Genomic DNA, 125,032 nt, shown 5'->3' with positions numbered 1-125,032 from the left:
GAACATTGGATGTAAATTCTCTGGGGTATAGTTTTATTGTTACTGCAAGCTCTTAAATCTTTGTAATGGTTGATAAGGTAGAACAGCTAAGAAATGATTGAGTAATGAAAGCATCTTTCAAATTAAAATGTTTCATTTTTCAAAAGAGGGGATGTGTCATGAATGCGGAAAGTTAACAGGGAACTTGAGATGAAAATGAAATAACAGAAAAGTAACAAGATTAGCAGGAGTCTAGAGAAATTGTAATGTGAATTGTTAAGCTCAATGCTAACTTTATAATAAGAATTAGGAGGCATGTCTTGATCTCAAATTTATTGTGTTCAGTAATCACTTCTCCAACAACAAAACAGTGCTGCCTGTATCTCCTTTATATATTGGTGCAATCTGTTCAACAATAAGTGCAAACTATTAAAAAATTAAAAACTCCAATTCCAACTTAAGTATTAGGCAGCATGAATTCTTTCCTAACACAAATAGCCATATCAGAAACATAATTTACCAGAGATCAGTGGGCCTGTACAAATTATAACTTCTAAAGGCAAGGAATTTGAGCGGAGTAGACAGCAGAATCTACAAATGGGAATGTCAAAGAGACTGATCGGTGTAACTGCTATCACCCTCATTGGAGAAGGAGGCCAATTCTCCATCCAACAGTCAGACAGGTCAGTTCCATCTGTGACCTGAGCCACGGAGGCCTGCTCCATCCCACAGTTAGAGCCACGGCAGATTGCAGATATTCTCCTCTAAAAGATGCAGATATGTGCCTTCGCTGAAGCAGGAAGAGACAATTCCAGACTTGGTCACCTGAGCGGTATTGTGTGGTAACATTAATTGGATTTGACCGATAGAGTTATTGGGAAATGGGGGAGTTTAGTAAGGTCAGGGTACATGGGTACATTTTGGGAACAAGAGGTAATTTCAGAAAGCATGGCGTGTTTAGTTATTCATATACTTAAGTGTCAGAGTTAATATTAGTCTTTTGTCCTGTGTTGTTTTTCTTTTACTTTAATAAATATTCTTTATTAATTGTTGACACAGTGATTGGTCTGGTTCCCTCACTGGGTTGTACATTGTTCTTCACATATTCCAAAAGATATATGTCACTAAGACCAATGTTTCAAGTTATCTTTCAGTGTTTTGAGCCACACTCGCAGGTAACATCAGCGAGGTTCTGAACAGATATTATAGTGTATTAAAATGAGATTCCTGGCCTTCCGTGGTGGATTTCTCATCATGCTGCCAGTGAGGGGCGTGGAAAATCAGAAATCGCGATCTCAACAGTCGCCATTTGCACTGACAGCTAACGCGAGCTCAAAATCAACCCCGATACATTTTTTTTCAAAAACAGTTCTGTTCCAATGCCTTACTCTGGTAACGAATTAGCAGCATGTTATTATTTTCACCTTGGCTCACAGTTACCTATTAACAGCTTAATTCAGTGACGAGCACCTTGTGGCTTGTTGTTGTCCAGCCGTTTTGTGCAAACATTAATTTTCACTTAATGAAGCAAAGCACCACTGCACAGTAAGATACATGAGAAAAACAACTCTGGCTTCATTCATTCTCTCCCTGACTCCAGTGTAAGTGTAATATTTTTTTTTTAGTTTTTTTTTTAAATTTAGAGTGCCCAATTATTTTTCCAATTAAGGGGCAATTTTGTGTAGCCAATCCACCTACCTTGCACATCTTTGGGTTGTGGGGGTGAAACCCACGCAGACATGGGGAGAATGTGCAAACTCCACACGGACAGTGACCCAGGGCCGGGATTCGAACCCGGGTCCTCAGCGCCGCAGTCCCAGTGCTAACCACTGCGCCACATGCCGCCCGTAAGTGTAATATTTGAAGAGGGGATCAGCTAATGGGCATATTTTGGGGACGGGAGGGATTATTGTTTGAGTTCAAGTTTTGAAATGATGGAAAAGTTGTGTTACAACAAGACAGTTTGCCTGTTTCCCAAAGAATGGAGTTGCAACCAACATTTCATCTGAATTCTTAAATCAAGCCACAGTGTCACAGAAAACATCAAATAAAGTTACACATTTCCACATAGATGTCGATGAAAGATTGTAGAAAAGAATTATCTGCCATGGCTCTAGTGGCGAATTGAAAAGTGCCTTTTGAAGACTCTAAAAGCTTTCTGACTCTCCTTCGCAGATAGAGAAGGTGTTTGGATCTTGGGAGGAAGAGAAAGATTAAAATGGTGCATCGTTCTTTTCAAGACTATGGAAGGTATATTTACCTGCATCAGAACTATTCTATTATTCACTTGCTAGGAATAATTTACACCACTGCGGATGGGTATTATTGAGTAACAGTAAATTTAAATCAAAAAATATTTTTGTGGTTTCCTGTATACAATGCTTTGACACCAATATGCCATTGGTTTATATACCGTATATACTCGCGTATCATGCGATCTCGCGTATCATGCGACCCCTAAATTTTAGACCCCAAAACATGATTTTATGCTATACCTCATGTATCATGCGAGTCACTTTTTTGAGACACCAAATGAGATACCAAATTACGCCGTTAACACCCGCCGTAAACAACCAGCTGTTTTGCGGTTTCTAATCACGGTAATAAGCAGTTAACTAACGCGTAACACATAACGATCGAATACATTCTACCATTAGCCACCATGGAGAAAAGATCTGCCAAGAAATATACAGCCAAATTGAAGCTGCAAGTCGTTGCCGAAGCGGAACACAGCAACAACGTCAAAGCTGCAAAGCTGTTTGGTGTCGGAGAAAGCTGTGTCCGCAACTGGAGAAAACAGAAAGAGGAATTGATGGAAAGTTCTTCCTATAAATGCGCTAATCGCGGGTCGAAATGTCATTGGCCGCAATTAGAAGATAACGTCTCAAAGTGGGTGTCCGAAAATCGGGAAAATGGTTATATTATAACTCGATCTAAAATTAGACTTTATGCTTTACGAGAAGCAAGAAACATGGGCATTCGTGAGTTTACTGCAAGTCCTGGATGGTGTACGCGGTTCATGAAAAGACATGACTTTGTGTTAAGAAGAAAAACAAAAATTGCACAGAGACTCCCAAAAGAATTAGAAGAAAAAGTGACTAGTTTTCAAACATTTGTAATCAAACATCGCAAAGCTAACAGCTATCAGTTATCGTGCATTGGAAACATGGATGAAACACCCGTGAATTTTGATATGCCATCAAACTAAACCGTTAATAAAGTCGGTGAGCGATGTCGCAGGCACTGATTTCTCTGATCCTAAAGCGGGATAAGGACCCCTTGCAGTGTGGATCATACAGGCCTATCTCGCTCCTCAATGTTGACGCTAAGTTGCTGGCGAAGATCCTGGCCACCAGGATAGAGGACTGTGTGCCAGGGGTGATACACGAGGATCAGACAGGATTTGTCAAGGGACGGCAGCTCAACACGAATGTGCGGAGACTGCTAAATGTTATTATGATGCCGGCAGTGGAGGGGGAGGCGGAGATAGTGGTGGCGCTGGATGCGGAGAAAGCGTTTGATAGAGTTGAGTGGAGGTACCTGTGGGAGGTGCTGGAGCGGTTTGGATTCGGGGAGGGATTCATTAAATGGGTGAGGCTGCTCTACGCGGCTCCGATGGCGAGTGTAGTTACAAATGGAAGGAGATCGGAGTACTTTAGGCTCTACCGTGGGACCAGACAGGGGTGCCCCCTGTCCCCCTTGCTCTTTGCACTGGCGATTGAACCTTTGGCTATGGCGTTGAGGGAGTCAGGGAGATGGAGGGGTCTGGTGCGGGGTGGGGAGGAACATCGTGTATCGCTGTATGCGGACGACCTGCTGTTGTATGTGGCGGATCCAGAAGGGGGAATGCCGGGGGTGATGGAGCTGTTAGCGGAATTTGGGGGCTTCTCGGGCTATAAGTTAAATTTAGGCAAGAGTGAGGTATTTGTAGTACACCCGGGTGATCAGGAGGAGGGAATTGGGAGACTCCCATTTAAGAGGGCAGTGAAGAGTTTCAGATACCTGGGGGTGCAGGTGGCCAGGAGTTGGGGGACTGTCCATAAGCTTAATTTTACCAGGCTGGTGGAGCAGATGGAAGAGGAATTTAAAAGGTGGGACATGGTGCCGCTATCGTTGGCGGGTAGAGTGCAGTCCGTCAAAATGACGGTTCTCCCGAGGTTCTTGTTCCTTTTTCAGTGTTTGCCCATCTTTATCCCTAGGGCCTTTTTTAGAAGGGTTACGAGCAGCATCATGAGCTTTGTTTGGGCGCATGGGACCCCGAGGGTGAAGAGGGTCTTCTTGGAGCGGGGTAGAGATGGGGGGGGGGGGGGGGGCTGGCGTTACCCAATCTTTCGGGGTATTATTGGGCAGCCATTGTGTCGATGGTGCGCAAGTGGGTAATGGAGGGGGAGGGGGCAGCATGGAAACGGATGGAGAGGGCGTCCTGTGGAGATACAAGCCTGGGGGCCCTGGTAACTGCGCCGTGGCCGCTCCCTCCTACGAGGTATACCACGAGTCCGGTGGTGGCGGCTACCCTCAAGATTTGGGGGCAGTGGAGGCGACATAGGGGAGGTGGGGGGCTCAATGGAGGCTCCGTTGAGGGGGAACCATAGGTTTGTCCCCGGGAACATTGATGGGGGATTTCAGGGTTGGTACAGAGCGGGCATCAGACAGCTGAGGGACCTGTTTATTGATGGGAGGTTTGCGTGCCTGGGGGAGTTGGAGGAGAAATTTGGGCTCCCCCCGGGGAACATGTTCAGGTATCTGCAGGTAAAGGCATTTGCTAGGCGGCAGGTGGAAGGATTCCCTTCGCTTCCCGCGAGGGGGGTGAGCGACAGGGTGCTTTCGGGGGTCTGGGTCGGAGAGGGGAAGATATCTGATATCTACAAGGTTATGCAGGAGGCGGAGGAGGCGTCAGTAGAGGAGCTGAAAGCTAAGTGGGAGGGGGAACTGGGGGAACAGACCGAAGACGGGACATGGGCTGATGCCCTGGAGAGGGTTAATTCTTCCTCCTCGTGTGCGCGGCTTAGCCTCATCCAATTCAAGGTGCTGCACCGGGCCCACATGACTGGGACAAGGATGAGTAGGTTCTTTGGGGGTGAAGACAGGTGTGTCAGGTGCTCGGGGAGTCCAGCGAACCATGCCCATATGTTCTGGGCATGCCCGGCGCTGGAGGAGTTCTGGAAGGGGGTGGCGAGGACAGTGTCGAGGGTGGTGGGATCCAGGGTCAAGCCAGGATGGGGACTCGCGATTTTTGGGGTTGGGGTGGAGCCGGGAGTGCAGGAGGGGAAAGAGGCCGGTGTGCTGTCCTTTGCGTCCCTAGTAGCCCGGCGAAGGATTTTGCTACAATGGAAGGATGCGAGGCCCCCAAGTGTGGAGACCTGGATCAATGACATGGCGGGTTTCATTAAGCTAGAGAAGGTCAAATTCGCCCTAAGAGGGTCGGTACAAGGGTTCGTTAGGCGGTGGCAACCTTTTCTCGACTTTCTGGCTCAACGATAGGGTACGGGGACAGTAGCAGCAGCAACCCGGGGGGGGGGGGAGAGGGGGGGAAGGGGGGGGGAAAAGGTGGTGGGGGGGGGCGGACGATGACTATGTTTGTTTATTTAATTTAAATTTCTTTTGAAGTTCTTTTGTTGTTCATTGGGGTTGGGGGGGTGGGGGATGGGATACATGCGTCGATACGGTCTGGGGGTGGTACGGTTATTATGGGTTATTTTGTTGAATTTCATTGTTTGTCGTTATGTTTTATATTTTCTGTAAAAAATTCCAATAAAAATTATATTTTAAAAAATAAAGTCGGTGAGAAAAGACACATTTTACGGTTGTACTAACGTGTATGGCAGATGGGACGAAACTTCCTCCAATGGTTATTTTTAAACGGAAATTAATGCCCAAAGTAAAATTTCCAAATGGTATCGTTGTGCATGTCCATGAAAAAGGTTGGATGAACGATAATGGTTGCAAGATTTGGCTGAAGTGAGTTTGGGAATCAAGAGCAGGTTGTTTACGACGCCCAAAAAGTTTACTTGTGTGGGATATGTTTAGGTCACATCGCGTGGAATCTGTTGTGAAAGCTGTTCGCGAATCAAACACCGATATAGCAATCGTTCCAGCTGGCTTGACTAGCGTCGTTCAGCCACTTGACGTATCCATTAATAAGCCATTTAAAGACAATATAAGAAAAATGGAATGACTGGATGATGGAAGGAGAGAAATCATTTACGAAGGGAAGGAATATGAAGGCTCCGGATTTGCCTCTACTGTGTTTGTGGGTAAAAGAAGCATGGCCTGAGATAGATGCAGATTTGATTGTTAAAGCATTAAAAAAATGTGGAATAGCAAATGTTTTGGATGGAAGTGAAGATGATGCTATATTCGAAGATGCAGGAGAAGTGGATGAAAATATTGAAGATCTGGAAGATGATCAGTATGACGACTGCCTCGATGAAGAAGAATTCCAAGCTTTATTTGATGATGACACTGATAGCAATGAAAGTGAATTTGACGGATTTTAGTTAACCTGCAAAAGTTTGTTTTAATAGTTTTTTTATTAAACTTTTATTAAAGTTTTATTAAAGTTTGTTAATTAACCTACATATGTATTCCTGTTTTATATTTCATTATGTCCATAATAATGTCCATTTGACTTTCCGTTAATGGATACGGTCTGCCTAACAGCCTAACAGCCTAACAGCCTAATCTTGACCAGTACTTCACACCCAAAATTTTGTATCTCGCGTATCATGCGACCCCCCCAAATTCACGTCAAAATTTAGGTCTTCAAAGGTTGCATGTTACGCGAGTATATATGGTATATTATATTTGTTCATGGGATGCAAGCATTGCTGGCTAGGCCAGTATTTATTGCCCATTCCTAATTGTCCTTAAAAAGGTGACGGTGAACTGCCTTCTTGAACCACTGCAGTCCATGTTTTGTAAAAACATATTTCACTCACTGCTGTTTGGAAAGTAAATCCAGGATTTTGATCCAGTGACTGTGAAGGAATCGGGAATATATGGGGAAAGCTTCCTCGGCAATTCTTTTAGATACACTCATTCCCCAAATGACATAATTTACACAGAATTTACAGTACAGAAGGGAGGCCATTCGCCCATCGAGTCTGTTCTGGCCCTTGGAAAGAGCACCCTACTTAAGCCCACGCCTCTACCCTATCCCCATAAACCCAGTAACCGGACCTAACCTTTGGACGCTAATTGGGAATTTATCATGGACAATCCATCTAACCTGCACATCTTTGGACTGTGGGAGGAAAGCGGAGCATCCGCAGACACGGGGAGAACGTGCAGACTCCGCACAGACAGTGACCCAAGCCGGGAATCGAACTTGGGACTCTGGAGCTGTGTGGCAGCAGTGCTAACCACTGTGCCACTGTGCGCCCTTAACTCAAATAAAATAACAGAAGGAATGGGTTAAATTGCCTCCGTGTTGATTTCCATGCCTTTAATCGAGACGCAATCTGCATTTTGGTATTATTAGCTTTATAAGGCCATGTCTATGAAGTGTATTACATCAGATATTGACTCATTTGATTTACAATCCATAATTTTAATCAGTAGGCCTAATATTGATCGTTACTCGTGAAGTTCAAAAGGACACAACATCTATCTGAAAGAACTTGCTTTATTGAGTAATTTATCATATCCGCTTGACCTCTCAAATCACTTCATGCTCAATTAATTATTTGCCACTTTGTAGGAAAATGCGACACCCCATTTGCACATAATCCCAGCGACAAAATGAGTTGTCTGTTTTTGATTGTACAGTATGGCCGAAAAGTAACAAACAAAAGCTGGGGGGAGGCGGTGGCGAAGTGGACTAATAATCCAGAGACCCAGGGTAATGCTGTGCTGTCCCAGGATCGAATCCCACCACGGCAGATGGGGAAATTTGAATTCAATAATACTTTGACTTTAAAAGTATAATGATGACCATAAAACCATTGTTGTAAAAACTCATCTGGTTCACTGATGCCCTTTAGGGAAGGAAATCTGCCGTCCTTACCCGGTCTGACCCACATGTGTCTCCACATTAGCTACCAATCAGCTCAAGGACATTTGAGATGGATTCTGATCTTGCCAGCAATGCCCACATCCTATGCAAGAATAACAACAACAAAAATCTGAAACAAAAACACTGAAAGAACTTAAAATGTTGAATTCCGAAATGTCAACTTGTCTGTTTTCCCTACAGGTGCTGCCTGGCCTGCTGAGGGTTTTCATTGGTTCTGTGTTTGGTGGTTTTGGTTGAGGAACTGAGCTCCTCGGAATATAGCCACAGGAAAAGGCCATTCAGCCCCTTCACCTCGAGCCTGTTCTCCAATTCAATTAGGGGAAAGATTGCCAAATTTCTACTACCCTTCATGTGAAGAAGTGTTTTCTTTTTATAAAAATATTTTTTATTGAGATTTTTGGAAAATGTATAACAACAGAACAATAATAATAATAACAATAACAATAATAAACACCCCCCGGCTCCCATAACAACGCATATAATGAACCCCCCCACCCCCCCCAACCCAATAAACAACAAAATAAATTAACAATAAATTAAATTAACATAAACAATGCCCCCCTGAAACCCCCCCCCCCCTCCCCACCGGGTTGCTGCTGCTGCTGACCTAGTTCCCTATCTTTGAGCCAGAAAGTCGAGGAAAGGCTGCCACCGCCTAAAGAACCCTTGTACCGACCCCCTCAGGGCGAATTTGACCTTCTCCAGTTTGATGAATCCCGCCATGTCATTGATCCAGGTCTCCACGCTTGGGGGCCTCGCATCCTTCCATTGCAACAAGATCCTCCGCCGTGCTTCTAGGGACGCAAAGGCCAAAACACCGGCCTCTTTCGCCTCCTGCACTCCCGGCTCCACCCCAACCCCAAATATCGCGAGTCCCCAACCTGGCTTGACCCTGGACCCTACCACCCTCGACACCGTCCTCGCCACCCCCTGCCAGAATTCCCCCAGAGCCGGGCATGCCCAAAACATATGGGCATGGTTCGCTGGGCTCCTCGAACACCTAATGCACCTGTCCTCACCCCCAAGAAACCTGCTCATCCTCGTCCCAGACATATGAGCCCTGTGCAGTACCTTGAACTGGATGAGGCTAAGCCTCGCACATGAAGAGGAGGAGTTCACCCTCTCCAGGGCGTCCGCCCATGTCCCCTCCTCAATCTGCTCCCCCAGCTCCACTTCCCACTTAGCCTTCAGCTCCTCTACCGATGCCTCCTCCACCTCTTGCATCACCTGGTAGATGTCAGACACCTTCCCATCCCCGACCCACACCCCCGAAAACACCCTATCCCTTACCCCCTGCGGGGGCAGCGAAGGGAACCCCTCCACCTGCCGCCTAGCAAATGCCTTGACCTGAAGGTACCTGAACATATTCCCCGGGGGGGAGCTCAAACTTCTCCTCCAGCTCACCCAGGCTCGCAAACCTCCCGTCAATGAACAGGTCTCCCAACTTCCTTATGCCCGCCCTGTGCCACCCCAGTAACCCGCCATCAATGTTCCCTGGGACAAACCGGTGGTTCCCCGCAGCGGGGCCTCCACCGAGCCCCCCACTTCGCCCCTGTGTCGCCTCCACTGCCCCCAAATCTTGAGAGTAGCCGCCACCACCGGGCTCGTAGTGTACCTCGTTGGAGGGAGCGGCAACGGCGCCGTTACCAGTGCCTTCAGGCTCGTGCCTCCACAGGATGCCATCTCCATCCGTTTCCATGCTGCCCCCTCCCCATCCAATACCCACTTGCGTACCATCGAGACATTAGCCGCCCAATAGTACCCAGAGAGGTTGGGCAGCGCCAGCCCCCCTCTATCCCTGCCCCTCTCAAAAACGACCCTCCTCACCCTCGGAGTCCCGTGCGCCCAAACAAATCCCATGATGCTGCTGTTCACCCTCCTAAAAAAAGCCCTCGGAATGAAAATGGGGAGGCACTGAAACAAAAACAAAAACCTCGGGAGCACCGTCATTTTAACGGACTGTATTCTACCCGCCAACGACAGCGGCAACATGTCCCACCTTTTAAACTCTTCCTCCATCTGCTCCACCAACCTAATAAAATTAAGCTTATGCAAAATCCCCCAACTCCTAGCCACCTGAACCCCCAGGTACCTAAAACTCCTCACTGCCCTTTTTAGCGGGAGCCTACCAATCCCCTCCTCCTGATCTCCCGGGTGTACAACAAACAGCTCACTCTTGCCCAGGTTCAATTTATAGCCCGAGAAACTCCCAAACTCAGCAAGAATCTCCATCACCTCCGGCATTCCCCCCACCGGGTCTGCTACAAACAACAGCAAGTTGTCCGCATACAGCGACACTCGGTGCTCCTCCCCACCCTGCACCAGACCCCTCCACCTCCCCGACTCCCTGAGCGCCATGGCCAGAGGCTCAATTGCCAACGCAAAAAGCAAGGGGGAGAGGGGGCACCCCTGCCTCGTCCCACGGTAGAGCCTGAAGTACTCGGACCTCCTCCCATTTGTCGCTACACTTGCCATCGTACAGCAACCTCACCCATTTAATAAACCCCTCCCCAAACCCAAACCTCTCTAACACCTCCCACAAGTACCCCCACTCAACCCTATCAAAGGCCTTCTCTGCATCCAATGCCACCACAATCTCCACCTCTCCTTCTGCCGCCGGCATCATTATCACATTTAGCAGCCTTCGCACGTTAGTGTTCAGCTGCCTCCCCTTCACAAAACCCGTCTGATCTTCATGTATCACCCCCGGCACACAGTCCTCTATTCTAGTGGCCAAGATCTTCGCCAGCAACTTGGCGTCCACATTCAGCAGTGAAATTGGCCTATATGATCCACACTGCAAGGGGTCCTTATCTCGCTTCAGGATCAGGGAAATCAGCACCCGTGACATTGTCGGGGGGCAAAACTCCCCCCTCCCATGCCTCGTTAAAGGTCCGAACCAACAGGGGGCCCAACAGGTCCGCGTATTTTTTATAAAATTCAACCGGGAACCCATCCGGTCCCGGCGCCTTCCCCGACTGCATGTGGCCAATCCCTCTGACCAGCTCCTCCAACTCGATCGGCGCCCCCAGTCCCTCCACCTGCTCCTCCTGCACCCTTGGAAATCGCAGCCTGTTCAAAAAGCTCTCCATTCCCCCCCCCCCCCCCCCACCACCGGCGGCTCCTAAAGACCCCATTGACCTCTGCCCCCTGCCGCACCACATTCCCACCCCTATCCTTCACTCCACCAATCTCCCTAGCCGCGTCCCGCTTGCGAAGCTGATGCGCCAGCATCCTGCTCGCCTTCTCTCCATATTCGTAGACCGCTCCCTGCGCTTTCCTCCACTGTGTCTCCGCCTTTCTGGTGGTCAATAAATCAAACTTGTCCTGCAGGCTATGCCGTTCTCCCGAAGAAGTGTTTTCTAATGTCACCCTTAGATGGCAAAGCTCTCATTTTAAGGTAATGTTCTGTTCTTATTCTGGATTCCCCCCACCTGAGGACACAGTTTCTTCCTATATATCAGCTTAAACACCAACATTTGGTCATTCTTTAATTTTCTATATTCCGAAGAAAGCAAACCCAGTCTACGCAGTATTTCCTCATAATTTGACTATCTCAGCTGCAGTATACGTCTTGTGAGTCTGTGTGGCGCCCCCTTGAGGCACAGTGCCTGGAACTGGGTGTAATACATCGGATTTGTCTAATATGAACATATGAACTAGGAACAGGAGTAGGCCACTCGGCCCCTCGAGCCCCTCGAGCCCGCCCTGCCATCCAATAAGCTCATGGTTGATCTGATTGTGGCCTCAAATCTACAATCCCCTCTACCCCCAATGGCCTTTGACTGCCTTATTAGTCAAGAATATATCTACCTCTGCCTTAAAAATATTCAGTGATCCTTCCTCCACAGCCCTCTGGGGCCGAGTGTTCCAAAGACTGACAGCCCTCAAAGAGAAAAGAATTCTCCTCGCCTGCATCTTAAATGGGAGCCCCCTTATTTTCAAACTGTTTCACTGTGTTCTAGTCTCTCCCACAAGGGGAAACATCCACTTTGTCAAGTCCCCTCATGATCATATGTCCTTCAATAAACGGAGCTCAAAGGTGCTCTGCACAGCTGTAACTTAATTTGAGTGCATTAAGTTATCAAACGTACTTTGTTCTCTTGTTTTTTAAAAAATAAATCTAAATGCCTGGCACTGAGTTTGTTACAGACAGTTAATTAAACTGCAATTTCTATCGATTAGAGTGATGGAATGTCCAAACAGACCTGGCCCCCAGGTCACTGTCCGTGTGGAGTTTGCACATTCTCCCCGTGTCTGCGTGGGTTTCACCCCCACAACCCAAAGATGTGCAGGATAGGTGGAGTGGCCAGGCTAAATTGTCCCTTAATTGGAAAAAAAAAATTGGGTACTCGGAATTTATTTTTAAAAAATGGGCAAGTAGGGGCAGCACGGTGGCACAGTGGGTTAGTCCTGCTGCCTCACGGGGCCGAGGTCGCGGGTTCGATCCTGGCTTTGGGTCACTGTCTGTGTGGAGTTTGCACATTCTCCTCGTGTTTGCGTGGCTTTCGCCCCCACAACCCAAAGATGAGCAGGGTAGGTAGATTGAACATGCTAAATTGCCACTTCATTGGAAAAAAATTAATTGGGTACACTAAAATGTTAAAAATAAATAAATAATAATGGTCAAGTAGGCAACAGGGTGGCACAGTGAGTAGCACTGCTCTGCTGCCTCACAGCACCAGGGACAAAGGTTCGATCCCAGCCTTGGGTCACTGTCTGTGTGGGGTTTGCACTTTCTCCCCGTGTCTGTGCGGGTTTCCTCCGGGTGCTCCGGTTTCTTCCCACAATCCAAAGATGTGCAGGTTAGGTGGACTGGCCATGCGATAATTGCCCCATAGTGTCCAGGGATGTGAAGGTTAAGGTGGGGGTTACGGGGATAGGGCGGGGAGGGAGATAGTGGGTCCAGGTGGTGTGCTCTTTCAGAGTATCGGTGTATAACCATAAGATATAGGAGCATGATTAGGCCACTCGGCTCATCGAGTCTGCTTCGCCATTCAATTATGGCTGATATTTTCTCATCCCCATTCTCTTGCCTTTTCCCCATAACCCCTGATCCCCTTATTAATCAAGAACCTCCATATCTCTGTCTTAAAGACATTCAGTGAATTGGCCTCCACAGCCTTCTGTCCAAAGAGTTCCACAGATTCACCACCCTCTGGCTGAAGAAATTCCTCCTCATCTCTGTTTTAAAGGATTGTCCCTTTAGTCTGAGATGGTGTCCTCTGGTTCTAGTGGAAACATCCTCTCCACGTCCACTCTATCCAGGCCTCGCAGAATCCTGTAAGTTTCAGTAAGATCCCCTCTCATCCTTCTAAACTCCAATGAGTACAGACCCAGAGTCCTGAACCGTTCCTCATACAACAAGTTCTTCATTCCAAGGATCATTCTTGTGAACCTCGTCTGGACCCTTTCCAAGGCCAGCACATTCTTCCTTAGATACGGGGTCCAAAACTGCTCACAATACTCCAAATTGGGTCTGACCAGAGCCTTATACAGCCTCAGAAGTACATCCCTGCCCTTGTATTCTAGCCCTCTCGACATGAATGCTAACATTGCATTTGCCTTCCTGCCGACTGAACCACACATTAACCTTAAGAGAATCTCGAACAATGACTCCTAAGTCCCTTTGTGCTTCTGCTTTCCGAAGCATTCCCCCATTTAGAAAATAGTCTGTGCCTAAGTTCCTCCTTCCAAAGTGCATAACCTCACACTTTTCTACATTGTATTCCATCTGCCCACTTCTTTGCCCACTCTCCTAGCCTTTCCAAGCCCTTCTGCAGTCCCCCTGCTTCCTCAATACTACCTGTCCCTCTACGGATCTTTGTATCATCTGCAAACTTGGCAACAGTGCCTTCAGTTCCTTCTTCCAAATTGTTAACGTATATTGTGAAAGGTTGTGGTCCCAGCACCGACCCGTGGCACACCACTAGTCACTGGTTGCCATCCTGAAAAATACCCCTTTACGGCAGCATGGTGGTGCAGTGGATAGCATTGCTGCCTCACGGTGGTGAGGTCCCAGGTTCGATTCCGGCTCTGGGTCACTGTCCGTGTGGAGTTTGCACATTCTCCACGTGTTTGTGTGGGTTTTGCCCCCACAACCCAAAGATGTGCAGGATAGGTGGGTTGGCCATGCTAAATTGACCCTTAATTGGAAAAAATTAATTGGGCACTCTAAAAAAAATTTTTAATTGCCCCTTTATTCCCACTCTCTGCCTTCTGCCAGTCAGCCAATCCTCTATCCATGCCAGGATCTTACCCTTAACACCATGGGCTCTTAACTTATTTAACAGTCTTCTGTGCGGCGCCTTGTCAAAGGCCTTCTGGAAATCTAAATAAATCCCGTTCACTGGTTCTCCTTTGTCTAACTTCCTTGTTACCTTTTCAAAGAACTCTAACAGATTTGTCAGACATGACCTCCCTTTGACAAAGCCGTGCTGACTCAGTCCTATTTTACCATGCACTTCTAAGTACTCTGCGATCTCATCTTTAATAATGGACTCTAAAATCTTACCAATGACTGAAGCCAGGCTAATCGGCCTATAATTTCCCGACTTATGCCTCCCTCCCTTCTTAAACAGCGGTGTTACATTAGCCACTTTCCAGGCCTCCAGGACCATCCTTGCCTCCAGTGATTCCTGAAAGAGCACCACCAATGCCTCCACAATCTCCTCAGCAATCTCTTTTAGAATGCTGGGATATAATCCATCCGGTCCAGGTGATTAATCCACCTTCAGGCCTTTCAGTTTCCCCAGAACCTTCTCTTTAGTAATGGTCACTGCACTCACCTCTGCCCCCTGGTTCTCCTGGAGCTCGGGCATCCCACTGGTGTCTTCAACCTTGAAGACTGATTCAAAGTAACTATTTAATTCATCTGCCATTTCTTTGTTTCCTATTATTACTTCTCCAGCCTCATTTTGCAGTGTTCCAATGTCTATTTTTGTCTCTCTCTTACCTTCTATATATTGAAAAACTCTTCCTATCTTCTTTTATATTACTCGCTAGCTTCCACTCATATTTTATCTTCTCCCCCCCCCCCCCCCCCCCCCCCTTATTGCTTTTTTAGTTGTCCTCTGCTCGCTTTTAAAGGCTTCCCAATCCTCTGGCAACCCACTAACCACTTTGTATGCTTTTTCTTTTGCTTTTATGCTGTCCTTGAGTTCCCGCGTCAGCCATAGATGCCTTGTCCTCCCCTTAGCATGTTTCCTCCTCCTTGGGATGAATTTCTGTTGTGCCTCCCGAATAACTGCCAAAAATTCCTGCCATTGCTGTTCCACTGTCTTCCCTCCCCTTCCAATCAACTCTGGCAGCTCCTCCCTCATGTCTTTGTAGTTACTCTTATTTAATTGTAATACCGTTACATCTGATTCCAGTTTCCCCCTCTCAAATGAAAGGGTAAATTCTATCATATTGTGGTCACTGCTCCTCAAGGGTTCCTTCACCTTAAGTTCCTTAATCAAGACTGCCTCATTACACATCACCAAATCCAGTTTTCCCAGTCCACCTGAATATTGAAGTCCCCCATGATTATTGTAATGTTGCCATTTTTACATGCCTTTTCTATCTCCTGATTCATTTTCTGCCCCACATCCTGACTACTGCTCGGGGGTGTACATAACTTCCATCTAGGTCATTTTATCTTTGCGATTCCTCAACTCTAGCCACACAGATTCTATATCTTCTGATCCTATATCGCTTCTTGCTATCGATTTAACTTCATTCCTTAATAACAATGCAGCCGTCCCCTCTACCCATCTGCATGTCCTTTCTTTAGGACACATATCCTTGGATATTCAAATCCCAGCCCTGATCCCTTTGAAGCCACCTCTATGTGATGTCCACAACATCATATCTGCCAATTTCAATGTGCGCACCAAGTTCATTTACCTTGTTCTGTACTCTGCGCGCATTTAGGTACAACCCCCTCAGTCCTGAATTGACCACCTCCCTTCTCGTACTTGTCACCATTTTTGCTCTGCCTGAGGATAGAGTCCTGCCACCTTCTAATAATAATAATCTTTATGTTACAAGTAGGCTGACATTAACACTGCAATGCGAAAAGCCATTAGTGGTCTTCTATACTCTGTTGTATTACGTGGTCTGGAAACTTTACTAACCTCCCTTGAGCCCTCGGCTCCGTTAACCAAGTTGAAAGTCCTCATCATTGACCTCTCCTTTAACTTTGATTTTCTAATACTCCATATAACAGAACTCCCCCCCCCCCCCCCCCCCCCCCATTTAGTCTAAAGCTCTATCTACAGCCCTAGTCATACAATGGGCCGAATGGCCTCCTCCTGCACTGTCCGGATCCTATGGATAGAATTACTTTATTTTATAAGAGGAGCACCAACCCTCAATTCCAACTTATGCGAAGTGTTGGTCTAACTCTGGACTCTATACCCAGGGCTCAGAGCTCAGGGTGGAGTGGAGACTGTCACACATATCCCGGTTGCCTGGGTTACTGATTGTTACGCGCTGGAAGGAGCCAATAAGAGCGGCGGCTGCGGCTCAGGCGGTCTCTTTGTTGCGGTTCCACTCACAGGGGCTCGGCACTCGGCTGGTGACCGTCCTTGCCGCGTCGTCTGTTTCTGTCTCTCCTCTCTCCCTTTCTCTCCCTTCTCTCTGTCTGCAAACAGGTAAGAGCCACGCTGCGCTCCTCTCCTCTCTCCCTGGGCTGGGAACCGAGCTGCTTTCCACCTTGTGTGTGTTTTTGTTAAAAAGTTGCATTCTTTTTAATGTCGTTTAGAAGTTCTTACCCCACTCGGGCGAGCCAGCAGCGACTCATTCATAACAGGTGAAGGAGACCGTTCGGCTCCTCCTGTCGGTTCCTGCTCAGTTAATTCACCTTCAACCAACTTCATCTCAAAATGCTATTTTTAAAAATATAAATCTTGGGTTGGTGGGAGGGCCAGTTAACTGCTCAAAACAATTGAATGAATGAATTGTTTTAATAATGATTAGAATAGATACATTTGTGTAAATCAGTGTCAGAAAGTTTCAAATTGAATTATAGCATTGGCCTTTCTGCAGACCTGATTCTGAATGTCTTTTTCCCTGTTGGGTTTACCATGTTATTCAGCAAAGCGCCGGGCATTTTACCTTTTTTAAAAATGTGTTAAAGGATCGACCTCTGGTTTCTTAAAAAGAAATAATCCAAGTATTTTGCAGATCTAAACAGAGCGTTAAATGGTGCAGAAAATATGGAAAGTATTCCATCATTGGTTACCAATCTGACCAGACTAAAAATAGGGAAATCCTATATATATGCTGGTGTGTATTCAGTCATTGGGAAATTGTTCTTGGGTACTGCAAATGGAGCTGTAAATAAGAAACTTACAAACATCTACAGGAAAATGTGATTTTTAATTAGTTGCTGTTTGCATAAGTGCTGTTACACGTTTGGCTATTTTCTCTGGTTATTTTTCTTCAATTTATACGGTAAATCTGGATTGTAGAGTGACCATTACTGAACTTTTAGCCACTTTGAGATTCTTACTGGTACAACTTGCTGTAAATGTTTTGAGTTCTGCAAGTTCCCAGACTTGGCAGCGCCAGTAGATTGCTGAGAGAGTAGCAATGGTCCAAAATGCCTTCCTTCGCTTTAACTAGTAACTAATCTTCCGTCCCCATCCCTGTAACCCAGTTTAATCTGCATGCACGTTGCTGAGTGAGTCTCACTTGGAACGTGGCACCCTGCTGATCTGTAGGGGAAGGTCACATTCAGTATTGATGTACAATCCCACATTCCATTTTTACATTGCATTTTTTTAAAAATTGTTTTTCAATCTGTGAAACTAACCACCCAGGATACTTTAATCTTGGCTTCACTGGGCCCCTCTACTGTAACTCTTAAAGATATTTTTGTCGCCTTGATTATTTACATGCCCTCTTTGCTGGTTCCCATGGAAAACACTCCATAAATGTATTTTATTGCAAAGCTCTGCGGCACACATTCTGCAGTGCACTGAGCTCCACTGGCCCAGAACTCGTGCCTCCAATATCCTGCATTGGTTCCCAGTTCCTCATTGCATTACATTTAAAATCCTTGTCTATAACTATTCTCCCCCCCCGCCCCCTTATTTCAGTCCCGTCCCTGAGAACTCCACTAGTCTTCTAACTTTGGCGACCTGCTTTATCCCACCTCGAGTGACTATATTTTTAACAGCTTTGGCCCAATTCTTAGGAACTGGCTTCTAAAGTTTTCTCCACTCAATCAAGCTTTTGGCTTCTCAACTCCCTGATCTCACCTATCCTGGTGTGCTTTCTCTTTCTATGTCCCGAGTCAAGAATTGCATTGGGATGTGGATATTGTTAATTATCAATGGTCAATATACAACCTTCCACTGCAGATATATAAAACGTTAAACTTCTAACTGGAGCATTTAAAAAAAATTAATAACATTGTGATTGAAAGTGTTTCATGTCCAGTTATCTGTAAAGCAACTAGGCCACCATGTTGCCAAATCTTTAATGGTCACTCTAATTTTCACTCTCCACTCACTGTAGTTAGAGTAATTCTATTATTGAAGATACGTTCACTTCGTTTTAATTGGGTTTTTGAGAGCAGCATTTTAGTGGTTTAAAAATTATGAAACATTTCAGTGAATCATCCAATGGAAATACTTGCCAATTCGTGAAAAAATCTGAATTGTTCAATCCAGCAGTGAGCTGTTTGAAATGTTATAAAGAAATTGGCAACTAGATAGATGTTAGTTATAACTTGATATAAAAGTGGCTAGCACTGTTGCTTCACAGCTCAAGGTCCCAGGTTCGATTCCCGGCTTGGGTCACTGTGCGGAGTCTGCACGTCCTCCCCGTGCCTGCGTGGGTTTCCTCTGGGTGCTCAGGTTTCCTCCCACAGTCCCGAAAGTCGTGCCTGTTAGGTAATTTGAACATTGTGAATTCTCCCTCTGGGTACCCGAACAGGTGCCGGAGTGTGGTGACTAGGGGCTTTTCACAGTAACTTCATTGCAGTGTTAATGTAACCCACTTGTGACAATAAAGGTTATTATTAAGTATCTTCCAGAAATGTTAAAGACTAGAATACAAGCCAAAGAAACAATTTTGTTGCTGCTGAATGTGTTTTATAGAAAGGAATTAAGAATTTTGGGCAGCAGGGTAGCATGGTGGTTAGCATAAATGCTTCACAGCTCCAGGGTCCCAGGTTCGATTCCTGGCTGGGTCACTGTCTGTGTGGAGTCTGCACGTCCTCCCCCTGTGTGCGTGGGTTTCCTCCGGGTGCTCCGGTTTCCTCCCACAGTCCAAAGATGTGCGGGTTAGGTGGATTGGCCATGCTAAATTGCCCGTAGTGTCCTAATAAAAAAAAGTGGGGTTAAGGGGGGGTTGTTGGGTTGCGGGTATAGGGTGGATGCGTGGGTTTGAGTGGGGTGATCATGGCTCGGCACAACATTGAGGGCCGAAGGGCCTGTTCTGTGCTGTACTGTTCTATGTTCTATGTTCTATGATGCTGTTGTTCATTTGTCAATCCATGTGAAGTATAACTTAATAATCATTCTGTTACATTTTTGCCTCTTGCCGAGGTTTTTTTGTCTGGTGATTTGTAGCAAATTAATCACTCAGTCAGTTCAAACATGACATCCTGAAGGTGTGTGCAAGTATAAATCCAGGATATTAGGGATTGTTATTGAAGTTGGTTTGTCTTTATAGTGCTCTGGGATTAATGCCATGTGAACTGTTGAACATTTTTCTTTATTAGGCAAAGGGCCTCTGAATATTGTACTTCAAACTGTGGCACTAACTTTGTATGACGTAACTAGTTCAATCTGCAATTATATTAAGACTGAGGGAAGGAATTGATGGTGATGTTCTTGCCTCACTCAGAAACGGTAGCAAAATGTACTTGAATAATAATCTTTTAGTGTCACAAGTAGGCCTCCATTAACACTGCAATGAAGTTACTGCGACAATCCCCTAGTCGCCACACTCCGGCGCCTGTTCGGGTACACTGAGGGAGAATTCAGAATGTCCAAGTCACGTAACAAGCACGTCTTTCAGGACTTGTGGAGGAAACCAGAGCACCCGGAGGAAACCCACACAGACACAGGGAGAACGCGCAGACTCTGTACAGACAGTGACCCAAGCTGGGAATCGAACCCAGGTCCCTGGCATCGTGAAACAACAGTGCTAACCACAGTGCTACCGTGTCGCTCATGAAGTCAAGGTGGACATAGGCACACTTTTGATCTCAGAATCAAGAGAGTGGGCCGAACAGTGGATTTGAGGCAGAAAATCGGCTCTAATGACTGGGAAAACTCCTGGGACCATTTGATCAATTCCTGCTCCTTCTGTTCTTGTAAAGGAAATTAACTATCTCTGAAAACTGTTCAATTTCAGCCTAGAGGTGGATAGCGGGAGTTGTGAAATTTCCTGGCTTGAAGCGCCCGTGAGTGCCTGCAAAGTTGGGATATTAATTCCGGTGTGGTGCATGATAGCAAAAATCGAGTGCACTGCCCCTGGAAAAGGCTTGGCGGTAGCCACAGGCCCTCCCACATGTCCAGGCAGGCTCGTTAGCAGGACCACCTCAGTGCTCTGGGACTTTGTCCCAATTGTAATAAAAGTACATTACTGCGGGTACTGGAATCTGAAACAAAAACAGAAAATACTGGACAATCTCGGCAGGTCTGACCGCATCTGTGGAGAAAGGAGGGAGCTAACGTTTCGAGTCTAGATAACTGTACTTTGACAAAGAGTCATCCAGACGCAAAGCATTAGCTCCCTTCTCTCTCCACTGATGCTGTCAGACCTGCAGAGATTGTCCAGTACTTTGTGTTTGTTGTATTAAGTGGTTGGTTCGCTCCACTCTCACCCCTATGTGAATCTATGCCTCACCACCCAACCTAAATGCCAACCCAAGGCACTTCCATGCCCATGGATTAGTAATCCAGAAACCCAGACTTGTGCTCTGAGGGCCCGGGTTCGAATCCTACCATGGCAGATGGTGACATTTGAATTCAATAAAAATGTGGACTTAGAGGGCAGCACGGTGGCCTAGTGGGTAGCACAACCGCCTCACAGCGCTGAGGTCCCAGGTTCGATCCCGGCTCTGGGTCACTGTCCGTGTGGAGTTTGCACATTCTCCCCGTGTCTGCGTGGGTTTCGCCCCCACAACCCAAAAATGTGCAGAGTAGGTGGATTGGCCACGCTAAATTTCCCCTTAATAGAAAAAATAATTATCTAAATTTAAAAAAAAAAATGTGGACTTAAAAGATTTTTAATGATGACCGTGGAACCATTGTCAATTGTCGTTTTTTTTCTGGCACTAAAGTCATTTAGGGAAGGAAATCTGCCGTCCTTACCTGGTCTGGCATACGTGTGACTCCAGACCCACAGAAATGTGGTTCATTCATTTTTTTTAACAAACATTTTATTAAGGCATTTATGGTTTATAACAACAAAAGATACAAATGCAAACATAATTCAGTGCGTAACCCCCCCCCCCCCAACCAACAACACACACAATTCCCAAGTCCCTCCATCTCCTCTCGCTGATCCCGCCTAAACTAACTAACTCCCCCCTCATTCCCTAATACCCGCTTTTTTAATTGTATCTGCTAACAGTTTCGTTTTCCCCGAAGAAGTCGATAAACTGCTGCCATCTCCGAACGAACCCTAACATTGACCCTCCCAGGGCGAACTTAATTTTTTCAAGCCTGAGAAACCCCTCCATGTTGCTAACCCATACCTCCCGATTTGGGGGGCTCCCAGTCCCTCCAGGATAATAGGATCCGTCTCCGGGCTACCAAGGAGGCAAAGGCCAAAGCGTCAGCCTCTCTTTTCCCCCTGGACTCTTGGGTCTTCCGACACTCCAAAAATCGCCACCTCTGGACTCGGCACCACTCTCATTTTTATAAATGTGGTTCATTCTTAAATGGCCTAGTAAGCCTCCCAGTTCAAAGGTAACTGGGGATGGGTAATAGATACTGGCCTAGCAACACCAATATCCCATGAATGATTTAAGTTACAGTATATACCCTGTATAGAATGAATTAACCCAAGATTAACAATGGCAGGTGTGGCAAAGCCTTTTTAAAAAAAAAAGGTAATGAATTCACAAGTAAGTGCAAAGGAATGGATTAATGGACTAGAGCAGGGGTGGGCAAACTTTTCCGTGCAAGGGCCACATTCAAAAATTCACAATTCACAAAGGGCCGCATAGTATATTAAGTAAAATAATTACTTCACCCGGTTATGATTCTGGGCGCCTCATATAGAACATAGAACAGTACAGCACAGAACAGGCCCTTCGGCCCTCGACGTTGTGCCGAGCAATGATCACCCTACTCAAGTCAATGTATCCACCCTATACCAGTAAGTAACCCAACAGCCCGCCCCCATTAACCTTAAAAAAAATTAAAAAAAAAAAAAAAAAAAAAATTTTTTAAATAAATTTTTTTTTTTTTTTTTTTTTAATGACTTGGCGGGCCGCAGAAATACCTTTGGCGGGCCGCATGCGGCCCGCGGGCCGTAGTTTGCCCACCCCTGGACTAGAGAATGCAAAGGATGGGACTTCCACAAATTTCTCTGGCCCGGTGAAACCTGCCTGCTTTAAAAAATTGCATTTATGTAGCGCCATTCATGCCTTCAGGGTGTCTCGAAGTACTTTGCAACCAATGAAGCACAACCACTGCTCTAGTGTAGGAAATGTGACATATTAATTATGTACAGGAAGTTCCCACAAACAGGAATGCAATATATATTTTTTTAATTTAGAGTACCCATTTCATTTTTTCCCCAATTAAGGGGCAATTTAGCGTGGTCAATCCACCTACCCTGCACATCTTTGGGTTGTGGGGGCGAAACCCACGCAAACACGGGGAGAATGTGCAAACTCCACACGGACAGTGACCCAGAGCTGGGATCCAACCTGGGTCCTCAGCGTCGTGAGGTAGCAGTGCTAACCACTGCCCCACCATGCTGCCCAGGAATGCAATACTGTACTACCTTTCTTTAATTCTTTCATGGAACCTGGATATCACTGGTGAGAAATCTAGGTTGACACGAGTCATGAATGTTGCTACTGTATATGAATGCAAGTGTTCTTTTTTAAGCAGGGGGGTTTCAGCAAACTCCAGAGGTACACGCTTGTAGAAAGAGGTTGGGGTGAGGGTGTGAGTGAATTAGACTGCTCTTGGTTTCTGAATCGGGTGGGAAAAGGGCCAGGAGAATTTGTGGAAAGTATCATCCTTTTGCTTTCACTCGTCCATTAATCCATTCCTTTGCATTGACTTCCCTTCAAGAAGTGTTCAATTGGGTATAAAGTGCTTTGGGAAATTTGAGGTTGTGAAAGGTACTGTGTAAATGCCGGTCTGTCTATTCCATTTCTCCCATATTCTGCCCTTTGTCACAATCTCTAATATTGAAGCTAATTTGAAAGGGTGCCTCTTTCTGGGTTTTCAAGTGCACAATCTGTTTTGTCATTTAAATAACGATCCAATGAATTTTGTATATAATGCGCATGTTTTGCTTGGTGAGTGTGTTTCAAAAACCTGTAATAAAAAGGTTCAGATTTTGATTCTCCCATAGCCATTGGGAAGCTATTTTGAAAGAGCGAACTGATGCTAATAAAGTCCTAATTTGCTACTTATCTGGCACTATGATGTAGCTCCCCGAGTAAAATGTTCTGCAGTTGTATCTCTACCAAGGGAAAGGCTAATCGATGGCGATGCCAACTATAAGCGGAAAAGTTAGTTGAACGAATTTTGTCTGCAGTGCAATGGCAGCAGGCTGCCTATTTTGTGAGGGTTGTTCAGGTATTGAAAGCCGCTATCGTGAAGCCAAAGTTGAAGCGTGTGCATACTCCTTTTTAAAGCTGCTGATGTATTTGATGATTAAAATGTAATTCGAGAGCAGCAGCTCAAGGTGCTGGCATCGTGTTGGAGAAGGTTTTAGCCAGGGAGGCGCACCCCTATTTAAAATGGATGCTTCAAGTTATGGCAACACTGGTTCGGAAGTACAGGTGATGTTTCGAACCAGGTAGTCCTGACGTCCTATGGTGACGGACCTAATTTGTCCCTGTGGTGCCACTTCATGTTTTAGAATGATCGAATTTACTTTGCACAAGGAGGCTATTCAGCCCATCGAGCCTGTACTGGCCCTTGAAAAGAGCACCCTAGCTAAGCCCACGCTTCCAGCCTATCCCCGTAACCCAGTAACCCCATCTAACCATTGGACACAAAGGAGCAATTTAGCATAGCTAATTCACCTAACCTGCACATCTTTGGACTGTGGATGGAATCTGTAGCACCCGGAGGAAACCCATGCAGACACGGTGAGAAAGTGCAAACTCCACACAGTCATCCAAGGCTGGAATTGAACCCGGGTTGCTGGCGCTGAGTCACTGTCCTGGCACTAACCGCTGTGTCGCCGTGCTGTCCTATGGAGGTGTTGATTAAATGGCAGTATGTTGATTAGAGTCCGATTGATTGCTGGTGTGACACTATTTTTGTTTGTTTATGGGATATGGGCGTTGGTGGCTAGACCTGCATTTATCTAGACATTTCCCCCTGCTCCAGTCTATATTTTACTTCCAGCTCCTTCAACCCTGCAAATCGACCCCATAGAAACAAATCTTTGTGTCTTAATCCCCTCCTCCTCCCATTTTCCGAAAATTTCCATCCCACCTCCCTGGCTCAAATCTGTGGTTCCCCCGAATCGGCATTTCCCTTGGCCCTGCCCCCAACCCGAAGTGTTGGCGAAACTGCCTCCAAATTCTCAATGAAGCTATGATTACCGGACTACCAGATTTTATTAATTGAACTTGAATTCCATCAGCTGCCATTGTGGAATTTGCACCTGTGTCACCAAAGCCTTAACCTTGTCCTATGGATTACTAGTCCATTGACATTGCCTCTAGAGAGGACGCTGCATGATTGATCCCAAAAGTAAGTGTTGTGTGATTTAGCACCCTGTCAGAATTGTACAACAGGAATACCGTTAATATGACAGACCTACACATCCACTGGTGGTTTGTGTTCTTGGATCATCTCTGGAACCTTGTACATGCCTGACCACCTTTTGTTTCAAATAAATTGATCATACTATCTGCAAATTATTTTTTGCATCTGGATGATTCTGAAAGGCTGCTGCTTTATTTATGTGAGGGGGTGGGTTTAAGGAACTTTCTTTTTCTTGCACTGCCATGGTAGCGCTGTCTCCCAATTGTATAACGCCCAATTATATAATTGTTGAACACCACTTCTGGTGGGGCAAGACACACCCAGGGATGTTGAAGGAGGAACCTCGCCATTCACCAAGTTTGTTTAACAACCACACTCTCAAGTCCTCCGTGCCTGCTCCAGGACTCTAGTTCCATACTGTCTAAGATTTTTTTATTTTACTTTTTAAAAAATAAATTTAGAGTGCCCAATTCATTTTTTCCAATTAAGGGGCAATTTAGTGTGTCCAATCCACCTACCCTGCACATCTTTGGGTTGTGGGGGTGAAACCCATGCAAACACGGGGAGAATGTGCAAACTCCTCACGGACAGTGACCCAGAGCCGGGATCGAACCTGGGACCTCGGTGCCGTGAGACAGCAGTGCTAATCACTGCACCACCATGCTGCCCTATACTGTCTAAGATGATGTCTTTCAGATGAGGCCTTAAACTGATGCCCCGTCAGGTGGATATAAAAGATTCCATGGCATTGTTTAATTGTTTACCTGATACCCTGGCCAATATTCATCCCTCATTACCAAAGCAGGTTACCTGCTCATTATCTTGGGACCTTGTGTGTACAAATTGGCCGCCATGATTCTTGGATTAACAACAGTGACTACACTTCAAAAAAAGTACTTAATTGTCTGTGAAGTGCTTTGGTAGTTTTGAACGGTGCTATTTAAATGCAAGTTTTTGTTTTTCCTCTCCACAGAGCCACCGCCATCATGTCCATCTTGAAGATCCATGCCCGTGAGATTTTTGATTCGCGTGGTAACCCCACGGTGGAAGTGGATTTGTATACTGGAAAAGGTTAGCGTTGTCTGGACTCTGACAGTGCACCAACTTCTCCTGATTAACGCTGTCTTGTATTCCAAACATGTTTTAGTGGGCTACCAACAATCTCATATTCTGCTCAACAGAAAGCTGGCATAGATTTGATGGGCCCAATGGCCTCCATAATGACTCCATAGTAGTCCTGCAGGACTATGACGACTGGAAAGCAAGTTACTCTTTCTTGTTGTGTTCACAATCAGTTAATGCTGCGTAAAATGTGCACAATTTGGATGTTTCTTGATGTATTTGTGCCGTCCTTGATCTGTGGTAGTTTCTTCAGCTCGATAATATTGTCCAGTTTAGGGCACCACGCTTTAGGAAAGATATGAAGGCATTAGAGAGGGTGCAGAAAAGATTTGCAAGAATGGGTTCTAGGTACGAGGAATTTGAATTATGTGGATAGATTGGAGAGGCTGGGGCTGTTGTCCTTGGGGGGGGGGGGGGGAAGAAAGATTGAGAGGAGATCTGATGGAGGTGTTTAACATCGTGCGGGGCCTGGACAGAGTAGATGGGGAGAAACTATTTCTCCTGACTGAATGGTGAAGAGCAAAAGAAGTAACAGTGAGGTTAGGATCTGGGAGGCGCTGTCTTGAGGATGGTAGAGGCAGGTTCAGTCAAGGCCTTTGAAGGAGAATTGGGTAACTGTCTGAAGAGCAAGTTTACAGGACCATGACGAAAGAGTGGAGGAGTGGGACCAGGTGAGCTGTTCTTGCACAGAGCGCCAACTTGGACATGGCCACTTTGAAAATACATTGCAAATTAGCTTGGTGACATTTTGATCTTTCAGATTAATGGCTTTAAGATGCAACAGAAACCCTTTGCTATAAAACAAAACTTTCTGGCGCATTTTTAAAAAATAAATTTAGAGTACCCAATTATTTTTTCCAATTAAGGGCCAATTTAGTGTGGCCAATCCACCTACTCTGCACATTTTTGGGTTGTGGGGGCGAAACCCACGCAGACACGGGGAGAATGTGCAAACTCCACACGGACAGTGACCCAGAGCCGGGATCGAACCTGGGACCTCAGCGCCGTGAGGCGGTTGTGCTAACCACTAGGCCACCGTGCTGCCCTTCTGGCCCATTTTAAGCGACTCCATTAGAACAGCCTTCGGTTTACTGACTAAAACGGTGGGTTTGTGCTTGTGTTGGGTAGGTAGATGATTAGCCATTGCCCACCAGGAACTGAAGCCGCCCCAGCCTATTGAAGACAATAGTTTTGTAGCTTGAATGACATCTCTCCACAAATACCATGGGGGGAGGCCAAGGGGGCAGGTTTGCTTTAACCTAAAGCATAGGCTAGCCAACTGACCTAAGCAGACCCCAAGCCTATAATATTACCTCTATTTCTGTTTAAATGTTTTTGTAGTCAAATTAGTGTTAAAAATACACCCCCGAGTCAAAATGCTTTCTTCATTAGTAACTAAAATAACTGAACGCTTATTATAAACTCTGCTTTGTGGTTACTTCAAAAGGGCCTGGAGCTTGGAACTGCTGATAGTAAAACGTACAGTGGGTCTGTCTTTGTATAACCCATAAAAACTTGCATCTTTAGGCATGAGATTGGCCTTTATATAGCCACCCAGTACAAGTTATCAAAGAGAATTGGACAACTATCTGAAGAGCGAATCTACAAGAATTTGACCCTCCTTAACTGGCACTGCCCATGTGCCACTTTTTGCAACACAAGTGTATTTGGATCAGCAATTTAGGTGTGATTGCTTGCTTCGTGATCTGGAAGTTGCATGTTCCAAAGTTGTGCAACAGTTCAATCCATAACAATGATTTAGATTAGTTAACTTCCACCGTGCTGCTCCGGGTGATATGGGTTTTGAACAATTCAGGGTAGGGAAGGAACACAACGTAGCTGGTACGGTATCGCCCGACTGAAGCCACTCCAGTTGCCATTTGATTAGCATTTCCTGTGTTCAGCACTCGTCTGCTCCTCCTCACTGGTTGAAGGGGACGGTGCAGGATGTAACAGAGTCTCTTGCTGACTTAATACATTTCCCTGAGACTGATGTAAACCCCAGAGAATAGAAGCAGTGACATTGCCAGTGTCGAGCTCTGTAACTTGGCTCAAAGATAAATATAGCAGTCTGTTCAGTAATTCGACCTGCTTTATTGTGAGGTCTCGGACCGTATATTAAGACTTGGAGATCTTTTGCACTTGACAGCACTTGATATGCTGTGAGTTCTCGGGACCCAAATTTAGGTACGGGATAAACTGAGCAATGGAGCTCTGTGCGGAATTGAAGTGAATGCTGAATCCCTTCAATCACAACCCTAAGCTGACAAATCCCCATGTCTCGTATTAATCCTTGGGCTTCAAACTGAGTGTTTTCTTGAGATAACGAAGCATTTTGAAAATGTAAAGCTATTTACAGAGGAGAGGCAGCGAGTGATGCAGTGGATCAAAAACGTTGCCCCTTTTTTCCTTTCTGAAGCACGAGTCTGAATCCATTCTTAGCCTGAGCTACATAACAGGAGTATGGACGTTTGAATATATTTAAAAAGGTAGCTTCGAAGCAAATTTTTTAACCCAGTTCAATTTCCAATTGAGCCAAGTATTTCACTCATTGCAACATTGTTTTTCTCAGCTGCCAATACCTGCCCTTAAATTGAGGGGTTTGCTGAGGCAACTAGAGGAGATAGCATTTCCATTGGTGAGTCAGTAACTGGAGATTATAAGAAATGTAATATGATCATCGATGGAACAAAGAGGTTAGGAGGAAACATTTTCATCCCGTTAAGAAATGAAATGCCCTGAAACAATGGTGGAAACAGTATCCATAGTAGCTCTTGAAAGGAGACTGGCTAAATATTTGAATAAGAAAAACAAACCACAGCGAGGTTAAATGCAAACTGCAAGTGGATGGGACTAAATGGCAGCTCAAGCCCGGACAGGCCAAATGGTCTCGTGCATTCAGAACGTTACAGCAGATTAATTTTGGTTGCAGGATTTGAGATGAGTGTGGGGAATAAGGGCTATTTGTACAAGCTGTTATCACCTGCCTTGGGCGCATGACAGTCGAATGCTGAGCAAGCATTGCTTTGTATAGGATTTCAGACGTTGAAATTGAAGGCTGAACTGTTTGATGTTGAGTCCAATTTTCTCGAATTCTAACAACCAGACGCACACACACGCGCACTTACAATTTGGAATAGAAATTGCAACCACTACTTGGGGAAGTCTATAGACATTTTTTTTTCACTGAATTATAGTTTAGAAAACAGGGATTATGCATAATGAATGTTTCATTTTTAACTCCTGTCTCCAGTTGTAACATCAGGATTAAAATCTTTAATTTGAGAGCAGCCATTTCAATTTGTAATTAGCTTCAATTTTCTCCAGGTTGGTCTAGTGCGCACCTTTTGTCTATGCACACACCTTAACCCACATACTTTACAGGGTGTTGCCTATTGCTACAAGGACAAGATGGGCGGCACCAAATCAATTGTCTGTGGCTTGGTGCTTTGAAAATGGAAACGGCTGTCGTAGGATCAGGTTTCCATTTTGAATCTGGATGTGGATATGTTGATTCCTCAGCTGACTCTCTTTCAACCTAGGTGATCTATATAAACCTTTGCTCCAAAATTAGGGAAGGTCCCTGCTGTACTGACATCTTGATGCAACTACCAGCTACTTGTATACCTTTGTTACCTCGAGACCAATGGTTCTCAAAGGCTTTGCCTAATGGACCACCTGGGTGGAGCAAAGGACCTCGTTACAACACCTACATGTCCCAACCATCCCACCAGCCACCAAAAACAAATCTCATCACAATTCATGGGGATTTAAGGCGGTGCAGTGGTTAGCATTGCTGCCTCACGGCGCTGAGGACCCTGGTTTGATACTGTCCGTGTGGAGTTTGCGCATTCTCTCTGTGTCTGTGTGGGTCTCACCCCCACAAACACAAAAAGATGTGAAGGGTAGGTGAATTGGCCACGCTAAATTGCCCCTTAATTTGGGGGGGGGGGGGGGGGGGGGGGGGGGGAGAGAAATGAATTGGGTGCTCTTTTTTAAAAAATAAAAAAAAAATTAATTTATGGAAATTCGACACACTTTGCACTTTTGCTGCTAAATAAATTAATATGTATTCACACATTGATTAAGTAGCATAGGTAAATTATTGGTTTATGTCTGAATCAAAAGTACAGACCTTTTTATATTCTAAACATTAATATTGCAAGTGAACCAAATTCATCGATAACATGTATAATAAAGCTACATTTTGTTGCTCGCGTGAATGACAACAAATAATGCACACAGGTGGAATCTAGTTGTGGGACATCATGCAAATGGTCGTAGCCACCCACATTGACACTAGCACAACAGCGCCTATACTTCGGCAGGTCCACATTGATTCTTACCAATTTTTACAGATGTACCATAGAAAGCATCCCATCTGGCTGTGTCACAGCCGGTATGGCAACTGCTCGGCCCAAGACCTTAAGAAACTACAGAGTCCTGAACACCGCCTAGTCCATAATGCAAACCTGTCTCCCATCCATTGACTCTGATTACACCTCCCGCTGCCTGGGGTAAGCAGGCGGCATAATCAAAGAAGTCTCCCACCCAAAGGACAAAGAAAAGTACAGCACCGGAACAGGCCCTTCGGCCCTCCAAGCCTGTGCCGATCATGCTGCCCGTCTAAACTAAAATCTTCTACATTTTCTGAGTCCGTATCCCTCAATTCCCAACCTATTCATGTCTTTGTCAAGATGCCCCTTAAATGTCACTATTGCCCCTGCTTCCACCACCACCTCTGGCAGTGGGTTCCAGACACCCACTAGCCTCTGTATATAAAAAAAAAACAACTTGCCTCGTACATCTCCTCCAAACCTTAAACCTATGCCCCCTAGTAATTCACCCCTCTACCTTGGAAAAAAGCCTCTGACTATCCACTCTGTCTATGCCCCTCATAATTTTGTAGACCTCTATCAGGTCGCCCCTCAACCTCCGTCGTTCCAGTGAGAACAAATAGAGCTTATTCAACAGCTCCTCCTCCACCCGCCTTATTCTCTCTTCCATCGGGCAGGAGATATAAAAGTCTGAGAACACGCACTAACCAGTTCAAAAACAGCTTCTTCTCGGCTGTTGTCGGACTCCTGAATTACCCTCTTATGGTCTGAACAGGGCTCTCCACACCTTCTACTGAGCAGTACTACACTGCGTATGCTTCACCTGATGCCTGTGGATTTACATTGTGTATTTATCGGATGTCCTATGTTTTTCCCTGTATGGAACGATCTGTCTAGAATATAGGCAGAACAATACTTTTCACTGTACCTCGGTACAGTGATAATAAATCAAATCCAATTCAACTAGGATTCTATCTTTTTCCCTCCTATGGCCTTTACCATTATGTTGTACATTGGTGACTTGTTTTTTGGAACAACTGGTCTATTGTTATGTAAAAGATCAGGAGAGAACTGAAACCTTTGTAGCCTTTCTAGTACTGTCTTTAATCGGAATGCTTTTTGAAAAGGAAGGTATATTTCTTAGCCCCTGGCGTGTGTGCTGTTACTATAAATCACAGCAACAAGCTTTTGTGGGTTTAAATAATGAAGATTATTTTTTCACGCATTCAACTCAAAGTTTAAATGCTATGTCACAAACACACACGATAAAGATATATTAACACAAACCCTGCCCGTCTACCAGTTTTAAATAAAAGAATAATTACTATGTTTGGCTTGTCCTAGACAAAACCTTTGTTGCGGGCATGTTAAAGGCAGCTTTTTCACTCTGAAAGGGTAGCTTTAAGTGGGTTCAATATTGTGATTATTGTGGGATTCCCTTGAGTTGCAAGTTCAGCAGGTCACAAGATAACGTCATTTGAAGTATTCCGGTTGTGTTTGTTCTCATTGGCTTTGAAAAAGGAACAGGTTGGGGAAACTTGATGTAGCGATCTGCAGGTTATATCATGGATCTTGCTGTTACTGCCGCTCTCTATAGATGCTGAACTTGTGCAGACTGACCAGTTTCTCTCGTTCTTGGAATAATAGATTAGTTATCTGCAGCTGGTTTCAGTCACATGATGCAAAGTGTCCGTGTCTTCCATTATCCATTGGTTTAGGCTAGGGTATTCGATTTACTAAATCTTTCCTGCTTTATAAATAACCCCAGATATGGCAACATGGGAATTGATCGATGTTACAGAATGGATATAAATGGAATAAGGGAATGGCCAAAGTAATGTTATCTTTCTATCTTTGTCTATATATACATATATATCTATATAATATATTTATTTCTTTACATTTTATATTTATTTATATTTTATAGCTTTTTTTTTTAAAGGTAAATGCTTTTGTTTATTATTTTATGGTATGAGGGCATCATAATTTCCCTTGAACTGAGTGGCTTTCTTGGCCATTTAAGAGATTTCCTTCCCGAAGGAGTATTAGTGAGCCATGAATGATGGTTGTCATGGTCGCCATTACTGGGGCTAGCCTTTTATTCCAGATTGATTAATTGAATTGAAATTCTACCAGCTGTTGTGGGATTTGAACCCATGTCCCCGGAGCATTGGCTTGGGCCCTGGGTTAGTTCAGTGACATTACCACTGCACAGTCTCCCCACTGATTTTTTTTTTTTTCGGTACATACCATTGAATTTATCTTGAATAGATAATAAGGGAAGGAATCTAAACAGCCCCACGAGAGAAATAAAAGGATGGAGTAAAACTCCTGTTCTGAGGCATAGCTCACTTGATTTGATGCTCGTGGGTTGTAACATTCGCTCGGGATCTAAAGAGTATCTTCTGCAATATAATCACTAAATCTTGTAGCTAGGCATTTGTTTTGTTCCAAATTGGGACCTACCCTTCTGAAACTGCCCAAGTTTCTTGTGCTCGAGTGAAGTCTTTGTTTCTTGGAAATAGTTTTTGCATGTCTTTGAAGATGTTTCATCATCCGTTCCTGCTTCCAGATTCCATGTTTTCTTTGCAGGCGGATTAACTGAAACCTTGGGTGGAATTCTCTGACCCCCCCCCCCGGCGTCAATCCCGCCCCCGCCGCGGCCCGAATTCTCCGCCACCCGGGAATCGGCGCCCCCCCCCCCCCCCCGCAGCGATTCTCCGGCCCACGATGGGCCGAAGTCCCGCTGCTGACGGGCCTCTCCTGCCGGTGGGAATCAATGCACGCTGGTGCGGGTGGGATTGGCGGCGCGGGCGGGGCGCGGGGCGATCTGGCGCCGGGGGTGCACCCACGGTTACCTGGTCCGCGATCAGGGCCCACCGATCGGCGGATGGGCCTGTGCCGTGAGGGCACCATTTTTCTTCCGCCACGGCCTTCACCATGGCGGAGGTGGAAGTGACCCCCTCCCCTGCGCATGCGCCGGTATGACGTCAGCAGCCGCTGACGCACCGGCGCATGCGCGGACTTCTGCCGGCTGGCGAAGGCCTTTCGGCCCTGGTTGGCGGGGCGCCAAAGGATGTTCGCGGCAGCCGGTGGAGTGGGGGCCACTCCGGCGCGGGCCTAGCCCCTAAAGGTGCGGAGAATTCCGCACCTTTGGGGAGGCCCGACACTGGAGTGGTTCTCGCCACTCCACAACGCCGGGACCCCCCGCCCCGCCGGGTAGGGGAGAATCCCGGCCCCTGTCTCTAATTGTTTCTGGAGAATCTTGTTTTTTTTTAATTTATCTGCAACCCATAGCCAAAGCAGAATCTTGTTTTATCAATGGGGCCAGGTTTTTGCCATTTAAAATTCACAATTAATATGCGAAAATGCAAGCCCAAGGTATCCAAATTATTGTCCCTATTTCAAACTCCAGTTCTTCCAGTGATTTAAGGACATAGGTTTCGAGCTCATGACAGTAGCCCCTATCTGAACAGCACTTGAGTTTTGTTTGCACACTCAGAACATAGAAAATCCAGCACAGAACAGGCCCTTCGGCCCACGATGTTGTGCCGAACCTTTTGTCCTAGATTAAGAACAAATTAATCTACACCCCATCATTCTACCATAATCCATGTACCTATCCAATAGCCATTTATAGGTCCCTAATGTTTCCGACTCGACTACTTCACAGGCCGTGCATTCCATGCCCCCACTCCTCTCTGGATAAAGAACTTACCTCTCTCTCTCTCTTTCTCTCTCTCTCTCTTTCTCTCTCTCTCTCTCTCTCTTTCTCTCTCTCTCTCTCTTTCTCTCTCTCTCTCTCTCTCTCTCTATATCTATATCTATATCTATATCTATATCTATATCTATATCTATATCTATATCTATATCTATATCTATATCTATATCTATATCTATATCTATATCTATATATATATATATATAGCCGGGGGGGGGGGGGGGGGGGGGGGGTCTCTAACTGTCTACTCTATCTATTCCTCTGATCATCTTCTAAACCTCTATCAAGCCTCCCCTCATCCTTCTCCATTCTAATGAGAAAAGGCCTAGCACCCTCAACCTTTCGTCGTAAGACCTACTCACCATTCCAGGCAACATCCTGGTAAATCTCCTTTGCACCTTTTCCAAAGCTTCCACATCCTTCCTAAAATGAGGTGACCAGAACTCCAAATGTGGCCTGACCAAGGTTTTGTACAGCTGCATCATCACCTCAAGGCTCTTCAATTCAATCCCTCTGCTAATGAACGCTAGCACGCCATAGGCCTTCTTCACAGCTCTATCCACTTGAGTGGCAACTTTCAAAGATCTATGAACATAGACCCCAAGATTTCTGTGTTGTGGGGGGTGAGACCCATGCAGACACTGGAAGAATGTGCAAACTCCACACAGTGGCCCAGGATCGAACCCGGGTCCTCGGTGCTGTGCTGCAGCAGTGCTAACCACTGCGCCATTGTGCCGCCCTTCATTTTTCTCTCCTTGTTCAATTTTTTTGCAGCTTGAATTAAAAACTACTTGGCATTGCATGTGGTTGAAATGGTTGAGGAGGGGGGGGGGAAAAGAGAGAGGTGTTGTTCCAGGCACTGGAAACTTTTTTTTTAACTAACCCAGCAATTTGTATTTATCTGAATTCCTGATTTTCGTTGCTCGTTTTGCCTGACAGCCTTTTTGTGTAATGCAGTTTGACCTTCCAAAACAAAAGCAACATGGCTGGATGGATCAGTCACAATTTATTAGATTGCGTGATCAATTTTATTCAACTGACTGTTTTTGTTAATGGGCCCAGACAATCTCTGCAACGTACTGACTGCACACTTTGAAATAATCAGGAGGGTGATCATTCATGCTGATGTTGTATTGTACAAGTGTTAATCTGGAGTCTGGGACCGTTCCCTTTTAATTAGGATGATTTTCACGTCTCGCTAGTTTTCCAAAAAGGGTGACCAGTTAAATCCAGGGAACTGTAGTCCCGTTAGCCTCACGTTAGTTATGGAAACGATGCTTGACTGGATCCCAAGAGATGCTCTCTATCATCAGAATAAAGAAGGAGTCAGTGGCGACACTTAAACTTTTAACATGGCTTTTGGGGAAGAAAAGTTTGTGTTTTATTAATTTGCTAGCATTTTTGGGGGGAATAAACTGCTAGATTAGTGTACAAGTATCTGAGTAGACGTCCATTTGAACTTTATACTAGAAGCGTGTGGAAAAGACTCCTCCAAATAGGTTACTCTGCAAGATCAATTCTTGTGCAATCAATGGGTTGTTATTCCAGTGGCTTAAGAATTGGCTACATGTGAAGCAACTTGGAGATGATGGTCACCAGTATTTCGCAGGGGCTATTGTTTGTATTTTCTTTCTTACCATCTTCATAAATGACCTGGATAAAGGCAATTTGGGAGAAGGGTGTCCACCAGCTGTATGTGACTGTTGCAGCAATTTGTCCATGTGTTAACGAAGGAGAGTAAAAATGGGCTATATTCTGGCTTCTGCAATTTAACTAGATCAATGCAGAGTTGCGAATGTACGCCAAGCGTGTTCTCGCCTGACGTGGAACAGATCTGAAAACAGTGGTGAGAGAAGCACACTTTGGTTTTATAGTTCAAAGTTCATGACCCATGCCAAAATATCTCTGTAGAGATGCTCAAAAGTTGAAGGGTTTAGACCAAGAAAGGAGAATCTGTTCCCATTTGACTGGCAAGTCAGTAACCAGCACAGATCTAATTAGGGTAACTTGGGTCTTTTTGGCTAAAGAGCCAGAGGAAATTCTGAGACCTAGCCAGTGAGTTGCGATCTGGATGGCACGCACTGACCTGAAAGGACAAAGTAGATTCAATAGTAACTTTGGAACCCACACCATCTTTTCATTTTTGGTGTTGGAACTAAAATATTCAGATTCACGTGACCATCATTCATGCACGGTGGGTTTCAAAAACTCCCAATTGGGCAAACTTCTTACCCTGGCCATTTAAATCCCCAAATTTGCAAGAATGCAGAGCAGGTCACAGTGAGGGTAAATTAGAGTTGCAGTAGTGAGAACCTCGAATTGAACGCATTTGGAAATTCTGATATTTGGGTGGGGAGGGGTTGTTGGGCTTAGGCTGGTGTGGGTTTGACAGCTGACCTGAAAGATTGAAGAGGCTTGGACATGTTGTAGTTACATGGCAACTCGCTAAATTCTGCTGTTTTTGAGGTGTGTGATTGACATCGGACTCGGTGACATTACAGACCAAATGCCTCCATTCTACACTAGCATGGTACTTGAGATCAGAGCATTGAGCAGAAGCCATTGTCCTAAAAACTGGAATACCCAGAGAGGGTTGCCTTAATCAGTGTGACACCGTTTCATTTTGCAGTTGTGCTGTCCAAATCTAAACTAGAGCTGAACAAAGCTGTCCAGTTCTGCGATGGTACTTCAGTTCCTGTTCCAGCAATGCTTTGCTATATATATGTGACTCTAACCATTGGTCATTTGATTCCGATACAGTATGAATATTTCAATTGTGGAAATGAGCTGCGAAACCTAAGGAGCCTGTTGCTAATTAAAGCCTTCCCACTTTAGGATCCCAGTCGCGCTGCCAATGCATTTGCTGATGCTTGTTGGCACTGGTTGTATTTTTTTCCCTTGAAATTTTAACTTGTTTAAATATTAACACCTTTAATAAGTTACTACCTAATCTATTTTAAAAAGGCAATTTCTTTTGAGCAACAAAATGTGGAACTAGTATTTTTATTTTTTATGGGGGGGGGGATGGGGGGGGGGGGGGGGGGGTAGGGTAGGGTAGGGATGTCTGCAGGAGGAGGAACTCTTCCAGAATCAAGTGGTCTTTGTGCAACTACATTCGAAGGCAAAGCACCTTCAACCAGCAACCTGACATTGGATAGGATGAAGACATTACACCTGATATTTAATTTAACTATCCCGACAATTGCATTTCTTCAGGTTATAAAAATGTTCCCTATCCTGCTGGTTGCATTATGAAATATCCTGGCAGAGCTCTCCGAACTCCGAATTCTGCTTTCTTTCTAAATGCTACTTATTTGAATAAATTTGTCAAAGAAAAGTTTGCGTTAATTTAGCACCATGAATCTCCAAATGATTCTTAAGCATTCAATGGGCAACTTTGTAGTTCTGTGGGCGGCACGTGGTGCACTGGTTAGCACTGGGACTACGGCGCCGAGGACCCGGGTTCAAATCCCAGCCCTGGGTCACTGTCTGTGTGGAGTTTGCCCATTCTCCCCGTGTCTGCCTGGGTTTCACTTCCACAACCCAAAGATGTGCAGGTTAGGTGGATTGGCCACGCTAAATTGCCCCTTAATTTGGGGGGAAAAAATAATTGGGTATTCTAAATTTTTAAAAAAACTTTAAGTGCTATAACTTGTCTTGCAGACAAATAAATTGACATACAACTTTGATCGTGGTATCAATCAAACACAGAGCCTGAACTGCAATGTTTCGGTTTTATCTCCAATTGTGCGCCTGTTTAATGCTCTTTTTTTTTTTCCAACTTGACCACAGGACTGTTCAGGGCAGCTGTACCCAGTGGTGCCTCCACCGGCATTTATGAAGCACTAGAACTTCGAGACGGTGACAAGACGCGATTTTTGGGCAAAGGTATAAGTTTGCTTACTGCACTTTAAGCAAAGTCAGTTATGGTCCTTCAACCAACCGCAGAAAATATTTGGAGCGAAACTAATTGACGACGAATGCCTGAAGTGAATTCCGTCCAAAAAGTGAAATTCCGCGAGCCAGATCTTCGTGCGACAGCAAGTGTAAATTACTGGCTTCCCCGTGATGTAGTTTAAAAATTTGACATGAAAAGCTAGAGTGCTTAAAATCTAACTGAGTACGTGGGTTAGGTTAATGGGGCGTTTAGGCCTTCACGTTTGGGTGGGGGGGAAAAACTGATTTAGTTTCAATGTTGTGATATGAGCAGGACACTGAGATGTGGTTGTTGATTTCTATTCAATATTCCTTTGAAGGCTTGCCATTGGCTTAGTGTCTTCTAGTTGGTGCAATGTTCTCCAAGTGACTTGCTTTGATGTTACTGGTAATGGTGACTAACTAAATTGGCCTTCTGTTCTTTGACATTTTTCACTTGTAGTTGGCAGCTTCTGCTTGCAATTTTAATTGTAGGAGATCGATGCGCCATGTGCAAGCTTGAGGTAAATGTTGATCCAAAGCTTGTGTGTCTAGGATAACGTGGTAGTGCTCTGCACGGTGCGTTTGTGATGTTTGGGCAACCCAGGTTTTAAAAACCGACTTCTGCTCGCAATCCTGTTGGGTGTGAATGGCAGCCAGTTTATCACTGACTAGCTGTGTTCGCCCCTCAGTGTTGCACTGGCATGAGTTTCTTTGCTATTGATGGAGCGTTAATGTTGCAACCAGCAATCGGCCAATGTTGAATTGGCCTGCAAACTCCATTGGAGGCCCCAGTTTGAAGCTGTGAGGCTGTCGTTGTGCGTTGCTTAAACACTTTTTTGAACTTCAGCAATGACAAATTTGATGCCCTTAACATTGCAAAACATGCCAAGGTGTTGCACTCGGACCAGGGATTACTCCAACTCCAGGGAGAAGACCTTTATTAGACATAGAATTTACAGTGCAGAAGGAGGCCATTCGGCCCATCAAGTCTGCACCGGCTCCTGGAAAGAGCACCCTACCCAAGGTTAACACTGCCACCCTATCCCCATAACCCAGTAACCCCACCCAACACTAAGGGCAATTTATCATGGCCAATCCACCTAACCTGCACATCTTTGGACTGTGGGAGGAAACCGGAGGAAACCCACGCACACACGGGGAGGATGTGTAGACTCCGCACAGACAGTGACCCAAGCCGAAATCTAACCTGGGACCCTGGAGCTGTGAAGCGATTGTGCTATCCACAATGCTACCGTGCTGCCTTATGACCGGTGTCAAAAGCTTAAGACAAATAGGTCTGTTTTTAAGTTTCTTAAAGGAGAGGGAGAGTTTTAGAGAGCAAATTCCAGACCTTGGGACCAAAAAACCTAAAAGGCAGAGCCACCAATGATGGTGCAGACACAAAGGTGGTGGAGCCACGAGGCCAGAATTGGGAGAATGTGTAGACTACTTGTAGGGTCGCACAGCTGGAGGAGGTTACAGATGGGGCAGAGGGGGACACGATCTGGTTTTTGTTTTGCCTTCTGCCAGGCGCTGAGGCTAATTGTGGGACTTCTATGTGGTTCCAGCTAACTGCTAACTCCACACAGGCTGACAATCAACCCTGGCACATTCCGAAATTCACTGAGCTGGAAGAACAACAATTCAACCTTCACATTTCCGAGCTGCAAGTAATATCCACTCAGGGTGCCAGTCTTTCCACATGCATTTGAAATGTGATTGGGATTATCTTCACAGACAGGGTCTTGCTGTAACTGACGTATTTAGGCTGACAGATGCAAATACTTGGATGTAAAGTGATTCTGGAAAAACTGACCAGGCTTCCAGAAACTAAATATGTTTTACCTAAGAGCTTATATCTAATTACCTTTGTGTGGTCTGAATCTTCTTGACCGATTTCTAAGCCCTATTATCTAGCACAGAACAATTCTCCATGATCTGGTTTTAGAGGGGTCTCTTGTACTTTTAGGGCAAATGGAAAAGTATGAAATAATGGAACTGAAGGGGCCATATGATGCACATTATTATATATCCTTCTAACTGAACAGAAGTACAAGTAGACTTTGCTTTCTGCACCTATTCACTCTATCTTGAGGACTTTGGATTCCAAACTTAAATGCGGGACACTTGATGGTTCGTGGGTTACAAGGTGCATGAAACCGAAATGAATGTAGTACAGGCTGGCCTGGTCCAATCTTTCCTTCTGAATCAAATATAGGATTAGCACTTTGTGGGGCCCGTCATGTACCTTCACATCTTGCCCCTGCCTCTCTTTTCCCTCCCCACCATGATGTCCCGCTCGACCTTCTTCCCATAGAACGCAAAGGTGCAAGCCAAAAAAATCCCAAACTGATCGCTGCTTTAACGTAATGCGCACACCCCTCCCATTCTCACTAATCATGCTCCCCTCGGGTCCTCAAGGCAGCCTCCTGCCTCACTCACTCGTCTGGTACAGTTTGATACGGCACCTCCCTGTTTCTGGCTGGTTTTTTTTAAGCTTTGTCTTGCGCTTTTGACACCTGTCATAAGGTCTTTTGCCCTCCATCCTGGCTGGGGCGAGTTGACCCTCCCTCACTGCTGACTGTCTGGCTCACTCACCCTGGCCCAGGGCCTCGAGCCTCGCCTCATTGCTCGCTGGCCAGCCTGCCCTTAGCCCTGGGTTGAGATATCTGTTGTCTGTGCCATTTTCCGCCTTTAGCAAAATGGTAGCGTAGTGGTTAGCACAGTTCCTTCACAGCTCCAGGATCCCAGGTTCGATTCCCAGCTTGGGTAACTGTCTGTGCGGAGCCTGCACGTTCTCCCCGTGTGTGCGTGGGTTTTCTCCGGATGCTCCGGTTCCCTCCCACAGTCCAGAGATATGCCGGTTAGGTGGATTGACCATGCTAAATTGCCCTTTAATGTCCAAAAAGGTTGGGTGTGGTTACGGGGACAGGTTAGAGTTGTGGGCCTGGGTAGGGTGCTCTTTCCAAGGGCTGGTGCAGACTCGATGGGCCAAATGGCCTCCTTCTGCACTGTAAATTCTATGAAAAGTAAAATGCAGGATCTTTGCCTCTGCCTCTCCCTCCTCATCGAGTCATTTCCTGTCCCTTGCACGTCCACATCTCAGACCCCGGCCAATTTGTTTTCCTGTTCTGAGGGACTTGGGAACCCATGCTGCATACAAGCTTTTTATGCTCCAGTACTTGAAATAAGACTGTCTTCCTGGTGCTCCCAGATGGCAAACACTTTAGCAACTGCAATACTCAGTTAGTGCCGGTGATTTGCTCAATTCTCTCTGGTCCATCTCTGGCACCACGTCTGCATGCTTCAATTTACAGCCATACCTTTTCAGAACTTTATGGCAAGAGCACATTAACATAAAAACCTGTTTCTGTACTTTGGGAAATGGATATAACAACATGATATAGAGCTGGTTCCTCCTGGTAATGTTGTAACATTAACAAGGCCGCATTAGAACCCCCATGGACGGCCGTGTCATAAATTGGATTTTCATGTCACATTTAGAGACCGAATTTTGCTATCTACACTGGGATGGCTCCTAGATAAGAATTTAGTGACTCCCAAGACTTTAAGCAATGGTACATTGTGAGTTTGCTCTGATCAGTCTGCCGCTCAATATAAATAGACTGAATTTGGCGGTTACCTCGCCAAGTTGGAAGACAAACAAGTTGGTAGACAAACGTTTGTCTACCTCATACGCTGCAGGAAAGGATGTCCCGAAGTGTGGTACATTGGCGAGACCATGCAGACGCTGCGACAACGAATGAACTGACATCGCACGACAATCACCAGGCAGGAATGTTCCCTTCCAGTCGGGGAATACTTCAGCAGTCAAGGGCATTCAGCCTCTGATCTCTGGGTAAGCGTTCTCCAAGGCAGCCTTCAGGACGCGCGACAACGCAGAATTGCCGAGTAGAAACGTATAGCTAAGTTCCGCACACATGAGTGCGGCCTCAACCGGGACCTGGGATTCATGTTGCATTACATCCATCCCCCACCATTTTGCCTGCGCTTGCGAAATCCTACCAACTCTCCTGGCTTGAGACAATTCACACCTCTTTAACCTGGGGTTACCCCTATCTCTGGATCTGTAAAGACTAAAATTACCTGCAAATGCTCGCATTCTAAGCATCGTCTGGCATCTTTGAATTTGTCTATACATGTGTTTCTGGAACATATCTCTTCATTCACCTGAGGATGGAGCAGTGCTCCGAAATACTAGTGTTTGAAACAAACCTGTTGGACTTTAACCTGGTGTTGTAAGTCTTCTTAATGTACAAGAGTAACCTTGCACATTATAGACTGGCACTTTTATATTCTGTTGCCCTTGTATGGTCTAGTCTTATTTTCAGATGTTTCCTCTTCAATTGAAACTTCCTTTTCACTTCTGCCAGGTGTGTCGCGAGCTGTTAAGTACGTTAACATGTTCCTTGGACCTGCCTTATGTAGTCAGGTAACCAGTGCATCTGTAGTGAAGTTAACCAAATGAGCATGTGTTTTGCTAACTAATATTTCAAGCAGGCATCTGTAGATTTGTCTTTTGTTTCCTGATCCAGTTCATCTATTGATCATTATTGAGTAAACTGACAGATTTGAAATCTGCGCCGTAACAATCTTGGCAGATAGTCCACTAATGCCTGTGAAGCATGTGTGTGTGCATGTGTGGTAGAACAATGATTAATTTGCTTGTTTATTCCAGGGGTTACAAAAGCTGTTGATAACATCAATACATTAATTGCACCTGAGCTGATTAAGAAGGTAGGTTTCATTGTTGGCCTTGATTTGTCCTGTTGAATGCTCTTGCCCATGTTGCACATGCCTTGATCAGAGGTGCCTATTTCCACCAGTTGGATTCAGTTTGTCTAATATCTTGTTTACTATCAAAATGGTTCCTGCCCATCGACCGCACGAATACAGTCGGTAGAATGGGTAGCAAGAGCACGGGCATTAAAAATGTCTTGTGCTGACCTCCTTTGGCAATTCCAAGATCGCAATGGGTTAACAATTGTCTGTTGAGTCTTGAAGCATGAGGTGGTAAGTATAGCGTTAGCTGTGGACCTTTTGCTGATGTGCCTCTGGGGAAGGTTCGGGTGGGCAATGTGCGTCGATGGTGCTGGAGTTTAGCCTGTTGCAGACCTATTCAGAGTGGGTGGCTGCTGCCGCCAACATTTACATTAGGCCAAGCATTTACTATTATGGCACCAATTTCAAAGGCAGAGGGATTTGGTATTGCCAGAGGTGTTTACAATTGATCTTTTGGCACCACGCGGTTGCCCTTCAAACTTGTCATTGATGCCGACCCTTAAAAGTAATTGGCGATTCCAAATTGCTTTACCCAGTCCAGCCAAAGCAGAAGTAAACTGGAGTGAATATTTAAGAAATAGGGTTTTGAGATGTGCAGCTTAGAACATAAGAACTAGGAGCAGGAGTAGGCCATCTGGCCCCTCGAGCCTGCTCCGCCATTCAATTAGATCATGGCTGACCTTTTGTGGACTCAGCTCCACTTTCCGGCCCGAACACCATAACCCTTAATCCCTTTATTCTTCAAAAAACTATCTATCTTTACCTTAAAAACATGTAATGAAGGAGCCTCAACTGCTTCACTGGGCAAGGAATTCCATAGATTCACCACCCTTTGGGTGAAGAAGTTCCTCCTAAACTCAGTCCTAAATCTACTTCCCCTTATTTTGAGGCTATGTCCCCTAGTTCTGCTGTCACCTGCCAGTGGAAACAACCTGCCCGCATCTATCCTATCTATTCCCTTCATAATTTTAAATGATCCCCCCTCATCCTTCTAAATTCCAACGAGTACAGTCCCAGTCTACTCAACCTCTCCTCATAATCCAACCCCTTCAGCTCTGGGATTAACCTAGTGAATCTCCTCTGCACACCCTCCAGCGCCAGTACGTCCTTTCTCAAGTAAGGAGACCAAAACTGAACACAATACTCCAGGTGTGGCCGCACTAACACCGTATACAATTGCAACATAACCTCCCTAGTCTTAAACTCCATCCCTCTAGCAATGAAGGACAAAATTCCATTTGCCTTCTTAATCACCTGCTGCAATTGTAAACCAACCTTCTGTGACTCATGCACTAGCACACCCAAGTCTCTCTGAACAGCGGCATGCTTTAATATTTTATAGTTTAAATAATAATCCCGTTTGCTGTTATTCCTACCAAAATGGATAAGCTCACATTTGTCAAAATTGTATTCCATCTGCCAGACCCTAGCCCATTCACTTAACCTATCCAAATCCCTCTGCAGACTTCCAGTATCCTCTGCACTTTTCGCTTTAACACTCATCTTAGTGTCATCTACAAACTTGGACACATTGCCCTTGGTCCCCAACTCCAATTGCGTGTCATCGCATCAGAGAGTAACAATTAGATTGTTTTTAAGATTTACTTAATTGGCTTAAAGGATATTTTTCTACACTTGTATTCAACCCTTATTTGTATACAAAACGATTGAGGTAATGTGGATAATTCAGTGGCAAAAGTTACAGTAAGTTTTATTTTGACTTCTGCATCTCGCAAGTGTGGCAAAATAGGGATAGACAAAGACCAATTTTTGGAAACCTACAATTGCTGGGTACGTGAAGTAAAACAACAAAAGTGCTCAAAATAACACAGCAGGAGGGCAGCACGGTGGTGCAGTGGGTTAGCACTGCGGCCTCACAGCACTGAGGTCCCAAGTTTTTTTTTTAAAATAAAAAATTTAGAGTACCCAATTCCTTTTTTCCAATTAAGGGGGCAATTTAGCGTGAGCAATCCACCTACCCTTCACATCTTTGGGTTGTGGGGGTGAAACCCACGCAAACACTGAGAATGTGCAAACTCCACACGGACAGTGACCCAGAGCCGGGATTGAACCTGGGACCTCGGCGCCGTGCGACTGCAGTGCTACCTCTGCGCCACCGTGCCTGCCCTCTTGAGGTCCCAGGTTCGAATCCCGGCTCTGGGTCACTGTCCGTGTGGAGTTTGCACATTCTCCCCATGTCTGCGTGGGTTTTGCCCCCACAACCCAAAGATGTGCAGGTTGGGTGGATTGGCCATTCCAAATTGCCCCTTAATTGGGGAAAAAATGAATTGTGTACTCTAAATTTAAAAAATAACACCGCAGGTCTGCAGTATAAGAAGGAGAAATAGTTCATGTTTTGAATTTGAAATGGTTTCAGTTTTGAAGAAGCACCTATATACAGTAGTGCGCTCCGGTTGCTAACATCAGATTTTGATTTTAACAGCACCAACTAGATCCAGCCGGACTGTGACTAAAAACCTTCCAGTCCAACACCTTTTTATCCTCGACGCTTGTTTAACATCAGTCTGGAGAAATTGCTCTCGAGTATACAAATATTTCAAGAGCTGCATGAATAATGCACAGAGGCAATCTGCTTTCCTGAACAAATATGGTCAAATGATTTAAAATCCTTTCCTTTTCCCACTAGACATTGTAACTGCTGCAGAAATTGTGAATTTAAAGGCCACTGTGATTTAAAAAAAAAAGCTATTCTCCCGATTACTGTGTGTACATCACTACCACCTCCCTGCCAGCTACCTCCAGGGGGCTGATGTCTCGTGAGTGAGCATGCTTGAAATCAGCTATAGCCCATGTCAGCTAACATGTAGGAACCAACGCCAAGCGCAGCCTGAGAAACAGGAGGAGAGGGCAAATGGAATGTTGGCTTTATTGTCCAGGGAATGGAATGTACAAGTAGGAAAGTTCTTTGGTGAGACCACATCTGGAGAACTGTGTACAGTTTTGGTACAGTTGGGCTCAGTTGACTGGACAGCTGGTTTGTGATGCAACAATGTGGGTTCAATTAGAGGTGGCACAGTGGTTGGCACTGCTGCCTCACCGCTCCAGGGTTTTGCGATGTGCAGCTTAATGGTGCGTCATCGCCCCTGAGAGCACCTGGCTTCAATTCCGGCCTTGGGCGACTGTCTGCATGGGTTTCCTCCCAGGTGCTCCGGTTTCCTCCCACAGTCCAAAGATGTGCAGGTTAGATGGATTGGCCATGCTAAATTGCCCGTTAGTGCCCAAAGGGTGAGGTGAGGCAGGGTTACGGGGATAGGATGGAGGCGTGGCCTTAAGTAGGGTGCTCTTCCAAGGGCTGGTGCAGACTTGATGGACCGAATGTCCTTCTTCTGCACTATAAATTCTATGTATTCCCTCTACTGCCTGAAGTTATTCATGAAGGCTCTGCCTTCTCTACCTTCAGCTGAGGTGTGCTGATCCTCGGGTTAAATCACCACCTCCCCTTCAAAGGGGAAAGCAGCCCCCATGGTCATCTGGGACTTTGCCAACTTTACAGTTTTGGCCTCCTTATTTGTAAATGGATATAATTGTGTTGGAAGCAGTTCAGAGAAGGTTCACTGGACTCAGTCCTGGGATGAGGAATTTGTCTAATGAAGAAAGGTTGGAGTTTAGAAGAATCAGCACTGATCTTACTGAAAAATATTCTATTGTCGTGGAGGCAAGAACAAGGGGCCACTGTTTAAGAACAAGAGGTCTCCCTTTGAAGACCGAGATGAGGAGAAATCTTTCGGAGGGCTGTTTGTCTGTGGAATTCTTCCAAGAAAACACTAGAGGGTGGGTCATTGGCTTTATTCATGGCTGAGGTGGATAGAATTTTAGATAGACCAGGGAGATGCAGGCTATTGGAAATAGTGTATTTTGCCCAAATGGTAGGTGTATACATGTTACTGTTGCTAAATTCTGGATGTTTTTGTAAAGGACCCTTTGCTGTAATCAATTTGAAGTAAATTGAAAGCTTCCAGCTCTCCCTTCAAATGTCGTTTGTTGCTAATTTTATTTTTTGAATTTTTGACTCCGCCTCCTGTTGTACTGTGTTTCTGTCTGCATAACATTTATGCTGCAATTCTAATTGCTATCAAGTTGTTTGAACTTTGATTTGGAAATGATTTTCTCTGGCTGCTCTCTCCAGGTCTATTTGTATTTTTATATTTAACCCCTGACTTGATGGCTCTCTGCCTGTGATGCAGCATGGTTTGCTTTTGCATTTGGTCCCATTACTGGATTAAGTTTCTTCAGCCTGAAGTTGATTGATTGATATTTATTGTCACATGTATCGAAGTACAATGAAAAGTAGTTTTCTGCGGCCAAGGGAACGTACACAGTAGGCAAAAGAATAATCAACAAAGTACTTTGACAAATGGTACATCAACAAATAGTGATTAAAGCTGCCAAGCAAACTGGCTAAACCGGACCCCACATATTAAATCATAAAATGGTACATCACAGAAGGGGACCATTTAGCCAATTGAGTCTCTAGTAAAATGGATTATTCATTCTATTTTTTTACATAAATTTTCGAGCACCCAATAATTTTTTTTCGAATTAAGGAGCAATTTAGCGTGGCCAATTCACCTAACCTGCACATCTTTGGGTTGTGGGGGTGAAACCCACGCAGACATGGGGAGAATGTGCAAACTCCACACGGACAGTGCCCCAGAGCCGGGATCGAACCCAGGTCCTCGGCGCTGTAGTCCCAGTGCTAGCCACTGCGCCACGCATCCGGATTATAAATTCTAACCCCCACATTCTCCAGATACCCCTGAATATTTTTTCTGAGTATTTATTAGATTTCATATTGAACGTGACCATTGAATCTGTTTCCACTATTGAATGGTGCATTCCAAATTTGACCCTCTGTTTTTTTTTTAAAGTTCTCCCTCCTACCTCAACTTCTAGCCTATCTGCTACCATTAGAGGGTCGCACGAGATTTGATGCACAACGTATTGCTGTAATTTTAAAACGGCAAAACTCCCCAGTTGAACGATTAGTTTGATAATCCTTAAAATAATAACGAGGAACATCCAGCCCCCATGAATGTTGTGTCCTGATCTTTGATGTGGTGGTGCCTGAGGTCAGTTTCCTTCCACCAAAGATTCTTTTTCACTTGTTTTTCACTCCGTTAATTATATTATCAGCGGTTGATGTACTTGAAGCTATTTATCCATTGGTACCATAGTCTGCAGTATGCATCAATTCATCTTGAATGTGTGGTTCTAATTTAACGCTCCATGAAGCAAGATTCTAATACAATAATTAGTATTTGCACAAGTGCAAGATTCGGCATTTTGATTCTGTGCTAGTAAATACAGGATAAATGTGTGAGGCAAAGGCAAGGAAGGGATGGCAGATGTATAATTTGCAATGAACAGCTCCTGCCTCTGTTGGTCGTGCAGTTATAATTAAGTCTGAACCTTTTTTTATCATGGAATGATACAGATCCTATGATTTCCAATCCAAGCATGTACTTGCGCTAAAACCATGCTGCCATTCTGAAGCCTTTTCATTTCCCACCAGTGCAAACAGCTACATGTCTTCTGGGAGATATTTGGCAATGCTGGGACAGCTGATTTGAGCAGGGATATGGATACAGTAACTAAATGGGGTTATACCTGTCTTCAACAGGAGGGTGCATAATAAAGTTTGCAGCCACCCTCACCCCCATCCCTCCAGCTGATTGTCAATCTCCTTTCGCCGCCAAGACTGGGAAAGGTTAGAGATGCAAGTGGCCGAAAATAGAGGGGGGGGGGAAAATTGAAGGGAAGGGTGGTGATGGGGTGAAAGGCAGGAGAGAATAAATAAAAGGGATGATGGTGCAAGGCAAAATGAAATGCTACTGAGAGAACTAAAGGAACAAAAGGTGTGTTTAGAGTGTTGCGGCTGGATCCATGCTGACTATAGCTTTCTTTGCTGGAGAGCGTTTATTAACATAGTTCTCAGTCAGACCAGTGTCCCAGCTATCCCCAATCATATGCATTCCAATTCCCATCACCTGTTTAGCAATGTAATTGACATTAAACCATAATGTAATTAATAAGACATTGACAGATAGGAGGTGTAATTGACTGGCAGATTTTTACGGATGGTAGCTTCTTGAGAATAATTGGGACACGGGTTATCTGAAGTTTGCTGAATGCCATTTTGAGTCTGGAGGGTGTAAAAATGCATAATCAAAAGACAAGATGCTGTTCTTCAAGCTTCTGTCGAGTTTCATTTGAAACTATTCAGGAGGCCAAGGGCATAGACTAAAAAAGACTGGAAGCTCAAGGTCCCATTTGTGGGCGATCCAGATGTTCTGCAAAGCGGTTCCCAATCCACATTTGCTCTCAGTGTGGAATAGCACGAACAAGAGGTCAAAATTGAAAGAAGTAGATTCTTCCTTCACTTGGAAGGAGCACTGGGGGCTTTGGGCATTGAGAAGGGGCAGACCCCCTCTGCTTGTATGCAAAAGAGCCGAGTACGGAGTGGGACTGGATGTTGTGGAGGGTTTTGGAATGAGGGTGAAGAGAATATGTTTGGTGGCTTCAGGCTGAGAGATGGAAGAAATGGCAGAAGATGATCCGTTCAACATGGAGGCTGTTTGGGTGTAGAGGAAGCTGTGCGAAGGGGAGGAAAGGGATTAAAAAAGCAAGTGCAGGAAATGAAACCGATATAGCCCAGGGATGTGCTGACCACAGCGGGGGACTCCTTGGTTGAGGGAGAAGGGAAACATATTGAGAGAGCTGGTATAAAAGGAGTCGGCTCGGAACCATGTGGCTGTTTTATGGTATTTTTATTATTGACGAATTCATGATTTTCCTAACCTGAACAATGGAAACATTAGTCCAATAATGAGAATTGTACCAAACAAATGCACTCTGTTTGCCCGATGGGAGAATGAATGGGAGGCAGTGGCATAGTGGTATTGTCATTGGACTAGCAATCCAGAGAACCAGAGTAATGATCTGGTGTCCCAGTCTCAAATCCCGCCACTGCAGATGGCAAAATTTAATTCGATAAAGTCTGATGGCCATGAAACCATTGTCGATTGTCATAAAAACCCATCTGGTTCATTAATGTCTCTTGGGGAAGGAAATCTGCCGTCCTTACCTGGTCTGGCCTATACATGACTCCAGATCCACAGCGATGTGTTTGAGTCTTAACTGCTCCTCGAGGGCAGTTAGGGATGGGCAATAAATGCTGGCGCAGCGTGCAACACCCACATCTCATGAAGGAATGAAAAACAAATTGGGCTGTGTTATGTTCCATTTTAAAAGCTATGGAAAAGGTGCCATGTAGGCTTGCATTATCATCACTGGGGAGGAGGGCTTCCAGTTAATAGAGTCTTAAAGGTGGGGTACTTGGTGAAAATGTTACTGATGGACACCTTACAGGATTTAAATTTGAAGTTAAATAGTGAAGATTTCCACTGTTTAAAATTAGTAACAACAGACACAGATGTATGGAAACCGATTGTGGCATTCCCTTGGGCCACACGTTGTCTTTAAAGCAAAACCTTTTTTTTTTAAAGAGAATTCTAAGTGTTTAAGAGGAAAGGTAGAATGAGGAATGAGCAGGGGACTGGGTTCATTATACAGGGGCGGCACGGCAATGCAGTGGTTAGCACTGCTTCCACACAGTGCTGAGGACCCGGGTTCGATCCTGGCCCCGGGTCATTGCCCGTGTGGAGTTTGCAAATTCTTCCCGCGTCTGCGTGGATCTCACCCCCCACAACCCAAAGATGTGAAGGTGAGGTGGATTGCCCTTACTTTTGGGGAGAGGGGGGGGGGGGGGGGGGGGTTTGCAAATAAAGGGGGGTGGAAATAATTGTGTATTCTAAATTTATTTTTAAAAGTATGGAGGAAAACGGTGTGTATTTGATTGGCTGTACGGTTCGGTGGTAAGCAATGGGAGATGGGGAGAATGAGAAGCGAACTGGCATGGTGCTTTAAGTCAAGGACAGTCAAGAAAATAGTACCAAGGTGACCCGAGGTATTAAACACCACATGTCCAAAGATGAATGAGACTTGCACCCCATTCCAAGCTGTTATTTAAGGATATGTACTCGAGTACTATAGCACATTTTAAGTTGCTAGTTTCAAATAAATCTGAACATCAAGGTCGTCTTTGGCTAAATGTCTTTGTGTTCCACCTGGTTACAATTTTATTTGCTTTTTGAGCGGAATTGACTTGACTTCTCTTTCCCCCTCTGACAGCATGTTAATGTTATTGAGCAAGAAAAGATTGACAAACTGATGTTGGAGATGGACGGCACTGAAAACAAATGTAGGTGTGAGTTTTTCTAAGATGTGTCTGAGTGGAACTATTACGTTGTTGAAAATCTAATTTACTGATGGGATTTTTGTGCTTTCTACTGTCCCAATCGGGGGTTTGCCTTCTGTTCGGGAGACCTGCCAATTGGTTGTGCTTCTGTTTTCAACTGATTGTCAAAGAAATGGGCAGCATGGTAGCAGTGGGTAGCACTATGGCTTCACGGTGCCAGGGTCCCAGGTTCGATTCCCGCTTGGGTTACTGTCTGTGCAGAGTCTACACGTTCTCCCCGTCTCTGTCTGGGTTTCCTCCGGTTGCTCCGGTTTCCTCCCACAGTCCAAAGATGTGCCGATTAGGTGGATTGGCCATGCTAAATTGCCCTTGGGTTAGAAGGGGTTGCTGGGTTACGGGGACAGGCTAGAAGTGTGGGCTTAAGTGGGATGCTCTTTCCAAAAGCCAGTGCAGACTCGATGGGCCGGATGGCCTCCTTCTGCACAGTAAATTCTATGAAACCATGGCCTGATTGTTGCTTAATTGGCAGATACGTGGGGTCAAGATGCTGTCTTGCCCACTTGAGGTGGGACTCTTCTCTGGTCATAGCTGTAGCCTGCAACCTAATTATGGACAGATACACATGCGTGTATGATATATCCACTGTGAAACATTTCCTCCACCTCCTATACCATTTGCTTTCATGGATGCGCAAATTGCGATTTGTTTTCACGTAAGCCTCTATGATGATGAGTGACCAATCACTTTAATATGAAGGATGTGGCACTCGAGTGGATGAACCTGATCCAACCGAGCACATCTTCTAGCAAGAGCTGTGAGGTGGGGTACGGACTCCAGTTCCAATTAACCTGTTCCCGCCTTGGTTAAGTTAATTTATCTGACACAGACTGAGCCTGGGCCCTCCTGGTGTTGACGACACACTACACACTCCGAGTGGGGAAAAATTCTTTTCTAATTTGTAATCAGGAAAACGTTTCATTGAACATTAGGACCTGATTGGTTTTGTCTTGCGAGTAATTTTTTGTTAACATTTATTTCCATTTTAGCTAAATTTGGTGCCAATGCTATTCTGGGCGTTTCATTGGCTGTGTGCAAAGCCGGTGCTGCAGAGAAAGGAGTCCCCCTATATCGTCACATTTCCCATCTTGCGGGCCATACACAGGTTATCCTGCCTGTTCCAGTAAGTTTCTGTTGAGCAATTGTAAAATATATTCTGCATGAGATTGATTTCCTTTTATGAGGGGGCACGGGACCATAAGCCCTGGAGGATGGTTTCATCAGCACGATGTCTCATTGTTGTCGATTTTAGTTACCCTCCCAATAGCCGATCTGCTGAAGTGACGTTTGAAAGTAAATGTCTATTTTGCCCAGTGATTTGCTATTACCAGATTCTTCATTAACATGTTTCATAGAACCCCTAAGATTCAGAAGGAGGCCATTCGGCCCATAGAGTCTGCGCTGGCCCTCCGAAAGAGCACCCTACCTCGACCACTCCTCTGCCCTATCCCTGCAACCCCACTAACCTGCACATCTTTGGAATGTGGGAGGAAACCGGAGCACCCGGAGGAAATCCACACTGGGAGAATGTGCAAACCTGGGGCAGACAGTCAGCCAAGGTCGGAATTGCACCCCGAGTCCTTGGCGCTGTGAGGCAGCAGTGCTAACCACTGTGCCACCGCTTCTCTGGTGTGAAGGAAATATCATTACGTTGAGTTACAAGAGGCTGCTGTCTCTGTTGGGGCATCTAGACCTTGTCTTATGTTACAGCTCATTGCAATTTTATTGAGGACCCCAAGGCCCTGTTCAAATGTGGTACATTGTATGTATTGCTGCGGTGGATAGGCATATATTTATGGATACACGTAAGCAAATACTGATGTTTCAATTAAATCTGCAAACTCGTCCCATTCAGTGAAACGTGACCTGCATTTGCCAAAACGAATTTTGCATTGATTGATTTCTTTGGGGTAAGTTCAGAAACATAGTCGGCTTTCTCAGGAGTCAGGAGGGCAGCATGGTGACAGTGGTTAGCACAGTTGCATCACAACTCCAGGGTCCCAGGTTCGGTTCCCGGCTTGGGTCACTGTCTGTGCAGAGTTCGCCCTGTGTCTGCGTGGGTTTCCTCAAGGTGCTCCGGGAGTTCCCTCCTACTGTCCAAAGATGTGCAGGTGAGGTGGATTGGCCATGCTAAATTGCCCTTGGTGTCCAAAAAGGTTAAGTGGGGTTACGGGGATAGGGTGGAGGTGTGAGCTTAAGTAGGGTGCTCTTTCCAAGGGCCGGTGCAGACCCAATGGGCTGAATGGACTCCTTCTGCATTGTAAATCCTATGATTCCATGACTGGGTTAACAGCAGTGTTCAACATTTTCAGTGGTTTATGCTCGTCGTCTCCTTGTTGGGCCACTTAAGAATACCTGCTTTGTGCTACACCCAGCCTTGCAGGTAAGCCCTTCGGTATCTAAGAGTGATGCAGCGTTGATTCCAGCAGCATAAATCTCTGATTCTGAGTTGTATCGGAAGAGTTGGTTGGATGCGACCAGCCACTGACTATCCTGCCTCAATGTTTTGTGTTCATCTTTCTAGGCTTTTAATGTGATCAATGGTGGGTCTCACGCTGGCAACAAGTTGGCCATGCAGGAGTTCATGATCCTGCCAATTGGTGCTGCCAACTTCAGGGAAGCGATGCGCATTGGTGCTGAGGTCTACCACAACTTGAAGAATGTCATCAAGGACAAGTATGGGAGGGATGCAATCAATGTTGGCGATGAGGGTGGATTTGCACCAAATATCTTGGAGAACAAAGAAGGCAAGTGAACAAACCGAGTCCAGCTTTTTAAACTGGTCTTGAATAGTTAAAATCACAATCTGTGAGTAACTGGTTTGAGTAAAGAGAGACTTTCATTTCTGTAGCACCTGTCATGACCCCAGCACATCCCGAAGTACTTTGACCCAACTAAGTGCAGTCATTGTTGCAATATAGGGAAATAGAAAGGCCAGTCTGAACACAGCATGGTCCCACAAACAGCGATGAAGTAAAGTGTTGGGTTTTGGAGATTTGAGAGGATGGAGGGAGGAGATTTAATGGGTTCCTTGAAATAATGCCATGGGAAGTTTATATTTGCCTGAGTAGGCCAGGTGTTTATCGCAGAAAATCAACATAATGCACATTCCATTCAAGTGAGATTGTGCTCTTGGGCGCGATTCTCCCAAAAGGATCAAAGTCCCCAAGCGAGCGTGTTTAGTCGCGTGTTTCCCAGCGCTGGCAGTGCCGACAAACACACGACTATTCAACGTGACTTGCGTTGTATACGGGGCCTGAAGGGGGAACATGCAGCGAAGGCAGCACATGGCCCCGTTTTGTACAGTGTGGAGCTCCGCTCGCCGGGATGTCCCAGTGTAGTGAGAGATCGGGGCGCCATCTTTCAATGGCATCGCAGTCTCCTAGGTTTGCAAAACAATCCCCGAGCCCAGCCCCCACACACTCTCGGAGGGTCCACGGCATTTCCCCATTACCCTCCCCCCAACACCCACACAGGGCACACCTCGCCTGATTGTGCATTTGCAGAAAATGCCAGCTTAGTATCTTGGCAGTGTCCATACCTGCTGGCATTGCCAGGCTGGCATCAGCAGTGCCAGGACACCACACTGCCCATAGGGCAAGCAGCTAGGTGCCTCCGATCCGCTGAGAGACCCCCCCCCCCACCCCCACGAGTGCTGTTCTGTCTGGACGGTGCTCACCCGCAGTCTCTAACGTGAAGGGATTGAATCCCAAAGCCTCGGGTTCCTTAGGGAATCTGCACGTTAGAGTCAGGTTAACTGTCTCGCTCTAATATGCCGATTTGTCATAAACTGATTCTGCCCATTGTGGGCGGGATTACGTCTTGCGAGATCATATTGGACCTCACGAGGCGTGGATGGCTTGATATATCCCCGTAGCGGGGTCTCCCAGCTTTCATCGGCAACGCTGCGCCACGGCGAGCTGCTGTTCTGGTGCAGCATGGCCATTGGATCGCGCCCACGGTCTTTGGATTGGGGAATGAACCTCTGACTTCACATTATCACCGGGGATCATTTGCTGTCGCGGTGCTAACTCTTGAGATTTTAGCCTGGTAAGTCAAACCCTACAGTTGTCTTGGGTTTGGTATTGGAAGTCTTTTGTTCTGTTGGATTTTAGTGGGGGGGTTTAAATCTTGCGATTGCATACGCCTCCGCACGCTTTTCACACACCTGCTGAATTGTATACGCCACAGCACGCTTTACACACTCCTGCTGAAGTGCATACGCCACAGCACGCTTTGCACACTCCTGCTGAATTGTATACGCCACAGCACGCTTTACACACTCCTGCTGAAGTGCATACGCCACAGCACGCTTTACACACTCCTGCTGAATTGCATACGCCTCCGCACGCTTTACACACTCCTGCTGAATTGTATATGCCACAGCACGCTTTACACACTCCTGCTGAATTGCATACGCCACAGCACGCTTTACACACCCCTGCTGAATTGCATACGCCACAGCATGCTTTGCATACGCCACAGCACGCTTTACACACCTGCTGAATTGCATACGCCTCCGCACGCTTTACACACACCTGCTGAATTGTATACGCCACAGCACGCTTTACACACTCCTGCTGAATTGCATACGCCACAGCATGCTTTACACACTCCTGCTGAATTGCATATGCCACAGCACGCTTTACACACTCCTGCTGAAGTGCATACGCCACAGCACGCTTTACACACTCCTGCTGAATTGCATACGCCACAGCACGCTTTACACACCCCTGCTGAAGTGCAACTCCTTAAACCAAAGTTGGCTGAGCATAATGCTGCAAATTTGTCATGGTTCAAGAATGCTGAACTGTTGACCCAGTGGCTCATCTTGAGTGCTGAATCTGCAAGACTGGAAAAAGCAGCTGTCAACTAATCATAACTTTCTGCGGCGTGGAACACGAGACGTATTCCAGGTAGCAGAAAATACTACTTTGGTTTGCTCGCCGACGTGAGTATAAAGCCAAGTATTGCTTGTGTGAGACCGACAGCGCAAACTGCATTTTACCTGGAATTACCAACCAAATTACAGCTCAATCTGTAATTAGCAACACGTTTTGAGGTTTAATGAACCAGTTGTGCAGTTGAGGCTTTTTAACTGTCAACAGTTGTACCAGATTCTCACGGTGAGATGTGCCTAAGGCTGCCCCAGCACCCCGATCTGTTTTTATCTGCAGTAGCACATCGCCAGCATTTACAATTCCTGATAGGTTTTCCTTTTACAGATATGGAAATATCAGACCGACTGCACCAACTTCATATCCTTAGTGTAGGGTAGGCAATATGATGGCTTCACGGCATTATTAAAAATAGACTGACACTTTAATGGATTCTGTCATGACCAACTTTTTCTCCTAATAGGAGCCCTGACAGAACAAAACCAGATGTCATCACTTGTACATACAAAAGTGTAATCACTGTTATGTGGACAAACCTGGCACGGTTTACATTCACCAAGATCCCATAAAGAGCTGCAGCCAGGCCAGCATTCATTCTTTTTTTTTAAACTTAGAGTACCCAATTCATTTTTTCCAATTAAGGGGCAATTTAGCGAGTTCAATCCACCTACCTTGCACATCTTTGGGTTGTGGGGGCGAAACCCACGCAAACACGGGGAGAATGTGCAAACTCCACACGGACAGTGACCCAGAGCCGGGATCGAACCTGGGACCTCAGCGCCGTGAGGCAACAGGGCTAACCCACTGCACCACCGTGCTGCCCAGGCCAGCATTCATTACCCTTGAGAAACTGTCTTGTTGCTACAGTCCCTGTGGTGTAGGTCCACCCAGGGTGCAGTTGGGGAGTGAGTTTAGGAATTTTGACCCAGCGACAGTGAAGGAACTGCGATTTATATTTCCAAGTCGGGATGGTGAGTGGCTTGGCAGGGATCTTCCAGCTGATGGTGTTCCCAGGCATCTGCTGCCCTTGTCCTTCTAGACAGTAGTGCTGGTCATGGGTTTGGAAGGTGCTACCTTGGAAGCAAGGACTGACCATTAAGTTGATCAAAACAATGAGCTTTCGGCCAACAATGACTGGTGTGATTCCTCCGAAAAACTTCCGTCTGGTTTTGGGTGCGTTTGGTGGAGTATTTCTCTACGGCAACGAGGAACACCTCTATTCAACGGCACTTTGCCGTTTTGTGGCCTTGGGCAAATTCTCTCTGCCAAGACCGGACTTGGAGTGAGGCTCCCCTCCGATTGGGGCACCATTTTGCAACCTACCTCTCATCCTGACTGTGCCCCTGCCAACCTGGCAGTGCCCTGTCCCCGACCACCCGGGGGTCTCCCAACGGCCTGGGAGACCCCACAAGGTGCCATTACGACTGGTCCACGTTTATGTGGGCTTGTACTAAATGGCGCACTGGCGCCAGCACGGTTCGATTCCCGTATCAGCCTCCCCGAACAGGTGCCGGAATGTGGCGACTAGGGGCTTTTCATAGTAACTTCATTTGAAGCCTACTTGTGACAATAAGCGATTTTCACCAGGACAGCTGTTTGGCTACCGGGAGAATCTGGCAAACGTATGTTTTTGAATATGCTGGTATGGGTCACGCCCAGTGAAGGTATGATCCAAATTGGAAGATTCCATTGGATCTTGCGAGACTTTTCGAGATTCAAGGGCCTTGTCCCAACACCAAGCCGGGCACAACAAGGCTGCTGAATCGTGCCCGATGACTCAATATTAACTGAACATTAAAATATAGTACTAATTATACAAACTGCATATAATACAGTAGAGCTTTATTTAAAAAAAAAATAAAAAATTGGATGTTCTAACCATGTTGGATCTGATCAACCCAGGACAATCTGAAGTCTGGTCAATTTAGAAAATTTGCAGTCTTCATTTTTATTTTTTAAAATCCATTCACTGGACATGGGTATTGCTGATAAATCCAGCATTGTAGGGCAGCACGGTGGCGCAGTGGTTAGCATAGCTGCCTCACGGCGCTGAGGTCCCAGGTTCGATCCCGCCTCTGGATCACTGTCCGTGTGGAGTTTGCACGTTCTCCCCGTGTCTGCGTGGGTTTCGCCCCCACAACCCAAAAATGTGCAGAGTAGGTGGATTGGCTACGCTAAATTGCCCCTTAATTGGAAAAAATAATTGGGTAAACTAAATTTATTTAAAAAAAATAAAAATAAAAATAAATCCAGCATTGTTGCTTGACCTTTAGACGGTGGAGTGGTTGGCTAGGTCGGGAAGTTACCCCAGGGTGGGGGTGGAGGGACTTGGTTTCTGCGAGCCCTACAGGCCATCCTCCAATCCTGCGCAGACCCATAAGCTGGACAACTAGCGCTGCTGCCTGTCTGTCTGACCAGACACTCCCAGCACAAAGCCCTGATTGTGGTTATATGCTGACGGTCATTTTAACTCCCTTTTGTCTGTGAGCAGCCTCTGGCTGCACATCTGAAGGTTATTGCTAATAAGGAATTGACGTTGTTAGTTGTTTGAGCATTTCACAGCTGCAGGTTGTGCTTGATCCTGCTGATGGCTGCAGATGCCTGCAGGCTGCTGTTGCTATTTCCTTTTTCTGTAGCTGGAAAGAAGGAGAATTTATTAAAAAAAAAAAAAAAAAAAAAAAAATTTTAATGGATAGCTGGGTCCTAGTACACTGGGCTCAGGGGGCCAGTTTGAAGCAAGAAGATGCTGTGGGATCTGGTGTGCCACATTGATCCACCACAAGGACCACCTGATGACGCCATTGAAGAAATGCTTTTGCAGATTGCTGATACTTGCTGGTGTGGTGAGTGCTGCAGTAACTGGCAGGTCACTGCGCGTTGAACACACTGGAAGTAGAGGATGTCCAACTGCACCTTGGGTGCCAGTGGAATATGTGGATGCCAGGATTTGGTTCCAGTGTGGTTGGGCCATGTGGGAGGGGCCTGCACAGCTGCAGCTCCTGGACGGAGAATGGCACTGATACGTGGAACAAGTAACACTTTAATGGACATGTCTACAACAAGTTCTTGACATGACAATACATGGTGTGTCTGTTTTTGTGAAAAGGAGCTGATTATAGCTTTATGTTGGTACCAATATGGAACGGTGACTGTTGAATGTTATGTAGTTTATTTTCAAATCTTTGTTACCGTTGACTGATTTATTCACTTTGGTGGGGCATGGAGACGGGGAACTCTCTTGAGGGTTGAATCCACGCCTGTGCCTTCATTGTGTTGGTGTTCCAATATCACTGCCATGATTCACAAAAAGAGAACCGTATTTGCTCAGGTAGGTCAGATGAGATATGAATAATGTACACAAGACTGGGGTTGTGTTGTCCTGATTACTGGTTGGTAGTCTATGCATAGTATTTTCCTGAGTCCCAAAGGGAACTGGAGGTCTATTGGAAATCACACGTCCAATTGTATCACCTCCCCAACAATGTTTTGTTCTTGCTGAGCCTTGGGCACATGGTCATTCTTCAAATGCAGCAAGGACTAATCACGTTTTGGCTCAGATAATGGGGCATAAGGACCAACCCATTTCAGCCAATATCCCAAACTGGAATCTTTATGCAATAGCCTTCAACTACAATGCATGTTTCAGAAAAGGTCACCAGTTAGTAATTAAGGTTAGGATCTTGATTGACTTCCAGCCCCCCTCCCACCCCCAAGCTCCTTCGGACTGACCCTTTCTCTCTCTTCCCTTGTGCCTTAACAGACTCGTAAGTCGTAAATACTATTGGGACAAAGATGGGGTTGCTCAGGTTTTTATTGTTTCTGTTGCAGCTTTAGAACTTTTGAAGACCGCTATTGATAAAGCTGGCTACTCTGACAAGGTTGTGATTGGCATGGATATAGCAGCCTCGGAATTCTGCCGTGAAGGGAAATATGACTTGGATTTCAAATCCCCACCTAATCCCAGCCGTTATGTCACTCCTGACAAGCTGATTGAACTTTACATGAGTTTCACACAAAATTACCCTGGTAAGATTCTGCAGCTCTTACACCTACAGTTGCTGTATCGCTGAATTAAATCTATATGCTGACAATAAGGGAAAATCTAGCATGCTGTGGTTAAGATTAGCTAAGCATTTATGGCTTTGTGTTTGTGCTTAACCCATTGGTCTACTGCTGAATACAGCAACTGGTTAAAACTTAAATTTAATAGCTATGGAGTTCCTTAACAATTCTATAGCTTGGTTGCTCTGTAGTTAGTGTTACTGTGAAGCAATCTACAGTTCGTGTAACAGTTTTCTTACTTAACCATATGGTTCACAGTAACACTGGGTCTGTAGGTTAGGTTTTACATTTTCCAATCCAGTTTGGTTGAGTAGAGCAATGATGGATGCTGTGAACATTGTTAGAAATAAAGTGTTGATTCTGACGTTTTCTAATGATCAAACAGTACCACAAAGTGTAGCATGTGTGGGTTATCTAATGTGAGGGATGAATTATTGGGAGCACTGGAAGGGGGTAGGGGTTGGGTTTTTGGTTGCTTGATTGCCGACTGATTTGAAAATACTACATCCGTAGAGGGGGAGGCACAAATCTTATTGTGGAGTATATGACAACCTCCTTTTATTGGCACCAAAATTAATGTACTCTGCATGTAAGTTTTCTACCAAAAAAATGCTATACCTGCATTAGTAGTCAGCCTCCATTTTTGAACAGATGTTAATGTTTTACTCTCCTTTATAAGTCAGCATGGGATCAAGCAGGCAACGTGGCCTGTTACAAAGGTGTGTGGGAGTTTAAGACACGCCCGCACATGGCAAATAGAACAAAGTCCGATCTTCCGGCAATAAGAATGAAGTACAAACCTGGTTTCAAACCGATTATAACAATTGCTAATTCGGCAAATGATTGTACTACAGCAAAAGACTTTGATGTTGATGAAAAGCTGGCGTGAGATGGGGAAGGAGGATTCCAGCTGAAGAAGATGCCCAATTCGCACTGTGCCACAAAATCGGGGACCAGCCATTGGCCTGACCTTGAGGAGCACGTGTCAGAATAGGTGCTCGAGAATCAGCAGAATAGTTCTGCGATGCCATGCATACATATATACACACTTAATCAAACCCTGAACGCAGCAAAGATTTCAGAGCAACAGCTAGTTGGTGTAGCAGCTTAACAGCAGAAGGCCAAAGTCGCTCAAACTACCAAAAGACCAATCTCTAGTGATTCTTCACCATCACAACAGCTTTTATGTCATGGCAATAACAGGGATGAAATGGTCATGGATTTCTATACACCCAGCAATCAAAATATGGGGTTTGAAAATATTTCTAGTGAATGAGAAGCCAAGATTATTTATGGTTTTAGTCCGCATGATCAATAGAACAAAGATAAAGCCGATGATTTCCAACTTAAATCATGTTGAAAATCCACTGCAGGAGCTTTTGTGCATGTCCATGATGTTGGGTGGATGAAGCGAAGGGTGGTCCACGTAGAATGCAGCTTATTAGTATGGTTCATGGTCAGATCCCATGTAACTGATTGATATCAAGATGGGCCTGTAACACCACGGGCGCAGTTATACCAGAGGGTCTGCCACCCATAGTCCAACCTGTTGAGACGGCGCGCGTTCCAAAGATCACTGTCATGCCAAATGGAGTGGGAAGATGGTTGACTGAGGGGGAAGAAGACCTTCACTAAAGAGGAAATGTGTGTGCCGCCTCGCTTGATGATAGTTACCAAATTGATGTACAAACTGTCTGGATCTTTAAACAATAATGCATAATGTCCAATTCAAGAGATGGAGTGGAGCGAAGGTGATTAGTTATGGAGTGATGAGTCTGAAACCAAACTACCAGATCTGATCCTGAAACCAAGCTACCAGATTGTGATCCTTATGATACTGTAGCCTTGATGAACTCTTTGTGTTGGATGCTGAAGTCACTAAACTTGACTTTTTTTAAAAAAAACATTAATTGTAGTCCTAGAAGAATTAATAAAATCTCATTGATTTGAAGATTAATTACTGGTATTTGCACATTTCGAAATGGCAGCCACCTATACTGGCATTCTTTTGTTCACATCTCATATTGGATGTATAAATCGACTCCTGTTTTTGGAAGGATTGTTGGAGGCTTCAAAGGAGAACTCTAAGTTGCTGAGAAGGGGATCGAAGTTAATGGTGCAATAATGTGAAAAATTTATTTAAAGATAATACTGTCCTCTGTTCTAATAATTAATCTTGTCCAACGAGCGAGTAACTAAATGATCTCAGTCTGGACTCGATGCCTTGATGAAGATAAGAAGACTTTTGAGGAAAACCAAGCGAGAAGTTGAGGGAATAACCAAGCTAATTGTGTCCAGCTCGTCCAAGAGTCTTCATCGTGTTGGTAGACAGTGTTTCCAGGTTTAAGTGTGGTAAAAGGGAAGGGAGGAGAAGCAAGAGAGCAAACAAATAAAGGCTCCAGAGGTGGAACCTAATTATACTGGAGATGTGGCCTAAGTTTTCAAAATGGCATCGGGTATAGTTTGAGGTGGAGGTCCTTGGTGATGGTGGATCTAGCAGATAAGTGTGTAGCATTCCGATACAAAGCAAGGTCTTGAGATTTGCGGGGGCAGTTGGGTGATGGAGGTTGCAAGGAGAAAGTAAAAATTCTCCCACAAGAAAATGGGCTATGTGAAATAGATTTCAGGCGATTTACACCCTTTTTGATCCGATCTAAACCTGCTGAGAAATGGGATTAAGGGATATAGCCATACATCTTGATTTCAATTTCCCTTCTCAGGAAGAAGTTGTGGAATTAAGTTAGTTTTCCTCTTTGTCTTATAGATGAACCATTTGGGGGTGGGGGGGGCAAATCATCAATTATTCCTGCCAAGGAGCTGTCTTGCAATAATATTATTCTTAAATATGTGGAGAGATTCAGAAACATTGTGTCTGCTTTCCAGTTGTCTCTATTGAAGATCCTTTTGACCAAGACGATTGGGCAGCCTGGACAGAATTTACAAAAACAGCAAAGATCCAAGTGGTTGGTGACGACTTGCTTGTGACCAATCCGACTCGCATTGCGAAGGCAATTGGGGAGAAAGCCTGTAACTGCCTGCTGCTGAAAGTGAACCAGATTGGCACTGTCACAGAGTCCATTGAAGCGTGAGTTCTTTTATGCATGTATTTGTCTAACCCCACCGCCTTTTAAAATTAAGTGTTTGAGGCGTCATCGGATGAAATTGCATGCTGAACCAGCGGAGAAGATGTTGAGAGAGGTGATCGCACACATTTTGCTCGCTCCGAGTCGGGATTTTGAGAATGGAATTGGAAAGCCTCCCGAGTTATACAGAGAGAATCCCAGAGTGTGGAACCCCTAAATGACTGGAAGGCACGGCTACCAATAGTGGAGTGCAGGCCAATAGTGGGAGTGCAGGAAGGGTAATGAATGGAGACCAGAGTCTGAGCAATGGAGAATTCCTGGAGTTAATTGTAGGGCTTGGGGAGCTTCTTAAGGTGAGGCAGTGTCATGATGGGGATTGAAAGGTGAATAAATTGGGATGTATTGGGGGGGTCTAGAGACAGCAAGGACAGGAGTCCTAAATGAGCAGGATGTGGGTAGCCAAGTGTTCGATTGATCTAAAGTGCAAAGTGTGGAGAATGGGAGGCTAATCAGGAGAGCATCGGAATAATAAAATGTGGTGAATAAAACTGGTGAATTTAAATTGCAAATTTTGAATGGTACAACTCCACTGAACAAGAACTTTTTGTTCTGTCATGTGCTGATTTTTGTAGAAGCCTGCCTTCACATCATAAAATACTGTTCACATGGGGTATTTTTGGGGGGTACGTTTAAGGTCTTGGATGATCTTCAGGTCTCCTACACACTGTCGGGTGTGACCCACAGCACTATCTCCCCACTGGAAGGTCCCACATCCAACTCTTGCCAGTTCTGGGGTAAAAACCCATGCTGTTGGTACCCATCTGATCCACATCAGCCGTCCAGCCAACTGACCATCCAAGGAGTCCAGGTTGCTGTGGCATCATGCATGCTATAGCCAGCGGCAATGGGTAGTGACGGAAGCTCCAATTATCTTTCGATCACCTGGCTGACTGCTTCTCTTGCTGTCTGGCCCTTGGCATATATCGGAAGGATTTACAAGTAGATACTCTTGCCTGTTTGGCCGAGTTGTGAACACACCTTCGTTGGTGATGGAGTGGAGCATGAATCTGGAGCAGGGATGCTACCCACAGCACCACAAGACTTCCCAAGGTCTTGGATAGAAGCTGTTATTAGAAAGGCTCTTGTATATGCTATCATGTGGTACTTTCAATGTGCCTGTTTTTCTTTCCATATGCTGACAGGTCTGCTCATGCTTGTATAATTTTCTCTCTCTTGTCTTAATCTTGGAATCTCTTTTTTTTTTTCCCTCCTAGTTAAACGAGGTTTGCAATGTGGCTCAAACTCGCAGGCCAACTTGGCCTGTTTCAAAAGTTCAAGGTCATGAAGTTATTCAGACCTGACGAACTTGCTTTGTGAGCCGTGGTGATTGTAAAACCCAATGAGGAACGTCTTTTCTAATTGACTGTAATTGGGAACACCTCTGGGCCTGTAGATGCAACAACAGGAATTCACTGGATATTGGCAATCTGTCCTCCTTGCCTTGATCCAAAGAAAACAATTTATGTTTGCGACCAGTTATTGACCAGGCTCGAGTTTGCCGGTTATAATCTTTTCCTGCGTTGGAACATAAAATTCTGGCATTTGAGCCCCTTCTGTAGTTCAAAGCCGTCGAAATATTTGAACAAGAGCGAACTAATTAACTTAGTTCCACTTCAGTTGCTTGCCATGTACAGTATCTGGGGGTGCAATGCAATTTAAGCTATGCGCAGTCTGGTTGTTCTTGCATATCTATTGCAGCCCAAAGGCTAGAAATAAACTCCTGGCATGGGCCAGACATATCCGATGTTAAAAGTATTAAATAGACTGTCGGAACTCTTGTCTGCTCCATGACTTGCAACACTATTTAAATGAGTTCGGACAACTCTGTAGCAGTGGTAGATGCAGTTGACATGTGTTGGTCACATTAGGATCAGCTTTCAGGCCTGTGTTCATAGTTGTATAAGCATTTCCTGATGGCCTAGTGGTTAAAGGTGCCACCTGGTGGCAGAGTAGGAATGGTTGATTTGTGCAGGATTTACTGAACATTCGTAAGTGCACGACACGAGTGATCTCTGCCTTGTAAGCCGGGAGGGGGGGGGGGGGGGGAATAACCAAGCTAACTGGAATCTAACTCTTAGCTACCACTGGTAATCCTAGCTGGCATGTAAATTGAATGTCTCTGCAATGTAAGTCAATACCAAGGATGGGGGAGGAAAGAAAACAGGCAGGGAATGAGAAAACAAAATTAAAACTCCCAAGCGGGTTCTTGGGCTCTGCCATGATGTTTGATTCCTTAAACAACATGAGTGCATCGTCTAGAGAACAAAGCTGTAAATACAGTTGTCAAAATGAGTGCTGGTGTAGACTAAATCCAGAAAGCTCCCATTCATCTGGACAAAGCAAAGAAACTTAATCCTATCACGCTGCTGCATTTAAAACAACCAACATTCTCTGGATGTGGCCAGCGATGTTAAGGCCACATTAATTACTCTCGCAAATACATGGGAGCCCCACCACCTGGAGGTTCCCCTTCAAGTCACTCACCACCCTGACTGGGAAATATATCGATGTCACTTCACTGTCGCTGGGTCAAAATCCTGAAACACTCTCCTGAATAGCACTGCGGGTGTACCTCCCACGTGGACTGCAGCGGTTCAAGAAGGCTGCTCGGCACCACTTTCTGATGGGCAATAACTACTGGCCTCGCCAGTGACGTCCAAATCCCGCAAATTAATTTTTTTAAAACTCGCCAAGCATTTGCAAGGCCAGGTAGGGGTGGTCTGTCCATTTCATTGAAGGACATCGTTTGGAATTTTACAGCAGTCTGACAATTTCTGGTGTATTTTGTTTCTGGTGCCTGCCCATCAACTTGCCATTTTACATCTTGGTCTGGTGGGATTTGAATGCAGGATTGTTAAACTAATACAATGGCCAATAGGTAACCTTGTCCCTTTTGCACAATGGGTAGCGCAGCTGTCTTGCCGCACCGGGGACCCGGGTTCAATTCCGGCCTTGGGTGATTGTCTGTGGGGGTTAAATTAAGGGGTTATTGAGCGAAGACAGGAAGTGAGCTTTGGGTGAAGTGCTTGTTTAGGGGGTCGGTGCTGACTCAATGTGCCAAATGGCCTCTTTGTGCACTGTTGGCATTCGATGAATGCCTCAATATAACTTTTTTTTTAATTTAAAAGGCACAAGGAGGCCATTCGGCCCATCGAGTTTGCACTGGCCCTTGGAACGAGCACCCTCCTTAAGCCCACGCATCCACCCTATCCCCATAATTCTGAACAGTAAACGTTAAAAGATTGAAGTGGAATCCTTGTGGATCAATTATTTTTTTTTTGTTCCTCTACTAAATCGTTTTATATTTCTGTCAGGTGCAAGATGGCCCAGTCGAATGGGTGGGGTGTAATGGTGAGCCATCGTTCTGGTGAGACTGAAGACACTTTTATTGCTGATCTGGTTGTTGGGCTGTGCACAGGACAGGTGAGAATGGGGAACTGAAGTCACCTACAGATTTTGCAGTGCAAAAGTCAGTGGTAGCAGAGTCTAAAAGCAGTGCTGCCTTTGGGGTAAATCCTCGATGTAATGGATGTTTGGCATTTTCTTTTTTAAAAACCGCCATTTCAGAATGGTTAGCCCTGCTGCCTCAGGGCGGCGAGGTCCCAGGTTCGATCCTGGCCCCGGGTCACTGTCCGTGTGGAGTTTGCACATTCTCCCCGTGTCTGCGTGGGTCTCACCCCCACAACCCAAAGATGTGCAGGGTAGTAGGTGGATTGGCCACGCTAAATTTCCCCTTAATTGGGTACTCTAAAAATTTTTTTTTTAAACATTTGGTGCAGTTATAAATTTTAAGTTTGTAGATTAATTGACACACGTGCTGAGCCTTTTAAAGTCGAGGATTGCGTTGGGATTTTTCGCAATTTGTAGAACTGCATGCAGGAATAGGACTGAAATATTGTGAATATTTAATGTGTTCTCAGATCAAGACTGGGGCTCCCTGCAGATCGGAAAGGCTGGCGAAATACAACCAGTTAATGAGGTAAGCAGTTTTTAACTTTACATAATATGACTCATTCAAGGTCTGTCCCATTATTAAAACATGAATGTGCAGGATTTGACATTGGCAACTTTTTGAGGTTGCAGCACGGTTGCAGGGTAGCATGGTGGTTAGCATAAATGCTTCACAGCTCCAGGGTCCCAGGTTCGATTCCCGGCTGGGTCACTGTCTGTGCGGAGTCTGCACGTCCTCCCCGTGTGTGCGTGGGTTTCCTCCGGGTGCTCCGGTTTCCTCCCACAGTCCAAAGATGTGCGGGTTAGGCGGATTGGCCATGCTAAATTGCCCGTAGTGTCCTAAAAGGTAAGGTTAAAGGGGGGGGGGGTTGTTGGTTTACTGGTATAGGGTGGATACGTGGGTTTGAGTAGGGTGATCATTGCTCGGCACAACATCGAGGGCCGAAGGACCTGTTCTGTACTGTACTGTTCTATGATCTATGTTCTATTTTTAAATCTTCTGGGGAGGAAGTGGGTGATGCCACTTTGGCCATCTGTTTCCACACTTTTTGGTCGATTACATTTCCCCCCCCCCACCCCCCACAAGTGCTCCAGGAAGCAAGAATGGAATAATACTGACAGTGGGGCTTTTGACTAGAGGCTACCACTATCTTTTCACCTAGAGTGTTCTCTGATCCCAACCCCCGGGAGCTTTGAATGTATTCTAGTTATTAAAATCAAGAATAGACGGTCTGGTGGTGCCGTGGGTAGTGTCCCTTCCTCAGAAGGTCCAATCCCACCCCAGGACTTGAAGGCCAAAGAAAATACGTTCATAATGTGGTCAAACAGGTTGAGTGCATCAACCTGCAAATCCTTCCAACTCCCCAGTGGCTGGAAGTAAGAGCAGGAGAGACTCCTCCTGGTCAGCCACGCTTAATGAGGCGAGGCGCCCCTCGCGTTATAAGCCCCTGGCGACAGACTAGTGACCTGTTCCAGAAATTAACAGCTACGGAAACAGAAGTCCGTCTTGGTGCATCACTAGGTGCGGGAAGAGAATTGGAATGGAAAATCAAGAATGGTGATGGCTTGGGTGAAGTGTGAGCAGTGTGTGTGTGAGTAGATGGCACTGATGTAGTGGCGAAGATGTTGCTACTTGTGAAAGGATTGAGAACGAGGGCACAGGTTCAAAGTAATTGGTCAAAGGAGCAAAAGCAACGAGGAAAATCTTTTTCCTGCAAACCAGTAGTCGAGGTCTGGAATGCACAGCCGGAGTGTGGCAGAGGCAGGTTGAATTGAAGCATTCAAAAGGGAAGTAGACTGTTATCTGAAAAGGAAGAACGTGCAGCGTTATGGGGAGAAGGTGGGCGACTGGCACTTAAATAAATTGCTCATTTAGAGAGCTGATGTAGATAAGATGGACTGTAACAATTCTGTGATATTGTGATATCAGGACTTCTTGTATAGTCCTTTGCTTTTAACTCGGGAGGGCATTTAACTCGGGGGCTGGTTTAGCTCACAAGGCTAAATCGCTGGCTTTTAAAGCAGGCCAGCAGCACGGTTCGATTCCCGTACCAGCCTCCCCGGACAGGCGCCGGAATGTGGCGACTAGGGGCTTTTCACAGTAACTTCATTGAAGCCTACTCGTGACAATAAGCGATTTTCATTTAATTTCAATTGTGCTACAGTATCATGACCAGAACAACGATAGACGACCAGTGCCTTTGGTATACCGTCCACATCTCACTTTTAAAACTTCTTTCAACAGAATTGAAGAGGAGCTCGGGCAGATGGCTTGTTTTGCTGGCAGAAATTTCCAGAATCCTCTTGCCAAATAAACCAGGCAACATGTTTCCTGTCAACAAATCAGTGTTTAGAGCAGCTTTTATTTTGTTCCTCCTGTACCAGCAAAATTGACATTTTGTTTTTGTACTGTCATTGTTGCACAATGACTGTTCTAGTGGAGGAAAGGGAAATGTGTCAAGTTTTTTTTGATGTGTGTTCCTTTCCCTCAACAAAAAAAAAATAAATGCAAGGCTTAAACCATCATGTGTATTTGTTGTGCTTTACCCGAAATGTTTACAGAATCTTAAGACTTAAGTGTCTCTTGAGGTATGTTTGAATATTACTGAATTAAGCTGTCCTTATGATATTTTAATTATTAGGATAGGAATCTCCATTAGCTGTCACAATACTTTGCTAATTAAACTTCAATGAATGAATGATCTCCATTGTAGATGGGCCAGTTGGGACAAGGTAGGGAAGCAAAGATTGCCCATGAACTTGGTTGAGTCAGCTGATCCCAAAGCAGACACCAACCTGGACTTCCCGATTCTCACCTTACCGTGGCTGGATTTTCAGTCTCTCTCTCTTCCTTCCCCTTTGGGTGCCTGGAGGTGGCCTCCTGGAAGCTGAGCAGGATGCCAGCAAACCCTTCTCCAGCCCCAATCCAGGTGGCATCCTATGCAAATGACAATGAAGTGATTGTTTCCCTTGAGGGGAGAAAGAGAGTGAGGGAAACGCACTTGTTGAAAATAGTGCCATTGGATCTTCTACAACCACAAGAGAGCATACACAGCCTCATCATCTTTTACAATGTAAAATGCGGTACCTGTGACATTATACAAATGTACAGCATGTGAAGAGTTTTGTTAAGCCTTGCCGCTAGAGGGAGCTAAGGAACAGTACTATAAATTGCACTGACCCTTTAGCTAAGGGGAGGAGATTAGACTGGAGCTGACCAATATTAGATTCATAGTGTAATGCAAAGTTAGTTAAGATATAATAGTAAAAATTAGTAGTTAAAAGATAGTGTTAGAAAGTGTTGTTTAATTCTTACATGTATGTTTGCTACTCAGAATGAGTGTTGAATTCCAATTTAGTAGTGTTAATAAAATGAGTTTAGTTCTTCAAAAGAGCTTTTGTGTATCTTTGTGATCACTAGCCTTCCATCCTGGAAACCCCTCACCAAGATCATCACAGCACCCTCTCAGTATTGTACTCCAGCATTGCGTAGATTTTATGTTCTGCTGTGAGTGTCAATACAGTTCTGACTGTAAGGCGAGGGTCCTTCCACCTGAGCTACGGTGTGAAGAAATCCAAAGGTTTACTGAAGAGAAGCTAAGAACCATTGAATAAGGAAAAGCCATTGGGCTTGTCGAATCCTCTACCACTGGAGACCGAGTACAATATACTGCTGGAACTACTGTCGAAATTTAATCTTCCCTTCTGATGCCCAAAGATGAGCAAAATATTTATCCACCCTTATCTGCGCGATTCAACCAAGTCACCCGCCTACCAGGCATTGCTTCCCATTCTTATCCCACATGATATTCAATGGAACAATTGACTGTCAATTACTTTCTATACACCAACCCGAGCAGATATTCCTTCCTGAAGTTCAGATTGCAATGATCTTGTTGGAACATTTCACAGTGCACAAATCTTACTTAACTTTTGTAGATGTGGCCACAGGAAGCTGTATACAAAATCATTTCAATATTCTCAGCAGCAGTGAGGAAATTAATATTTATTAGTTTCACAAGTAGGCTTGCATTAACACCGCAACAAAGTTACTGTGAAAAGCCCCTAGTCTCCACAGTCCGGCGCCTGCTCGGGTACACGGGGGGGGGGGGGAGAAATCAGAATGTCCAAGTCACCTAACAAGCCCGTCTCTCGGGACTTGTGGGAGGAAACCGGAGCACCCAGAGGAAACCCACGCAGACACAGGGAGAACGTGCAGACTCCGCACAATGGCCCAGCCGGGAATCGAGCCTCGGACCCTGACACTGTGAAGCAACAGTGCTAACTTCTGTGCTACCAAGAGGACACATTCTTGTGCTTGAGAAGCTCTTGTACTAATTTTTTTAAATATAAATTTAGAATACCCAATTCATTTTTTCCAATTAAGGGGCAATTTAGCGTGGCCAATCCACCTACCCTGCACATCTTTGGGTTGTGGGGGCGAAACCCACACAAACACGGGGAGAATGTGCAAACCACACAGACAGTGACCCAGAGCCGAGATCGAACCTGGGACCTCGGCGCTGTGAGGCTGCAGTGCTAACCCACTGCGCCACCGTGCTGCCGAGTACTAATGACACCATTTTTAGTATCTTGCACCAAGGAAGGAATTAATAAGTTTGCCGTTACGGTTGGTGCTTGCTGCTGAATTTGGGGACAGTGAAGCATATAATTTTAGATTGATAATTTATTATCAATAAATTGGAGTTTGCTTGGCTCGCCTGTGAGTTCGAATACCAGCACGTTATTGTTTTAATTGCTGCACCCGTATCTGAACTGTCTCCAAATCTCATTTGTCTATCTCCCTCTGCTTGCTGACCTTCACTGGCTCCCTATCCAACAATACCTCCATTTAAAAAAAAAAAAAAAAATGATTCTCCTTGTATTCAAATCCCTCTATGGCCTCCATCCTCCTAGTCTCTGAGACCTCCTAGGGCAGCACAGTGGGGAAGTGTGTTCAACAGTTGCCCCGGGTCACTGTCCATGTGGAGATTGCGCATTCTCCCTGTGTCTGCGTGGGTCTCATCCCCACAACCCAAAGATTTTTTAAAAATAAAATTAGAGTACCCAATTATTTTTTCCAATTAAGGGGCAATTTAGCATAGCCAATCCACCTCCCCTGCACATCTTTGGGTTGTGGGGGTGAAACCCACGCAGACACGGGGAGAATGTGCAATCTCCACACAGACAGTGACCCAGGGCCAGGATTCGAACCTGGGTCCTCAGTGCCGTAGGCAGCAATGCTAACCACTGCCACCGTGCTGCCCCCTCAACCAAAGGTGTACAGGTTAGGTGGAGTGGCCACGCTTAATTGCCCCTTAATTGGGGGAAAAAAATTGTGTACTCTAAATTATTATTTTTTTTAAAAAGTCTCCGTGAGGCCTCCTACTCTGGTTCAAGCTGTTGTAATCTCTGTTCCTCCAATACTGGCCTCTTCCATACCCCTGATATTAATTGTTCCACCACTAGCAGGTCCATGCCTCAGTTGCCTAGACACTCAGCTCTGGAATTCCCTACATGGACCTCTCTGTCCCCTCTTTTAAGATAATACTTTTCAAAGCTATTTTTTAAAATATAAATTCCGTGTACCCGATTCATTTTTTTTTCCAATCAAGGGGCAATTTAGCGTTTTCAATCCACCTACCATGCACATCTTGAGTTGTGGGGGCAAAAACCACACAAACGGGGAGAATGTGCAAACTCCACACGGACAATGACCTGGGTCCTCTGTGCCATGAAGCGGCAGGGCTAACCCACTGTGCCACCGTGCTGCCCCTTTTCAAAACTATTAATCAGACAGTCCTAATTTTAGTGTACCCAATTCATTTTTTCCAATTAAAGGGCAATTTAGCGTGGCCAATCCACCTACTCTGCACATCTTTGGGTTGTGGGGGTGAGACCCACACGGACACAGGGAGAATGTGCAAACTCCACACGGACAGTGACCCAGAGCCGGGATCGAACCCGGGACCCCAGCTCTGTGAGGCAGTAGTGCTAACCACTGCGCCACTGTGCTGCCCTTGACTTAATTATATTGACCTCCAAACCTTTTTGACTCCTTGGCCTTCATGGGGGTAAGTTGACTTCTAAAAAATTTTTGTAAACATTTTTTCCAGATGCTGATATGAATAAAGCTTTCTTTAGCTTTCAATTTCTTAGTTTTCATCATCTTGATTAATAAGGGGATCGGGGGTTATGGGGATGAGAAACATCGATGGGCTGAATGGCCTAATTCTGTTCCTATGTCTATTGGTTTTACCACTAAAATACTGCGAGCAGCAACTCTAAAAAAAAATGCAAAGCAAACTTCTAATCTATGCAAAAGCAAATGACTGTGAATGCTGGAAATATTCAGCAGGTCTGGCAGCATCTGTGCAGATGGGAGCCTGAAACGTTAAAACGGTTTCTCCAGACGCAGATGCTGCCGACTACTGAGTGTTTCCAACATTTGTTTTTGTTATGAAGATAAGTGATTGGCAGGAGTACTTGTAGCCCCCTGATTCCCGTTGCATGCCCTACTAGTCCGCACATGCATTTTTCTCCCAGCTGTTAATGTGGACAGAGATTATAAAACTGTGTCCATAACATTTGCACTGACAACTTCTACTTTGATTAACATCCACTGTTTGTGATGTGCTGACCAAAATTCAATAACCATTCTAAAAGCACATAAGAACCACCCCTAGTTATGGAGCCTTTCGTCTGGGGAAACTATCTCAACACATCTCGCCTGTCAAACCTTCCAAACCTTTAATATATTCCAATGAGACCACATCATTCTTGTAAACTGCAAAGAATATTACATAGGATTATGTAGCTTGACATTAGGATATACGACATACAAACACTCCAGCCCAAGCCAGTGTTGATACTCCCCACATCCTTCTCCCATCTTTAATAATCTAAATCTATCCTCCTCACCCCTGTGGTGATATGCATCACTGTAGATACACGAGGGGTTAATGTAAGTACACATAGACTAGCTAGACACTCGAAGGAACACCAGAGACATGACACACAGACACTCAAACAATAGGTCAGTAAGATAGGACACGACCAATGGGCATTCACGATACACACAGAGGTGACACAACCACAGGGGGGCATTACACCAACCCATATATAAAGGACACAGCACACGTGATCTGCCTCTTTCCAGTGGAGACGGTCAGTGAGTACAGACACAGGGTTGATTCAACATCACACCCACCATGTGGATTGTAGCAGACTGGTTCGTCAGTCTGAGTAGCTATAGAAGGATTAACAGTAGTGGCGAACCCGAGTAGGAGAATTATAAATAGTTCAATAAACGTGTTGAAGTTATCTCCACGTCTGAACCTTCCTTTGTCAGAGTGCACATCAAGGAAGCCGCTTATGCTACGCCAAGAGCATAACAAGACAAACCCCTATTCCCTTCTCCCTCAAATGCTTGTCTAATTTCTCTTGAAATGCATCTACTCGCTTCAACCACTCCCTGAAATAGCAGTTTCCACGTTCTCACTCCTCTTGGGCGTTGGCGGAGAAACCACTTTACCCAATTGGAGTTCTCTGATGGTGTTCCTTCTCCACAAGAGCAGACCGTCTCTCTCAGTTCACTTTTTTATCGAAACCTTTCATTGTTTTAAAGAACTCGATTAGTTCTCTCTCTCCCCTCCCCCCACCACCCCCGCAAAAGAGAAGAGAAGCCAGCCTGTCAGTCCTTTCCTGACATGTATAGCTGCACCTTTCTGGAATCATCCTTGTAAATCTTCTCTTGCACCCTCTCCAGTACCGAAGTATCCTTTCTATAATGCGGCAAACAGAGCTGAAAGCCGTACTTGAGCTCAATGCGAATCTTGCATAACTTGCCTATTTTTCAATTCTTTCCTTCTAAAGGTAAAGTCGAAGCTTGAGTTGTTTTATTTAATGTCCTAGTGACCTGTGCTGTGCCTTTTGATGCTTGGTGTATTTGTAATCGGACTTCCCCTTATTCCTCTACCCCACCTACACTTGCACCTTCCATGCACCTATTCTTCCCACCAAAATACACCACTTCATATTTATCGGTGTTGAACTTATTGTGTCATTTAGGGTCCATTCTACTCTTTCCCCTCCTGGGACAACCCCTTCATCCATGGAAACAAAATATTGGTCCCTTGTCGTATCCCCAAAAGACAAGTTACGTCCTTCACTGCATAAGATGACCAAAGAGTGATCACAAACCCCTTCCTATCCATGAAATGAAAGGAAGTGATAATCGCTTATTGTCACAAGTAGGCTTCAATGAAGTTACTGCTAAAAGCCCCTAGTCGCCACATTCCGGCGCCTGTTCGGGGAGGCCGGTACGGGAATTGAACCCGCGCTGCTGCCTTGTTCTGCATTACAAGCCAGCTGTTTAGCCCTGTGTGCTAAAACTGCCTTTTTTTTAATGCCAGCAAACGCATTTGCTATTTGAAAACTTAAGCAAACATTAGCAAATATGTATATGCAAGTGTGAAAAGGTGCACTTCATTATTCATTTATTCCAGGTACAAAGGTATTAGGTGATCTGTTCCCTCCAGTGGCTGCCAGCAGTACTGCAATACTTGAAAGAGCTGAACAAGCTGACTAATGATTTATAATTATTGGGATCAATGGTTCATTTTAATGCAAAACTACAAAGAGTACTGTATTAGAAAAGGACAAATTATATATTATCTGATTACACTGATGAAATGGCATAAAATTGGAAGAGTACCAGAGGTATTGTAAGTTGAACTGCAGAGTCCAGAAGGCTGGAATGCACCTAATAAGAAGGCAAGATGTTGTTCCTCCAGTTTGCATTGGGGTTCGCTGGAGCACTGCAGCAGCCAAAGGACAAACATGTCAGCATGATGGTGAATTGAAATGACCAGCAACAGGAAGGTTGTGGTCATGCCTGTGGACTGAGCCAAGGTGTTCCACAAAGCGGTCACCCAGTCTGATAGAGAGACTATCGCGCTGGGAGCAGCAAACACACTGGACCAGTTTGAAGATGCTTCACTTGGAGTGTTTGGGACCTTGAACGATGAGGAGGTGAAGAGGCTGGTGTTGTACCTGCTGTGATTGCATGGGAAGGGGATGATGGGTTGTGAGTGATGGAGTAGTGGACCAGGGTATCGCAGAGGGAGCAGTCCCAGTGGAATGCATTTAAAAAAATATTTTCCATTTAAGGGGCAATTTAGCATGGCCAGTCACCTACCCTGCACATCTTTGGGTTGTGGGGGTGAGACCCACACAAACACAGGGAGAATGTGCAAACTCCACACAGACTGTGGCCCCGAGCCGGGATCGAACCCGGGTCCTCTGCGCGTAGGCAGTAGTGCTAACCATTGCGCCAGCGTGCCACCCGGTGGGTTGCAACACTTGTCCATCTTCCACCATTTGTAATTGCCTCGATGTTGCCATAATATCAACTCGTGTATATCATAAGATGCAGACAGGCAGTGATTGACACACAGGATAACCAATGAACACACACGACACAGAACAACCAATCACCAGACAGGACATCACCACTATAAAGCCCACAGAGCTATAAAGCCCACAGCCCGCAGGGGCTGTTTAGCACAGGGCTAAATCGCTGGCTTTGAAAGCAGACCAAGGCAGGCCAGCAGCACGGTTCGATTCCCGTAACAGCCTCCCCGAACAGGTGCCTGAATGTGGCGACTAGGGGCTTTTCACAGTAACTTCATTTGAAGCCTACTCGTGACAATAAGCAATTTTCATTTCATTTCAAGACTCTCTCTCTCTCGCAGGACACAGCTACTGAGATAGAGTGCACAAGCCAGTGAACATCATCACCATGTGGTAGAGAGCTAGTCTGGTCAAGCCAGTAGGAGGTTATCGGTTAGGTTAATAGAGTGTCAACCCACAGCAGATTATGTAGAGCAATCAGCAAGTTCAATAAAGTGTTGGACCATCTCCTGTGTCAGAAGCCTGTTTCTAGTTTCACTGCATCCAGTTGCAGTCGATGTTAGACCAACTGAGATAACACATCATGGTACCAGGGTGCTATTAATTCTAACGAATCTACCTCTAGTGAATCTGCAATGACCAGCACGCAGCCATCCAGCGGCATGGAAAATATCCAACCTCCTCCGGATCTCAGGCAACCTCGGCGCCAACTGGAAAGTCTTCAAACAGAAGTTCCACCTGTATATCGAGGCCTCCGACCTCGAGGCAGAATCGGATGCCACAAAGATCGCACTGTTCCTGTCGACTGCAGGGATCACGCCATCCACATCTATAACTCGCTCACGTTTGCCGATGGTGAAGACAAGGCGAAGTTCAAGACGGTTCTGCTGAAATTCGACAACCACTGCGACATTGAGGTGAATGAGAGCTTTGAACGGTACATCTTCCAACAGAGGCTTCAGGATAAGGATGAATCTTTTCAGCCCTTCTTGACCCATCTCCGCATCCTAGCACAGTCATATAATTATGACTCAACAGCTGATTCCATGATCCGGGATCAGATCGTTTTCGGGGTCCAGTCCGACTCCCTGCGGGAGCAGCTCCTCGAAATCAAACAGTTGACCCTCTCCGTCGCCGTCGAAATGTGCGTTGTCCATGAGCATGCCAGGAATTGTCACTCCCGCATCAGGGCGGCAGAAAATGCAAAACTGGCCTCCCATGAGGCAGAAAGGGTGCAGGCCATCGCAAAAATGGAAGGCCTGAGCATCGAGGAGAGTGGCCGTTTTGCGCATTTTTCCCGGGTCCCTACGCATGTGCGCCACGACCAGGTGGACGATGAGGCCGAAGACCATAATGCTCATGTGCGAACGTCGGCCGACCGCACTGCGCATGCGCGATGGCGCACAGAACACGCTGATGTCAGCGTCATGACGTGTCCAAATTGTGGCTCCGCCCATTTAAAGCGACAATGTCCAGCCAAAGGAAGGCGATGCCGACAGTGGGGAAAGCCTGGGCATTACGCGGCCTTATGCAGGTCCGCTCCACCGACCAACAGCCAGCGATCCCAGTTGCAGCGCAGACGTGTCCGCTGCGTACAGCAAGGCATGCAGGATTCGGATCCCGACAGTCCAACGGACCCCGATGCTGACTGCCTCAAGTTTCCATATCGGGTGGGCATCATCACCACGCACGAGCTGGCCTCCACCGCGCCTGCAAACCGCCTTTCAATCCTCACTGTGGATCCTGACAATGAGTGGTGTGCTGTCATCACGGTCAACCAGTCTCGCATTCGATTTAAGTTGGACACTGGCGCGTCTGCAAACCTCATATCACAGTCGGACCTTGACAGCATCCGAGACAAACCTAGCATTCTTCCACCAGCCTGCCAGCTCCTTGACTACAATGGCAATGCCATAGCTGCCAGTGGATCGTGTCAGCTAGGTGTATCTCACAAGGCAATCAAAGTGACGTTACGATGCAAGATCGTCCGGCCTGACAAGGCATCCCTGCTCGGTGCTCGCGCATGCAAACTCCTAAATCTGGTCCAGCGCGTCCATGCCATGTCCTCGACACCGGCGACTGCCTCGCCCAATGTAAATCTCCAGGCTGAGATAGACGACATTCTCACGCAATACCACAACGTGTTTGATGGGATGGGCACGCTCCCATATCGCTACAAGATATTGCTCAAACCGAATGCCATCCCAGTCATCCATGCACCGCGCTGGGTGCCGGCTCCTCTCAAGGATCATCTGAAAATGCAGCTACGAGATCTCCAAGCCAGGGCATCATCTCAAAGGTCACGGAACCAACAGACTGGGTCAGCCCCATGGTCTGCGTCAAGAAACCCTCTGGTGAACTCCACATTTGCCTTGATCCCAAAGACCTGATTCGCAACATCATGCGCAATCACTGCCCGATCCTAAAGTGTGAAGAGTTAACCTGTGAGGTGGCTCATGCCAAATTCTTTACCAAGCTGGACGCCTCCCGTGGGTTCTGGCAGATACAGCTGGACGAGTCCAGTCGGAAGCTGTGCACGTTTAACACTCCGTTCGGCAGGTATTGCTACAACCGCATGCCTTTTGGTATCATAGCAGCTTCCGAAGTATTTTATCGCGTAATGGAGAAAATGATGGAGGGCATCGAGGGGGTGCGAGTCTATGTGGACGAAGTGATCATCTGGTCCACGACGCCCGAGAATCACATCGCTCGCCTCAAACAAGTTTTCCAGAGGATACATGAAAACGGCCTCCAGCTCAACAGGGCCAAAAGCTCATTTGGTAGGTCAGCTATCAAGTTTCTGGATGACCACATTTCACAGCAGGTGTGCAGCCTGGCGCTGACAAGGTGCTGGCAATCAATGCCATGAAGAACCCAGAGGCCAAAAAGGTGGCCCTCCTTTTCCTCGGGATGGTGAATTTTCTCGGGAAATTCATTCCCAACATGGCATCCCACACCACAGCCCCCCGGCATCTCGTAAAAAAGTCGACAGTGTTCCAGTGGCTTCCCGCACATCATGCGGAGTGGGTTGATCTGAAGGCGAAGCTCACCACAGCCCCAGTACTGGCATTCTTTCACCTAACCAAGGATACCAAGATATCCACAGACGCAAGCCAGGACGGCATTGGGGCAGTGCTCCTCCAGCGAGAAGACTCCTCGTCCTGGGCTCCTGTGGCATACGCCTCCAGGGCCATGATTCCGACCGAACAACGGTATGGTCAGATCGAAAAGGAGTTCTTGGGTCTCCTGACAGGAATAGTCAAGTTTCATGACTACGTATACAGCCTGCCAAAGTTCACGATGGAAACAGACGACAGGCCTTTAGTCCACATAATCAAAAAGGATTTAAATGACATGACACCTCGGTTGCAGCGAATTCTTCTTTGTCTCCGCCGAAATGCCTTTGAACTCGTCTACACACCGGGTAAGGAGCTGATCGTCGCGGATGCCCTATCCCGATCCGTCACCACACCGTGTGAACAGGGCGACTTCATTCGCCACATTGAGGCACAGGTGCAGTTGTGTGCCAGCAACCTCCCAGCCACTGATAAACGAGTTGTCCAAATACACAAAGAAACAGCCAAAGATCCTCTACTGCAGCGCGTGATGCAGCACCTCGCCCATGGCTGGCAAAAGGGGCAGTACCCCCAGTTCTTCAACGTTAAGGACGAGCTAACGGTTGTAGAGGGGATCCTTCTTAAACTAGATAGAATCGTCATTCCCCAAAGCAGGCAAACCATGGTGCTCAGACAGATCCATGAGGGTCACCTTGGGGTCGGGAAATGTCGACGCAGAGCTCGGCAGGCAGTTTACTGGCCTGGTATCAGCCAGGACATTGCCAACACAGTCCTCAACTGCACAACATGCCAGAAGTTTCAACCAGCTCAGCCCAAGGAAACGCTGCAACAGTACGAGATCGTGACCTCTCCGTGGTCCAAGGTGGGGATAGACCTCTTTCATGCAAATGGGCGTGATTACGTGCTCTTGGTCGGAAGTGGTGAAACTGTCGGACCTCACATCCATGAAATGAAAACAAAATGAAAATCGCTTATTGTCACGAGTAGGCTTCAATGAAGTTACTGTGAAAAGCCCCTAGTCGCCACATTCCGGCGCCTGTCCGGGGAGGCTGGTACGGGAATCGAACCGTGCTGCTGGCCTGCTTGGTCTGCTTTATAAGCCAGCGATTTAGCCTTGTGAGCTAAACCAGCCCCTAATCATTGACAAATGAAAATCACTTATTGTCACAAGTAGGCTTCAAATGAAGTTACTGGGAAAAGCCCCTAGTCGCCACATTCCGGCGCCTGTTCGGGGAGGCTGTTACGGGAATTGAACCGTGCTACTGGCCTGTCTTGGTCTGTTTCCAAAGCCAGCAATTTAGCCCTGTGCTAAACAGCCCCAGTCAGTCATCAAAGCTTGCAAAGAGACGTTTGCCAGGCACGGAATACCACTCACAGTAATGAGTGACAATGGTCCATGTTTCTACAGCCAAGAGTGGTCCGACTTTGCACGATCCTACCACTTCAGTCCTATCACATCCAGTCCCCATTACCCACAATAAAACGGGAAGGCCGAGAAAGGGGTCCATATTGTCAAGCGGTTGTTGTGCAAGGCTGCAGACTCAGCCTCGGATTTCAACCTGGCGCTGTTGGCATACAGGGCAACCCCTCTGCCGACTGGTTTGTCTCCGGCGCAGTTGCTCATGAACCAGAACCTGAGGACGACTGTTCCAGCCATCCATGTTCCAGACCTTGACCACCTCACGGTGCTGCAGAAGGTGCAGCGATCCAGGGACCAGCAGAAGATCACGTATAATGCTCATGCCACGGATCTGCCTGCGCTGGCTCCAGACGATGTTGTTCGCGTTCAGCTGCCTGAGGGAGGTTGGTCAGCCCCAGCTGTTGTCGTCAGACAGGCTGCTCCCAGGTCTTTCGTTGTCCAAATGGCTGATGGCTCCATTCTACGGCGCAACAGGAGGGCGCTGTGCAAAGTTCCCTGCCCCCCACCTGACCGCACTTCTCCGCATGTCATCATGCCTCCTCCGGACATCTTGCACCACGAGGCCACCAATTGGGCAGCGATCCCGCCGGTCCACGAGGCCACCGAGATGGCAGCCATCCCGTCTGCCCAGGTGCCGGCGTCCCCCCCTCCATCTCTGAGGCGATCGACAAGAATTTGTCGCCCACCACAAAGGCTGAATCTATAGACTTAAATCTTGTAAATTTTGTTCAGTTTGCTCTGTATCTGCACGATAGACACCTTCCCATGTACAAATATTCATTCATTCACCGCTTGTACATAGTCATGCATGTATATACAGCCATGTTCCAAAATTTATTTTAAAAAGGGGAGATGTCATAATATCCACTCATGTATATCATGAGATGCAGACAGGCAGTGATTGACACACAGGATAACCAATGAACACACACGACACAGAACAACCAATCACCAGACAGGATACCACCACTATAAAGCCCACAGGGCATTAAGACTCTCTCACAGGACACAGCTACTGAGATAGTTAGAGTGCACAAGCCAGTGAACATCATCACCATGTGGTAAAGAGCTAGTCTGGTCAAGCCAGTAGGAGGTTATCGGTTAGGTTAATAGAGTGTCAACCCACAGCAGATTATGTCGAGCAATCAGCAAGTTCAATAAAACAGAGTTGGACCATCCCCTGTGTCAGAAGCCTGTTTCTAGTTTCACTGCATCCAATTGCAGTCGATGTTAGACCAACTCAGATAACACATCAGATGTTACTTTTTTGGAATTCCCTACAGTAACGCTCTACTTTTCCTCCCTTTCAGATATTTCTTAAAACTCACTTCTCTGAACAAGGTTTTGGATGTGACCTTTAACATTTGGTCTGCTTGGCTCGGTGTTTATTTCCTTGACCCATCCACAATGCCTTGAAGTAAAGATTTTCTGTGACAGCAATTTGCATTTACATATTGTCCTTCGTGCCATCAAAGATCTCGAGGCACTTCACTTACGTGCTATAATGTAACTTTGGCACAGAGCTACATAGGTGATATTATGACCAGAACTTCGGTCAAAGAGGACCCTCTTGAAGGAGTGGAGAGAGGTTTACGGAGGGAATCCCAGAGCTGAGGGCAGCTGGAGGTTGACCACCCAGGGTGGAGCAATCAAAACTGAGGCCATAATTAGTTGGGCGCATGTATGGTGGAGGATTGTGCAGGTGGAAGAGATCACGGAGAAAATGGTGGGGGGAGAGAGAGAGACAAAAGAAAACCAGGGAGGACATTTTAAAATCCAAGTTGCTGCTTAACTGGGAGCCAATGCAATTTTAAAAATGCAAGTTCTTTCTGGTACGTTTATCTCTTTCATCCAGCAGAGTGGAGCTCATTTGACATTCTAATTCCTGAGCCAAAACAGGAGTTTGGCAAAAGCAATATTGCAGGGCTCTGCTGTTTGGCTGTGCTCGGCAACAGCTTTAACTGTGACCCATTAATGTGACCATCTGAAAACATGTCAGAAGTGCAGAATAACCTACTGAGCCCATATGGAGCTCCAAGTAACTTGTTTGATCAACTTCTTGCAGTGGACTAATAAATCTTTTGACTGATATTGCCTGTGTTGACTGAAATGCAGGTCAGGTTTAAATCTGCAGCATCTCTAGCAAATACTTTTAAACAAGACGTTTTGTGTTTGCCGATACTCAATGTTAGATTCCACCCATTCCAGAACAACCTAATTAGTGCCATAATACTCATCTTGAGGCCAATATTAAAGCAATTTAAACATGAATTATCTCTCAACCCAATGGTTTTGGGAGCTCACAGTTACCTGGGTCCCACAAATTACTGTTAAATAAATAATCTTTATTACTGTACAATGCAGGGCTATGTGCGGCCTTTCCTTATTCAACCCCAGATATCCCTTGACATCCAATGTTCTCTGAACTTATTGCGCCCACCCTTCACTATCACTTCAGGAACATGTTGGCCCTGTACTCTCTCTATTTAATTTTCAATTAATCCCACTGCTCTGATGTTGATTTTCCTACAAATAGCTGCTCCCAGTTAACTTTGGACAGATCCTGACTTATTTTATTAAAATTGTCCCTCCCCCAATTAAGAACATTAATTTCCGGTCTATCTTTGTCCCTTTCCACAATTACCTTAAATTCTACTGAGTTATGGTCACTGTTTCCAAAATGCTCCCCCACTGAAACGTCATGCACTTGCCTGGCTTCATTCCCTAAAGCTAGATCCAGCACCACCCTTGTAAGTCTTTCTAAGTAATGGTATAAAAGGCTATCCTGGATGCATTTTAAGAATTCCACCCCCTCTAAACCTTTCATAATTTGACTATCCAAGTTAGTATCTGGAAGTTCAAATCCCCTACTATTATTACCCGATTTTTCACAATTTACAGAGATTTGCATACGTACGGTGAGTTACTCGCTTTAGGATTCCTAACCTTTGACCTGACCTGCTCTGGTAACCACAGTATTAATATGGCTAGTCCAGTTCAGTTTCTGATCAATGGTAACCTACAGAATGTTGATTGTGGGGGGATTCAGCAATGGTAATGCCATTGAATGTCAAGGGACAATGGTTAGATCCTCTCTTGTAGGTGACGGTCATTGCCTGGCACTTGTGTGGCACGAATGTTACTTGCCACTTGTCAGCTCAAGCCTAAATATTGTCCAGGTCTTGCTGCATTTGGACACGGACTGCTTCATTATCTGAGGAGTCACGAATGGTGCTGAACATTGTGCAACCATCAACTAACATCCCCACTTCTGACCTTATGATGGAAGGGGAGGGGGATAATTGATGAGGCAGCTGAGGAACACCTGCAGTGATACCCTGGAGCTGAGATGATTCATCTCCAACCACCACAACTATTTTCCTTTCTGCCAGGTAGTACTCCCCCTGATTCCCGTTGACTCCAGTTTTTCTAGGGTTCCTTAATGCCATTCTCAGTTCAGGTCCCTTATTCAACGGCAGTTGCGTTAAATGGCCAGGTGTTTCTGCGGACTGCGTGTGCCAGGAAACATGTGACTAAACGCTCTCGCTAGGACACAATAGGGGACTTTGTTCCCTTTCGGGAGAATCACATCCATGGTTTACGTGGATTTGTTTAGTAAGGCTTTTGACAAGGCCCCATATGGGAGACTGATGAAGAAGAGATCCAGGGCATTTTAGCAAACTGGATCCAAAACTGCCTTAATGATAGGAGGCAGTGGGTGATGGTTGATGGTTTTTTTGTGACTGAAAGCCATGTTTAGTGGTGTACTACAGGGATCGGTGCTGGGTCCCTTGCTGTTTGTAGTCTACATTAATGGTCTTGAAAATCGCTTATTGTCACAAGTAGGCTTCAAATGAAGTTACTGTGAAAAGCCCCTAGTCGCCACATTCCGGCACCTGTTCGGGGAGGCTGGTACGGGACCTTGGTGTGAATGTAGGAGGTATGATCAGTAAGTTTGCAGATGACACAAAAATTAGTGGTGTGATAAATAGTGAGGAGCAAGGCCTTAGATTACAAGTGGATATACACGGGCTGGTTAGATGGGCAGAAGAGTGGCAAATGGAATTTGACCATGTAAAGTGTGAGGTTATGCATTTTGAAGGGATTAACAAGACAAGGAAATATGCAATGAATGGTCGTACCCTAGGAAGTACAGAAGATCAAAAGGTGTGCATGTTCACAAATCTCTGAAGACAGCAGGGCAGGTTGATAAGGTGGTTAAGAAGGTCTATGGGATGCTTGCCTCTATTAACCGAGGCATTGAGTATAAGAGCAGGGAGGGTAAGTTGGAGCTGTATAAAACACTGGTTAGGTCCCAGCTGTAGTAGTCTGTGCAGTTCTATTCACCAGACTCTAGAAAGGACGTGATTAGACTGGAATGGGTGCAGAGGTGATTCATCAGGATGTTGCCTGGGATGGAGCACTTCAGCCATGAAGAGGGGCTGGAGAGGCTGGAGTAGAGAAGGCTGAAGAGGAGCCTGATTGAGCTGTATGAAATTTTGAGAGACATAGATAGGGTGGACAGGAAGGTTCTTTTTCCCTTCGCAGAGGCGTCAATACCAGAAGGCATAGATTTAAGGCAATGGACAGGAGATTTAGAGGAGATGTGAGGAAAAGCTTTCTCACCCAGGCCCAGAATCTGGTACTCACGGCCTGAAAGGGAGGTAGAGGCTGGAACCTTCACAACTTTTAAGAAGTATTTAGATCAGCACTTTAAATGCCATTGCATCCAAGGCTATGGACACGATGGGCCAATGGGCCTCTCTCCGAGCTGTAAAACTATGACTCTATGACCTCCTGACCCCCCCCCCCCCCCCCCCCCCCCCCCAAAGCCTGTCCACCATCTACAAGGCACAAGTCAGGAGTGTAATGGAATAGTCTCCACTTGCCTGGATGAGTGCAGCTCCAACAACACTCAAGGAGTTCAACACCATCCAGGACAAAGCAGCCCACTTGAATGTTTTTTTAAATATAAATTTAGAGTGCCAAATTCATATTTTCCAATTAAGGGGCAATTTAGTGTGGCCAATCCACCTGCCCTGCACATCTTTGGGTTGTGGGGGTGAAACCCACACAGACACGGGGAGAATGTGCAAACTCCACACGGACAGTGACCCAGAGCCGGGATCGAACCTGGGACCTCGGCGCGGTGAGACAGCAGTGCTACCGACTACGCCACCGTGCTGCCGCCCACTTGAATGTTACCCCTTCCAAAACTATTCAATCCCTCCACCACCGATGAACAGAGAGCAGCCGTGTGTACCATCTACAAAATGCACTGCAGTAACTCACCAAGGCTCAATTGGCAGCACCTTCCAAACCCACGACCACTATCACCTGGAGGGACAAGAACAGCAGATACCCAGGAATCCCACCAGCTGGAGGTTACCCTCCAAGTCACTCACCAACCTGACTTGGAAATATGTCAGCCGTTCACTGTCGCTGGGTCAAAATCCGGCAACTCCCTCCCTAACAGCACAGTGGGCGTATCTACATCGCAGGGACTGCAGCGGTTCAAGGAGGCAACTCATCACCACCTTCTGAAGGGCAACTAGGGATGGGAAATAAATGCTGGCCTAACCTGCGATGCCCACAAACCGTAAATAAATGTTTAAAAAATGAATGAGTGAGAGTGGCTTTTGGTCAAAAGCTTTGTAGCCACGAATCAGCTATTGTACTGGGGGCTTGCAGCAGTTCAGCTGCCATCCTGAGTGGCTGCAAAAAAAAGGCACCCAATGGCATCCAATCTCCTGTGCCCTGATACACACTCTTCAACATGACACAAGGCAGTATCACATCAAGGAGAGGGGACAATGTCATAAACCACGGGAGTGACGCTCGAGAAGCTTATCAATATCAACCTGACTGACATGTGGCGTCCTTGAAGCATGTGTTCACAGTATATAAAAAGTTAGCACTTTGCTCGACTCTCTGTTTCTGTTTATTTTTCCCATGGTGGGGGGGGGCGGGGGGTTGGATAAGGATGGCAGTGATGGAAATTCAGCACCGACATGTGTGCGTTGTGTGATTAAGCGAGATCTGATATGGGGATTTGTTTACGATCTGATAGCCTGAGCAATGTCATGGTTCTCGATCTCGTATCAAGAGGCGTTTTCTCAGCAAAAGAAAATCTCTGTGAGGCAGAGCAGCTCTACGAGAGGGCAGCACGGTGGCACAGTGGGTTAGCCCTGTTGCCTCACCGCGCTGAGGACCCAGGTTCGACCCCGGCTCTGGGTCACTGTCCGTGTGGAGTTTGCACATTCTCCCATTGTTTGCGTGGGTTTCGCCCCCACAACCCAAAGGTGTGCAGGCTAGGTGGATTGAACACACTAAATTACCCCTTAATTGGAAAAAAAATGAATTGGGTGCACTCTATTTATTAAAAAAAAGAGCAGCTCTACGAGGGATATTGCTGTTTAGGATTTGTAATGTCTGCCTTACAAACTGATTCCTACCACTATCCTTTGGCTCAAAAGCCAAGTTACATAGAACAGAACAGGCCCTTCGGCCCTCAATGTTGTGCCGAGCCATGATCACCCTACTCAAACCCACGTATCCACCCTATACCCGTAAACCAATAACCCCCCTTAACCTTACTTTTTATTAGGACACTACGGGCAATTTAGCATGGCCAATCCACCTAACCCGCACATCTTTGCACTGTGGGAGGAAACCGGAGCACCCGGAGGAAACCCACGCACACAGGGGGAGGACATGCAGACTCCACACAGACAGTGACCCAGCCGGGAATCGAACCTGGGACCCTGGAGCTGTGAAGCATTTATGCTAACCACCATGCTACCCTGCTTCCAGTTCAGTATTTTTATTGTTTGCTGAATTTGAACACTTTCAAAACTTTTTTTTTAATTTTCAGTGAAAATGTGAAAACAAGCATATCTGTCAATAAATACCCTGCATATACTTTGCGATTAAGCCATTGAGGTAGACAGAACATAAACATGGATGAACGTTGCATTTTTAAAATTTTGCGGTGGACTCTGGCAGTCTCTGTTTTGTGAAAAGTTGTTAGTTATTATGTTGCGCTGCGGGGAAGGTGTTATCACTTCAGTACCGACTAAGAAAATGACTCCTTCAATGTGAAATTCAGTGACATTTCTGAGTAAATATCCAGAACTGCCAATCCCATGTAAGTTGGTAAGTGATTCACACTAATGTTTACCCTGAGGTTTTTTTTCTCACCTCATGTCTCACTTGATGTTGCGAGAGAGAAAAAAAGCCATCTAGAGACGACCATTAAAGGCGCAGGAAGGAAACCGTGAAGTCTGGCTCTGTACCCACAGCCACGACCCCCCCCCCCCCCCCCCCTCCCCCCTCCCGCCCCACTCCCCCAACACCCATCACTTATGTGTGTAAGCTGTAAGGTAAACAAATTCATTAAGGCAGGGAATTGCTTGCTTTATTAACATGTTCCCTTCGCACTCAAATGACACAGGGCTGACAGCTGGTTGTGACATGTCACTTGCCAGTGATGACAGATTGAGCGCATAAAAAATGAACTGAGGGTTTGACAAAAGGATCAAGTGGAATGCAATGCAAAATAATTACTAATTGCAAGCCCTCGGACAAATGCAGCCAATTAGAAAGCAATATAGAATCATCGAACCCCTATGGTGCAGAAGGAGGCCATTCCACTTTTATTCTTTTCATTTTATCTTTAAAAAACTCAGGTTACTTAAAATAGTGAAAGGAGGAGGCCATTGAGCTCATTAAGCCTGTTCACTATTCCGTGGCTGAACTGCGACCTAACTCCATGCGCCTGACTTTACGCAGTGTCCCCTAAACCCTTTGAAATGAAATGAAAATCGCTTATTGTCACGAGTAGGCTTCAATTAAGTTACTGTGAAAAGCCCCTAGTCGCCACATTCCGGCGCCTGTCCGGGGAGGCTGGTACGGGAATCGAACCGTGCTGCTGGCCTGCTTTAAAAGCAGCGATTTAGCTGAGTGAGCTAACCAGCCCCTTGGTTCGCAAAAATTTATCATTCTCGGTCTTAAAATTAACAATTGATCTGGGACCAATTGCCATTTGCGGAACAGAATTCCAAACTTCCAACACCCTTTGTTTGTAGAAATGTTTTCTAGTTTCACTCCTCAAAGGTCAGACTCTGCTTTCCAGCCCATTCCCCACAGTCTTAGGGGAGGGTTTTGTCTCCCTGATGTCAGGGTCAAAAGGTGGCCACAATCCCGCTCTGTTCACGAAACAGTCGCCTGACAGTGATTTTCCCCGATTTGGCCAATTAGTGATCAGAGGACGGACTCACCGTCCAATTAAGGATGGTGGGAGGGCCCATGAAATATGGAGGTCCAACAGGAGGCCCTCGAACACGGACGAAGCAGCAGCTGGCGGGTCAGGTTGAGAGAGAGGGGTAGAGTGCCCACATTTCGAAGGGGCAATACACAACACAGGGTGGCATGCAGCCGTAGCTGTGTCCAGCTGTGGAGGGGGGACAAGACCTCAAGGTCTGCCAGGAAGCCTCCAGTTGTCCTCTGACAACCAGCCCTAATAAGCCATTAACCCCACTCCATTGACTGCCACCGCTGGCGGGCAGGAAGCCTTTCAATTGTCAATCCTGCCTCTGGGCCAATGATCCGGCGGTGAAGAGCGGGGCAGCGGTGTGAATATTTGTACCCGCCCACCTCCAAACTCATCCCTGTATGGAAAAGGAAATCCTACACTCGAGCTCTCCAACCAACAGAAATAGTTCCTCCCTATTTATCCAACAACCTCTCCTTTGGTTGTCCATCCTGAAATGGCTTTTCTTTCATCCAGCAGCACCTGTTGAGAACTCTAACTTTAAACTACATTATTGGTTGACACCCAGCGCAAGATCTACCGGTCGCGTTGCGCCCAAAATGCGGCGCGGCACGGTCAGTAGATACCGGGACATCCCACTTCCGAGACCTATCCGGAATCCTGCCCATTGTGGGCAGGGTCACTTTCTAGCAAATCTGCATATTAGAGTCAGACAGCTAGTCTCACTTTACTCTCCGTTCCCGAGATCTAACCAAGGCGTGAGATCTAACCCCTTTGCCGTGGAGTCCTCGGGCAAGCACCGTTCAGTGCTGCTCCCCACAAACAGGGACCAGACGGAACGGCACTCATGGGGGTCTCCCAGGGGATGAGGCCCCTGGGTGTTTGCCCTCTGAGCAGGGTGGCGCCCTAGCACTGCCAGCTGGCACTGCCAAGTTGCCATTTATCACATGGCCGGGATTGGGCCGGGGTGCGGGGAGACCGAAGTCCTCTTATACTTGAGTTGGGGCTTGGGGAGGATTTGGGGGTTGTGTCGGGGGCTTGGGAGATCGGGCTGCCATTTAAAAATCTCTCCCTACACTGAGTTCCAGCGAGCAGAGCTCCAGTGCAGAAAACGAGGCAATATGTGGTCTCAGCCATGTGTTCCTCGCTCCCCAATCTACCCAGATGGGCGTTAGATAGCGGTCTGTTTCTCGACACTCCAAGCACCTGGAAACACCTGGCTAATCATGGGCGCTGCGGGACTCTGTCCCCGTTTGGGTAGACTGCACCCCCCCCCCCCCCCCCCCCCTCCCCCCGAATACTCTGTTCCTTCCTGCAGTGGGTCTAAATTTGACCGGGTAACTCTGCAATGAATTACCCACCTCAAAGCCTATTCAAGAAAACAGTGCTCAAGTCAGAAATGTGTAGGGCAACACGGTGGCTCAGTGGGTTAGCACTGCGGCCTCACAGCGCCGAGGTCCCAGGTTCGATCCCGGCTCTGGGTCACTGTCCGTGTGGAGTTTGCACATTCTCCCCGTGTTTGCGTTGGTTTTCGTCCCCACAACCCAAAGATGTGCAGGCTAGGTCGATTGAATATGCTAAAATTACCACTTAATTGGAAAAAATCAATTGGGTACTCTAAATTTATTTTTTTTAAAGTCAGAAATGTAATAGAATAGTTGCTACCCATTCAACTGAACAGTTTAGTTGCCCAGTGTTCCTATCACAGAAATACATAGGATCATACGAAAAAGGAGTAAGAGTTGGCCATTCAGCCCCTCTAGCCTGCTCTGCCATTTAATAAGATCATAGCCAATCTGATAGACACCTGAAATCTGTATCCGGCCTACTCCTGATAACCTATCACCCCTTTGTTGACCAAGAACTTAGCAACCTCTGCCTTAGAAATATACAAAAACTCTGCTTCCCACCACCTTCTCAGGTAGGAACTACCAAAGTCTCACGACACTCTGAAAGAAGATATGTTGCCTCATCTCCATTTTAAATGAATGCCCCTTTATTTTTAAACAGTGACGCCATAATTCTAGGTTCTCCCACAAGAGGAAACATCCTCTCCATGTCCACCCTGTCTTGACCCCTCAGGATCTTATATGTTTCAATCAAGCCACCTCTTACTCTTCTAATCTCCAGCAGATCCAAGCCTAGCCTGTTCAACATTTCCTCCTAGAATCATAGAATTCACAGTGCAGAAGGAGGCATTTGGTCCATGGAGTCTGCAGCAGCTTTTGAGATAGCACCCTATGCCCACGGCTCCACTCTACCCTTATAACCCAATAACCCCACCTAAACGTTTGGACACTAAGGGACAATTTAGCATGGCCAATTCACCTAGCCTGCACATCTTTGGACTGTGGGAGGAAACCAGAGCACCCGGAGGAAACCCACGCAAATACGGGGAGTACGTGTAAACTCTACACAGACAGTCACCCGAGGCCGGAATTGAACCGGGGTCCCTGGAGCGGTGAGGCAGCAGTGCTAACCACTGTGACACTGTGCCGCTCTTTAGACTACTGTCCCATTCCTGGTATTGATCTGGTAAATCTTCACTGAATTGCTTCCAATGCAATTACATTGTTACTTAAATAATGTGCCCAATACTGTACACAATATTGGAATCAATATTCACCCCCTCTACCACCTGGCAGACTGGCAGCGGTATTTCCGATCTACAGGATGCGCTGCATTAAGGTTACGTCATCAGCAGTCCTCCCCTGTAAGGTGCAGCACCGAGGAGACATGAGCGACAATGTCATAGAAAGACCATCACTCCAAAGTTGCCCTTCATCACCACTGGAATTCCTCATCTAACCCCATCATCACAGGACTGCACTGTTTCAAAGAAAAGACCCACCGCTCCATTCTTAGGTCGACCAGGGCTAGTAGCTGTTGGGATAAGTCCAGCCTATCTGCCGATATCTCACACACAATACAGATGGCACTGAGTGTGGCAGAGCAGAAGCAGACGGCACTGAGTGTGGCAGAGCAGAAGCAGACGGCACTGAGTGTGGCAGAGCAGAAGCAGACGGCACTGAGTGTGGCAGAGCAGAAGCAGACGGCCCATTCTTATCTATTTTCCCCCAAAGATAATAGTGTCTCAAAAGACTTTGAGGCTTTCCGATGTCTAGTGACACATAAGGCAGACAAAGCATCTACTTCTGTTTATTTTCATATCTAGTTTTTCCTGGAGCAGGTCACCAGCCTGTCGCCAGGGGCTATGGCTCGCAGGGTGCCACTCCACATCAAGCATGGCTGATTGAGAGTTCCTGCTTGCTCTTCCGATCTGCAATAGACCTATGGAAATATTCCCGACTTGATAATGAACCTGTTTTGGCCATGTTATGCACACACCTTCCTTGACCATCAAGCCCTGGAGTAGGCCTTGAACCTGGAACCTCTGGCTCAGAGACAGGGACCCCACCCACTGCGCCACAAGGCCTCCCAGTGTCTCAATAATGAGTCTCAAGTTGGCATTTTAAGAAATTCCAGCGTACGTATTTTGTACAGCAGCTCCCTGGGCTGAGAACACTGCTGCGATGTGCTTACGGTATCCTCATGGCGCCAGTACGGTTTACCTGCAAGATAAATCTGCTTCATGTTCTGGGGTGGGGGTTCATTTGTGCAGTGTCCAGACATCAAAGTTATATCTCTGCGACACAATTAAAGTAGATTCTTAAGACGCTGAGAGTAACTCCATTAACTTTCCCTCCTGTAACAGTGGCTCACTGGTGCAGAGAAGGAATGCCCCACAATGAGGCAGGCTGCCCAGTTATCACCAGCAAACACCCAGAGAGGTTTTATCCCGTTCTAATCCGGTTTATTTTTTTTAAAACAGGAACAAACATTGAAAGGGTGCACTCATTCTGGCATGTTTGTTTTTTGTAACTAAAGCAAGTGGAATTTTTTTAAGATATTTGACGACAACCCAGCAGCCTTGAAATATTTTGTACGGCTTTAATTTTTCAGCGCACCCACAGGTAAACAAGTCTGGGATGGAACCCAACCATGCAACCCAGCAGGGCCACTGGTTGGTGGTTTTTGTGAAAATTGGGAGGAATTGCTGACGTGGTTTCCCGAAACCACGTTAGAAATCCCAAAATAACACGGCAAAAATGGAATTTAATGTGTTTCAGTCATTGTGTCCAAATAGCCTTGCCCAGGATAATATCACTGCAGTGTGTGTCATGGTTTATAACATTAATTCAGCTCAATGGGGAAAGGCCAGTAAGGGCCTCCTGCCATCGGACATCGATGTTGGAGTTGGGCAGAATCAGTTGGGACGCCGGAAGCGGTAAACGCGATTGGGCAGAGAATTGGGTTTAACACCAAAATCACGGCGGGTACTGGTTTCACGCCAAATCGCAATTCTCCCGTGCCTTGACAGTCAATGCGTTCCAGAATGCAGACACGGAGCACCATTGCCACGGCCTGCAAGGCTGGCATGCAGCTGCGCATGCCGCTGACTGCTCACCGTGAACTTAGGGCCACAGGTCGTATGGGTGTCCCCCCAGGTCACCCCCCCCCCCCCCCCCCTCTCAGTACCCTCTGGCCCCAGCCAGCCCATTAGTGGGATGGGCGCCCTCCAGCGCAACCAGCGTACTCTTGTTGGCTGGGATGAATGTGTGGGGGAGTGTAATATGTACATGCGGCTGCAGCTTGTCAACCTCCTGAGTGTCAATCACGGACCCAGTGAATCCCGCATCGTTTCCATTGGAATTTTTAAAAATAAATTTAGATTAGCCAATTATTTTTTCCAATTAAAGGCCAATTTAGCGTGGCCAATCTACCTACACTGCACATCTTTGGGTTGTGGGGGTGAAACCCACGCAGACACTGGGAGAATGTGCAAACTCCACATGGACAGTGACCCAGGGCCGGGATTCGAACCCGGGTCCTCAGCGCCGCAGACCCACTGCGCCACGTGCCGCGCCGTTTCCATTGGAATTGATTGTGCTCCACGTGTCGCTGATGCTAGCCCCTCAACATTCACTGAATCGGTCCCAGTGCAGCGCCAGTTTTGCTGTCATGGAAGTACATGAATCCTGCCCTGGCGTCAACACTAAGTCCCAGGCATGGATAATCCGGCCCGTGGTATTTTGTTTAAAAAAATCAGAAGGCCTCAAGTTCCATCATCTGCTTGTGCTGAGATTTTGACCTCAGGGTTAATGCAAGATAGCCCCCATCCTACAAGCTAAGGACAGGGAAAGGAAGGGCTTGCGTGAGATATTTGATTGGTGGTTATTGTCACATGTACCGAAGTACCGCAAAAAGTATTTTTCTGTGGCCAAGGACACGTACACAGTACGTACATAGAAGAGAAATTCTGGGCCCAGCTGCAGAGGTTGAGCTTGGCTCGATTGGGGAGGGGGATGAAGGCAGATTTTAGGCGTTGGGATGTGTTGCCGCTGTCATAGGCAGGACAGGTGGAGACAGTGAAAATGACGGTGCTGTTTCAGAAAAGTCAATGGGTTGATCTCGGGGTTTGTGTGGGCGGGGAAGGCCCCGAGGGTGTGACAGGCTTTTTTGGAGCGGGGCGCGAGGGGCTGGCGTTGCCCAATTTGATCATTTACTGTTGAGCTGCAAACATTACGATGGTGAGGAAATCGGCGGTGGAGGAGAGGTCGGTTTGGGGACAGGTGGAGGTGGCTGCCTGGAGGGGGACATGCTTGAGGGCTTTGTTGCTGCACCTCTGCTATTTGCGCCGGCTAGGTATTCCGTTAATCCAGTGGTGGTTCAAGGGAAATACCGATTCGGGGGAACCACAGATTTGAGCCAGAGAGATGGGATGGAAATTGTTGGAAATGGGAGGAGAAGGGGATTAAGACACTAAAAGATTTGTTTCTTAGGGATCGGTTTGCAGGATTGAAGGAGCTGGAAGCGAATTATGGGCTGGAGCAGGGGGAAATGTTTAGATACATGCAGGCTTGAGATTTTGCCAGAAAGGAGATACAAAACTTCCTGGAGGAGCCGGCCTCCTCCTGATTCCTTTTTGTCAGTTGTTCATGTGAACATGTAGGTGAATGTTTTGGGTTTGGTGGGAGGATGGGATCGTTGTTATTGATATGGGGATTGACATATTTGTTACTGATTACTGGTTACTGATTTGTTACTGATTGTTGCTGATAAAGGCAGCATGGTAGCATTGTGGATAGCACAATCGCTTCACAGCACCAGGGTCCCAGGTTCGATTCCGGCTTGCGTCACTGTCTGTGCGGAGTCTGCACATCCTCCCCGTGTGTGCGTGGGTTTCCTCCGGGTGCTCCGGTTTCCTCCCACAGTCCAAAGATGTGCAGGTTAGGTGGATTGGACATTATAAATTGCCCTTAGTGTCCAAAATTGCCCTTAGTGTTGGGTGGGGTTACTGGGTTATGGGGATAGGGTGGAGGTGTTAACCTTGGGTAGGGTGCTCTTTCCAGGAGCCGGTGCAGACTCGATGGGCCGAATGGCCTCCTTCTGCACTGCAAATTCTATGATATGATCTATGATTATTGTTTATTGTTGGTGGGTGTAAATTTGGGAGAAAATGGGAAAAAGGAGAATACATTTTTTTAACAATCCAGTGGTGGTGCCCACTCTGAGGGTGTGGGGGCACGGTAGGCAGTACTTGGGGTTGGAGGGCATGTGCTTGTGGGCACCTATTTGCGATAACCATAAGTTTGTGCCGCCGTGCGTAGTTGTGAGGTTCTGGGGGTGGCGGCAGGTGGGGATTGAGTATTTCACGGATCTGCTTATAGGGGATGAATTTGCGGGGTTGGAGGAATTGGTTGAGTTGCCGAAGGGGAATGGGTTCCGATATCTGCAGCTTCGGGATTTTGTGGGGAGAGAGGTGCCAGGTTTCCCAAGGAAGTGAGGGAAACGCGGCGGTCTGCAGGTTAGACTGAAGCAACGCGGTTTCAAGACCCCTTCTCCCCAGCATAGTCCTGGCAAACAAGCTGGATGAACTTAACGCCAGACTTACCTCTCAGAGGGAAGTAAGAGACTGCTGTGTGCTCTGTTTCACAGAGACATGGCTCACCCCCGCCTCACCGGACTGTGCCATACAACCTGAAGGCTTCTCAATTCACCGGGCGGACCGCACGGCATCTTCAGGCAAAGCGAAGGGTGGAGGGGTTTGCCTCCTCATCAACTCCTCCTGGTGCTTGGATTTGGCGACCCTGGCGACTTACTGCTCCCCGGACCTGGAATACTTTAAAAAATAAATTTAGAGTGCCCAATTCATTTTTTCCAATTAAGGGGCAATTTTGCGTGGCCAATCCACCTAACCTGCACATAGAACATAGAACATAGAACGATACAGCACAGTACAGGCCCTTCGGCCCACGATGTTGCACCGACATGGGAAGTCAAAAACTAAAGGCCATCTAACCTACACTATGCCATTATCATCCATATGCTTATCCAATAAACTTTTAAATGCCCTCAATGTTGGCGAGTTCACTACTGTTGCAGGTAGGGCATTTCACGGCCTCACCACTCTTTGCGTAAAAAACCCACCTCTGACCTCTGTCCTATATCTATTACTCCTCAATTTAAGGCTATGTCCCCTCGTGCTAGCCACCTCCATCCGCGGGAGAAGGCTCTCACTGTCCACCCTATCTAACCCTCTGATCATTTTGTATGCCTCTATTAAGTCACCTCTTAACCTTCTTCTCTCTAACGAAAACAACCTCAAGTCCATCAGCCTTTCCTCATAAGATTTTCCCTCCATACCAGGCAACATCCTGGTAAATCTCCTCTGCACCCGTTCCAAAGCTTCCACGTCCTTCCTATAATGAGGCGACCAGAACTGTACGCAATACTCCAAATGCGGCCGTACCAGAGTTTTGTACAGCTGCAACATGACCTCATGGCTCCGGAACTCAATCCCTCTACCAATAAAGGCCAACACACCATAGGCCTTCTTCACAACCCTATCAACCTGGGTGGCAACTTTCAGGGATCTATGTACATGGACACCGAGATCCCTCTGCTCATCCACACTACCAAGAATTTTACCATTAGCCAAATATTCCACATTCCTGTTATTCTTTCCAAAGTGAATCACCTCACACTTCTCTACATTAAACTCCATTTGCCACCTCTCAGCCCAGCTCTGCAGCTTATCTATGTCCCTCTGTAACCTGCAACATCCTTCCACACTGTCTATAACTCCACCGACTTTAGTGTCGTCTGCAAATTTACTCACCCAACCTTCTGTGCCCTCCTCTAGGTCATTTATAAAAATGACAAACAGCAACGGCCCCAGAACAGATCCTTGTGGTACGCCACTCGTAACTGAACTCCATTCTGAACATTTGCCATCAACCACCACCCTCTATCTTCTTTCAACTAGCCAATTTCTGATCCACATCTCTAAATCACCCTCAATCCCCAGCCTCCGTATTTTCTGCAATAGCCGACCGTGGGGAACCTTATCAAACGCTTTACTGAAATCCATATACACCACATCAACTGCTCTACCCTCGTCTACCTGTTCAGTCACCTTCTCAAAGAACTCGATAAGGTTTGTGAGGCATGACCTACCCTTCACAAAACCATGCTGACTATCCCTAATCATATTATTCCTATCTAGATGATTATAAATCGTATCTCTTATAATCCTCTCCAAGACTTTACCCACAACAGACGTGAGGCTCACCGGCCTATAGTTACCAGGGTTATCTCTACTCCCCTTCTTGAACAAAGGGACCACATTTGCTATCCTCCAGTCCTCTGGCACTATTCCTGTAGCCAATGATGACATAAAAATCAAAGCCAAAGGCTCAGCAATCTCTTCCCTGGCTTCCCAGAGAATCCTAGGATAAACCCCATCAGGCCCCGGGGACTTATCTATTTTCACCTTGTCCAGAATTGGCAACAATTCTTCCCTACGCACCTCAATGCCATCTATTCTAATAGCCGGGGTCTCAGCATTCTCCTCCACAACATTATCTTTTTCCTGAGTGAATACTGACGAAAAGTATTCATTTAGTATCTCGCTTATCTCCTCAGCCTCCACACACAACTTCCCACCACTGTCCTTGACTGGCCCTACTCTTACCCTAGTCATTATTTTATTCCTGACATACCTATAGAAAGCTTTTGGGTTTTCCTTGATCCAACCTGCAAAAGACTTCTCATGTCCCCTCCTTGCTCGTCTTAGCTCTCTCTTTAGATCCTTCCTCGCTTCCTTGTAACTATCAAGCGCCCCAACTGAAACTTCACGCCTCATCTTCACATAGGCCTCCTTCTTCCTCTTAACAAGAGATTCCACTTCTTTGTTAAACCACGGTTCCTTCGCTCTACCCCTTCCTCCCTGCCTGACTGGTACGTACTTATCAAGAACACGCAATAGCTGTTCCTTGAACAAGCTCCACATATCCAGTGTGCCCAACCCTTGCAGCCTACTTCTCCAACCTACACATCCTAAGTCATGTCTAATGGCATCATAATTGCCCTTCCCCCAGCTATAACTCTTGCCCTGTGGGGTATACTTATCCCTTTCCATCACTAACGTAAAGGTCACCGAATTGTGGTCACTGTCTCCAAAGTGCTCACCTACCTCCAGATCTAACACCTGGCCTGGTTCATTACCCAAAACCAAATCCAATGTGGCCTCGCCTCTTGTTGGCCTGTCAACATATTGTGTCAGGAAACCCTCCTGCACACATTGTACAAAGAACGACCCATCTAATGTACTCGAACTATATCTTTTCCAGTCAATATTTGGAAAGTTAAAGTCTCCCATAACAACTACCCTGTTACTTTCGCTCTTTTCCAGAATCATCTTCACCATCCTTTCCTCTACATCCCGAGAACTATTAGGTGGCCTATAGAAAACTCCCAACCAACATCTTGGGGTTGTGGAGGCGAAACCCACGCAAACACGGGGAAAATGTACAAACTCCACACGGACAGTCACCCTGAGCCGGGATCGAACCTGGGACCTCGGTGCCGTGAGACAACAGGGCTAACCCACTGTGCCACCATGCTGCGGACCTGGAATACCTGACCGTGAAGTGCCGCCCATACTATCTTCCACGTGAGTTCACTTCAGCCATTATCACAGCGGTCTACATCGCACCCCAGGCAGAAGTGAGGAAGGCGCTGGACGAACTGTACACAGTTAGAAACAATTACAAAACAGAACACCCGGAGGCCTTGTTCATCATGGCTGGAGACTTCAACAAGGCCAAGCTCAAGAGCGTACTGCCAAAATTCCACCAGCACATCTCCTGTCCCACCAGGGCGACAACACTCTTGACCACTGCTACTCAAAAATCAAGAGCGCCTACCGTTCCATCCCCCGTCCACACTTTGGGAAATCAGACCATAAGACTGTGCTCCTTCTGCCGGCTTACAAGCAGAAACCCAAGCAGGAGAATCCAGCTAAGAAGGTCGTGCACTGCTGGTCCGAGGAAACAAAAGAGCTCTTACGTGACTGCTTAGAGACAGTGGACTGGTCCATATTTAAGAACTCAGCGACTAACTTAAATGAGTATGCCACCACCGTCACAGACTTCATCAGCAAATGTGTGGACGACTGCATGCCAAAGAAAGCAGTACATTTGTTCCCCAACCGGAAACCATGACTCAATTGCTGATTGCCTCCCACCTGAAGGACAGATCTGAGGTGTTCAAGTGAGACGACCCTGACCTTTACAATAAATCCAGGTACAACCTCCGCAAAGCCATCCGAGATGCCAAGAGAGAATATCAAACCAAGCTAGAGTCACAGACAGACTCTTGGCGGTTGTGGCAAGGACTAAACAACGTAACGGGCTACAAAGCGAAGCCGAGCAGTATCTCCGGCAGCAGCGCACCCCTCCCCGATGAACTTAATGCATTCTATGCTCGGTTCCAGCAGGTAACCAACAATCCGCTGTCGAGTGCCCCAACAGCCCATAACTCACCCACACCCACCATCACAGTTTCCAAAGTCAGATCGGCCTTCCTGAAAGTGAACCCTCGGAAGGCGACGGGCCTGGACGGGATCCCTGGTCGTGCACTCAGAGCCTGCGCGGACCAGCTGGCAGAGGTATTCACAGACATCTTTAACCTGACCCTACTCCACTCCGAGGTCCCAACCTGCTTCAAGAAGACCACCATTATACCGGTGCCAAAGAAGAACCAGGCAATGTGCCTCAATGACTACTGTCCGGTGGTCCTGACTTCAGTCGTAATGAAGTGCTTCAAGAGATTGATCATGAAACGCATCACCTCCATACTCCCAGAGCGTCTTGATCCAGTGCAATTCGCATACCGTCGCAACCAGTCCACAGCAGACGCCATTTCCCTGGCCCTACACTCATCCCCAGAACATCTCGACAACAAGGACTCCTACAACAGACTCCTATTTATTGACTACAGCTCCGCCTTCAACACCATCATCCCAGCAAAGCTTATATCAAAGCTCCAAAAAGAGCTGGCTTTTAAAACAGACCAAGGCAGGCCAGCAGCACGTTTCAATTCCTGTACCAGCCTCCCCGAACAGGCGCCGGAATGTGGTGACTAGGGGCTTTTCACAGTAACTTCATTTGAAGCCCACTTGTAACAATAAGCGATTTTCATTTCATTTCATTTCACTTGGCTACCCACTCTGCAACTGGATCCTGGATTTTCTGACCCACAGACTACAGTCAGTAAGAATGAACAACAACACCTCCTCCACAATAGTCCTCAATACCGGGTTCCCGCAAGGTTGCGTACTTAGCCCCCTACTCTACTCCCTGTACACACACAACTGCGTGGCAAAATTTGGCTTCGACTCCATGTACAAGTGTGCTGACGATACGACCATAGTGGGCTGGATCTTGAATCTCGAATATCGATGAGTCAGTATACAGGAGGGAGATAGAGAACCTAGTGGAGTGGTGCAGCGACAACAATCTCTCCCTCAATGCCAGCAAAACTAAAGAGCTGGTCATCGACTTCAGGAAGCAAAGAACTGTACACACCACTGTCAGCATCAACGGAGCCGAGGTGGAGATGGTTAGCAGTTTAAATTCCTAGGGGTGCACATCACCAAAAATCTGTCCTGGTCCACTCACGTCGACACTATCACCAAGAAAGCACAACAGTGCCTATACTTCCTCAGGAAACTAAGGAAATTTGGCATGTCCACATTAACCCTTACCAACTTTTACAGATGCACCATAGAACACATCCTATCTGGCTGCATCCCAGCCTGGTATCGCAATTGCTCAGTGTGGTGAATGTATAATGCTTAATTCACACTGTATATCATTGTGTCCTTGTGGGCTCTGTCTGTGAGCCGTTGCCCAGCTCTGCCCACAGGGGGAGATGAGGAGCTTGTACAGGGCTCCACCCTTGGCTCCGCCCATGGCTCTGCCCATGGCCCCTCCCACCACCAGAAGTATAAAGTGCTGCGGTCTTGTGAGTCTGCCCTCAGTTCTTCTGGCTGCAGGCAGGCTCAGTTGTAAGTCTATTAAAGCCACAGTTTACTTCCTCCCGTGTCGCGAGTGAATTGATGGTCACGTCACTCAGCCCAGGACCGCAAGAAATTTCAGAGAGTCGTGAACACTGCCCAGTCCATCGCACAAACCTGCCTCCCATCCATTGACTCCATCTACACCTCCCGCTGCCTGGGGAAAGCGGGCAGCATAATCAAAGACCGCTCCCACCCGGCTTACTCTCTCTTCCAACTTCTTCTATCGGGCAGGAGATACAGAAGTCTGAGAACATGCACGAACAGACTCAAAAACAACTTCTTCCCGGCTGTTACCAGACTCCTAAATGACCCTCTTATGGATTGACCTCATTAACACTACACCCTGTATGCTTCACCCGATGCCGGTGTTATGTAGTTACATTGTGTACTGTGTTGCCCTATTATGTATTGTTCTTTATTTCCTTTTCTTCCCGTGTACTTAATGATCTGTTGAGCTGCTTGTAGAAAAATACTTTTCACTGTACCTCGGTACACGTGACAGTAAACAAATCCATTCCAACCCGGGGCTGCTGCCTCTGGTGCTGCAAGGTAAGCTTCTGTCAGAGGATGAAATAGGGGAGAGGAAGCTTTCAGATATTTACAAGGAACTGATGGAGTGGGAGCTCGCTCGGGTGGAGGATGGTGAGCACAAGTGGGAGGAGGAGTTGGGAGGAGCGGGGCGATGGGACATGGACTGAGTTTTGCGGAGGGTGAATGCTTCCTCATCATGTGCGAGTTAAGCCTCATCCAGTTTAACGTGGTGCATAGGGCCCACATGACAGTGGCCAGGATGAGTCATTTTTTGGAGGGGGTGGAGAGTAGATGTGGGTGGTGTGCGGGGGGGGGGGAAATCTACATGTTCTGGAAGTTTCCAAGATTGAGGGAGTTCTGGCAGGGGTTCTCGGCTGTAATGTCCGAAGTTCTGGGGGTGAGGGTGGCTCTGGGTCTGGAGGTGGTGATATTTGGGGTGTCAGAAGACCTGTGAGTGCTGGAGGGAGGAAGAGAGAGAGAGAGGGAGAGTCCCATGACTCCCTGAAAGCCTGGAGACGGATTTTATTACGCTGGAGCGACCTGGCAGAATTCCTGCGGTTAGAGAAGATCCGGTTTGCTTTGCGGGAGTAGGTAGACGGCTTCACTCGAAGGTGGAAACCGCCGTGACCTGCTCTCTGCCAGTGCTTCTTTCTGGAAAACTTCGCACAGCCTAATTTATTTTCATTTAAAAGGTCGAAGCAGGGCAGCACGGTGGCGCAGTGGTTAGCACTGGGACTGCGGCGCTGAGGACCCGGGTTCAAATCCCAGCCCTGGGTCACTGTCCGTGTGGAGTTTGCACATTCTCCCTGTGTCTGCGTGGGTTTCACCCCATAACCCAAAGATGTGCAGAGTAGGCGGATTGGCCATGCTAAATTGTCCCTTAATTGGAAAAAAAATAATTGGGGACTCTAAATTTATTTTTTTAAAAGTAAAAGGCGGAAGCGCCCGCCATGCTCTGTTGTTTGTTTGCAATAAGTATTTGAATTTGGACAGTTAGGCACCAGAGATCACAACATGAACAATAGTAAAGAGCATTATTTCAGCTAGTATCGCCCATCACAAAACCTCCCGGACACCAGCCCGACACTCAGAAGTCTCAATACAAACCTGGGGCTGAGCCTCCTCCCACGATCGAGACCACTGCAGGAACGGCATGCCCGACCGTTCCACGACCCACGCCCGCGACCCACCCACGGACTGCGACCCTGACTTTGTAAAACCCTGCACTGAGCTATTGGAATGCCAATGTTTATTTGTGCCAGTTACTGTGTTGTTCCCTTAAACTCTTACTGAATGACCATTAATGATTTCTACAACCTTTGAATGTACCTAGGAATGGCATTGATTGAATCGGAAACCTAATGGTCAACTTGGCTTTAACATTTGAGATTACTTTTACACTGTCGTCTCTTCCATACAACAGGTAACTGTAGCCACCTGGGGTGGCCACGTCCCGATTCCAAAATGGACACTTGCAAAGAGTACAGGGAAAATTGGACAGTGCTAGGAAAACAAGCAGGTGCAAGGTTTGCCTGTGGATTGGAACTTGCAGATCCCAGACAGAACTGATACTACAAGCCATTAGCATAGTAATGAGCTGTCTCCGGGGGCAAAAGAGAAACATTTAAACAATTGGTACCAGGGCAGGCTCCCCGGCGCCAGTGGAGACTAAAATAAAGGCAGGCCAACGGTTACCTAGGGCCTGCCCAGCGATCGAGAAACGGCCCCTTTATTGGAGAGAATCGATAAAAATGATTGGGACATGGTCCAATTAATTTGGACAAAGTTCAGGAACAGCCTAGAGAGGCGCGTAACCCTTTGGGGGTATAAAACAGAGTCCCCAAGGTCAAAGCGCTCTCTTGAACTCTTCTTCTTCACCTTGGCCTTTGGCTCTCAGTGACGAGAGGCCCGCCAAGCACCAGTCAAGTAAGTCTAAGGTAAACGCACGCTACGAGATAGGCGCTCCTAACTACTATTCTATACCAGTTAGAAGCCAGCAGTATCAGAACCGGACAACGGCCATTTTTCCTCTGACTGAGTGGGCGCCCGAAGCTAAGTATAGGCTTTTAGTAGTAGTTGTAGTTTAGTGAGTAGAGTTTGTGCATGAGTAATAATTGACTGTGTGTAAATAATTGTGCATTGATTTAAAACTTACTAACTGGTGTATTGAGTCATTGATCAGTATTCGGTTTTGAACCTTGTGGTGGTATCAGAAAGATACCTGGTGACTCTTGAGCAAAGGTAATTAAAACAGAGCAAATTAAGGAAAGCATAACGAGCAACATAACAACAGTGAAACCTGAAACCGAGGCAATAGGTGTACGTTTGACCTTGGGTGACAGTGTGAGATGAACGATACTGGATAAATTGCCCATTACATATTTATTCAACTTTTCACTTTTCAATTTCGAGAGAGATATGGAACAATCGGAATCCGATACATCTCACGTTCACTATTGCAAAAAGTCAAAATAATCCTGTCGGAAAACAGGCATAGTTTAAAGAGGTTCATATTTGTACTGTTGAATATCAGAAATATGGTGTAGATTTAAGTGGGTTTAATTTTGTATTGTGTAAGGAAGGTAAACCTATAGTTCGATTCATGTGAGACAAAGGTGTTTATATGCATGGGGACCTGGTCAGCACAAACTGTGCCTCTATTTGCTTAGAGGGGGTTGCGGTGTGAAACGTAAACAAGCTGGGAGAAGTATAAAGTCGTTGCTTAGTAACCAGGGACACCTTTAGGGTAGGAATGCTTTTTGAGTTTAGTTTTAGCTGGGTTTATAGCAGTTGAGGCTAGGAAGTGAGAGAGTGAACAGTTCTTAGCACTGCTAGAAGCTGAAAAACCATACAATGAAGTAAGGTTCGCAAAAGCAATCTCCAGAGGAACTAAAGGACGGTTAATTCTAGAAACCAGGGAATGGGAAAGAAGCACCAGGAATATTGAGGTAAAAAGGAACACAGAGGAACTGCCTCGAGAATGGGGTACTGTTCATGGAAGTCAAAGTCAGACCTACGAAGTGAAGAGCTGATGAGGCTGGCGGCAGACAAGCCACATATCTGAAGCAATACAAGGTCTGGTGTCCTTATTGCCAGTGTTTGAAGCAATAATACTCTGTTGGGGACTGATACCTGCATCTGCGTGGAATTTTGAATGCATATAAATATAAAGCAAACCTGAAAGGAGAGATGGAAAACCTGATGCCGGATTCCTTGTTAAACGTGGAGTGGGGCGGCACGGTGGCTCAGTGGGTTAGCTCTGCTCCCTCATGACGCCGAGGTCCCGGGTTCGATCCCGGCCCTGGGTCACTGTCCGTGTGGAGTTTGCACATTCTCCCCGTGTTTGCGTGGGTTTCACCTCCACAACCCAAAGATGTGCAGGGTAGGTGGATTGGCCACGCTAAATTGCCCCTTAATTGGAAAAAATGAATTGGGTACTCTCCATTTACAAAAGGAAAAAAAAAGAAATAAAATGTTTTGAATATTTTCAAAAAATATGAAGACATTTTTTAAAATATGTTTTTTAAATGAACGGTTGCCAGCTTAGGTAGAACCTCTTCACCGACCCTCTGATAGTGAACCTGACCTTCTCCAAATGCAAAAATGACATGAGGTCACCCAGTCAAGCTGAGATGCGAGGCAGAGTTGGAGACCTCGACCCAAGCAGAATTCACCTCTGGGCTATCAACGAGGCAAAGGTGAGGACATCCGCTTTCACCCCAGACTGAGCCACCGGCGAATCTGACATCCCAAATGTGGCCACTGACGGATATGGGTCCAAGTCCACATAGAGTATATCCAGCATGGTGTTGAAGAAAGAGGCCCAAAAGCCTATCAACCTTGGACAGGACCAGAAGATATGTATATGGTTAGCTGGCCCGCAAGAGCAACACTCACACTTATCCTCAACCCCAAGGAAAAAACTGTTCATTCTAGCCCCGGTCAAGTGGGTCCTATACAAAACCTGGAATTGAATCAGACTCTGCCAAGCACATGAAGACATGCAGTTGACCCTGTGAAAGCCCTCACTCTACACCTTACCATTAAGAATGGGACCCATTTCATCCTCACATCACTCAACGGAGCAGAATCCGTTGAAAGGATATGGCCCACATATGTCCGATATAGACCCCCCCATTAGACCTAGTCAGAGACAGAATCTTCTTCAGTAGGGAAGTGGATGGTGCCAAAGGAAAGGAGGGAAAAGCTATACGAGAAAAATCATGAATTTGAAAATAGCTGAAAAGACTGGCACCGGGCAGTTGGAATTTTTCAACTACCTTCTTAAAACTGGCAAACCTGCCCCCCCATGAGCAGATCCCCAAACCCTGGCAAACCTGCCCCCACCACGAGCAGATCCCCAAACCTCTCCAGACTCTTCCCATCCCAGAACTTAAATGTCGAGTCCAAACCAGCTGGTAGGAAAATGTGATTGTTACAAATGGGGGCCAGCGAAGACAGAGAAAGGATCTTGAAATGCTGCCTCAACTCCTTCCAAATTCTCAGGGGGGAGACACCCACCGGATTCGATGACAATCTAACAGGGGGAAAAAGGCAACGGTGCAGACACTGTTGCACGAAAACCAGCGGTAGTACAGGAGCACACTTCCATTTGTCCCCATTTGCATCTGCGATCACTGAATTACAGCAACATTTTCTGAAAATTGGCTGCTCAATAGTAAAACAATAAATTGGGGATGCCAAGCCCCCTGACTGCCTGTCCATTTGGAGCAACGCACCATGGTTTCTGGGAGTCTTACCCGCTCAAATAAAGGAGGATATCAATTTGTTGACCTTATCAAAGAAAGTTTTGGGGAGGAAAAAGGGGGAGACACTGAAAGAAGAATGTAAATCTCGGGAGCACATTCATTTTAATAATCTGAACCCTACACACTAAGGTTAGGGGACAGTTGTTCCACCTCTGCAAGTCCATTTTTTTTAATAAATGTTTTTTATTCAGTTTTCATGTTTTATATTGAACAAATCACAAATTGTTAGAGAGAGAGAAGAGAAAAAATAAATAAATAAACAAACAAATAAAAAAAATAAAAAAAGAACACGCAAAAATTACAATATATATTTACAGGTAAGCATCTTCGTAATACTAACTGTGGCCTCCCCCTTTAGCCGGCATACATACATATTTTACATTCCCTGCAAGTCCATTTTAACACATTCATCCAGGGGCGGCACAGTGGTGCAGTGGTTAGCACTGCTGCCTCACTGTGTTTGCAGTTTTTTGCTACGTGCCATCAATTCAGGGGTAGGATCAAGGACTGGTGGTCCACCTCAGGAGTGGGGTCCACCAGGGTTACTGGGTTATGGGGATAGGGTGGAGTTGTTAACCTTGGGTAGGGTGCTCTTTCCAAGACCTGGTGCAGACTCGATGGGCCGAATGGCCTCCGTCTGCACTGTAAATTCTATGATCGTCTAGGGTCCAAAACACAGTTCAGGTCCTCACCCCAAATAAGCTGATGAGAGCCCAAATCGGGGAGGGAGGCAATTTGACACAGCTCAGGGTGTAAATGTTAACCATAACAACCAGGGTGCTCACCAGAGAGCCACAGACAATTATATATCTACCGTTGGGCGTCAGCCAAGATCTTAGAGGCAGAGAACTAAACCCCCCTTTTCATAGAATTTGCAGTGCAGAAGGAGGCCATTCAGCCCATTGAGTCTGCACCAGCTCTTGGAAAGAGCACCCTACCCAAGTCCACACCTCTACCCTATCCCCATAACCCAGTAACCCCACCCAACACTAAGGGCAATTTTGGACACTAAGGGCAATTTATCATGGCCAATCCACCTAACCTGCACATCTTTGGACTGTGGGAGGAAACCGGAGCACCCGGAGGAAACCCACGCACACACGGGGAGGATGTGCAGACTCCGCACAGACAGTGACCCAAGCTGGAATCGAACCTGGGACCCTGGAGCTGTGAAGCAATTGCGCTATCCACAATGCTACCGGGCTGTGTTATGGGAGCGGCGTTTTCAGAACCCCAAAATGTATCATGGAGTTCAACCAACCTCTCCCTTTAATGTATTGTTGCTTTTGAAGCACACGGCTTGGTCTCCAGGTGTGGTATTACAATTATGGACACGTGGATTTTTAAACACAAAACAATGGTTATTCCATGAATTCAACTTAACCTTTTTAAATAAACATTGGATCACTTACCACCCCTTACTTCAAAGATAACCCCGAAAATAATACAACACTAAATAATCCCTCAAAATGTTCTTTCAAACCTCCAAAAGACTTAACACCTTTAAACAGAAACACATCAGGTTAAAGAAATTACTATTATGAGTTTAAATCATCCAAATGATTCAGAGATAGTCTTTCCTGGCAGAGATCACAGCAGATCCAGCTCACTGCAAACACTGCAAAGTGAGCTCAGCTCAGCTACCCCCACCCTCTGACATCACTTCAGTAATATGAGCTGCTCCATTTCTTGCTCCATTAACACAGGTACACTGCTTAAACATCCATTTCTTAACGGTACTCTCACATGACAATTAGAATCACGGCACCCCTGGACCTACCATCCAAACCTGAATGAAAAACCTGCCCTACCCATCCCGTCCGCTGCCTAGTTTAGCCTCTGACCCACAAAGGCAAAGATGCCACATCGGTGTTTCAACTCTTAAGGTGAGCAAATGCCCTCGACCTTTTCACTGGTCCATTCAAACCCGAACATTCCAGGTGACCAAGCGAATTGGGGGTCTCCCAATGCCCCCCCCCCCCCGTATCCAGAGTCAGCCATATCCACCAAGAGAAATTACCCAAGGGATACTTGAAAGGTACAGTAAACAAGCCCACGCAAGATGGACACCCCGCAAAGTCAAAAGACTGGACAACGAAAAATCTACAGACACCATCAGCAAACCCCCAACCCACCCCCCGCTCCCCCAACGCCATTGCCCTTGAATACAGTCATATCCAAGTACAAATACAAATAAGAGCGAGGCAAACAAAAACAACTAAAATCTACATCTAACAAAACAAGAACTCTAAGCTCATTCTCTAAAAAACTACTATAATGAGCTGTAGTGAATGCTTCAAAACCGTTCCCACTAGACAACCCTTAAGTTAGCAGGGAGGCTCCCGACTGGATATAAAGAAAAATAGTGATAAACAACAATGTACAAAGACCCCATTTTCCTTGTGTTCCAAAAGGAGGATCTATATTATCATAACAAGCAGAAGCCCACATAGTGCAAAACCCCAAATCAAAACAAGAACTGTAAGAATTCAACCCCAACAAGAAGAAAAACAAGAGTAAGCATAAAACTCCAACAGTGTAACAATTCAACATGCCTGATGGCAGAAATTAAAACTCAATTACACTGCACCAAACTTGTGTTTTTAAAATAAATTTAGAGTACCCAATTCATTTTTTTCCAATTAAGGGGCAATTTTGCATGACCAACCACCTAGCCTGCACATCTTTGGGTTGTGGGGGCGAAACCCACGTAAACACAGGGGAGAAGCCAAACTTGTGTTTTATTATGAGAGTGTCGGCCTCTGTCGGCCTACGTTATTCTGAACCGCGCTGGGTAGCCCAAACCAAGCCAGACCAAACTGACTCAACTTTTATAGGTCGGCCTTGACTCCTTGAGTGCTGCCCTCTTCTTCGCCAGCTCCGCACCCATGTCTTTTTTTTTATAAATTTAGATTAGCCAATTATTTATTTATTTTTTTTTCCAATTAAGGGGCAATTTAGCATGGCCAATCCACCTACTCTGCACATTTTTGGGTTGTGGGGGCGAAACCCACGCAGACACGGGGAGAACGTGCAAACTCCACACGAACAGTGACCCAGAGCCGGGATCGAACCTGGGACCTCAGCGCCGTGAGGCGGTTGTGCTAACCACTAGGCCACCGTGCTGCCTCCGCACCCATGTCTTGATAGAACCTGATGGAGTGGCCTTCCCACTTAGTCACTGAGTTCCTTCACCCATCTTAAACCTCTCTCCTTTTCCCTGAAGCTGTGAAACCTCACTATCACTGCATGCAGTGGATCTTCAGGATGGAGCCTTGGCCGGAGTGTACGATGGGCTTGATCCAAGTCGGGTGGGGATGTGAATCAACCCTCGTCCACCACCTTACCGAACATGACTGAGAGGTTCTCTGGGCATTGCGTCTTCTATCCCCTCCGACAGTGCCACAATTCAAATATTCTGCCTCCAGGACTTATTTTCTAGGTAGTTTGTCTTGGTCTTAAACGATTTATTCACTTCGATCAATGAAGACCACTCTGATTCCAGCGAGGCAATCGATCGCTGTGGTCCGACAGGGCCACTTCCACAGATGTGATCGTGGCTCCCTGGACTTCCAAGATCTAATTGATCATTGAATTTAAATGCAGAAGGAGGCCATTTGGCCCATCGAATTCACATCGGTCCTTGGAAAGAGCACCCCAGTTAAGCTCACATCCACCCTATCCCCATAACCCAGTAACCCCACCTAACCTTTTTTTTGGGCACTAAGGGCAATTTATCATGGCCAATCCACCTAACCTGCACATCTTTGGACTATGGGAGGAAACCGGAGCACCTGGAGGAAACCCACGCAGACACAGGGAGAATGTGCAGACTCCGCACAGACACTGACACAAGCCGGGAATCGAACCTGGGACCCTGGAGCTGTGAAGCGACAGTGCTAACCCTTTTGCTACCGTGCTGCCCTGGTTTTCCCAGAGCTACTTGAATGGGGGCCAAGGCCTCTTCAATTGAGTTCCTGAGGTCCTCCAACACAATACATCGGTGCTTTTCTAATTTCTTCACCAAAGGCAGCACCGTAGCACAAGTGGATAACATTGGAAGTGGAAGTGGAAGTGAGGACTTAAGTGGGTCGGTGCAGACTCGATGGGCTGAATGGCCTCCTTCTGCACTGTATGTTGCATGTTCTAAGGTGCTAGAATACATCTTGACCGTTAGCGGAGCGGACGGAGCACCAGAAACTGACTCCGTTATTTTTCATGTCGACGAGCTCCGAGAGACCCCAGACTCCACTGACGAGCTTCTGCTCTCAGCCTTCTTTTCCTTAACTGTTTTGGGCATTTCAGTCGTGCAAGATAATTATTACAATAATTCTGTGGGTTTTTAAGAGTAAACCATCCTCCAGCGGGAGTCACCTTGTGCGCGTCTTTCCCCTACATTGCGCCATCGGAAGTTGAAAGGAGATTTTAAAGCGTGACTTTTTGGGAGTGGAGTTTGGAAACCTTTCATGTGACAATCACCTAGGCGAAATTTGAGGAGAAATCTACACTTCAAAAATGTAATTTTGACTGTAAACTGCATTTTGACCCATCCTGACGTCATGAAGGGTGCTGTGTGCATGCAAAGTCTTTCTTTCTTCCTTTCTAAAGATATTGCCTGCCATCTAAATTAATCCACGCCTGGAAGGCCCATGTGCCAGAACAGTCCTTTTAATTCCTATCACACAAATTCCTGATCCAAATACAGTGTGAAAAATACAACACCCCATCCAAGTATAAAATGCATCCTAATTATACCGTTGCAGTCTCAGAAGATTAAAATAACCTAGAATCAGCAGTTGCGTTTCAGAAGTTAAAACAGCTTTGTGGAAAATACTGTTTTCGTTCAGTCTTGTCAGTTTAGAGTTGTTGAATGGTGACTCAATGGATTATGGCACAAAGACCTAACTATTGGTTATTTTTATCTGTAGTTTATAATTAGTAAGATACTCATCCAAGCACCCAGATTCCTGCCAAAATAGTTTGGGCGTTATCAGTATTCAGCTGTGTCATTATCTGGTCTAATTTGGTTTAATTTTGTTAAAGGTGTGCCTGAAGATACCTTCGGGCTGAAAACTCACACCATTGTTAAATGCGTCCGGTGAGAGTGTATTTATCTTCAGTGACACCTGTGGGCAGTGACCACATTTGCATCTGCATTTAATTGGCCTTTACAAACAGATTGCCTCTTAATGCAGGTTCAATCCTGAATTATTAGTGTGTTGTTGCAACCATCACGCGGTGGTCAATACTGGCATATTTGTTATTAGACGAGTGGTCCTCGTGGCACTGTTATATTCAGTAAACAACTCACATTTGGTATTCTGTTACAAAATCCTTTATAAAGTAAGGACAAGGAGTGTGAGGTAATCACAGGGTATAGGCGGGAGCTATACTGTGCTAAATGATGCCAACAATGACACTAATCTGCCTTATTGTAATGTATTAGTGTTTAGTACAGTAATCCTCATTTAATTGAAAATGCAGAAGAAGTCTTTACGGTGCCTAAAGTTGGGCTACATGGCTGGCAATGGGATGGATTGCTGCTTTGATGTTGCAAAATGAATTCACAACTGCGATTCCTCACGAGGTGAATTGCCAGTCTCGGCTGTGCTGTGAAGCAAAGGTGTAGGGAAATGGAGGCCTGGTTTCCTCACACGGATGGAGTTGATCATGGCGCTTTTACTCTAAAGGGAAGAACTTGCATCTATATGGTGCTCATGCTTGTCATGATATGCTGACAGGCACTTAATGAGATACAGATAGGCAGCTAATGAGCACAGGGAACAGGACATAACCAATCAGCAGACAGAACACTTGGGAGGTGGTTTCCCACTATAAAAGGCACAAAGCCCTCACACTCCGCCTCTTTCCACTAGGGACATCTACAGAGTGAGTCCAGTGTACATATCACGTAACGCATACAGCACGTGGAGAAGAGCTAGTCTGGTTCAGTCTAGATAGAGAAATCACAGCTAGGTTAGCAGAGTGTGAAACACATAGAACTGTGCTAACTGTGACAAGGTTCAATAAATCAAGTTGAACTAAACTCAAGGTCTGGAGTCTACTTGAGTTATAGCTGCATCCAGTTGCAGCCCGTGTTATCTCAATGTGCTTAACACGACAATGCTATGTGTTCAAGACACACTCATGCTTTCTTGTAGCTTAGCACAAGAACAAATTCACACACAGCAAGATCCCACCAACAGCAATGAGGTGAATGATCAGTCAGTTTGTTTTTCTGGTGATAATTGAGGATAGTTGCTCTCAAAGGTAGTTGGAAAACTTCCCTGATCTTCTCCCAAAAACACCTTTGTGTCCTGAACAAGCAGATTTAAAATCAGGTGCAAAACAGGCGCCGGGAATGTGGCGACTAGGGGCTTTTCACAGTAACTTCATTTGAAGCCTACTTGTGACAATAAGCGATTTTCATTTCATTTCAAAAGCGACAGCATCACTGATACGGCAGCAACTTCTCGGAATTGAGGTTTGAGCCTTGCTTAACTCGGGGGGATCAGTGCTCTTTCCAGCTTCTGGTCCCTTATGCGTTTCCGAGTGACCCTGTTCTCCATCAGATGTCAGTCAGAAGTGGAATCCGCTGAACTGCCATTAGCTCACAAGTCCAACCCTAACATGAAGGGCAGCACGGTAGGATGGTGGTTAGCGTAAATGCTTCACAGCTCCAGGGTCCCAGGTTCAGTTCCCGGCTGGGTCACTGTCTGTGCGGAGTCTGCACGTCCTCCCCGTGTGTGCGTGGGTTTCCTCCGGGTGCTCCGGTTTCCTCCCACAGTCCAAAGATGTGCGGGTTAGGTGGATTGGCCATGCTAAATTGCCCGTAGTGTCCTAAAAAGTAAGGTTAAGGGGGGGTTGTTTGGGTTACGGGTATAGGGTGGATACGTGGGTTTGAGTAGGGTGATCATTGCTCGGCACAACATCGAGGGCCGAAGGGCCTGTTCTGTGCTGTACTGTTCTATGATCTATGATCTATGAAGGGCCACTGCTGCAGCACAAGGTAAATTTGATGCTTGGGATTTTAATGCCCACCCAATGATTGGAGAGCCATATGTGTGCCACAGCTGGCCTCTAAAACCTCCATGCCTCACCTTGTAATGTTATCTGGTTCTACGACCCACCTTATGAACTTCTAATTCATCTCATTTCAACAAATTGTACACATTTCTTCCAATGCCCAAACATTGGAAAGGAGGTTTCAGCCAACCTAGACCGTGCAGTCTGGCATTCCCTCCTGAACCACTGGCTGTATCCCTGTCCTCTGCCTTTCAGATTTGTCTTAAAACCAACTTCTTTTGCCTAGCCTTTGACTACATGTCCTAATATCTTCTCCTTTGGTCCAGTGTGCATTTTCCACTCCCCTCACACAGCTGTGAAAAGCCTTTGGTTTTTTTTCTACGTTAACAGCCGCTTTATAAATGCAAATTAATTATTATTTTTAAAAATAAATTTAGAGTACCCTTTTCCAATTAAGGGGCAATTTAGGGTGGCCAATCCACCTACCCTGCACATCTTTGGGTTGTGGGGACGAAACCCAAGCAGACACGGGGAGAATGTACAAACACCACACAGACAGTGACCCAGGGCCGAGATCGAACGTGGGACCACTGTGCTGTGAGGCAGCAGTGCTAACCACTGTGCCACCGTGTTGCCTTATAAATGCAAGTTGTTGTTAAAATAAAGTTCAGGGCCTTCAGTGTCCAGATACAATGCAGCATTGGAAATGGCCTGCAAGTAGGTCAACTGTCTGTTGTGATCGAGGAATGGTTTATGGCAATTGGCGAAACTAACTTTGAAATCAGGGGGAAGAAAATATATTTACAAATCCGTTCAATTGTTTTAAAATACATTGAATCCTAGTAATAATCTTTATTATTGTCACAAGTAGCCTTACATTAACACTGCAATGAAGTTACTGTGAAAGTTCCCTAGTCGCCACATTCCGGCGCCTGTTCGGGTACACAGAGGGAGAATTCAGAATGTCCAAAGCACGTCTTTCGGGACTTGTGGGAGGAAACCGGAGCACCCGGAGGAAACCCACGCAGACACGGGGATAACGAGCAGACTCCACACAGACAGTGACCCAAGCCGGGAATTGAACCTGGGACTCTGGTGCTGTGAAGCAACAGTGCTAACCACTGTGCTACCGTGCCGCCCATATTATTTCACAAATTACAAATACAGACTGCAGTTCTCCTCCATAATAGAAAATCACGAACCTGAGAGTTTCGAATGTGTTTTGATTGCAATTGTTAAGCTGCACTAAAAATGTCTTCTGTATTCCACGGACTGATTATCAAACACACATCGCCCTCTCGAAGAATGTGGTTGATATTTGGTTTATAACACTTTTGGATTAAATTTACTTTTAAAATAAGGAATGTCTTTCACTGATTCTGTGTGAGCTGCATTCTAGTGCTTCCTGTTTCTTTATTCATTCATGGGATGTGAATGTCATTGGCTGGGCCAACATTTATTATCCATCTTTTAAAAAATATATATATTTAGAATACCAAATTCTTTTTCATATCAAAGAATCATAGAATTTACAGTGTAGAAGGAGGCCATTCTGCCCGTCGAGTCTTAACCGGCCCTTGGAAAGAGCACCCTACCCAAGGTCAACACCTCCACCCTATCCCCATAACCTGTAACCCCATCTAACCTTTTTTGGACACTAAGGGCAATTTATCATGGCCAAACCACCTAACCTGCACATCTTTGGACTGTGGGAGGAAACCGGAGCACCCGGAGGAAACCCACGCAGACACGGGGAGAACGTGCAAACTCCGCACAGACAGTGGCCCAAGCCGGGAATCGAACCTGGGATCCTGGAGCTGTGAAGCACTGTGCTACCGTGCCGCCCTTTGTTTCCAATTAAGGGGCAATTTAACTTGGCCAATTCACCCACCCTGCACATTTTTTTGGACTGTGGGAGTGAGACCCACGCAGACACAGGGAGAATGTGCAAACTCCACACGGAGTGGCCCAGGGCCAGAATCGAACCCGGGTCCTCGGCGCCATGAGGCAGCAGTGCTAACCACTGTGCCACCGTGTCCATCTTTAATTGCCCTTGAGAATGTGGTGGTGAGCTGCCTTCTTGAACTGCTGCAGGACCGCATTGCTGTTAAGAAGGAAATTCCAACAACAATAAAGGGACAGCAATATATTTCCAAGAGAGAATGGTGTGTGACTTGGAGGGCAGCTTGGAGATATTGGTGTTCCCACGCACCTGCTGCCCTTTCCCTTTGAAGTGGAAGAGATCATGGTTTTGGGAGGTGTGTTGAGGAAGTCTTGGGGAGTTGTTGTATTGCATCTTGTAGGTAGATCACACTGCAGCCTCGTGTACACCAGTGATGGAGGGAGTCAGTGGTTAATGTGTGAATGTATCTTCAGGTCTACGGGCTGGCAGTATGGAAAGGCCATGATGTGGAGATGCCGCCATTGGACTGGGGTGGGCACAGTAAGAAGTCTTACAACACCAGGTTAAAGTCCAACAGGTTTGTTTCAAACACCAGCTTTCGGAGCGCAGCTCCTTCCTCAGGTGAATGGAGAGGTATGTTCCAGAAACATTTATACAGACAAAGTCAGAGATGCTGGACAATGCTTGTAATGCGAGGTAATCAAATCATTACAGATCCAGGGAGAGGGATAATCACAGGTTAAAGAGGCGTGAATTGTCTCAAGCCAGAACAGTTGGTAGGATTTTGCAAGTCCAGGCCAGATGGTGGGGGGTGGATGTAATGCGACAAGAATCCAAGATCCCGGTTGAGGCCAACTCAACAGACAGATCAAGACTTTGGATCCAGACCTTCAGAGCACCCTACGTGCTCTCATCCCACGTAATCCCCGCATTGGAGATCTCTACTGCCTCCTAAAAATACACAAGGCCAACATACCAGGCCACACCAGGCTACCCGGTGTACCAGGCTACACCAGGGGCTGGTTTAGCACAGTGGGCTAAACAGCTGGCTTGTAAGGCAGAACAACGTCAGCAGTGCGGGTTCAATTCCCGGACCGGCCTCCCCGAACAGGCGCCGGAATGTGGCGACTAGGGGCTTTTCACAGTAACTTCATTTATTTTTTAGGGGCTGGTTTAGCTCACCAGGCTAAATCGCTGGCTTTTAAAGCAGACCAAGCAGGCCAGCAGCACGGTTCAATTCCCGTACCAGCCTCCCTGGATAGGCGCCGGAATGTGGCGACTAGGGGCTTTTCACAGTAACTTCATTGAAGCCTACTCGTGACAATAAGCGATTTAAAAAAATTTTTTTAAATCCTATCATTTCAGGCAATGGGACCCTGTGTGAGAACCTCTCTGGCCACATCAAGGGCATCTTGAAACCCATCGTACAAGGTACGCCCAGCTTCTGTCGCGACACGACGGACTTCCTACAGAAACTCAGCACCCATGGACCAGTTGAACCAGGAACATTCCTCGTCACAATGGATATCTCGGCACTCTACACCAGCATCCCCCATGACGACGGCATTGCTGCAACAGCCTCAGTCCTCAACACCGACAACTGCCAATCTCCAGACGTAATTCTGCAACTCATCCGCTTCATTCTAGATCACAACTTCTTCACCTTCAACAACAAATTCTTCATCCAGACACACGGAACAGCCATGGGGACCAAATTCGCACCTCAATATGACAACATCTTCATGCACAAGTTTGAACAAGACTTCCTCACCGCACAGGACCTTCAACCAACGTTATACACCAGATACATCAATGACATTTTTTTCCTTTGGACCCACAGCGAAGAATCACTGAAACGACTATAATGAAATCAATAAATTCCATCCCACCACCAGACTCACCATGGACTATTCTCCAAATTCTGTTCCATTCTTGGACACACTCATCTCCATCAAGGATGGTCACCTTAGCACTTTGCTTTACCGCAAGCCCACAGACAACCTCATGATGCTCCACTTCTCCAGCTTTCACCCGAAACACATTAAAGAAGCCATCTCCTGTGGACAAGCCCTCCGTATACACAGGATCTGCTCAGACGAGGAGGAGCGTAACAGACACCTACAGATGCTGAAAGATGTTCTCGTACGAATGGGATATGGCGCTCGACTCATCGATCGACAGTTCCAACGCGCCACAGCAAAAAACCGCACTGACCTCCTCTGAAGACAAACACGGGACACCACTGACAGAGTACCCTTCGTCGTTCAGTACTTTTCTGGGGCGGAGAAACTACGACATCTTCTTCGCAGCCTTCAACACATCATCAATAAAGATGAACATCTTGCCAAGGTCATCCCCACACTCCCACTACTAGCCTTCAAACAATCCCGCAACCTCAAACAAACCATTGTTTGCAGCAAATTACCCAGCCTTCAGAACAGCGACCACAACACCACACAACCCTGCCAGGGCAATCTCTGCAAGACATGCCAGATCATCGACTTGGATACCACCATTACACGTGGTAACACCACCCACCAGGTACGCGGCACCTACTCATGCGACTCGACCAATGTAGTCTACCTCATACGCTGCAGGAAAGGATGTCCCGAAGCATGGTACATTGGCGAGGCCATGCAGACACTGCGACAACGAATGAACGGGCATCGTGCGACAATCACCAGGCAGGAATGTTCCCTTCCAGTTGGGGCACAATTCAGCAGTCAAGGGCATTCAGCCTCTGATCTCCGGGTAAGCGTTCTCCAAGGCGGTCTTCAGGACACGCGACAACGCAGAATTGCCGAGCAAAAACTTATAGCTAAGTTCCGCACGCGTGAGTGCGGCCTCAACAGGGATCTTGGATTCATGTCGCATTACATCCATCCCCCACCATCTGGCCTGGACTTGCAAAATCCTACCAACTGTTCTGGCTTGAGTCAATTCACACCTCTTTAACCTGTGATTATCCCTCTCCCTGGATCTGTAATGATTTGATTACCTGCAAATGCTCGCATTACAAGCATTGTCCAGCATCTCTGACTTTGTCTATATAAATGTTTCTGGAACATACCTCTCCATTCACCTGAGGAAGGAGCTGCGCTCCGAAAGCTCGTGTTTGAAACAAACCTGTTGGACTTTAACCTGGTGTTGTAAGACTTCTTACAGTATGGAAAGGAGCATTGACTCCTTGTATCACTGCTAGTACAAACCCAATCAAATCTTATTGCTTCTCTCTCTGCCCATACCTTGTAATCTTCCTCTGCATCCAAAGCTTATTTACTCTTCCCTTTAATGAAACATTGGTCCTTATCATAACTGCTTCACAAGGCAAAAAAACTCCTTGCCCTAATTACTCTCTGGCTAAAGAAATTTCTCTTAGCCTTCCTAATCACAATCTAGTGATGATTTTAAATTGATGGCTCCTCATCCTTGAATCCTCAACGTGAAGAAGTGATATTTCCCTATTCACCCTGTCGTAGTTTTGAAAATCGCTATTAAATTCCTCCTTTTTTTTAAAAATTTAGATTACCCAATTATTTTTTCTATTAAGGAGCAATTTAGCGTGGCCAATCCACCTACTCTGCACATTTTTGGGTTGTGGGGGCGAAACCCACGCAGACACGGGGAGAATGTGCAAACTCCACACGGACAGTGACCCAGAGCCGGGATCGAACCTGGGACCTCAGCGCCGTGAGGCGGTTGTGCTAACCACTAGGCCACCGTGCTGCCCGTTAAATTCCTCCTTAACCTTGTCTGTTCTGGTGGAAACAATCTCAGTTTTTCAAGTCCTTTCTGAAGATAAGTGTTTCATTCAAGTGCATAATTTTATGTTATTGGCTTTATTTTTAAAAGAACTGCTTAAGTATCCAGCAGGACTAATGAACTATATTAAAACCTTTCAGATCCTACGCTATAATAAGATCATGTACTGATATTAAAAAGTACCCCGTACACAGTTTTCATGATTTATAGCACAATCAGTTACATGCTCCATTATACATTCTGATTAAACAGAATGCAGCAAATTAAAATTGGAAATAAATTCAAAAATAAAGCCAAAAACTAATATTGCCTGTTTTAATGAGGTTTTACCAACTAAACAGCATGTGCCTCTGGGCACCCTTTGCACCCTGTAGCAAGTAATGTTCCTGTACGAAAAAGCTTATGTTCTCATAATGGTTTATCATCTAATGAGTTAAAAAAAATATCAGACTTGTGTAGTGATGTGAGAAAAATATGTTAAGGAAATATTAGTGAAAGTAACTATGTTTGAAATTGTTTTCCTCACATTTTTAGCACATAAAGTGAAGTGTCATTATGTTAATAAAGGTTTCTGTGTCTCCATCTTTCCTGTGGGAACAGCACTGTCTGCAGGTTGCTGAAGGTGCCTCAAGGCAGTAAAGTCTTTGTGGCAGCGGCAAAAGCTCATTGTAAGCACACATCTCCCAAATGAATAGTATTTAACTGAGAATGCTGTTGGTTTAACTGGCTAACTTAATGCTATAGAGATGTCACAGAAGGTAGAGTTGTGCTCTTCTCATGTTAAACATTGACGTCCAAGTCCATGTTTATGCTGAATTGGATTTTTTGCAGGTATGACTGTGCTTATTACTTAAATGTGCAAGCATGTGATCAGTGCCCTTTAAGTGTGCTTTGATTTCTTGGAAGATTTGAAATTTCCTATAATCTGGGTAACTATGTGAGAGCATGTTTGCGATACACTTTTTTGAGCATGAAAACTTATTGTAAGATTTTATGCATTTATTTTATACTACAGTGTAGTCATTTTATTATCAGATCGTGTTTCTAAGTTTAAAAAGTTGCCATGAGTAGATTGTGATGAGAGGCCAGCAGAAACTGGCCCTAAGTGAAACATTATCTATCACACTATACTGCTTCAAAAACTGATGTCATTAACTTACCTTTTCTAGTTGTAAACATGTGTTTCAGACCAAATTGATATGTTTCCATTCAAACAGACAAGGTTGTGATCTTTTGTTATTTTTCCCCCTTCCTTTCATTCATGCAGTAGACAATCTAGCCCGACGCATCAGGGAGTGCTGCATTATCAGATGCTATCTTCCAAATGAGATGTTAAACTGCGGGTGCAAGTTCAGGTAGAATATCAAATGGCACCAATAATAAAAGAACAAGGGAGTTCTCCCAGTGTTCTGTTGAGTATTCATGCTTCACCAACCACCAAAACAGGTTAGTGGATCAATCATCTCATTTCCTATTTGCATAACCTTGCTGTGCTCAAATCGGCTACTGTGTTTGCCGACATAACAACAATGACCTCAAAATAAATAATTATATGCGTCTTGGCGCATCCTGGGGCATAAAAGCCACTATTAAAATGTACACTCCTTGTTTTTAAAAGACTACTCCCAGAATCCCAAAAAAAAACTTGCAAACTTTTCAAAGTGTATACCAGCTTTAAATCAAAACACAAAGCCACCAAGAAAGCACAACAGCGCCTATACTTTCTCAGGAAAATAAGGGAATTTGGCATGTCCACATTGACTCTTACCAACTTTTACAGATGCACCATAGAAAGCATCCTATCTGGCGGCTTCATAGCCTGGTATGGCAACTGCTCGGCCCAGGACCGCAAGAAACTTCAGAGAGTCATAAACACCGCCCAGTCCATCACACGACCCTGCCTCCCAACCATTGACTCTATCTACACCTCCTGCTGCCTGGGGAAAGTGGGCAGCATAATCAAAAATCCCTTCACCTGGCTTACTCACCCTTCCAACTTCTTCCATTGGGCAAGAGATACAGAAGTCTGAGAACACGCACGAACAGACTCAAAAACAGCTTCTTCCCCGCTGTTTCCAGACTCCTAAACGACTCTCTTACAGACTGACCTCTTTAACACTAAACCCCAGTATGCTTCATCCGATGCCGGTGCTTATGTAGTTACATTGTGTACCTTGTGTTGCCCTATTATGTATTTTCTTTTATTTCCTTTTTGTTTCATGCACTTAATGATCTGTTGAGCTGCTCACAGAAAAATACTTTTCACTGTACCTCGGTACACGTGACAATAAACAAATCCAAATCCAAAATCCAATCTTACACACCTTTCATGAGAGGGTTCTCACACCCCTGATGGCTCAATGCATAAATATGCCATAAAGAGCAGGAGGATTTCGATTAGCTGATTAGCAATAGCATACATATTCTCCAATTTTCTTGGTTGCAACAGCATTAGGGATGCAAAAAATGAACCACCTTCCCACTTCAGCTCATTATTCCATTTCTTTTTTTTAAATTTAGAGTACCCAATCATTTTTTTCCAATCAAGGGGCAATTTAGAGTGGCCAATCCACCTACCCTGCACATCTTTGGGTTGTGGGGGCGAAACCTACGCAGACACGGGGAGAATGTGCAAACTCCACACGGACAGTGACCCAGAGCCGGGATCGAACCCGGGACCTCGGCGCCGTGAAGCAGCAGTGCTAACCACGGCACCACCGTGCTGCCCTATTCCATTTCTTCCCTGCTGCCACACATCCATCCACCCCTCCATCCCGTTGGGCGTGGGACTAGACTGGCTCCCTTGCAGTCAGATAGCCTGTTGGTGCTGAATGTTGTCTCACGAAGTAGCATTGACCAACCTCACCTCGCTCCCACTACCACATAAATCACATTTTCACTTTTGTTACCTTTCGTGTTCACTACTGGAAAGCCTTCCTTAGTAGCCACATTGAGGGTCATCTGCCAGAAATTTCAATTCACTTAATACTTTGCCACCCCATTATGATGTGAAATAAATTCCACATTCACAATTTACTTGCTGTCCCACAATGGGTCATGTTTAAAATGTCCATTCTCATTTAGGGACCAAGGCACTCTAATTTATTTCAGTTGCTGTTCCTTCTGACCAATTGTGGAACAACCCCTACCCACCCTTTTCCATTCAAGGGTATATACTGCTCTTGGAGTGATGGCAGTGCAGATTAATCCCGGCACTGAAAGGGTTAAATTATGGGACAGGTTGCATTTGTATTCCCTCAAATATAGATGGTTATGGGGTGGATCTAGTTTATAGAACCGTAGAATTTACAGTGCAGGAGGCCATTCGGCCCATCGAGCCCTTGGAAAAGGGCACCCTACTTAAACCCACACCTCCACCCTATCCTCAGAGCCCATTAACCCCACCTAACCTTTTGGACAGTCGGGGCAATTTGTCATGGCCAATCCACCCAACCTGCACATCTTTGGGCTGTGAGAGGAAACCGGAGCATCCGGAGGAAACCCACGTAGACATGGGGAGAAAGTACAAACTCCACACAGACAGTGACCCAAGCCGGAATTGAACCTGGGACCCTGGAGCTGTGGCAGTGCTAACCACTGTGCCACCGTGCTGCCCAATGATAGCATATCTTTCCTTAAGGAGATCAAAACTCTACACGGTATTCTAAATATAGCCGCACTAGCACCTTGTATAGATGGAGCAACTTCTCTTCTGCGAGGCATCTGGATGGAAATTGTCCCATTGGGCAGACGCAGCATGGGCTCATAAAGGGCAGGTCGTGCCTAACTAATTTAGTGGAATTTATTGAGGACATTACCAGTGCGGTAGATAACGGGGAGCCAATGGATTTGGTATATCTGGATTTCCAGAAAGCTTTTGACAAGGTGCCACGCAAAAGGTTGCTGCATAAGATAAAGATGCATGGCATTCAGGGTAAAGTAGTAGCATGGATAGAGGATTGGTTAATTAATAGAAAGCAAAGAGTGGGGATTAATGGGTGTTTCTCTGGTTGGCAATCAGTAGCTAGTGATGTCCCTCAGGGATCAGTGTTCGGCCCACAATTGTTCACAATTTAGATAGATGATTTGGAGTTGGGGACCAAGGGCAATGTGTCCAAGTTTGCAGACGGCACTAAGATGAGTGGTAAAGCAAAAAGTGCAGAGGATACTGGAAGTCTGCAGAGGGATTTGGATAGTGAATGGGCTAGGGTCTGGCTGATGGAATACAATATTGACAAATGTGAGGTTATCCATTTTGGTAGGAATAACAGCAAAAGGGATTATTATTTAATGATAAAATATTAAAACATACTGCTGTGCAGAGAGATCAGGGTGTGGTAATGCATGAGTCGCAAAAAGTTGGTTTACAGGTGCAACAGGTGATTAAGAAGGCAAATGGAGTTTTGTCTTTCATTGCTAGAGGGATGGAGTTTAAGACTAGGGAGGTTATGCTGCAATTGTATAAGGTGTTAGTGAGGCCACACCTGGAGTATTGTTCAGTTCTGGTCTCCTTACCTGAGAAAGGACGACTGGCACTGGAGGGTGTGCAGAGGAGATTCACTAGGTTAATCCCAGAGTTGAAGGGGTTGGATTATGAGGAGAGGTTGAGTAGACTGGGACTGTACTCGTTGGAATTTAGAAGGATGCAGGGGGATCTTATAGAAACATATAAAATTATGAAGGGAATAGATAGGATAGATGCGGGCTGGTTGTTTCCACTGGAGGGAGAAAGCAGTATAGCCTCAAAATAAGGGGAAGTAGATTTAGGACTGAGTTTAAGAGGAACTTCTTCACCCAAAGGGTTGTGAATCTGTGGAATTCCTTGCCCAGTGAAGCAGTTGAGGCTCCTTCATTAAATGTTTTTAAGATAAAGATAGATAGTTTTTTGAAGAATGAAGGGATTAAGGGTGTACGGGCTGGAAAGTGGAGCTGAGTCCACAAAAGATCAGCCATGATCTCATCGAATGGCGGAGCAGGCTCGAGGGGCCAGGTGGTCTACTCCTGCTCCTAGTTCTTATGTTCTTCACCTTTATACTCCAATCCCCTTGAAATAAAAAACAGAATTCCATTTGCCTTATGCTAACTTTCTGGGTTTCATGACAAAGGACTCCCAAGCCCCTTTGACAACAGCTTTATGCCCTCTCCATTTAAATAACAATTTGCCTTCTCATTCTTTTTTCCAAAATGCACAATCCTACATTTCCCCACATTGAATTCCACTTGCCAATCTTCCGCCCATCCACTTTACCTGCCAATATCTCTGCAAACCATTTATACCCTCCTTACAACCTGCCTTCCCGCCCACCTTTGCATCATCCGTAGATGGGGTAGATAGAGAGAAACTGCTTTTTCTGGTGGGAGAACCCAGAACAAGGGGAGATAACCTCAAAATTTGTGCTGGGTCACTTGGGGATGATGTGAAAAAGCACCGCCTCACACAGAACATAATGGAAATATGGAGCTAAACAACTGTTCAGGCTGGGTCAATTGAAATGATCAGAATTGAGATTGATAGATTTTTGTTTTAAGGGCGGCACGGTGGCGCAGTGGTTAGCACTGCTGCCTCACAGTGCCCAGGACCTGGTTCAATCCCAGCCCGGGTCACTGTCCATGTGGAGAGTGAACATTCACCCCACGTCTACATGGGTCTCACCTCCACAACCCAAAGATGTGCAGGTTAGGTAGATTGGCCGCGCTAAATTGCCCCTTAATTGGAAAAAAATGAATTGGGTA

The 125,032-nt window shown here is 46.1% G+C and overlaps 1 protein-coding gene across 4 annotated transcripts; it reads left to right on the top strand.

Moving 5' to 3' along the window:
* Positions 1-16,473: 16,473 nt before the first annotated feature.
* On the top strand, positions 16,474-69,222 carry eno1a (enolase 1a, (alpha)). 4 transcript variants are annotated; one of them, XM_038821494.1, is made up of 12 exons: positions 16,474-16,629; positions 25,883-25,980; positions 37,882-37,977; positions 42,707-42,765; positions 51,022-51,091; positions 52,135-52,268; positions 53,670-53,892; positions 59,872-60,069; positions 62,989-63,190; positions 66,563-66,671; positions 67,169-67,227; positions 68,944-69,222. In XM_038821494.1, the coding sequence occupies exons 2-12, from the start codon at positions 25,896-25,898 to the stop codon at positions 69,011-69,013; spliced, it is 1,305 nt and encodes a 434-aa protein (XP_038677422.1). In that variant the 5' UTR covers positions 16,474-16,629; positions 25,883-25,895; the 3' UTR covers positions 69,014-69,222. The 4 variants fall into 4 exon arrangements, with proteins under 4 accessions (XP_038677422.1, XP_038677424.1, XP_038677425.1 ...); XM_038821496.1 differs by lacking the exon at positions 42,707-42,765 and adding an exon at positions 42,402-42,460; XM_038821495.1 differs by lacking the exon at positions 16,474-16,629 and adding an exon at positions 24,872-24,894.
* The last annotated feature ends 55,810 nt before the right edge of the window (positions 69,223-125,032 follow it).

Source organism: Scyliorhinus canicula, chromosome 16, assembly GCF_902713615.1.
Source record: "Scyliorhinus canicula chromosome 16, sScyCan1.1, whole genome shotgun sequence".
Lineage (NCBI taxonomy): Eukaryota > Metazoa > Chordata > Chondrichthyes > Carcharhiniformes > Scyliorhinidae > Scyliorhinus > Scyliorhinus canicula.
This window is presented reverse-complemented; position numbering and strand designations above follow the sequence as displayed.

Coding starts and splice junctions, on each gene's coding strand:
- eno1a (XM_038821494.1), top strand. CDS start 25,896: ATGTCCATCTTGAAGATCCATGCCCGTGAGATTTTTGATTCGCGTGGT. Junction 60,070..62,988: donor TTTCACACAAAATTACCCTG/GTAAGATTCTGC, acceptor TCTGCTTTCCAG/TTGTCTCTATTGAAGATCCT. Junction 63,191..66,562: donor GTCACAGAGTCCATTGAAGC/GTGAGTTCTTTT, acceptor TATTTCTGTCAG/GTGCAAGATGGCCCAGTCGA.